The 128,475-nt window shown below is 42.7% G+C and overlaps 3 protein-coding genes across 11 annotated transcripts; 2 read left to right on the top strand and 1 right to left on the bottom strand.

Moving 5' to 3' along the window:
• The first annotated feature begins 7,280 nt into the window (after nucleotides 1–7,280).
• On the top strand, nucleotides 7,281–58,254 carry syt3 (synaptotagmin III). Its single transcript, XM_070551385.1, has 12 exons — nucleotides 7,281–7,482; nucleotides 13,170–13,522; nucleotides 20,656–21,042; nucleotides 23,021–23,123; nucleotides 23,898–24,074; nucleotides 33,310–33,436; nucleotides 38,763–38,981; nucleotides 40,960–41,080; nucleotides 52,239–52,410; nucleotides 53,006–53,135; nucleotides 55,627–55,720; nucleotides 58,028–58,254. The coding sequence occupies exons 2-11, from the start codon at nucleotides 13,372–13,374 to the stop codon at nucleotides 55,714–55,716; spliced, it is 1,677 nt and encodes a 558-aa protein (XP_070407486.1). The 5' UTR covers nucleotides 7,281–7,482; nucleotides 13,170–13,371; the 3' UTR covers nucleotides 55,717–55,720; nucleotides 58,028–58,254.
• Nucleotides 58,255–67,496: 9,242 nt separating this feature from the next.
• On the bottom strand, nucleotides 67,497–72,349 carry LOC139070164 (uncharacterized). The gene is made up of 7 exons (XM_070551887.1): nucleotides 72,310–72,349; nucleotides 71,548–71,669; nucleotides 71,352–71,372; nucleotides 70,697–70,871; nucleotides 69,205–69,379; nucleotides 68,322–68,487; nucleotides 67,497–67,686 (listed from the first exon to the last, which is right to left on the bottom strand). Exons 1-6 carry the CDS (start codon nucleotides 72,347–72,349, stop codon nucleotides 68,322–68,324), a joined length of 699 nt encoding a protein of 232 aa, XP_070407988.1. The 3' UTR covers nucleotides 67,497–67,686.
• Nucleotides 72,350–89,190: 16,841 nt separating this feature from the next.
• med25 (mediator complex subunit 25) lies at nucleotides 89,191–122,634 on the top strand. 9 transcript variants are annotated; one of them, XM_015948725.3, is made up of 21 exons: nucleotides 89,191–89,316; nucleotides 90,688–90,822; nucleotides 90,913–90,958; nucleotides 91,050–91,174; nucleotides 91,267–91,365; nucleotides 93,084–93,204; nucleotides 93,340–93,496; nucleotides 94,581–94,705; nucleotides 94,847–94,922; nucleotides 103,576–103,820; nucleotides 105,709–105,810; nucleotides 108,724–108,809; nucleotides 111,827–111,884; nucleotides 111,993–112,100; nucleotides 113,251–113,427; nucleotides 118,654–118,767; nucleotides 118,932–119,003; nucleotides 121,068–121,232; nucleotides 121,341–121,461; nucleotides 122,192–122,227; nucleotides 122,348–122,634. In XM_015948725.3, exons 2-21 carry the CDS (start codon nucleotides 90,698–90,700, stop codon nucleotides 122,449–122,451), a joined length of 2,262 nt encoding a protein of 753 aa, XP_015804211.3. In that variant the 5' UTR covers nucleotides 89,191–89,316; nucleotides 90,688–90,697; the 3' UTR covers nucleotides 122,452–122,634. The 9 variants fall into 9 exon arrangements, with proteins under 9 accessions (XP_015804211.3, XP_015804210.3, XP_054596185.2 ...); XM_015948724.3 differs by having other exon boundaries at nucleotides 118,651–118,767; XM_054740208.2 differs by lacking the exon at nucleotides 89,191–89,316 and adding an exon at nucleotides 89,351–89,371 and having other exon boundaries at nucleotides 118,651–118,767.
• Nucleotides 122,635–128,475: the final 5,841 nt, after the last annotated feature.

Here is a 128,475-nt window from a genome sequence, read left to right as displayed (position 1 = left end):
CCAAAGATTGCAGGAGCTGGACACCAGCTCTTGTGGCCCTGCACATAAACAATAAAGCTAAACTTTCCCTATTTTTTGTCATCAAGTCTGCATAAAAACAATTATTATCATTTTGTACACAATTAAACAACATGTTAGTTTGTGGTAATTCCGAAATCCTGCATTCAGACAGAAAATGTCTATCTCAGACTTTCTGGCGGGGTGTGCTGTGTGAGTCCACAGACTTTGAGGAAATGATTAATTCATCGTTGGGCTTTAAAAAATGAAGGTGTGCACTTCAGTCTCAGAAACAGAACTCACACAAGGACATGTTCTGGTAGAAAAGATGATTAACACTTCTTTAATGTCACCTATGTAGGAACAATGAATGATTTTTGGTTTTATAGAGACACCACGGTATATCTAGAGTCGAAGCAGGTTTTAAAAACGTCAGCTAACCACACAAAGAACAAGAATAACAAATGCACATTGCTCATGGTGTTGACTTAATGTAGCAGCAGGCCCTTCTGCAGTGAACATCTTGATGGACAGAAGGTTGACTTTTGTTACATAACCGTTTCGGTGAGTAAAGTTTAAACTCCTAATCTGGGGCTTAAGTTATACTCCACTGTGATTTTTCACTGCTGGATGCACAGATTCAGTGTTTTATTGGCATGACTGGCCCTGAGGAGACGTGTCGGAGGGCAGCCTGAAGGACACGGCTCTAAACAAAACACTAATTTGATGCTTCAACCTGTTCCGTATTAACAGAGGAGCACCGTCATTGTGCTGCGGGTGGTGGTACCATCAAACTGGGGAGGGTTTTTATGTGCCCCCCCCCCCCCCCCACCCCCGTGTGTGTACAGGGCCTGCAGGAATATCATAATCAAATCATGACTCCAATAGGACTGAGTCTCATTCTAACGAGATCTTGGCCCCTGTGTGTCTCGGCTGCTTGTGTTGTCGAGGTTTCCATGTTGCGTGCACACACACACACACACACACACACACACACACACACACACACACACACACACACACATGCTGAAACCCACACCCCAGCTCACGTAAAACAAGCAGAGGCATGTCTGTTTTTGGCTCAGAGCCGAACAACACTGACCCACCATCCTGTTTCTGCTCCCCACCACCTGACATCCAAGCAACACTTCCTTCTGCCCCCTCCTTCGTCCATCCATCCTCTCCTTTTCATCCCACTGATGCTGCTATAAAACAGGCCAACATTTTATATGACAACCCCCCCCCCCCCCCCCCCCCACACACACACACACACACACACCACCACCACCAAAATAGAAACAAATAAAAATAGAAATTCACATCAAACATCCCCTCTTCAGGAGCTTCTGCAAGAGTATTACTAATCACAGCTTTAATTTAACTAAACAAGATCCAGCACCCTGCATCTAGAACCCTCCTGTTTCTAAAACACACACACACACACACACACACACACACACACACACACACACACACCACCTCTCCTCTTTCCGATACACGCCCCACATACATCAGTGTGTCTTTAGTACAGGCAGAGAGAGGAGAGGCTGAATATTAGTATTCAGAGCACAGGGAGGAAAGGAAGGAGGCAGCGAGTGAGCAAACGAGGGAGAGTGAAAGGGAGGGGACAGGAGGAAAAAACACGAGGTGGGGAGGAAAATATAAAAAGAAGAAGGGGGGATCCGAGAGGTGACAGAGGAGAGAGGAGATATATCAGATTGTCCATTTCTCCCTCTCAGTCTGTCTTCCCGGTTTGTGGATAGAGAGGACAGGAAGAGGGCGGAATGTCCCTTTAGGCGTCGCATCTGACTAGGACAGCTAGTAAATCGGAAGCTGAGGACAGCGGGGGTTTCTGCGACGTGAAGGTAGGAAGATATTGGCTTTTGTCTCTCCCATAAACATCCGTGATGCTTTTCGCGTCAGCCTCTCCGTCCATCCTGCATCCCGCACTGCCGAAAACCTCCCAAATCTGTTGCTGTTTCCATTAATATTTAATCTTTATTCTGTTATTCGCGCATCACCCTGCCTCATCTATATTGCATCCTGACATTGCTCGGCATACATCCCGGGCATATAGTGGGATAATCTGTGAAGGCAGGCAGCCTATAGACCTCACGACGGATTAAAGGGACGGGGCTGCTTTAACCTCACCGGTTCCGACTAGGATTTCACGGTTCCGTTCTCTTTTTCTTCCTCTCTTTGAACAAATCATATGAGTTATGAGGCGATCAGACAGCGGGGTGCGCGCACGAGCACGCAGAAAACACACAGAAGACAGGTTGACGTGCGTAAGACGTGCGTAATGCTCCCTCCTCCATGATGCACACCCCGACGGTCTCCTCCACCCCATCCTCCTACCTCAGCTTTAAAGCCGGAGTTCCTCCAGCGTCCCAAATTAAAATCAGATCACTAAAAGATCTGAGACACACACCGTTCCAGTGTGTGTGCGTGTGTGTGTGTGTGTGTGTGTGTGTGTGTGTGTGTGTGTGTGTGTGTGTGTGTGTGTGTGTGTGTGTGTGTGTGTGTGTGTGTGTGTGTGTGTGTGTGTGAATACACTCCCTGTCTGTAAATAGGTTGTGCTCTGCAGCTAAACACAGACAGAGCAGCATCCTGGCCACCTCTTCTCTATTTCCTGTCCCAGGTTATAGATAATTTAGACACTTGCGGCTCCAGCCGGCTCAGAATGGCGAGCTGTGAAATGTGGGACAGGAATGGGCAGATATTAAAGATGTTTGGTGTGGGATGGGCTGTTTGATCACATGTTATTATAGAGATGTATGGTCTTAAATAGATATTAATGCCCAGCCACCTCATGTTATTTATTCTCCGAGAGGGCGTCCAAGACCCATTACAGGAGCGACTAAATTGGAACTACCTCCAGGCTGAAGCTCAGCAAAGCTATTACCTCAAGTCAATAGACAGTAATGTCTCCATGCTCAATCTGGGCCTCATACGGCACCGTCTCCAGCCCGCTGAAACACATCACCACTCCACCGGAGCAACCAAAAAGATGTGTGTCACCGTGGCCCGATCTGTTTACCCCGTGCATCAATCTGTCACGGCCGAACGAGCAGAGAGGAGCGATGATAGCATTGTCTCGGGCAGACGTCGCTGTGGCCTCTAAAGGAAGTGATGCAAGACGGGAAGAAGAGGAGCTTCTGGAGACAGGTCACGACCCCCATGAATCAGTGATAGTCCTGGCGAATGGCGGGTGATCCAAAGGTACACGAGTACATCGATTTGAGGTGGTACACTACACGCTCCGGCGCAGCAGGGTGGAGAGGAGCTGGCAGCGCGAGAGTCACGACCAGAGAGGAGGAGGTCACAGGGTCAAACGGTCAGGTCAGGGGAGCACAGCAGAATGGGAATACCACAGAAGATGCTGTTGACGTTAAAACTGCCAAAAACATCAGGAGGAAAAAAATTAATCACTTTTAAGGATCAGAAATATAGAACAAAAAAGAGCTTCGATTAAAAAAATGACTTCCAGGTGGAGGTAAAAATGAACAGTGGAGCGTGGCAGCAGATAGAGAACCTGCGAGCAGCTCCAGTGAGATCTGCCTGAATCATCCTGTTAAGTAGAACAAATGGATTAGTCGTCTTTGTCAACAGAAGCTTTGTGTCCTGATACCAGAACGCTCCTGCCTGCTCTGAAGTTTGTAATTATGAAGCTGTTTAGTGTCTCCCCTGCAAAAATAATTAGATGTTTCAGTTAATAAGCAGGAATTCCCACAAGTCTGGGTTTGATGAAGAAAGCAGAGGTTAATATGAAGGGGCTGAGAAGGTTTTAATAAACTGTAAATAAAGATATTAAAGCTCCCTGGCCGTGAGGTGAGGACTGGATCAGGTAACTTCCGAAACACCAGCTCACCAGTGGAAACCGGAACTCCTGCTTGTGTGATTTATGTGATTCAATACTTGGAGAAAAATATAATTAAACTGGAAAATGAAAAGCCAAAAACGATACGTAGCAGCCCTAGACTTCAGTTTGGTGGTTAGCGTGGACTTCTTCCATTTCCCTTTGAGCAGCGGTTCAGATTTCTCACGACTGTAATTTTATAACCCAGGTGAGGCGATTCTCCGCTCAGAAGTGGGATCACGTCCTTGCTTCTGATTCTCCCTCCTGAAAATCCTGGCTCTTCGCTCTCTCTGTACATCTTATTCACAGGCGAGGAAGAAAACACCTGGAATTATCGTGTCAAAAACAAACATTCGAAGCCTAAAGTAGGAGTGATTGTGGCATTTATCCCCGTGCGCCCCAGTTTGGTTCGTGCTTTTCGTCTGACTCAGTTTTATTGTGCGTGATGTTTTATGTCTAAACTCGTCCCTCCTTTGCAAACACAGGACTGCTTCTCATAATAGACAAACATAAACGTTTCATCTTCTTTATCACCTGTAAGCTGAGCCGTGGACCTAACGGGGGAGCTCCGCTTTAAAAATTAGTCATTGAACTGATGATCTGATCCTGGGAGATTAACGTAAACGGCCAGCAAGGGACTCCGTATCTCGCTCAAGGACGTGTGTGCATGAACTAGCAGCCTGATTCGTGTTTGACATTACATCCGGCTCCAAACAGCTGCCTGGTCCCTTTATCTGGTGCTAGTCTGTCCAGATTTAGCTCATGATGTGATTGGCTTCCACCACTGGAGACTGATCTCATCTCCTTCTTCTTCTCCTCTTTATGTGATTCTTCTTCATGGCGTGATTGGGCGGTGACCTTGCACGCCGTTCTGTCTGGAGCGCTGAGCCGGACGGTGACCTGGCTGCGCGGCTGGTCTGTGTTGTGGCGTATTTATTCCTTGAGAGTATTGATTCCAGGCAGAGCAGCAGTCAGTGGAGCTTCTGTGGCAGCTTTATGTTGCTCTGTTATCTAATGTATAAACGTGTTTAACCAACTGGAATCGCTGTTTTCTTTTATCTAAACAAAGTCCATCTGCAAATATTAAGAGGGGATGTTCTAGCATCGCTTAACTGTTGGTAGTTGCCGTGTCACTTTTCTGCCACTTCATGTTTTTCTTTGCCCGTCTGTGCCCTAGTTTGATTTCCCTCCATCTTTAAGCGTCTCATTTCCACTTTAATGTCAACATCTCTCCTTACACTCCTCCAACTTCCTGTTTCTTTTGCTGCGAATGATTCTGTATGTCTGTCTTTAATGTTTTTTTTTTTAAGTCTCTTCATCTTGATGCTCCAGCTGGCATCCAACACAGCTGGTTCTGTGCCCAGACGCCCATTCCTCAGACTGAGACATCTTAAGCTTAGGGATGCAACGATACCACTTTTTCCCAAACCGATACCATACCAACACTTGGATCTGGGTACTCTCTGATACCGATTACCGATTACTGATACCGATACTTCTACCACACAAAAAAATGCTATGAATTGGAATACAGGTTTTATTTTCTTCTCTGCTTTCAACAGGAAAAGACTGTGAGGAAGATAAAAAAAATAAAATATATAAATAGAAATGATCACAAAACTAAAATATTAGGTGAACAAAAATAACAAGTTACAGTGAATCTACTTTTCGGCAACTGCTCTGGTATCGGTTAACTTTTGTGTCGGTATCGGCTCAATACCCAGATCCCTAGTTTAAGTCACTCGCACAGACTAGCTATCCTTGTGGGATAAGAAGAAGGGGAGGGGCTGGTGCAGGACGTCGGGTTTAGATGATGCTTTATTATTTATTTAACCCTCTCAGGCTCAAAATAAGTTTTGATAAAAGGACAAACAACTAAGTCCTTCAGGGGTACTTCTGAGTTAAACAATGCTCATGAAATACGTATGTGGAGTAACCAGGTAGGTGGGTTTCAACGTTGCAAATCTGCAACGCCTGCTTCCAGAGGGTTAAAGGTGTGGACCACTTGTTTAATCAGTACATTTGCAGTGGTTTCTAGTACAAATGAATGCATTGTAAGTCGTACTTGAGGGGAAGTACCTTGGTGCACCATTTCCAGGAACTAGTAGTGAGCCACATTGCAGCTGAGCTTCAGACAGCAGAATTTAGAGTCTTGTTTCCGGACATCTCATGCAACTCATTCACTAACTAACAACGTGGATATTTTATCTCCACAAATAACACAATCTTGGAGGAGTTCTGCTGTGTGGTGGAGTTGCTAATGCTAACTGTTAGCTTCTAGCAGTTGAAACATTCTCTGCTGTTTCCTGGACGCTAAACCAACAACAACCTTCCCATTGTGAGTCAAGATGGGCGAGTCCATGAACGTTAAATGACAGTGTGATGTCACACTGTTGGGTTTTTCTAATCCTAGATTTTCATGGTCTGTTTTCTATCAGAATTTAATGCAGGAGGTAGGTGTAGGAGACTATTTTCATGTCGCTGCATGACAAATTCAGTGTGGCTGATCAGAATTGATCAGTTAAAAGGGTTTTTCAGTGATCCACACCTTTAATAGAATTCCCGCCATAAGAGATGGACAGATACATGGATGTGAGTGACACCGTTTTTCTGATGTGACAAAAGAGAAGGACAGAAAACCAGAGACTGAGTGGAAGCTCTTCTTATTTGGGACCTGGTCGTGAGTGAAACATGTCTTGCCTAATGCGGTGAGTGATTGATAGCTGGAAGACAGATGGACACACGAGGAGCTCTTTGCAAAGAGAGGTGCCACTCTGAAAGTGACGGTGACATTGCACAGAACAACACACTTCTGATGATCAATGGTGCTGCTTCAGTTTGACATGGCAGAAAGAGGTTTCCAGTTTTACTACGGTGAAACAGCTGAGTGGGAACAAGCTGACCTCTCACTTTCACCATCGCCGAGTTCTGCAGATTTATTTATCGCCCACAACACTGGTAGAAGCTTTTTTGGCAAAATTTCGTTGGTATTTTTTTTGTTGTTGTTGGGAATTTGTATTATCACATACAACTCCACATACCGTCAGAGCGCCCGAGACACAGAGACAAACGAGTTTTTATCATTGACCTGCTTTTATTTTGACAGAATAGGTTCAAAAATAAAGACAGTGAGCTAAAGAAAGTTGGTTTCTCTCAGATGCAACAATGTTCTCAGTCACTGAAGGATTTCAATCTCATTCTGACATTTGTGAGGATGAAATGAACACCAGTGTGTTGGCATCCTCTCAGCTGTTTGCTTCAGCTTTACTATTCTACAGTAAACAAATGGGTTTTTTTCTGTTACGTTTCAGATTTTGTTGGAGGTTTTTCACAAGAACCGCCCATTCAGACAGAAGCTTCCAGTCCACGCTGATGATGCCTCACACCGAATCCCGTTGGAGCTTTAAAAAACTCAGCTCTGAAAGGAAAGAATCCTGCCAGCTTTAGTTTTTGATCTCAAACCCATCAGGAAAATAACAGTCTGAAGGTCACGGATGCACCTGAGAGAAATCTCCGTGTTCCCCAGACAGATCTGTTTACAAAGAAGATTTTAAACGCTGAACGTCCTCGCTCTAGTTTGCAAAAACCAGGATGAAGAAGAACCCCGGGAGTTGAGCTCAGCACAGGTAAACATAACAACCACAGCTTTGTGACCTGGTTACAGTTAATAACGTGCTTTATCTGGTGTTTTTCTGTCAGTGAAACGGAACAGAACAGCAACAAGCAAATCTATCCGAGCTCATAGTACGTCTAAACAAACAAACAAAAAACTCCCAGAGGAACAGGAGATCTGTATTAATCACTGTCAACGCGCCCATGGTGTCACTTTGTCTTGTAGCGACTCAGCTAAAGAAAACCTATAATTGTCTAAATTACTCTGTAATTACAGAAAACCACTGGTCAGTTATAGACTTCAGAACTATAACTATCTCTCCAGGGGATAATTGCTGTTATGGCTCTGTGAAGCCACGCTGTTGATTCAATTATCTGGCCTTCTATAGGATCAAATGATATTTGATGCTTATATTTAGACTTTTAGATTATATGTTATGCATCTCTAAATGCAGAAAATGACGCATTATCTCAGTTTCATCGTTGTAGCAAATTTAGTTGGGGAGCTTATTTTCCTGCTGTGTAATAGCTGAATGGTGGCCATCTTTTATTTCCAGCAAATTAACATTTGCCCTGAAATTCAGAATTCAATTAAATGTATTTTAGCCTCCCCTGAATCTGCAAATGAGGGTTTTGACTTGAATATGCTGTTATGACAAGGCTTTCATTTGAAAAATGTATTTTTAATAATTCAATTTGAGGATAAAAATAACTTTCACTTAAAGAAAAATACATTTGACCTACTGACTGTTCATAAGTAACACTTTTTTTGTGTGTTTATGAGGTACCAATCCCAGCTGAAACAATAAAAACAAAAAAAGCCAAAGCTCTTCAGCGACAGAAGTAATTAGTTTGGGGGCTGAACCTTTAAAATTACACGACTCAAGACATCTGCAGGCTCACACAGCTGCTTTTGAATCCGTATCGCTTCAGAATCCTTTACTTTTACCTGAAACGTTGTTTGTGTCTCATTACGATGTCATTCTGATTTTCCCAGCCCTAAATAAACATAAACTAGACGGCACCTTTGTTTCAGCAGCCCGGCTCCACAGCCGAGCTGATTCACACTGATGTCTTTTTTTGTTTTTATGGGTAATTTTTATGCAAAAATATGAAAAGGAAACACATGTTTCATTTCAAGTGACAGTGTGTAGTATTTCTGACGATAGGGGGCAGTAGATACCTAAATTGTTGAAAGCAAGCAGTATTTTTGTGTTGGAGTAATTCTTTACCAATGGATGACCATTAGGGTTAAAAAGCCCTGGGGAGTGTAAACGCCAGCAAAATACCAAGCACATCAGACTCCCTTTTCATTACCGGCAGCTAGTGAAGGGGTAAATGTGTAAAACAACAACATTTAGGCATGGCAAAAGTTTTGTAACCATTTACTATTATGTCCTTATGGGATCCCGTAGAAGGAAACATGGCATCTAATATGGCATCGCCGAGAGGTTTAGGGTGTTTCTCAATGTCAAGGCGCCTGGCATTGCAAGGCGATGTCCTGCGAGGCCAGGTGCCTTGCTTATGAACACACTGTCCTGCTTTGGTTAAAGAAAAGGTTAAATGGAACAGACTTGCATCATGTGACCGTGGCTTCCACAGTGGGCCACATAACGTCATGTGACACAGGGTTAACGTTATATTTTATATGTATTAGTTTCAGTATAAATACATAACAAGTCTTTTACTTTTTAAACTGTGTATATATTTATTAAATTAAATATATAAGCGAGTTACTACCCGCTAGCCACCGAAGCTGCAACCATTAAACAACTAACCAACCATAGATAACTTCTTTGGATCTAAAAAAAAAAAACATTTCAGATATCAGCCCTGTAGCTACAATTAGTTGACTTAAATTTAAACTAGAAATTTGCCCCCAAAGTAGCTGCCAGCTTCTGATCCGCCATCCTTTAAAAAATACCGCAGTGTATTCTGGGACATTTTTGACCAAGGCTAGGCTAAAAGACACCTCCCGTGAAACCTTGCTCAGCTAGCTAAACGGCTAACAAACAGAGAACTGACACCTTGGTAGAACATGAATACTGGAACATGCCTTGGCGGTTCCTGATGACATATCTCCCAGGCAACCGGGGTGGGCCCAAGACATTAAGGCGAGGTTCCTTGCCATTGAGACTAGGGCTGCTCAATTAATCGAATTTTAATCACGATTACGATCTGAGTTTTGACCGATTATAAAAACAAAACAAGCCGATTATTTGCTCCTCCCAGTTGCGCTGCCCCGAGTTGCAAATGAAACGCTACTCCCACAGTGTTGCCAACTTGGCGACTTTGACGCTATTTCCAACAGCTTTTCAGACCCCCTTCTTGACTTTTTAACTTAAAAGTACCTAGCGAACACCTCAGAAACATCTCTGGTAACCCTTAGCTACTTTCTGGATAACTGTTGTCGACATTTCCTGGAGGTTAGCTAAACACTCCGCCTGCGCTCCGGACCGTTCTTCAGGACATTAGGAAAGGGAATGATGCAGTGATGTGTCAGTCGCTAAAGAAAAGGCTCTCAGAGCCGGCTCCATGTTAGAGTAACCAGAGCGAGTGACACACACACCGCACCTGCGGACTCCTGAGCCACTAAAAACGGCTAAATGTGTGTGTGCGGCGTGCTAAACACATGTGCAGCTTGCCCCGATTGCTGAGACCGGGTTGGGGGGTGGGGGGTGCAGCTGTGGTTGGGACAATTATTACATTAACTGATGGACTTGTAAATACATAGTTTATAAATAAGGTAGAAATAAGTTCCTCACGCTGATAGCTAATAAATAATCTCTCTGAGGACACGGTGCTAGTGCACTCTCCTACAGCACCTTGACACGACTCAATAAATGTTACGCAACATTTTGTGAACATCAATTTATTTGCATTTATTTGTTATAAATGCCACTGTATAATTCTTGCTGTCAGCATTTGCAAGATATTGGTATTTGGGTCTGTACTGGTTAGACTTAAATGAGTTAAACCAAGGTCTATAGCCCTTGGGTCATAAACTATGAGCTATAAGTATATTGGTCTTTTTATACTGGGAATCAGGAGTTATTTTAGTGATAATCTTGTTTCTTATTTCTTTTTGTCCTGATTGTACCCTGAGCAATTTTTTGACTGAATAAAAACAAATAAAATCAACATAAATTGAAAAATTGTCCTGAATAATCGAGATCTCAATTTCAGTCACCATAATCGTGATTATTATTTTTGCCATAATCGAGCAGCCCTAATTGAGACTTAGACCCGCTCCCATGTATTTTATACCTGTTTTTTATGGTTTTATGTTACAAAGCTGCCAATATGTTTCAAGAATGGGGCTTAATTTCATTCATTTTTAACAACATTTCGATGGATATTTCCAGAAATTAATGGTAAAAGCTACACTTTGTCTCTTTAAAGAGCAGATTTAATAGGAAACAATTGTTTAATTGTTATGTTTAAAATGTGATTGGTCGCCCTGAGTTTCACATGCAGGCTAAAGGTGAAAATAGTCTTTCACCCCAAATTCTTGCATTAGCCGCTGATAGAAAAAGTAAAAAGAAAAAAATGGTCGGGTCAGAAAAAGCCACACAGATCTATGTATGTCGCACAGTAAATTAGCATTCATGAACTCACCTATTAGTTCATATTAGTGTCCAGGAGACAGCAGAGAACATCTGGGCTAAGCTAACTTTTAGCATTAGCAGCTCCACAACATGGCTCGTGTTAGTAGAGATAACAGAATAATGCAGAACAAACAGAGTAATTGGGAGAGTCTCGTTGCTAGCCAATCAGAGGTGAGATGTCTGAATATCAGACAGCAGATTTATTAAGAAAAAAAAAACTATAATGAATGAGAGCTTTGATTTTATACGTTTGCTGAGTCAGGAGTAACTGTAGAAGTGGGTATGCAGTGTTTGTGACACATAGTGGTGTCAGGCTGGAGGGGGTGCCAAAAAGTGATTAGGCAAAAAAAAGTGTTTATTCATGAGAACTCTGTAGAGTCTAGTCGCAGTAATAAGAGCGAACGGAGCAAAGCTCTGGTGTCACAATGAGAGTTAACGTGATGAGCGGGAAAAGCAGGCATGACCGGGCCCTGTTCGGTGCAGCTCAGCTCTGTTAGAAATAAGCAAATGTCTGCTTAAACGGGACGATATTAGATATAAAAAAGTATTCACAGATATCTAATATTTGAATGAAAAAGAAATATTACTTGTTTTTATTGTTAATATTGATTTATTTATTTTTTTTCATTTCTAAGGTTTGGATGTCTGTGAACATTTGCACATCATTTTCTGATATTATACATGATCTAAAGTGGGTCGGTCTGAGGTACAGGACTCTGCCCTGGGCCTAAAACCCTGCAGATACATTTGTTTCTATATAAACACCAACAACACATAAATAACAGCAGCTGGATTGAACTTTGTTCCTTAAATCGAGCCACGTCATTCAGTAAGTTCTGCACTCACACTCATCAGCAGCTCAGCTCAACTGATGTTCTTTTGTCTCAACAGGTTATTTTGGTAACTAGTGACATCAGTTCACCTCTGGTACTGAGCAGCATGGGGGCATCAATGTTCAAAATGGAATAGAGAAAGGACAGGATGTGTTAACTCAAATCTATTGTTACGATGCATACATAGACACTTTATCATACATTCTTACCAGCCTGTAACTCTACTGTTTTTCTCAAATTGCACTAGACTGATAGCCTAGTGAACTAGACCAAATTCTTGCTTTGCAAAGTTTGGTCTAGGCATGCTCCATTGGAACCTCCACAGCTCCTACCAGGACTCTGGCTAGCCAATCCCAGCTCTCTAGAGGGGTTTCAAACACACAAAGAGCTGTAATTGGTCCATAATGGTGGGCCAATCATAGTGCTCTATCTGCTTAGTGAACAAATCACAGAGCTTTATCCACTTTGTGAGCCAATCAGGGCACTCTATATGCCTGGTGGGTGGGATGATGCAACAGAGTGAAACAAGAGTATGTCACATTCATTGTCCAGTGGAATGCAGAGATCATTTGAATGACAACGGTAGAGCCCGCCCCACAACCGAGAGCCATCAATGGAGCGTGGCCAGACTAAATAATACATTTATTTAGTCTGGCTTGCCAGGCTACTAGACTGATGCTTTTAAATACAAAATGTCCAAACGTTTCTTCCAGCGGTCATGCCCCTGGACTTCCCTAGAAGTGTGTGTGTGTGTGTGTGTGTGGGTGGGGGTGGGTGGGGGGGTGGTGGGGGGGGGGGTGACCACATACCCCCTCTGATACATATTACAGCCTGGTTCTTACAGAGCTGTATAAAGGCCAGGCTGCATTATGGAGCCACTTGTTCCCTGGTATTTACAGACATATCTACAGGGAACCCCTGTAAGTACCTGGTATCTTTGTAGGAGCCCTGTATGCACATCCATAAGTACCAGGCTGTACTACAAAGTACTACCCAGGATAATGCTCATCAGTGGCTTGCTACATGCTAAAAAGTTCTCATTTTCTATATAAACCCATTTTCTGTGCTCTGTTAAAGCACCAGAACCAGTGAGCTATAAAACACACACAGGTTGTTCTGATATCAGGTTCTGACCTGATGGGATCAGTCTGGAAGAAACCTGATTTGTGCATTTTCAGCCTCTGACCCACAGGGCCACGAGAGTAGAGCAGGAGTTGTTCAGTCATAAATGAGCATGTCATTCTGCTTTCTGTTATCCAGATCCCCTGCTGAGCTCCTTCGTGGTTTTCCTGCATCGCTGAGGCCCCCTCAGCTTCCTCTGCCTTGTAGTTCCCAGCTGGCACCCTGCCAAAGGTGGACGGGCTGACTCCGTACCTCTGCGTGCGCCGTCCGACACGTGAGGGCGGCGGGAGCTGCGCTGTCATTGGCTGACTGCTGGTGAGAGTGCGATGCGGATTGGAGCATGTCGGGAGACTGGGATGACGACCTGTGTAAGAAGGCGCTGGTGTTGGTGGAGGAGCTGTGCTTCAACTCTCCGAGAGGTTACAGCCAGAGCGAGCGGTGCCAGGAGTTCAGCTACCTGATGAGGGGTCGCAACAGACAGGTGGACACAGGTAACTCCAAAATAAGAGTTTCGATTGTTTTAGGCAATTATTGGAGATACTTTAGCTCTTCTGAAGAAGGTTTATGAGAAAAGATGACAACATAGAATATTACCTGTCAAAGATAAAGCTGTTTGATCAGCCTCAGTTTGTAGAAATGAAGTTTAGCTCTGACTGGATTTTACAGACATCAGTTGCAATTAGACCGGCTTTCTGTCTCAAATGTAATCTGAACAACAGCACGGTTGTGCGAATGCTTCACATCTCAACACAGAAATCAGTTTCACATCACATCATTATTCTGGCAGAAATATGAAAGGTGACCTGATGTGTTTCTGATCTTCGGGGCGACGGTGGCACAGGAGTTAAGTGCTCGCCTCGCAATCGGAAGGTTGCAGGTTCGAGCCCCGCTCAGTCTGTCGCTGTCGTTGTGTCCTTGGGCAAGACACTTAACCCACATTGCCTGCTGATGGTGGTCGGGGGGACCGGTGGCGCCAGTCAGTGCACCCCAGGGCAGCTGTGGCTACATCGTAGCTCATCCCCACCAGTGTGTGAATGTGTGTGTGAATGGGTGAATGACTGATTGTGTTGTAAAGCGCCTTGGGGGGTTCCAGGACTAGAAGGTGCTATATCAAATACAGGCCATTTACCATTTACCATTTCGCTTATTTGTACTGCAGATCATCATTTTTCTATGTAAATAATTATATGTATATATACGTAGATAGGCTTAATAAGTTAGTGTTAAACATTATTGCCTGTTTGAGATTACAGTCACAACCAACCCTACTGTGAATATGTTACCTTGTCAGTCCAGTCAGAACTATTCTCTGTCTCTCTAAGCTGATGTTTTTCAGGAAGCAGGAGCCTACAGCAGGTCAAATCTCACACAGACACACACAAGAAAATGAAACATCACCTCATATGTTTAAAAAAATGCTTCCCTAAATCTGGTGGTGCAATATTGTAAATGAGGTTAATTTTTATTTTTATTAAACTATCTTTTTACTTAGTTGTTTCTTTATTTATGGTTTGGACATAGTTTTCAAGCAGCACTCAAGTTCTTTTCTGATATTTTATTTTGAAATTCTTGGTTGGTGTCTAGTCTTCGAGCACCACTCTCCTGCATGTTTTTGTCACTTTCCTGCTGCAACACATGATTCAATAACTGAAACAAATGTTCATCATGTTATTGAACTCTGCAGAAACCGGTTAATCATCTATTGATTCCAGTCAGGTGGGTTTAAGCGGAGAAACAGGAAACATGGTGATCTTTAAGGAACGAGAAGGATGCTGCTCCTGGTTGATGAGGCAAACATAGAGAGTGCATCAACATGAGCACGAACATAAAGGGATCGTTAGATCGATTAAAAACAGACTTTTTTAAAATTGTTCATTAGGGTTGTGAAAACTTCACGTAACATTGCTGAGTTCTCACTTTCAGATTCCTCCTCGTTTCTGTGAAAGACTCCGTCACTCAGACTTCTGTCTCCGATTTAAACAGGAAGGGATGCTGAGTATTTGTTTATCTTTGAAATTCTATTAAATCAAAAGTAAAAAAAAAGGGTCTGTGAGGAGAAAATGTGATTATTATCAGAATAAATATATCAGTAAAAAATTAACTAAACGTTTATTTAAAAGAAATGAAGCCCAGATGGCCTCCAAAATAGATTAGACGACCAAATGTGCCATCTCTAATGTGCATTTGAAATCTTTGCTAAATAACACTTGAATTAGAGGTGAATAAAACTGTTTCTTCCCTCAGACACTACATTTTAAAAAAAGTAAAATCTTTTTATGTTTTAAAGTGGAGTGTCAGAGTATCTGGTTTCCTGTTTCACATGGATCATCTGTAGTTAGTTCCACATGGAAAGGATGAAAACTCAAGGATCTCTCCTTGGGCTTCTTGTGGAGCGTGCTATATAAATATAAATTATAAACAATTTAAAAATGATCTAACCCCCTCCCGAGTAAACAGGCTCTGAATGATGTTCCGATTTTAGCCAAAATGCTAAATTAGCAAAAGATAACAGCTAAAACTTTGCATTTCAGCTTTGATATGTTCGTTTTGTTATTAAACAACTAGATGAAGCTTTGAGTTACAGTTTAATATATTCATAAAGACCAGCTGCCCTCTGAGGGTAGATAAAATGATCCCACCAGGTTCCAGGAATGAAACGTGAGGATTTGATCACCGCTTTAGAAACAGTTTTTTTTGTTTTCATTGAAAACATTTTTATCAGTCTTTATATAACTAATTCTGAAGTTTGTTAAAAATACAAAAGCGCCAAGAGAATACACGGCAACAATAAGGGTCCCTTTAATAATGTTATATTATTAGGCATTAATACAGTAATGAATAAAATAACAACAACAGCTTAGCCATATTATATAATGTGTTACTAAACAGAATCCCCCTAGTTCTTTATCTCAACCTTAAGGAAGCTTAATAGTCAACAATACTGACGTTAATAAATGGACCCTTTGTTTATTAATTCCTAATAATGCATAAAGTAACAGTAATAAAGGGAGCCTTGTTGTAAAGTGTTACTAAATGTTTGCAGCGTGTAAAAACAACACAACCTGAGCAAGGTTAGGTGACGAGGAGAAGGCTGTTGTGTTTAAGGATGTATGGAGCATTGTGCACTCAGAAAAAACAAACCATGAAATATTCATGTGGTGGATTGAAATGGTGATGGTACGAGCTATTCCATTTCTTCCAGCATATGCAAAAGTGTCTCTGTAGGATTGTGCAGTTGTGACCTCACAGCTGAATATTTTACCCATATTATAAATATATTTGTATTACCAGTCTGAATAGATAGGTCCCGTTGAGCAGTCGAGTTGGTTTTGCGTTGGGCTCCTGTGAGACACTTGGGAAGTGCTACACAGATTAGCATGGATCTGTGGCCCAGCGTAGATTAGCCTGGATTGGCTGCGCGCTGCCTTCTGAGATTTGGATGACTCTGTGAAGAAATGTCACGGCACGGTTTTAGGAGAGGGTCTCCTCGCTTGATGAGCTGCGATGTTGTTTGCTGGTGGAAGCGTCTGATCCCTCAGAGGGCTGCAATTGCCGAAAGCTGTCAGCGGAAGGCTTGTGTAAGCAGTAAAGATGTGTTTGATGTAGAGCATTGTACGAGTCCCAGCGGGGTTGCATCACTCGCTGACTGACAGGGAGTCTCGGTGACTCCTTGCAGCGCACTTCAGAGGCCTGCCTCCCACCCACCTACCCGCCTGCTGACTGGCTCTTTATGCTCTGTGGATCAGTGATGGATCTGTGGCAGGATCAGTGCTCAGGAAGGTACGGCGACTGCCCTAAAGAGAGACAAATGAAGGAGAGCTGTTTGGCCCCCCAACGGTCGCTGCACACGTTTGATCGCTACGGTGTCTTATTGGTGCACCCTGATCTCCCAACCGGACACAACCACCTCCTCTGCTTCTGTTTTTCCTTCACAGATCAATGCGTTAGCCTTTCACAGTCGGAAACTCTTCCCCTCCTTCAGCGATTTGCTCTAAATCATTGTCAGCTTCAATTCCTCCATCCCTGTAGTTTCCCGGCTCTTCCTACTTTTATCATTGCCTTTCATGTTTTGGCTCTTTCGCACAAGGCACGATGGCTTCATGAGTCCTACGCCCTTCCTCCTGCTTCTCTAACTCCAAGATCCAGGGAGCCTAATTTGTACCAAATACATTTTAACCCTCTGCCTCTTTTAGTTTAGTTGGCGTGATCACTGTAGCTGCTTTTTGTTTCATCCTCGTCTTCCTGTCATCTCGTGTCTTTCTTTTCCCCGTCGTTGCTCGATTCTTGCCCCCATCTTGTTTAGATCCCTTCACCCATCCCCCAACCCTTTACAGCACCCCAATCATATCTTTTGAACAAGTGCTGATTAATGGCATACACAGACTGATGAATAATTCACCAACAAGAGAACGAGCAAGCAGAGAGTGGGGGGGTGGGTGGGTGGAGAGAAGGTGATGAACAAAGAGACGAATGCTGAGGAGAACGTACGAAGGCAGCCAGCCTGGGAGAAGAAATGACAGCAAGGATGGAGGAGAGTTTGAGGGGATTAGATGGAGGAAACATGGAGGGTGGGAGGAAAGAGGAGGAAAACCAAAGTCAGAGACGTGCTACCCACGGCTGGAGGATCGGCTGATGTTGCTGTCAGCTAGTTACAGATAAAATGGCACCCGTTTCTGTGTAATTAAGCAGTATTTGTCTTTTGGTGCTCATGAAGACATTAAAATGAAATAAATTCCAGGGTTAGAGGAAAGGAGCGATGGTTTGGAAGACATGTTTTCTGATGCTAGAGGTTAGAGCCGGTCTGCCTGCAGTCTGAAACGATTCCTAATCAGTGGCCTCGTGGTCTGGACGGAGCCCAAAGGCGCAAAAGGACTCACCTTTTCACTTAGAAACTCCAGGATGGAGACAGTCGTCACACTCTGCTCATGGTGCGATGTGTTTCCTTGGTCTACTTTCGACGCATGAATATTCATGTTCTGGGGCTTCATTAAACGTGTGCTCTGATTGGTCCTCTTTGTCGAGACAGTCATCAGACCAAAAGATGCTATTTATAAAATACCTCAAATACTTCAGGATAATAATACATATTCATTGTATATTTAGTCTACTTATCTATAAATATGCATGTAATATTTGTGAGCATTAGCAGATGTGCAAAGTTTCAAAGCTCAGAACCACACGACGGTTCTTTTATCATGCCTGTTGCCGTTAGCGGAGGCTGCTGCTGATGTCGTTGCCACCGACACTCAGCTGCTTTTATTCTCATTTGAATGAGTCATTCACAGCCCTGCAGACCAACGCTCAGCCCCCAACACCCCCCCCCCCCCCAACTCTCAGACACTACCTTCAAACTGTCAGAGATCAAAAGGCTCACAACGACAAGGAAATATGTGACGGCACCAATGTGGGTGCTTGTTTTATTTATTATTAACTGCTTGCTTCGTCACCTCCTCCCACCTCGCCCTCTCTCGCTCCTCAGGAGCATCCACTCTGCCGACGTCCGTCCTCGTCTTGAGCTCAGGATTTAAACGATGGATAAAAGCTTCAGAGAAAAGCTGCAAATTACAGCTTTTGCTTGTGGCAGGTTCCCTCTTCGGCTCAATAATGTGGGATTTGCAGATGTTGTGGTAACTACGTGTGTGTGTGTGTGTGTGTGTGTGTGTGTGTGTGTGTGTGTGTGTGTGTGTGTGTGTGTGTGTGTGTGTGTGTGTGTGTGTGTGTGTGTGTGTGTGTGTGTGTGTGTGTGTGTGTGTGTGTGTGTGTGTGTGTGTGTGTGTGGTTGATTGTGCAGTTGTTGATTTGTTTGGCATATGCAGAATGTGTTAACGCCAGGCGCACACAAACGCAGTTGTTATTTTCATTCATGCTGGTGCCAAAAACAAAAACATTTGCGCTGCCATTGTAGATCTGTCAGAAGGACCAGCTGAATGGCCAAAACATTTGAAAATCACTGATTATGAATCTTGTTTGACCATTTGTCATCATTATGCACAACCATTTATGTTAACTGAGGAGATCACACCTGCTGGTTGCAGGAATTTGAGTTCATGAAGTGTTTTAGTTTATGGAGCCTCGCTGTAGCAGCACTTAAAACTGTTGTTTTTGTTGTTGTTTTTGTCTAGTACTGTTGTATGAAGTAGGCATTGCCTGCAGTAGAAGGCAGTTGAACCTAACAGCTACTCAGAGCAGGAAATATTTAACAGAGACATCTGTCATCAAAAATAAATCTGCAGTTCAGTTGTAGAATTGTTCCCGTTGTTTCTGTGTTTGCATTTTTTTAACCTGGGCACACTTAAAGAGCAAGTCACCCCCAAATAAACTTTTTTTTGCTGACAAACTAAATAAACGAGTGTCTAATCGTGCTGCAGACACGTGTCATCAATAATTTGGCACTTCAGTGCATCTTAGTTCAAATTTAAATATTCTGCCTAAAACTGGCAGTGTTGTGCCGTTGTCAGGTAAAAACTCTGCACTGTATTCTAATTTAAATCTGCCACCGCTATTGGCTAAGAGGTATGCTATGATGTAAACTAGTACATTATGATGTCACAATGCTGCTGTGAGCCTGTGTGTATTTGTTAGCAGCTCCTCCATCTCGGTCAGCCAGGCAACAGCATTTGTAGCATTTTTCAAACATGAAGTGGGAGTAGAGTTAGACTCTGGTAGGGGTTGACTTGCTCTTTAAGTGGCCAGGTTAAAAGTGTGCATTGTGACTGCTAAAACACCCTACCGCGGATTTTCTTCTGTTTGCATCCCTTCCCCTCATCACCGAGGGAGAACAAGCAGTGGAGCTGGTGAAAACAGCTAAGTGCGTGGGCTGCGCATGACCTTTGACCTTTGACCTAACACAGCCAGCCTCATTAAAAAGGCTCACCGACTGCTCTGTTTCACGAAGAGGCAGAAAAATGTTCGTCTCAGCTGCTGCTCTCTGTGTGGTGCAGAGCACCTTGATGAGTCCCACGTCCGTCTGGTAGGGGAACGGCTCTGATTCTGACAAGAAGGAGGTGCCAGGAGCGGCTAGATGTGCTCAGAAATGACCAACAGCATGAATCTGAATACAAAAGTCTTCATGTCTCATCAGAGAAAACATGGTTTTTTGCAGTGTCTCCGTTTTACAGTGTAGTTGTTTTGGGAATGGAGCGACAGACGTGTGCAAATGGATGTATGGCGGCCATATTTGTTTTAGAGAATATAAATCATTAACAACTTTCTCATGCAAAAGTGAAAGGGTGGAGGTTTCGGGTGGAGGAAAGCGTTGATGTGGCACTGCTCTGTAACCACGTGATGCGGATCTCCTGATTGGCCCACTGGAAGAGCGGGTGTATTAATGATTTCTGCAGCTGAGCACAGTGATTTGTTCTGTAGCTCAAACTGTCTTTAAATGGAACGCAGCCCTTGTTAAAGCGTGTGTGGTTTTCCTCCTTATTCAAGTCAAAATGTCTGCAGTGAAATCCTCCTAGCCGGACTCGCTCTGATCACCATGTAAATACGGACTGATCATCAATGCTCCACATAATCTAACAGCTTTCATTCAAAGTGCTGACTAGCAGATGTCGTTTTCTCTAAAATGGGTGAAAATTGTGTATTTAATCGTTTTTTTCCCCCCTCCTCTGGTTCCCTCTAGAAATCTCTGTCAGCCTGCTGTCGGTCATCGTGACATTCTGTGGCATCGTCCTCCTGTCCGTCTCTCTCTTTGTCTCCTGGAAGCTCTGCTGGCTGCCATGGCGGGACAAGGAGGGCGGAGGCCTGAGCCTGACGTCGGGGCTGTTGCCCGGAACCGCTGGAGTTGGGAGCCTTGGAGGACCTGGGGGAGCATCTCTTCTGCCCCCGATGCTGCAGAGGAAGGAGGGGCACTCCTCGTCCTCACTCTACCCCTCCCTGGGCCAGCAGGGCCACCCCCATTTCTCTGACCTAGTGGGGCTGGAGAGGGGGGATGTTGGGGGAGTAGTTGGGGGAAACGAGACCCAGGAGCACTCCTACCTGGATATGGATTCCTACCCCAACAATGCTGGTGAGAGACAGAAACTTTTGATCTCACTGGTTTTGTGACATCTTTGCCATTTCTGCACCGAAATGCTGAAAGACGATCATTATTCAAGCAGCTTTTGTAGATGATTATTTTAGACATATTATACATATATACATTTATGTATTGTCTCATATTACAGACCTTACAAATACAGAAACAAGTTAGGAATGTCAACTGTATTCAGATTTGTCATTTTCATGGAGACTCCAAAGACAAATGTGTCCAAAATGAAGAAATTAACAGTTTTTATGACTATTTGATGAAAATAACTTGTCTAATAAATTTGTTTCTGGCCATATTTTTGCATCTACAAACATGAAATTAACTACAAATCATCCAACACTAAATTCTGAACTTTTATGCAAGCTTGGTTGAAAATAACCTGTTAAAACAGTAAAAAACAAAACAGCTCAATTTTGCATTAAATCAAAAATGTGCACATGTCAACTTGTCACAAAAGTATTTCCACTTTTAATGAATTTTTATTTAATTTTATTAAATTTTACAAATTCAATTCAATTCAATTCTATAATACTTTATTAATCCCAGTGGGAATTTAGAGTTTCAGTAGACACAATTCTGAGATCAGACATACATACATGACAAGAATTGGTGACTGTGGTCATTTGCAACCCGAGTCACGCTACCGTGATAGATCAAGTGGGTTTATATGAGGACAGAGTCAGGCGGAGGGGAAAAAAAAGGCACTTCAGAGTTACCCTCCACAGAGAGGGCAGCTTTGCTATTCAAAAAAAAAAAAAACACCTCAGGCAGATATGCAACACACTTCAGGCATTACACAACACAAGTGTCCACTAGGTGGGGAGGTAGGGTTGGGACTCTCCTCACTTCGGTGCGTGCAGCCGCAGCGCTTATCACCTCCGTTTGGACAGGGGAGGGAGATTAATGGGTTGGAGGACACAGTAACTCCTAGATACGGTTCCACGGCCTTCACCGGTCACAGTCCCGCCCAGGCTGGGAGAGGGAGAAAGAGTTGCCCAGCGACGGCAGCATTCCACATTTCTTCTGAGGGGGAAGTTTTTACTTCAGCCTCACAGGCTCAAGGGCACCAGATTCATATAAGGATTGTTTTGGGGACAGACAGAGATAATTTCCTCTCTGCATTAGAGTTCTGTTGGTCATCAACCCCTCTAGATCCAATAATGGCGTAATTAATCCATCCCAATCCGTGCTGATCCGTCCACAACTCTGTCCTTGATGGAATCAACCTTCTGTGCCAGAGCCTGAATCTCAGCCAAAGTTCCAAGCTTACGACTCATCTCAACAATTATATGAGTTTGTGCGTTCACAGCGCGATGCAGTCCATTGGATCTCTTTGCTCTTTCTTTCTCCTAAGGACTAGCTTAAAAAAATACGTAACTTAAGTTTGGTTTCATATTTTTATTTAACAGTTATTTTCCTTAAAAGCTCCGAACATGTTCGTTTTTTCATCTTCTTTTTGGTTTTGTTTATTTTTAAAAGACATCCTGTAAAACTCTGAGCAGCAGAAATGAACTAATTATAATGTTTATTAAAACTGTTTCTCAGAAGGATCGTCACAACATGGGGAACAAAATAACCACATTTTTTAATACTAACACGTTTAATAATGTGATCTTCTAACATAGTGTTCAGAACCGCCCAGCATCACTCTAACAAACAGCTGCAGCCAGTATGGTGTTTTCTAAGCTGAAACTGGATGTTTTTATTCTGACATTGTGTTTCTACTGACTTTCTGCATGTGCATCATTTAAACTGAATGTAAGTTAATCCTCCTTTCACTTCACTTGATGTTTTTGTCTCCTGCTCATGAGCGGTTAGTGTAAACGTGTCTGCTCAGTCATCAGCTCAGAAATGGCTTCCTGTTAAATTAAAGTCATGAAATCAATGAGACCAATGATTCTGGTAATATAACGGGAGCATTAATAAATAATAGCTGTGGGGTTGTTTGTGTTTGTAGGAACGCTGAAGCTGAGTCAGACATCTCCAGACGTCCCCAACTCAGAGGGGGGGACCAACAAAGACCTGCCTAACGCTCACTCTCAGCAGCAGGTCACCTCACGGTCAGTGCAGGACCAAACGTGTGTGTGTGTGTGTGTGTGTGTGTGTGTGTGTGTGTGTGTGTTGGGGATGTCTTGTTTTGTATCTTTTTCACTGAAGGCTTCATGTAGAGCTGAACCAGCAGCCCTTCAGTAATGTAAAGGCCACAACAGCCCCAGGATTAAACATTAGTTTATTTATTTCAGGTTGTAGAGAAAACTCAACAGTATCACTACATGGGTCCTGATTTTAAATCTCATTTTCTTTGTTTTTAAGTACAACAAAGTAGTCATTTAAATAAAACAAGAACATTCCCCTCCTGTATGTGTTTCACTTTCCCTCATTACAGAGAAGCTTAATACTCCCATTCCCTCCATATCAGTCATAAATCTGATCTTACATTCTTGCTTTTTTGAATGAAGTCCTTATTTTAGCATTAAAGTGCATAGACGCTGGTCTCACACACACACACACACACACACACACACACACACACACACACACGCACGCACGCACGCACATGCACACACACACACATATATCAATAGATGACATGAGATCTGAATCAAAAACATCTTTTATCATCAAAATCAGCTTTTAAAAACAAATGTATGAACTATAGAAGCAGCCCTAATATTCATGATGCAGGTGTGTTCTATAATCTAAATTTAAAATCCAGAATCCTGATGTAAATGCATCTCCTAGGTGACTGAATCTAGCGGCCGTGCAGCATCTTGTGCGAGCACGAGCTCCCTGCGCGATATTCACCCCCTGTGTGTTGCTTTGTGCACATTCAGGCCCAAACCCATGACTCACCAGCTCTCCAGCCCAGATTTTCATGGTGAGGAGAAGGAGCAGGTAACCTGCATCGGGCAGATCAAGCCGGAGCTTTACAGACCTAAAGGTGATCAGAGCGATGGCAAACAGGGCGACACCTGTGGCAAGATCTGCTTCTTGCTGCGCTACGCCTTCAAGTAAGTCACCAGGCCTCAAGTAAAACATGTGATTTCACTGTGCTGTGATGTAAAACGTGGGAGTTTTTATGTGAGTCAATGGTTTTAGATGGAAAGTTTAACTACTGTGTCAGTATTTTAGGTTCCTTATTGGAAGAGCACTCGTCCGTGGTATTCGTCGGAATATGACAACACACAGTTCGTATGCTAACACTCGTTATTTAGCCAAGCTAGAACCAAATCACATTCAGTTAAATTTACATTTGTGAACACCATGAGGGTTCCTTTGGCATCTTGTTGGGAAGTCAGACAGTAAACAAGAAATTTCAGTTTTAATAATCAAGATCAGCATCATCAATCAGCTGTTGCTTCTTTAAGCAGAGGGTTGCAACTTTTACAACTAAAAGACGTGTTTTTTTTCCATCCTCCCACTAAATATAATTTGCATTGAACCACCAAGTGGAAATGAAAGTAAGGTATAATGTGATTTTAGGTGGAATAAACTAGAGGTCAATACAAGAACCTTACTTCAACTACATGTATCAGTTCCTCCCTTATAGAAAATGAGTAAAATTACACGATCAGTTAGAAATACATAATACATCAATGTCTCTATTAAAAGTAACTTAAGAGTATATCATGTAGTTGATATACCTAACCTACACTACAAATTCAAAAACTATGGGGATTAGACTTTTAATATGAGACACATTTCTCATGTCTGCCTTTTTCTGTGACAAGAATAAGTTGTTGAATCTAATATTTAACTTATTGGATGTTCCTGAGACCACGAGGCTCAGGAACCCTGTGCAGGTGTTTTGAGTTAATTAGCTAATATGGGTGTGACATCATATTTTTCAAGTATTTATATTTTTTACAATAAAACTAACACATTGTTAGTTTTACACCAAAGAAAACAGATACGATAAAAAAATACAAGATAAAAATAAGATAAAACCGTTAGACATAAATACAAATTACTGTTCTCATGTATAATATGAGCAAGCAATCAAAACAGACTTGAAACAGTCTTTAAGAACTCAGGAGCAGGAACATTCATCAGAAACTTTGATTGCAATGACTTGTTGAAGGTAGATAATGAAATGTAGGCAGTGAGCTTCAATGATGTTTGCAGCTCATTCCAGTCGTTGGCAGCAGAAAACTGGAATGAGGAGAGGCTAAAGGAGGTGCATGCTTTGGGAATAACCATGGAGATTAAGCTACTGGAACGTAAATTACACTGGTTGTTGGATGTGATGAGTAACGACTGATGATATGATGTGGTTCTACCGATGATTGTTTTGTATATAAACTGATACCAATGTAACATCCTGCAGGGATGGAGTGATGTCTAGTTAACGAGTGAGTGCAGATAACAATGATGAGTAGTGAAAGAGTCACCAGTGACGAGACGGACTACTAAGTGATAAATGACATCGAGTTTATGAAGACGTTTTTTGGAAGCAGCCCTATAAATGATGTCACCGTAATCTAAGATGGAAAGGATCGTCATTCAGACCAAGGATTGCTTTGCAGAGGGAGTAAAGGATGTTGTAGTATAGAACCCCAATTCTTGACTTGACTTCAGAAAGTAATGAATTCATATAAATGTCAAATGAAAGTGTCTGTCAAGCCAGGTACCCAGATACTTATAAGAACTGACAAGCTGTAGTTCTGTTGTACCATCCAGGGAAACATTAGGGTGGCAAGTTGATTCCGGTAAGTTACAGTTGAAGATCCTGGACTTTGTTTTACTTGTGTTTAAATGGAGATGAAGGTTGGAGAAGGCATGTTGAAGACAATTAAAGTTGTGTTGCAAGGAGGACAGAGCTGCATTCAAGGTAGAACTGCATGCATATAAAATGGTGTCGTCTGCATATAAATGTATATGAGCACTGTCAACAGCATGAACAATGTTATTAATATAGATTTTGAACAAGGTTAGGCCCAGTATCGACCCTTGAGGAACGCCGATAGATTGAGGTAGAGGAGCATACTGGTACCCCTTTGCTCTCACTGTTTGTGTACAGCATAAGATACAACTTCTAAATCATGCCACAGATGCCTGAGAAAGTCCTTTGTGTGAGTTGCATTGACTAAGGTTATATTTTACAATTATAATAATTCTAACTCTAACTTAGCAAAGAGCTCGCAGACCTTTTGCTTCTCACGTGAACACACAGCTGTTGGAGAATGTGGGCTTTAGGTGATGAGAAATGGACGATGCAACTTCGAGAATCCAGGCGTTGATTCTCGGTGGGATCCTTGGAGGTCTCCGTGCAGCTCCTGCGTTTCTGTCTGCTCTGACATGTGGAATCATTGTAACGGGTGAAAGTGCTGATGGTCCGAAATAAAAGGGAGCGACTGTTTGAGTCATGCATTATATATGATGAGCCACTTTTAATAGCAACCCCGTCAACGCATAATAACTCCAGATGGTGTTACAGTCAAATTACAGCTCCGGAGAATTAACAAGGGAGCTTGTTGCAGAAGCTATTCATGCGTCCCATTTTCTCATTTAAAAAGTCACAAGACGATTCATGATTTGCTTTAGTTACATCTAAAACAAAAAAGAGGAACAGGAAGGAAAGACCTCAAAGGTAAAACGAGAAGGTGTGCGATGTAGCAGAACCAATGTGGGCATTTGTGTGAAAACACTTGTCTTGGGATGTGTTAGCGCTGGAGCTGTGATAAGATTGGTATGTTAATGTGTGAAGCCCCGCTGTTTGGAGTGTTAACAGTCAAAACAACAATGTCAATCTGGCTAAGGTCTTCTGGGAAAGACATTTCTATTGACAAAGCCATTAAAAGCTGACACCTTTCCACTGCGGGAATAACAGCCACCTTTCAACATTGTCTGCCAGGAATAAGGTTGTGAAATTCTCCTCCAGCATAGTTAGGCGTGCTAGTGTGCCTCCGGGATTCAGTAAGAGTCTTGGAGTTGGTTCAGAACAATGTATTCATCTGTAAAAGGACGCTGGAGAGGAGGAAACCCTGCAACTGTTTTAATGTTTTCAGGAAGAGGAATATCTCTGTTTTGCTGTGAACGAGCTTCCTGTATGTTCCGGTTGTCGGACATCTGTGAATCACACCGTGTGACTGCAGACTTAAGATGTGCAATTTAGCAAACTTGTGTTTCAAATTCTATTCTGGTTCTGGAGAAACAGATAAAAATCTAAAAATGTTAAAATAACCATTTGTCACGTTCCATTTTGCATGCTTTCCCCTGCCTTTTAAATGACAGCCATGTTGGACAGCAGTAGCTCAGGAGGTAGAGAGGGTTGTCCAGTAATCAGAAGGTTGCAGGTTCAATCCCAGAGAATGCTGCTGTTGTGTTCTTGGGCAAGATGCTTAACCCACCTTGCCTGCTGGTGGTGGTCGGAGGAACTGATGGCGTCTGTGGTCAGAAGGCTCGCCTCTGTTAGTGTGCCCCAGAGCAGCTGTCGCTACATCGTCGCTCATCATCACCAGTCAGTGTGTTTACATGCACATCAGAAAACCAAAGTATTGCCCTAAAAAGACTCACGTCGGGCTTTTTTAAATGGCATGTAAACATGTTAGTCTGGCTAACGGTGGACTGGTTCTAATTGAACTGAAGCACCCAGATAATGTGGTAACAATCTGATTACATCCTGCATGTAAACGGGTCAGCCAAACTAAACCGGTAAGAAGCTCGCATTCTGGAAGTGACGAGACCGCGGAAGCAGTCTTCTGACAAGACCATTGTGACAAAGCAACACGCGTAACACCATAAAACAGGACAGTACGTACCAAATAGGCTGTGCCCCCCCCCCCCCCCCCCGTGATAAAAACTTTTTAACAACATTTTTCATTCCAGGTCAAATTAAGATATTAGCTTCTATTTTGGGATGACGTATTAAAGTCGGCTCCACTCCAGCCAGTGACTCCGAACCTGACAACAACGCCTGTTACTGCAGCATTATATATATATATATATAGCCATGCCCTGATGTGGGGGCTGGGGGGGTGCATCGACATGGTCGGGACACAGGAGGGGGTGCGCGGCTAAATAAGTTTGGGAACCACTGCTATAAGCTAACCGGAAGAATGCCGACATGAAAAGGGGCATGTCGCCATTTGCCACCTACTGTACCGCAGTGGAATGAACTTTATTTGAGAGGCCGGCTTTCTAATGCGCATGTAAATTAGGATAAAGACTCCCAGCTTATTACAATAAGACCAACCTGCAGCGACTCAGAATGCCGGTCAGTGCCCATGTAACCGCACTGAGTGTGTGAATGGATGAATGCTACACTGTAGTGTAAAGCTCTTTAGAGTCGTCTGACTGTGAAAGGCTTTCAAAAGCCAGACTCATACAGTACACGAAAAGGTGGCAGAATAAAGGCAAAACACTGGGTGTAAGATGCACATCAAAGACAATGTGTCAGTTATCTATAGCCGTTACCGCCGCATGCTCTGTGGCAACCTCTGTAAAAAATAAAACAGTGCTCTGACGTTCTGTTCGGATCCAGCCTACCGCAAAGCTTATCATTTCTTTTTTTGTGTGTTTTATTTTTCAGTTTGGCCGATTGATCAAACTGTTCAATGGAATGAAGTTTTTAAATAAGTTTCTTTGATGTCGTTCTTATTCTAACAGGCCTGATGTTAAGCTCTTTCTAGTATGATGAATGCTTTAAAAGTTTTAATCAGCACCAAACAGCACAACTCTGCCCCCTGCTGATGAAAACCAGAGCCTGCAGTCTCCCTAAGTCAGTACTTCTGTATTTTTTAGGCTTTGAAAGCATTAGCAATAAAACATTTTTCTTTCACAACAATATGGTCAAAGATGTAGTTTTGAATGGATTCACAAAGAAGGATATCATCCGTTTCTACCAAATTGAAATAAATATTGATGTAAAATAATATTTAAAAAATGATGTAATTTGTTTCATTACATTGAGCCTCGACTGTAACATCCCTCTGAACCCTGCACATGGTCTCCCTGATGTGATGTGATTGCAGATCAGCCATGTTTATCCAGTTGTTTTAATTGGGTCTGAGTCAGAGGTAAACACTTGTCCAGATTTAATGTGGTTGTAATGTAACACGCATGTCCTGTTTGTGTGTGTGTGGCACAAACACAGCGGACGTTAACGCCGCTGGGGTCACTGCTGGCTTCTGCCCTCGGCCACAACGCTCACGTTGTTCTCCCAAAGCAGCAAATGAAGTGCTGACAGCCTCGTTAACACATGGAGACACAGTCTAACGAGGTCTGATTAAAGGCCTCCGAGCTGTCCTCATCTTCATCTAGTAATTAAATGCATAATAAACGTGAGAGATGCAGCCCTGACTCTGGCGGGAGCATTGGTATGTCAGGAAAACACGCGGAGCCCCTGCTCATGTGTGCTGCATGCTTACAGGTTTGTCTGCGTGACAGAGAAACCGTCTCTGCCTCGCTGCGTTGTATAAATGTGTGGGTTACAATCTGCTAGGATTGTTGAGCAGAAATGGTCTGTGAGGCTATTTGTGAAGCAAAGGTGCTGAGAGTCCAATTTTTTCACTCGTGTTTACAACCCTGAAACTGGTTTGTGCAAACAGAATTAATGCAGTTGCGGCATACACAAATCACCCATAACATTATGCCCACACCTACATGATGTTTAGGAGGGGAAGAAGCACCAAATACTTGATTTCTTCTGGATTTTAGTTCTTTTAAATCTTTTGATGAAGTGTTTCAGTAATTTAACCAAAATATCCACTAATATAAAAACATCTTCAGACATTTTAGCTATAAAACTGCACGATGCCTAAATGTGTCGTTTGAATGACACAAGCCCGGGGTATTGGGGGACAGGAGGGAAGAGTTTGTGACGTTGTTACTTTTAAAAGCTAACTTGTTTTACAGATTATTAGCTTTAGCAATGCTGCTGTGAATGAAGTTTTAAGTTTGATTGTTGCAAAATGTAACTTTTTACTTTCAACTGTGACAAAACGTGATAATTCCCCGTCTTTCACGACCTGTTCCTCCTCGCCTGCACAGATGTTGTTGTATCCCCTCAGTTTCTTCAGTTCTGCTGCTAAAAATGAAAATATCACAAAAACAAAAAGTTCTCAGATTTCTCTTCATTTGCTTTGATTATGATACTGAGAGGCAGCTGTCAGGGAACAGTTGGAGACACAAAATTGAGAGAAAATGTTGAACTAATTTGAAATCAATCAACTTCCCTCTGGGATTAATAAAGTATTTTTGAATTGAATTGAATTGAATTGAATTGAAATTTCAGTAAATTGGCACAAAAGAACTTTTGGGATTTTGAGGGATTTTGGGTCATGTGGGGCATAAATGCAGAGACTGTATTTGTTGAATGATATTTCTAGTGGCCGTTTTTTCATTATACTACAGTTAAAATGTCAAATTTCTCACATTTTCCACACTTTCTGATTACTGGAAACTAAATTGGGAATAATGTAAGATGGGTTTTAATGGGATGCTTTGCAACATTTTCATATTTTAACCCTTCCAGTGTCCTATCAGGTGACCCCTCCAGGACAGGGGGTCGTTAAACACAGGTGATAGTTTATCCATTGGCAAGGGTGAAGTGGTGCTCTACTAAAAAAATAATAAATAAATAAATAAGGCCCATCTGACCCTATTAACAATGAGGGAGGGTTAAATCCTTTTCTTGAGCCGGTATGTGCTCAAATGACTCTTTACAGGGTTAATGAAAGGCCACCCAGATCCTATCTCCCCGAGACCAGAATAGAGCTCCGGACTTCACGTGACTCTCAGAGAGTAGACGCCATGTTGGCAGGCAACAAATGTAAACAAAATTAACAGGATTGGCTTGGATTTTACTTCGTCGGAGTTTACTTCACACTAACCGAAGAAATCGTTTCATATAGTCAGAAATTAAATAGACTAAACATCTCCGACCCTTACCGTGCCCCTGGGATACTTTTTAAAAACGCCAGAAGCTGTCGGAGCGGACTTCTTACCGGACCTGGCCGGGGAACGCCTTGGGATTCCCCCGGAGGAGCTGGCCCAAGTGGCTGGGGAGAGGGAAGTCTGGGCCTCTCGACTTAGGTTACTGCCCCCGCAACCCGACTCCAGATAAGCGGATGAAAATGGATGGATGGACAAATAACATAGATTTAAATGTAAGTAGTTTAAATAGAGTGCTGTGCTGTTTGAACGTATAAACTGAACACCAAGAGAAATCACTAGTTTGATTTTTTTTTTCCGTGAATAAAACAAATATGTCAGGATCTGTCTGAGATCTGTCTCGGTGAGACAGATAATAGCAATCCAAAGTGCTTTTTATGTGTGATCTCACAATTGATCAACCATTGCTTAAAAATTAAATACAGCTTAGCCGGTTAATTGCTGTGATCATAAAACACGTAAACTGCAGCACGCAGAACTCACGAGGCAACGTTTTACGTGATGTTTACTTGTTGTTATGAGTAATAAGACAGAAAAAGCCCCGCCAAAATAAGTTTAGGAAGCCCACTAAGAATCGTAATAAAAGTATTTAAAATAAATACCATACACAGTTGAGGAAACGTTGGTTTAAGTACCTGATATGAAGTGGTCGCTGCATAAGTGAAATCCTTTACTCTCGGGATCCCACAGCTTCATTTTAGCCCAGTCACTAGCGCGTTTTATTACAATGATCCAACGTTTGCGGCGCTCCGGATCTTGGGGAATCCTGTAGATGGCTCATTCCTTATGTCGTCCGCGTCTGTTCTGCATCCTGGGGCACAACAGGAATCTACCATATTTCCTGTCTGATTGAGTTTTCTGACAATAATAAATAGTCCAGCTGCGGGCTTCTGCCTGCCAATATGGCGCCGTTTCGATTTGAACTGTTGCATGCCGGGAGAAGTGACGTCAACTCCCGGAGCTATAAATTCCACTTGCAACTTCAGACTGGCGGCCACTCTGTTGGGACTTAGAAAAAGATGAGCTGACATATATGTCGCTGCAGTCCGGTTCCAGCATGTTTCCTGCATGTTTTAGATCATGAACACAGACGATTTGTTTAATTTAAGTTTTTCTCCATGGTTCTGCTGCCTTTTAGATCCATACACAACTCCCTTTATTTCAGCTAGAATCTCCTCTCTATGTGGGGCATCTTTACCCCCCAGCATCACTCATTTTTACCCATCTATCTTTTCTCTACAGCTATTGCATCAACAACCAGTCCAAAAAAATGACTTTGTGTTAACATTTAGACCAGCAGACAGAAAGTCCCATGAAGTGCAGTGACAAAAATGCCAGGTTGTGACTGAACACAGTCGTGACAAGAGACAATCACAAAGAAATGAAGAAAAAAGGCAGCTGGTTAAACTAATTGATGTTTTGTTTTGGTTTTTTTAGCGGTGCAGGTGTTTTCTCAGTAGCTGGTAGCTGACAGCTAAGGCTCATGGAGAGGTGCAAATGAGTAAAAACACAAAGAAACAACCGTGTTGCGTAAAAGACTAAACAATGCAGCTGCAGTAATTACAAGCAGACAAAAGTCCTTATTTGTTAACAGCTGGCGGTGGTTGTCTGTTGCATCCTAATACAATGACTGACAAGCAGAAATCCATCACACTTGACCTTGGGTAAAAGGTCATCAAGTGATAACAACAGTACATGTATTCATGTTTAAGTGTAAGTTTGCAACAATAAGTTTAAAAAGTGATTAAAAAGCTTTAAAAAAACACAATCTGGACATTAAATATCATAGAGGCATGTGGTTCTGTTCTAATAGCTCAGAACACACACACACACACACACACACACACACACACACACACACACACACACACACACACACACACACACACCTGTATGTTCCTCTAAGCGAGTCATGTGACTAGAAATATAAGGGAAGTGCATTACAGAAAAGAAATGAGCTCAGCCGTGGACGGGCTCTGTCTCTCTGCTGGACATCTGCACTCACAGAGCTTACATTTAGCTCTGCTGACAGTGCAACTGTGATACAGCTCTAGAGATGACACACACACACACACACACACACACACACACACACACACACACACACACACACACACACACACACACGCACACACGCACTCATGCTATTCTTGCTCCTCTTTGGCTCCAGAGACACCGAACCTCCCACACCAATTTGAGTGCACAACTTCTGCACAGGTGTTTGTGTGTTTGAGTGGGTTGATCCTGTCTGAGTCTCATGGAGTGTTTGTGTAAATGCGTGCAAACCCTCTCGTTTTATCTCGCTTTATGTAACCTTGTGAATCTCTAATGCATATGTTTGCCTTCCTTTAGCACAGAGCAGTTGGTGGTGAAGATCCTGAAAGCTTTGGACCTGCCAGCGAAGGATGCCAATGGCTTCTCTGACCCATATGTGAAGATTTACTTACTGCCAGACAGGAAGAAGAAATTCCAGACAAAGGTGCTTCACACTCGCCTTGATCCTCAGGAAAAACCATGACCCAGTTAAAGAGCAGACTGGTATTTTTATTTAGACGTGAAGCTGTCAGGATTATTTCTGAATATTCTGATTTAAATGTAGCTTGTTTAAAGTATGGTAGTAGTAGTATGGTAGTGTTACTCAGATATTTGTAAAAAAATAAAACCTAAAGGATTCAACATTGAGCAAAGAGCAGAGGGTAAAAAGGGTCGGAGGTCATGAGCCTCACAACCTCAGTGAGAAAACCATTCTCCAGCTTTATTGGTGGCTTTAAGATCACCCAGTCTTCTGCCCACAGGAAGCAGGGCAGATGCTTCATAAGTGGGATGGGTCATTATTCACGTGGTTCTGCTTATGTAGGGAGAAATCTTCCACATTCAAACCAGTTTTTGTTCGTGTTTTTTAGAGTTTTAGTAACTAAAAAGTACTTGTGTTGCTTTACTGACTAAACCATCTCTGCTGCAAATGACAGTTTAGATTAAAAGTCACAAAGTGGTAAAATATTTCAAAACATTAGTTCTCGATGTGTCCCGCTCTGAGTAGCATGTTGAAGTGGCAGTGTGTAGTTTCCTGGCTCTAGGGGGCGGTACATCAGGGTAAATGTTACCCGTGGAGCAGAAAGCATGACACGTCGACGTGACTCCTCAGACTTTGATGGTCCTTCGGTTAATTCCACCGAGAGAATGCAATGCTGATTGTGGTTTTATGGCGCTGTAGTTTTCGGATTGGCTCGGGGTCCCTGCGCCTGCCGATGACATCATCACACTATGGCAGAACCACTCGGCCGACTATTTAGCATCTGTTTTTTTTTATTCTGTTCTTTCACATACATTTTGGGAAAAGTTTAGCAGTTTTGTTATTAAGTGGGCGACGGTGGCACAGGAGTTAAGTGCTCACCCTGTAATCGGAAGGTTGCAGGTTCAAGCCCCGCTCAGTCTGTCGCTGTCGTTGTGTCCTTGGGCAAGACACTTAACCCACATTGCCTGCTGGTGGTGGTCGGAGGGACCGGTGGCGCCAGTGCTCGGCAGTTTTGCCTCTGTCAGTGTGCCCCAGGGCAGCTGTGGCTACATCGTAGCTCATCACCACCAGTGTGTGAATGTGTGTGTGAATGGGTGATTGACTGGTTGTGTTGTAAAGCGCCTTGGGGGGTTCCAGGACTCTAGAAGGCGCTACATCAAATACAGGCCATTTACCATTAAAGTCGTGTTTCTTAACGTGAACGTGGTAACGTAACTTCCGTAAGTCGTACGTCCAGTCAATCATCTCGTGTGATGTCATCGACTTGCAGGACCTTGAGCTGGCATCTAATATGGCGTCCCTAAAGACACTAGACCCACACCCTATGTACTTTAGACCCTATTTTTATGGTTATGTGGTACGAAGCCGCTAATATTTTATTAATTTTCAACAACATTTCGATGGATATTTCCGGAGATTAACAGACTCTTTAACTGCGCTGTGAGACTTCTCCCTGATTCTCTAACCTGGGTTCACTCTGTTGCTGCCTTGCTGACTCATAACAACAGATGACCTGAAATAAACCATTTTGGTCATACAGAAACAAACATTTTGGGAGATTTTTTTCTAAATGTGAACATAGGCAGTAGGGATGTCCGATATTATCGGTGGATATCGGCATAAAAATATAATATAGGAAATTATCGGTATTGCTTTTAACTAAATGACACAACTCTTACATACACATATTATACATCAAACTCTTCAGCTACTCCTCCTCTCACTCAAAATATCAAAATAATATATGGATAGTTTATGAGATACTTTGTTTGTTTGTTTGGGACAGCTGGCCTAACTTTGTATTTTTCACAGGAAATACACAAGTAATATGTGATGTTAGTTACCTAAACCATTTAGTTTATCATTTTTTATCAGGGAGCGGGACCCCACATATACAGGTGGGCACATGCTTAGGCGAATATCATAAAAATGCTGTTTTGGTAATCTAATCTAATCTAATTTGGAGCACATTTTATTTAGTCCTATGTACTTTAGTCTAATAGAGGACACTGAAACTCTGCTGTGTGCTATTTTGGGGTTTGAGGACAGCTGAGTAAAAATTTCAGGACATTTCAGTATGTTCTGTACCAGGAAATGTCCTCACAGCTCTCAAAACTCTCCTCTTTTCGTCTAATTTATCCTCTGTGGAGAAGTTTAGCACGCATGCATCCACAGAAACCACAAGTGCTTTTTGAACAGTGTTGGGATAAATCTGAGAAAAACTCTGAAAAGGGTCAGATTTAGGCTCAGAACTGGGACAGAGTGAAAAGTACAAGCTCCCAGTGACAATGGAGCGGCACCAGCTAGAAAATTCTCCCTGCCGGTTTCCTCTTTGTGCATCTGCCTCCTGCATGTAACAAAAGCCCCCGTCAGCCTTTGAAAAGCACAAATGTTTCACTCATTTGCATAATGTGGCTTTGCTTTTGTTTGAAGTGTAACAGATTGTTTAATTTCAATCGCATCCTCATTAACAGTGAGTTTTTACACCTTTTGTATTTGGGGCCACTTTCATCCCTCCGGCTCATTGTCAAGTAGAAACAGACACTGACTCATCAGAAAGATGTTCTGGGCCCTTTTACAGATTTCTCAATTTGCAGCTTCTCCGTCAGATTCATGTTTGATCCAAAGCTAACAAGTAATCATCAAGTGCAGTGTCGGGAGTGGTTGGACAGTCTTATGTGTTGATTATACCCGCATATATTTACATCACACACTTTCATGGCAGATTAGTCCAGAAGTAAAACAGGAAAAATGTTAATTGGATGAAGTTTTAGACTAAATGAAACCCCAAAATACGCTTTAATGTTACAGCAGCAGCCCCGTCTCTGTCACATACTACGTTGGTCCCACCTACGAAAGAATTTCTACACAAAAATAGGAGTAAGTTAGTAAAAGACAGAACTTCTGCAAAATGGAACAGACTTTAAACTCAGTTTTGATTTATTTCATTTTTCTGGACAGATTTGATTTTCCTCCTCAAAAACTGAGAATTCACTTTTGTCCATGTGAGATGAACAAGGTCAGCCTTTGTGTTGAAGGTTAATCGCATTGCTCAAGGACAGTTTAACATCGGTCACAGCGTTGATCAAAATCCATCTCGTTCTGTGCCTTGAGGTAAAAGGTTTGTGTGATATAAACGTATTTTTTGCAGTTTGCTGGAGATTGACTTTATAAGCCGTTTTGAAGGCTTAAAAAGAGGCTGGCAGCTTTTTAGCGAAGGCCACCGTGCTTTATGTTTGAGATGGTTTTCTAACACAGTTAATTAACAGATTTCTGCAGAATTTGACAGCCTGCTGAAGAGGTCATTAACCACTGAATTGAGTGTGCTGTAGCTAAGAAACAACTAGCCTGTGTATGTGCAGTATGATAGCATTTTTATAAGTGCAAAATTCTTTTAAAAATGAACTTTTGCATTCGCAGTGCAAACAAATATATAAAGTGTATAGACAAGGTGAAGCTGTAAGCATCTTCTTCTGTAGTTGCGAAGTGAAGCCATGAGAATATTTTTTTAGTGAGGAAAATGTCCCATTCATCAAACTTGTACTGGAACCAACCACTAGGGGGGATTGTTTTTATTTTAATTTTTTTCAGCACCAACTCCTAGGTTTTATTTAAAGGCTTAGTTCACTGAGAAACCATTTCTTAAATGCTCTTTTTAAAATACGCTGAAATGTCTGAAATACATTTAACATGCAAGCTAAATGTGAAAATAGTCTTCTACCCCTATTTTCTGCATTGGCCACCAAAAGAAAATTGACAAGGAAATTCTCAGATTAGCAAAGCCAGGTAATTTCACGTCATATGGCTAAATTAGCGTTCATGGACTCACCCATCTTGACTTGTGACGGGAAAGGTTGTTGTTTATTTAGCGTCTAGGAGCGAACATAGCATATCCTAGCTAACAGAAGGTAATCGTTTGCATTATCAAGTTCACGACACAGCAGAACTCCTTCAGGCTTGTGTTATTTGTGGAGATAAAGCATCAACATTGCAGAGCAAATGGAGTCAGTGGGAGAGCCGTGTTGCTGTTATCCAATCAGAGACGAGATGTGCGAATAGGAAATGAGACTCAAAATCCTGCTGCCTGCTACACACCTCTGCTCTGGCTCACTTCTAGTCCCTGAAAAAGGAGCACAAGAGCATTTTTCCCTCAAGGTTTCCATTTATACTAGAGACCAACACAAATGAATGGAAAACGCCAATAAATTTGGTCTTTGAGCACTACAGCCTTTTCAAAATAAACCTTTCTGTATTGTTTGAACTTTATTTTGAAAATGCAGTTACAGTAAACCATTCTGCATGTTTTAGTTAGTGTCCTTTCTGCAGTGCATTTTTTCTATAGATGAATTAGCTCTTTAAGCGTTGCAGCTTTATGGTATTCAACCTCTGATTTAAACCAGGTGTGTTAAGGTAAGGACACTTCTAAAACATGAAGGCTGGTCTCCAAACACCAGGATCAGACACAAGTGGTTTATTTTATCATTTCAGCTTGTTTTTAACAAAGCTTAAAGTTTTAGTGTTTGCCTCAAACTGAAACAAAAGGCAAAGAGAGAAAACAAGCACTGAATATGGAAACAAATATCAAGGAAAAAGAATATCACAGTAATAATTCAGTGCCAAGAACTGAGTCTGTTTTCAAGGGAAAGTGTTTTTTTTTACCAGTTACAGCAAAACTCCTACCATCCAAAGTGGGCATGTTTATAAATGTATTTATTTATATGCATTTATGTCACAAACCCATGAAATACTCACACCCAGGATAAACGTTTTGTCTTTAAGTGTTTTCTTCCTGGTTGAAGAAGCACGTTTAAAGCAGCAGATTTATTATTTCAGCCCTTTAGAAAACCTTGGATCATAGGTGGAATAAAAAATCATTTAAATCAGTGACACAACTGATTATTAAAGCGTGAAACTGTGGCTTACAATGTTCATATTACTCTGTAATTATTCAGTACAGGCTGTATAAATTAGGTATTTATAAATGCGTAGGAAAAGTAAAGTTTAATCAAATCTTTTTCCATTTTAATTTCTCAGGCAAACTTTTAATATAATCAAACATGGATGCTGTATGACAAATGTTTAAATCGGTCATTGTAAAAGTCAGTGAAATTAAAATATAAGATCAACCACTTTTTACATTTTCTAGGGGATGAAATATTCATGAAATGTTTTAAAACTTATTTATTTAGTAAGTTGCCTTAATGATCTCTGCTCTTATTCCTGTTAAACATGTTCATTTTGTACACGTTCTCATCTGAAGTAATGACATCAGCTCTTGTGTTCTTCTCAGGTCCACAGAAAGACCTTAAACCCGGTGTTCAACGAGACGTTCCAGTTCGGCGTGCCGCTGAACGAGCTACATTCCAGGAAGCTGCATTTCTCTGTGTACGACTTCGACCGTTTCTCCAGACACGACCTGATTGGCCAAGTGGTGGTGGAAAACCTGCTGGACTTCAGCGAGGACAGCGGGGACAAACCTGTCTGGAGGGACATCGTTGAGGGCCATGCAGTAAGCCTTGAGGGATGCTCAGTGAAGATGTGGTTATCAGAGAGTTGTGGCGATGTTAGACCTCAGGTGTACAGATCTGACCCAGTAACTTTAACAGTGGTCAAATGAACCACAGCTTTGTAGATTGTAGAAATAAACTGGCATCAGAATGTAAAATGAAAAAATGAGCTTGTTTTAGAGACAGTTCAACAAGCATTTAAAAGATACATTCGAGACTAATGATAATAGTTTAAAATTACGAATGAGCAAAAAATATATGTGTAAACATTTTGTTGAGATTTCCAATAATTATTGTTACGACTTTTACTTTTATTATTTAACATCCCAAAAGAAAATATAAGAGAACAACACTGTACATTCACTACAATTTCTGTACAGATTTTATTCAATTTGTGTAATTTTGCCTCTGACCATAAATTATATCGTTCCTAAATTAAAAACTAACTGCAGGAGATGAACACAAAAATAATTCATCACCAAAATTCACCCGACAGAAATACCTAACTGATTTATTAAGACTGCAACATAAAATGAAAACGTTGCAGCAATAATCCCAACAGCTGCTTAATAATGCAGTAAAACGAGGCAACAACAGCGCTAGCTGACTTATGCTAGCTTACAGCCAAAGCCAACAGCTAACATAAACATAATGTAACGCATCAGCTCTGGAAAGTCATGTTGGGTAAAGAAAGCCAGAGATAATCATGGAATAAACACATTTCTCTTTCTTAGAGTGTGTCACATCTAAAATAGTCCTGGTGGAAACAGCCTATCAACAAACTCAGTTCCTTGTCTTGCCATAGTTTTGCACTGAAGCTTTTGCAGGTTTTTAGACGACTGTCATCTCAAACTGACTCAATCATTTGGACATCAGGGGTATTTATGGGATGCCCTTAACTTGTGCCTCATAACAATTCTTCATTACCGTAATTGTTTGCTTAAATGCATCACTGCGCTGTTTGTAGAAGACTCAGGATGGCCGATAATCTATTCAGTAGTCTTGAGGCATCTTTCATTTCTCATGACTTTGCTCCTAAAAGGCCAGACAGTCTTGGTTTGTCTGGCTACAACAGTCCCTGCTAATTTACCTTTTATTGCTCTTTTGGAGTATTTGCATGGACCTTGGCTGCTTTTTTGTTCCATTTTCCCATTTAATTCATTTTCTTCTGAGAGTCAGATGAATAAAAGCATGCTGTCTCTCCTCTGAGGAGCAATCTGTAAAGAAAAGAGACTGCCTGCTGTATAAATTAATTCAAAGTCTGCTCATGTGAAGAGATTACTTTGGGAGAGTCCAGATAGATTACTGGAAAGGCTCAGATGGCCACTTCCAAACTTTTTATTGGGCTGCGTCCAAGTAGATTTATATAAAATATTCATAGAAGACTATTAAGCAAATTACATCGACCAAGGCTTTAAAAAACTTTTGGCATGGGGGTTTAATTTATTAAGTTTAAAGCATTAGCATTGCAGCGTATTTCAGTGTTTCACCTCAGGATGTATTGATTAGTGAGGCTCAAAGCCACTGAGGAGTCGTCACACCACGGGGAGACCTGAGCACCAGGAGTCTATAACTCCGGCTCCACTGAGACCACCAGCAGCAGGACGATCACTGGATGGGAGAAGAGGGAGCGATAAGACATAAAAAGTCTGGGGAATTGTTTCCTCTACTTAACACTTTCCTCCATGGGCCTTTGACAGATTAGCATATGATTCATTTAGAGAGACGGCACTTTCACTCTGCTTAAACACTTCCTGTCCGTGTTCAGACTTCTGCTGTCACCCACCATCAGTCAGTGAAGCAGCTCTGTTTCAGCCCTCAGATAATCAAAGTGTTAAGCTGTCTCCTGTGTGTGTGTGTGTGTGTGTGTGTGTGCGCGCGTGCGTGCGTGCGTGCGTGCGTGTGTGTATGTGTGTGTGTGTGTGTGTGCTAGAACATCATTCTGGCTTTGTTCTGATCCCTGTTTGTAACGATCCGCAGGAGAAGGCCGATCTCGGGGAGCTTAATTTCTCGCTGTGTTACCTGCCCACTGCAGGCAGGCTCACGGCTACAATCATCAAGGCCACCAACCTCAAAGCCATGGACCTGACTGGTTTCTCAGGTAAATGAGTCACACATGCACATATTGCTTTTCTATGTATTTTTTGCCTCTATGTGCTTTTGACTGGTAGTCAGCGGTGATTGGCCCAGTGGTAGACCACATGTGTCAGACACAAGGCCCACAGGCTAGATGTGGCCCACGGAGCATTTTTATGTGGCTAGCGAGATAAATATCAAAAATATATTAAAACTGACCCGCTGGCCAATTTTACCGCAAAGACGACAACTCCCGTGATGTTCTATTTCGTCTAGTCTTAGCCCTTAAGCTAGCTGCTATTGGAAGGATGATCTCCGCATCAGCCAATCATGAAGAGCTTAAATGTACGCCCACCAATAGTGGGCCCCCTCGTGGTATATAACCGCAGTGACCCCACTGCTCACCTCCTTTTTCTCTTCATGCCAAGCTTGAGAGCTTTATTAAAGAGCAAATATTATCTCAAAAGAGCAAATTATCCGAAGACGACTTACCAGCCATGTCCAGCGACACCAGACCCTGCCCGACCTGCCAGACGGGCTCCATTTCCAGCGGCGACCTGCACGCTAAGTGTGAGGTCTGTCTCGGGGCTCACCACGCTGGCCTGGCCTTGACCCCGCAGGCCTCGTGCCTGTTCTGTGCCGCTCTGCCCGTGGCGGAGAAGATTCGCCGGGTCGAGTACTTCACTCCCGCCGCCGACGAAGAATTTCCGGTGGCTGACTCCTACCCGCTGGACAAGGCTTTGGTTTTCTTCGACGCCGGTCAGGAGCCGGCTGGCTTCAACCGGATGGATGACGTCACTGACAGCGAAAACTACGATGAGGCGGCGTCCCTCCTAGACATAACGGAGGTCGACGAGCTTCGCTCAGCGGGTCCTTCTGCCCCAGTGGCTTCTCGCTCCTCCCTGCCAGCAGTAAGAGCACTGCTCCAGGAGCTGCCCGCCATCATTTCTGCGTCAGCAGCCCGCAAGGGGCTAGCTGTGCCAGAACCGGCCCTGCCTGAAGCGGATGATTTGGCGGGAATTTTCGGGGCAACTCAGACACGCTGTCCAGACCCTGTCTGGCCGCGCCTCCCCGCTGCTATGAGCTGCTGGTCTGCCGCCTTCTCCGAGCCTGCCAAGCTCAAGGCGCCAGTCTCCACATATGCGCCCATCACCAAGGTCGAGGGGTTTTCCGACCAAGGCTGGCCGTCCGTTCCTCCACTAGAGCCGGATTTGGCCTCGCTGTTGGGCGCCAAGAACCACCTCGCTGGCCCGCGAGCTGTTCCCGCTTCAAAACATGACCAGCTGCTGACGCGGCTCACCGACCGCGCACATCAGTGTGCCTTTCAGACCGGCGCTGCAGGGAATAACATCGCCCTTCTTGCCTTCGGCGTCTCCAAGATGATGGAGGAGCTGGAAGCTCCCGAGGAGTCGAAAGCCGTCATAACTAAGACTGCTGATGCCATCCTCAATCTGTGTGCTGCTGTGCTCACCGGTTCTGCTCGCATCGCTGCCTGGCAGACCCTCATCCAGCGAGCGATCTGGCTGAAGGCCCTGCCCTCCATTCCGGAACATCTGCAAAGGGAGATGCTGGATGGCCCCATCACCACCGATGTTCTGTTTGGTCCCCATCTTAGGGGCGTCATTGAGAGGGCTCAGAAGACGGCCGAACTATCGGCTACGGTGCGAGACCTGGTCCACCCTCGGTCAGCCTCGCACTCCGGCCGTTCAGCCAGAGGATGGGACGAACGGCGCGGAAGCTTCAGACGTCCAGCTGCACCGCCCGCTCCACGGAGCCGGCCTCCCGCTTCGGCTCCACATCAGCGGGACCAGCGAGATGGCGGACAACGGTTCCGGCGGGGCCAGCAGACGCCGTCTTGGCAGTCCCAGGTGCAGGAGCCTCGCCGAAAGCAGCCACGGAAGTGACTCTTTGGGGGGAATGTGTGTGTTACTGATTGTTCTGATGTTGTTGGTTTTGAAATAAAACCCAAAAAACGTCACTCAAAGAGCTCAATCCTACAGTCCTCCGCAGAATCCTCTGCCGAGTTTTCACACATGTTCCCCACACCAAGCACTGCTGCACGCACACATGTTCCTGCAGGTAGTCATAATACACGGCCAGCCGTAAGGGTGCGCTCCATTTGCGCTCTGGCCCCAGCATCCGGCCAGGCCCAACTCGTCCCGCTCTCCCCACGCCGTTGGGTGGGGCGGTATGTCATGTCGCTGTCTTGACCACGCGCGGCGGCACAGTGCGCGGCTCCATCCGCTAGCACTCTGTCGCCCCCGTGCACAGGCCCGGCTCCCACTCGTCCTTCACTCTCGGACTCCACGCTCCGCGGTGTGGACCAGCCTGTTCCAGCTGTTTCGCACTTGCCCTTTCGAGCGCAGCCCTCCATGGGTCGCCCCCAGTTCTCTGGTACGGGCGACGGCGGTAAGGGCGCATGCACAACCCTCAGACGTTGTTCACGTGACCGCGCACACGCGTCCATTGTCGGAACGCGCGCACGAGTGGCGCCGCCTTTGCATCATGAGCAAATGGATTTCGGACACCATTCATTGCGGTCACACACTTCATTTTCAGGCCACTCCACCTCCCTTCAACGGGATCGTGGAGACGACGTTCACATCGCAAGTACAGTCTCAGGCGCTAGAGCTGGAGCTGCGGGAACTTCTGTCCAAAGACGCTATTTCCCGAGTCCCTCGCGGACAAGAACTCTCAGGTTTCTACTCCCGCTACTTCGTAGTACCGAAGAAGTCGGGAGGAATGAGGCCGATTCTCGACCTGTCCCTGTTCAACTGCTCCATAGCAGTAATGCATGTCCGCATGTTAACGATGAGACAAGTCCTGGAATATGTGCGCCCCGGGAATTGGTTCACGTCAATCGACCTGAAAGACGCATACTTCCACATACCAGTAGTTCCAAACCACCGGAAGTTTCTGCGTTTTTCGTTCAAGGGAGTTCAATATCAGTTCAATCGCCTCCCTTTCGGCTACTCGCTAGCCCCACGCACTTTCTCCAAATGTCTGGAGACCGCGCTGCAGCCACTGCGCACGGAGGGAATGAGGGTCTTATTTTACCTGGACGATCTTCTCCTGTGCGCTCGGTCCGAGGACGAGGCGTCACAGCAAACCAGGAGGTTGACAGAGCATCTGTCAACCCTAGGGTTTTCTATAAACTGGGAAAAGAGCTCCATCCTTCCATCCCAGTCGATTGTGTATCTCGGGGTGGAGTTGGACGCCCCCCTAATGAGAGCACGTTTGTCGCCTGCAAGAGCGGCAGATCTCTCCACGGTGATCTCCCGTGTTCAACCCCGCAAGATCGTGAGAGCCCGGTTAGTCATGAAACTCCTGGGCATGATGTCCGCAGCCCATTCAGTAGTGCCGCTAGGTTTGCTGCGCACGAGGCGCTTGCAACGCTGGTTCGTCCGCCTCCGGGTACACCCAATACGTCAGAAGAGACGTATGTTGAGGATTCCCCCTTCAGTGGGCGGGGACCTCGCTCACTGGGGGAACCCCTGCATCCTCTCACGCGGGGTTCCCATCGGACGTCCTGCGTCACACGCATCTGTGTTTACGGATGCGTCACTGTCGGGGTGGGGGGGCACGTGCTTGTCCCACACGGTGGCAGATCGCTGGCCCTCCCACACGCACGAGCACATAAATGTGTTGGAGCTTATGACAGTGAGGAATGTGATCAGACACTTCGCTGCCCTTCTCGAGGGCCGTCATGTCGAAGTTCACACAGACAACCGGGTAGCGGCAGCCTACATAAATCGCCAAGGGGGAGTTCGATCCCTCCCACTGTTGCGTGTCGCCACAGATTTACTGTGTTGGACACATGTCCACCTGCTGTCCATCAGAGCCATCTACATTCCGGGGGTACTGAATGTAGCGGCAGACATCCTGTCGAGAGGGGGACCCCGCGACTCCGACTGGCGTCTACATCCTGCACTGATATCACAGATCTGGATCAGGTTCGGGGAACCGTCTGTGGATCTGTTCGCGGCTCGCGAAAACGCTCAGTGTCGCCTGTGGTTTTCCCTGAGTCCCTGGGACGGACCCCCGCTCAGGGCGGACGCCTTCTCACACCAGCCCTGGCCTCGAACGCTCCTTTACGCGTTTCCACCAGTCCCTCTGATTCCCCGTCTCCTGGACCGAATTCGGTCGGAACAGCTCTCGGTGATTCTGGTGGCTCCCAGGCGCGTGTCCGCGTCATGGTTTCCGGACCTGCAAGCGCTAGTGTCCGGCTCCCCGTGGAGGCTCCCGTGGAGGGCGGACGCCCTTCTCCAGGCGGATGGGATAATCAAACATCCTCCGGAAATAGGCCAAAGGCTGTGGGTCTGGCCGCTGAGCGGTCACGCTTAGAGGCTTCTGGGCTGCCGCATGATGTGGTGGCCACGATTCAGAGTGCGCGGGCGCCCTCTACCATTGCCTCTTACGCTGCTAAATGGGCAGCTTTCCAGAACTGGTGCGCAGAACGGAATGTTCAAGCGCTCTCCTGCCAGCTGGCGGATGTTCTATCGTTTTTGCAGATACTGATGGACAGGGGCCTCGCATTCAGCACTGTTAAGACATATGCTGCAGCTATCTCATCATGTCATCAGGGTTTTGGAGATAGATCTGTTTTCAATCATCCCCTCACAAAACGTTTTCTAAAAGGTGTCAGAAGGAACAGACCTGTGTCCCGCCCGCTTTTTCCCCAATGGGATCTAACGGTGGTTCTGCACGGCTTATCTGAAGCTCCATTTGAACCCTTGGACCAGGTCTCACTCAAGTTCCTGTCACTTAAAACTGCATTGCTGCTGGCGCTAGCATCAGTTAAGAGAGTGAGTGACCTAACCGCCCTCTCAGTGGCTCCCGCATGCCTCAGGATCCGGGAGGATGGCGGGTCTGCTGTTTTATGCCCCAACCCAGCCTTTGTGCCCAAAAGCATTAATGCTTCCTTCAAATCCAGGTCAATTTCATTGGCTGGACTTTTTCCTCCTCCCCATAATTCTGAGGAGGAGGCGGCTTCTCACCTTCTCTGCCCGGTGCGCGCGCTTGCACGATATGTGTCACGCACTTCAGGGATTCGTCGCTCACAAAACCTGTTTGTGCACTACAGGGAGTCTTCCCTTGGTCAGGCGCTGTCGGCCCAGCGCCTTTCATGCTGGCTGTGTGACGCCATTTCCCTCGCTTACACATCATCAGGGCGGGATCCCCCTGAGGCACTCAGGGCTCACTCGGCCAGAGGGATTTCCTCTTCGATGGCGCTCCTCAGTGGTGTGTCAATGGAAGACATTTGTCAGGCTGCTTCATGGGCTTCACCCTGTTCCTTTACTCGTTATTATTTACGAGATGTGTCTTCAGGTTCCATCACTCGTTCAGTGCTTGGACCCCAGCAGGCTAAATGAATGCTTATGGCACCTCATTGGCCTTGCTGAGATGGATTTTATCCTCTTGTGGATGATGTTTTTTAGTGGGGGCCCCTCTCTTATCGTGCCTGCCTCAGTCTTTAGGCCTGGTCTGAGGCTGAACGTCCCCCACTAGAGGAGATTTGATTGGGTGTGTCCATTGGTTGTGTTAACCAGTGGGGCGTAAACCCATCCAGCTGCGCCTTATTCCAATAGCAGCTAGCTTAAGGGCTAAGACTAGACGAAATAGAACGTTGGTTACGTATTGTAACCCCAGATTCTATGAGTCTAGTCGCAGCCCTTAAGCCACTGGCCCCACTGGTTATGATGGGAATAAGAGCCATTGGAGGTGAGCAGTGGGGTCACTGCGGTTATATACCACGAGGGGGCCCACTATTGGTGGGCGTACATTTAAGCTCTTCATGATTGGCTGATGCGGAGATCATCCTTCCAATAGCAGCTAGCTTAAGGGCTGCGACTAGACTCATAGAATCTGGGGTTACAATACGTAACCAACGCTTTGCGGCGTTAGCGCGGAGCTTAAGCGCGCCCTCCTTTGTGTTTTTTCCAGCATCTGCTGCCGGTGTCTGCAGCTCCGCTGTCTCGGACAAACTAAACACTCCTCTCACTCAGCGCTGGGTTTACTCGGCTATTATCCGACATTGAAGCCCAGAAACTGAGATTTGAACCGCTCAGTAATGTGTTCATGACTGAAAGAAAAAGTTTTCCAACTAACTTCCAGACAGAGCTGATATAACTCCAGTGAGCAGCAGCACGCAGAAAATCATCATGACTCTGTGGCAGTGGCGGATTTAGCAATTTGGGGGCCCAAGGCAAACACAGACATGGGGCCCCTTACACTAAATTTTCGACAATCTTACCTTTAACTGGATTTGTGAAACTCCCCTCTTCTGACATGAGTTATTTTCCCTTTTTATTAGTCCTCCTCTTTTTTCCTATATTTCCCTCCCTTTGAGTGCTTTCAATATTTGCTCTGCTTTCTTTTTCCTGTCAGTGCTCCTGTGCTTTATTTTTTCCTTTTTTCCATTTTGGTCTATGTTTTCCTCCCTTTAAATATTTTCCATTGTCTTTCTGCTTCCTTTTGATGTTTACATCGAAAAACGACGTCACTTTCAGAAGTGAAAATAAAAGCTTTTATGAAGCACGCTGCTTCTTTCTCTTATTGGAGCCACAAGGATAACTCCATTTCATGCTTCATGTTTTGACTATCACTTTGAATTTGTTACAAACGCTCCAGCCTCTCTTCTTCTTCTAATTTGTGGTCTTATGGCACTTGGCAACAAACCATTTGGTGCATTACCACCACCAACTGGATTGGAGTGGAATTACTACCAATCACTTCATGTTTGTGCATCGCCATCTTAATAACCCTCTTATGACCATAATTATAACAGGGCCGCCTGGTATTTTTTAATCTTATGGCTGTAAAATTGTAATGAAAAGCGCAAAGTGTGATCCATAGCTTCTCCTTTTTTCAGAACAATCTCAGAGTTTAGTGTATGGTTTGTATTTAGAATTTATTTCTATTAAAGCCTTTAAAAAATCAGCTTCAAAGTGAAAAAAGCAAAAAAAGGATTTGATTTTTTTACATTTATTACTGAACAGGAACTTCAAAATTACTGGGCAAACTATTTGGAATGAACAATTTAAACTTTGAACTGTAATGCATCTATTCTTAAAAAAAGTGTGAACCTTGGTATCTTTTTTAGCAGTTTTTAAGACAATTTATTTTTGTAAACTTGCAGACGTTTTTATTTGATGTGGTAGACCTTGAAGCAGTTTCTCTCCAGCTGCAGGCAGAGTCCTGCACACCTCACACCGCCATGGGGTGCTTCTCTTGCACACTGTGCACTGCTATACCAAAAACTTTTGTTTTTAGCAAAAATAATTATTTATTGTAAAGAGATAAACAATGCTGGAATGAAGCTGAATCTTACAATTAGCAAATAGTTGAGGGTTGTTCAAATAAAAAATAAAAAATAAAGACAGAACAAACATTCATACCCTGGTTCACTGGAGATCTGTCCTTCTTCGTGGTCACTGTCTTCAGATATAAGCCTTCTGGCACACCTGATAGATCGTGTTGATTTTCTTTGAGGCATTTCCATAATTTCATGCCGGCTTTTTAGGCTAATTAGCTTCCCCGTTCCATTATCCGCTTTCACTGCGACGCTGAGCTCTGCTGTGCTCCGTTTCAATCAGGCTGTACAGCAGGATTTCCCCTCGTAGCTATATTCTTCATAACTCTGATTGCTTCATGCTATAGATCGTTGGAAAGCTGCTTTTATGTACTTTTAGCAACCGTTGAAATTTTTCGAATCTAATCAGCCATTCAAAAGTTATAAAATGAAGTATTTGGGATGGCAAACTCAGCCCGTCTCTGAATCTGTGTTGTATATGCACGAAGATTTGTTGCGCTCAAGACAGGGAATGCCGGTGACTACCGTAATGTATTGTATATGCACAAAATGCCCCATTTTTAATCTTTTCAGCACTTTTCAAAATTTAATGATATCTTGAACGGTTCCGGAATTATGGCAATGAGAATTGCACATGTCCATGTCCGTCTGCGGCAACAGGTTGGTAATAAGAATATTGTGGCATTAACAGAGGGGTGCTGGCGGTCAGGGCTAGGGGGGCCCCCCAACACAAGGGGGCCCCAGGCGGCCGCCGACCTATGCCTAATGGTAAAACCGCCACTGCTCTGTGGCTGCTGTAGTTTTTCTTTTTCCTCCCCGACACACAACGTGGTCAAGCTGCTCAGACATGTTCATCAGCACAAACCTATGTGAGCACATGCTGTCATCTAATGTTTTCATTATTATGATGAAGATGAACAAAACAACAGGAGTCTCCTCCTCAGCTCAGAGCTCCTCAACCCCATGATGCAGGTATCTGGCTGGAACAGGTGAGCATCACAGTAAATCAGTGGAGCAAACTGAGCTTTAAATATTTAGGTTTTATGCTCTTTTTCTTCTCCAAAACATGAAAGATAAAAGGTGAGATTTTGCATTTTCATTTAAGATAAAATAATATTTTTATTTTGTTGTTGGCCCGTGAAAAAAGATTTAACCTACAGTAAACAGGAACTGAAGAGGCTGCAGATACATGAATAGAATAGAAAATCCCTTTATTGTTCCTCTGTGGGGAAAGCTAGCTGTCACAGCAGCGATGGCACATATTACAGGAGAGAAAAAAAAGAAAAATTAATAAACAAGAAAACATAAATCCTGAATAGATTTTAAAAATGCTGAATATACCACAAGTAACGAATACCACTGATGTGTTTTATTTAAAATGTACTTGCTTGTGTGTAATTTGGTTATTCCACATTCAGTGTAAAAGCAAAAATAAGTTTGTTTCCAAATTAAAAGGTTCAAAATTGCATATATAATGAAAAAGAAAAAAGTGCTAATTTGCCGTCACTTTTTCAAAATATTTGAAGTTTGGCCGCAACTTCGTCCCAGATTTTCATTTCGTCCCAGTGTGAATTTGAGTTTGACACCACTGTGGTAGAGCATCCGCCTTGGGACTGGGAGGTTGGGGTTCAAATATGGTTGGGTCAAACCACAGACTTTAACCCTCACAGGCTCAAAATAAGTTTTGATAAAATGACAAACAACCAAGTCCTTCAGGGGTACTTCTGAGTTAAAAATGCTCATGAAATACGTATGTGGAGTAACCAGGTAGGTAGGTTTTAACGTTGCTAATCTGCAGTGCCTGCCTCCAGAGGGTTATAAATGAAACCCAATGCCTCCTTGCTTGACACTCAGCTTCAAAGAGCTAAACCACCAAATAGTTCCCGAGCGCAGCCACTGCTGCAGCTCACCACTCCCCACGGGGATGGGTCCAATGCAGAGATGTAAGTTCACCAGTGTGATGATGATTAATGGGACTTAATCGCTGCCATGAATATGATGTCGTAATTTCTTAAATAAATTGTAAGCTTCAGTGTTTCATAAGTGATCTGCAATATTTTTCTGCACGAGTTTTGCAAAACACATTTTTCATGTTACAAAGAAACTGAATCATGCATTTTACAGAGTACAACAAGTTGCGTTTATGAGGACATGAGACAAACTAAAGTCCTGAAGTGTGGGCTAATTTAGCCAGGCACTTCCCATGTTAAAGAGTTTGGGCAGGAAAATTTTTATCGTGAACACAGGACTCTCCGTGCGGACGGTGCGCACCGCAGCACAACCCATAATTATTAATACATGTTACGTTTTGTCACCAAATTTTTAACAAAGCTGAAGATGCCTGCTTGAATGTTTGATTATTGCCTCATGATATGTTTTTATTGCATCATTTAAAAGGACAGGCAGTTTTGCCTTGCTTTAACACCCCAACAGTCCGTTTTTAATTCTTGATGTGAAAACGAGCAGTTCTCCCCTCCCCACCGCTACAAACCAGCTGACCCCATTCTAAAGTTATATTTACAAGTGTAATAGCATGATCCTGAGGTCTGCATTCAATTTAAGTTATTTGTCCCTCGCCATTCAGAAAACGCTTTCTCACTGTCGACTCTTGCAAAATGTTTTCAATGTACATGATATGGGACAATTCCAGGAAAATACAAAAACAGCATTTACGGGAATTTTCTGCCCTAAATGAGAAACCTATGGCTCTGACGTGTAAACCAATGTAAAGCGTTACTGCTTCTATCCAGATATGTGACTTACGGCTCCAGGTCACCAGTCCAGAGAGGCTCATGATGCAAATGCAGTATTCTGCCCACAAGGAGCACAGAGAGCTGAGCGACCACCCTGTTCGGAATCATTTTAGCACCAACTGGCTCAAGAAAATGATTTAAAAATGTGACAAAGTTACTCAATGTACCTTTAAAATGATTATTGACAAAAGTGTTTCATCTGCAAATATGGAAGAAAAATCTGCCCAGGTTATGGAATAATTGTGGTTATGTTGTCAAAAACATGTTTCATGACATGAGTGCCTTACAAATGTTCAAGCAGAATTTTGGTTGATTTGGGGATTACTGAGGATAGTTAGAGAAGAAATCTTGAACTGTGAGAACCATTAAAAAAGTGTGAAAAATGCTGAGGAAGAAACATTCCAGGATGTGCTGGGAATATTCAGACTTTGACTAAATGTCAGGTAGATCCATAGCTTGTCCATTTAATGAACATGGCTGCACACTAGTTTCAAGCTTCTGGCAGTCAAAAATCCATCGGCGTAAACCAGCCAATCAGCATGCAGATTATTAAATTATTGACGTCCTGGCTGAGTGGGTTGGGTACACCAGTCTTTCCGTTACAAGGCTTATTTATGGGTTGTTTTGGCCTTTTATCAGGGCTCCTGGGCGCTTGTGAGCCCCAACAGTGTTTATATGTTTTATAGGGGCTTAAAGAACGGTTTGCAACTGTAGAAGGACTTGTTCTAGACCCTCTTTAAAAGACAATCTGCTGTTGTTGATGTATTTTAGGCCAAGTCTAGAGTAAGAGTTTACACAGGAGTATTGTACGATGCCGGACTGTGTGTGTGATTCCTCCTGGCTGCTGCCCCTCAGCTGCACATGTTGCATGCAGAACTAAAGTGATTTATCCAGTGCTGCTTTTCTCTCTTTGTGTTTCTAATCCATCATAGCCAGGATGGCTCGATTCTTATGGCTTTTATGTGTCACAGATGCAGATACCTGGGAACTCTTATCTCACACTCTCTGTTTCTCTCTCAGTCTCCAAGTTCTTTTTCCACTTTTTTTTTTCCTAATTCTGATCTATGTCTTCCCTTTGTTGCCCCTCCCCCATCTTTGTTTTGCTGTCTTGGCTTCAGACCCATATGTGAAGGCCTCTCTGGTATGTGATGGCCGAAGGCTAAAAAAGAGGAAGACTTCCATTAAGAAGAACACCCTGAATCCTACGTACAACGAGGCGTTGGTGTTTGACATTCCCAATGAAAACATAGAGAGCGTATCCATCGTCATTGCTGTGATGGATTATGATTGGTGAGCAAGCCGAGGTGTTATTTTATCTTTGCATGCTTCAGGCACTCTTAAGAACAAACTGATCATTACCGCCAAGGAGCTGTTTGTCAAACGTTCTGTGCATGCAGCATGATGTTGATTTTGGGCCGCCGCTTTTCGATGGTGTTGAGGATGTGTTGAACATGTTGGCGGTCCCTCTCAAGAGTCAGCCTCCTGGTGAATGATCCCTGTTTTACATAGATGGCACCTCATGAATAAGCATGATTTATGCTAATGGAGAAGGAAGATGTGCAGCCCTGCCAATATTTATCTCACCGTCGCTTGCAGCAACACTTGGCTGGTTTATGTGTTTGTGTATAAACGCGCCGCCTCCCTATTATGTTGTGCAGACACGCCATTTGGCATCTCCATAGCTGTGTGCTGTTTGTCTGCTTCCCCTTCAGTATCAAGCTTTTATCCATAGCTGTACTTCCGAGCTGCTATTCAGTATCCTTCCAAAATCCCTTTTCCCAAAGCTCAAAGTTGATAAATGAGCGTGTTTTTAGCAGCCCTGACTTTGCTCTAACCCATTTTTATAAATCCCTGTCCCTCTCTTCCTTCCATCACTGTGTGTCAGCATCGGTCATAACGAGGTTATAGGAATGTGCCGTGTAGGCAGCGAGGCTGACGGTCCCGGGAGGGAGCACTGGACGGCCATGCTAGCCAATCCACGTAAACCAATAGAGCACTGGCATCAGCTTGTTGAGGTGAGGTGCATCGGTGTGATCTTCTCCAGTGTACACATTTTTCTGTCTCATTATTCCCACGGTGCTCAGGATGATACCCAAGCTGACGCTTGTCTTACAATATGTTTCAGTCCTAGAAGCAGCATCGTAAAGATATGAACAGTATCAGGTTTTACGCTCAAGTCAAAGAAAAAAAAGAGTAAACGATGTATTACATTTAGGGTCAATATTTGGAGTTATGACATCCAAAACCCTTTAAAGGTGTGGAACACAGAAAAACCTTTTTCAGTTGTCATTTCTGATTATAATTGGTCACTTTGAGGTTTTCATGCTGGCTGAACATGACAACAGTCTCCTGAACCTGTCTCCTGCATTAGCTTCTAATAGAAAATAGACGGTAAAACTCTAGGATTAAAAAATCCTGACAGATCCACGTCACACTGTCTCTTAATATTTATGGACTTCCCCAATACGGTTGTTGTTTGTTTAGCATCCAGGAAACAGCAGGTAACGTATCGGCTAGTTGAAGCTAATCGCTAGCATTAGCAACTTTACCACACAGCAGTAGCTCCTCCATGCTTGTGTTATTTGTGGAGATAAAACATCAGCATTGTAAGTCACTGGTAGACTCACGTTGCGGTAATCAAATCTCAGGTGACATATCCAAATGCCAGGAAATAAGACTCTAAATTATGTTGTCTGAAGCTCAGCTGTGATGTAGCTCAATTCTAGTTCGGTGCACCGGTATATATTTTCCTTCCGACTTACAAGGTATTCATTCCTACTAGAGACCACTGCAAATGTATGGACTAAACAAGTGAACCACACCTTTAAATCCAGCTCAGATGAGTCACACAAAAGCACATTAGGGTCACTTCGAAGGCGAAAGAAAGAAAGAAAGAAAGAAAGAAAGAAAGAAAGAAAGAAAGAAAGAAAGAAAGAAACAAACAAACAAAGAAACAAAGAAAGAAAGAAACAAACAAACAAACAAACAAACAAAGAAACAAAGAAAGAAAGAAAGAAAGAAACAAACAAACAAAAGGAAAAGTTTTGGCAGTAAAGTTTACAGAAGGTTACTTACAGACTGGTCCAAAGTATGCTCCAACCAGCTTTATTGGTTCTGTCTTTTCTTATTACTGTAAGAGATGATTATGAGTGGCTTTACTGAGTAAACTGCAACAAAAAGACACATTTTCTTAAAGGCAAATATGATGTTCCCTCCAGCCTTGACAAATAGAGATGTATATATTTTATTATTGTTTTCTAGGAAAACTCACCCTGCAGCCTAAACAGTTTGAAAGCCAGACACGAGCCACAGTCATTTTTATTTGAAGCCCATAGAAGTCTCTATAAATTATTTACACAATGCATCATGGGTATCGCAGGTCTTTGCACCAGTTTCTGATGCCCTCTTTAAAATCTCAAATAAAACTATATTCTTTGGAAATTTTCAACATTTCTACTCTGTTCTGGACCGACTATATTTTGTTGTTTTATCTGCACAGAAAATCTGTCTCAACTCATTGTTTTTACTCGTGATGTGTAACGGACTAATTACTCAAACTACCCAGTTTATTAATGGTTCTTGTCAAAACAACCTAGGTCACAGGCGTTATTGGTTTGAGACCGTTCTGACTGAAAAACAGCTTCATCCAAAGTTAGTTTATGTAACAAAATCCTCCGGTAGCACCACTTCAGTCGTATTTAGTTTCTTATAGTTTGACACGGTTCAGGGAAATGGACACTCACATAAATGAGGCTACTTCGTTAAAGTCTAGTGTGGTGTTAACATAAACAATAGGAGCATTTTAAATGTATCTAACGGTCAACCATCACTACATATGCCTTCTCTGGGTTTTTATTTGCGAATAAAACATCAGTGTGTTGACATTTATCCATTTTTGCCTGGAATCTATGCCTGATTTGTTGGTCTTTTTGCAGTTTTACCATTTATGACTGCAGGGTTAGAGACAACGCTGAGGAAAAGACAAATGTTAAAAATTCTTCTTTTACACGTTTTGATGGCCAAAGGCCGTGGCTTAGAGTGGTCCCCTCCAACAGGAAGCTTTAATTACAGACAACATGTTCGTTATAAGCTGGGAGATTATGATTTCCCCTTTGCCGTAACTTTGGAGACAACAAAGTTAAACTAATGTCGACAAAAAAAAAAATGAATCACATTCTATCTGTTGTATCACCTTCAGAAGCCTTAGAGCGCTCTTTAATGTAAATAAAACTACAAACGGGTGGTTTTGTTATATTTAGAATGGCTAAAGTTAGAGTTGTTGCTTTTGGGATTCATTTGAAATAACAAAACTATTTTCTCTCTGACTGGTAACAAATGTAAAAATGTATAAATGATTGTCAAATTATAGGTGTTCAAAAGGTATTTTCACAGAATAAACTAAATATCAAACATGTTAATTTTGCCACAAGCTTGAAGAGAAAATCTGTTATTGTTTTGTTTTGTTTATTTATTTTCTTTCTTTGTTTTTTTTTCTCTTTCTTGCAGGAAAAAGCAATTGCAACATTTGTGTCAAAGAGTCCTGCAGCATCCTCCCCGAAGCCACATATTGTGGTGGACAGCCCCCACTCTGATTAAAACAGTGAGTCTCTTCTGACTTTATATGTCAGCTGAGGAATATTCTTTCTTCTTGGTTAGGATCTTTTTATATGAGGTCTGCACAATATCTAGAAATATTATTGTCACTGAAATATTAATATGTGAAATGTAAGGATAGCGGTAAATGACAGACCCAAACGGCATACGTATGCTCTAAATGGTCATTGCCACATCAGATGTTAGTGGCTGAAATGCAAACACACACTCACAGTGCTGTTGTCCAGGCAACAGATGAAAAAAGAGGGTGTAGATTTATTGCATTGGATATTTTCCTTGTTATGTTCATGACTGTTGTAATTGGATGATTATTCTGAAGACTTACGGTGCAAAAATGCCATGACTTCATGGGAAAGTGGACCATCCTGGACTAACGCAGATATGTCACAAAACTAACTATTTGTGCTGCATCAGCACTTGTCAGACAAATGCCAAAAGTGGTTTGTTTATGGTTTTGAGATTTAGGAGACATTTTGTTCTCAGTAATGCCTCATGTGTATGCACATGCCTGCTATGGCTTCATGCATCTGCTAAAACAGTTATTGCTTCAATTTTATCAAGCTATCTGCAGCTAGCAGGATTTCTCCAGACTCCTTTAATGGATAAATGGAAAATAGTTATTTAATAACAAAAGCAATAACCGCTTAGCCCTCTGGAGGCAGGCGTTGCAGATTAGCAACGTTAAAACCTACCTACCTGGTTACTCCACATACATATTTCATGAGCATTTTTTAACTCAGAAGTACCCCTGAAGGACTTAGTTGTTCATCCTTTTATCAAAACTTATTTTGAGCCTTAGAGGGTTAAGGGGAACCAGGCATCATGCTGAAATCAGAACCTAAAGGGATACTTTGCAACTTCTTCATTTTTTTGAATCATTTTTGAGCCAGTATGTGCTAAAAACACCTTTACATGGTAAATGAAAGGCCATCCAGCCCTTATCGCCCCCATGTGGCCAGAATATTCCAAATGCAACCTCTGAGGTGCCGGTCCGGGTTGGAAAAAAAATGTAGCTGGGTTACCTGCACATGTTGCAGTCTGCTTCCAGCATGTTTTCTGCATGTTTTAGATCATGAACACAGCTGATTTGTTTAATGTGGTGATGAATCACCCCTGTAGACACTAAGGAAGGCTGGGAGACTTTTCAGCTGTTAGATTACGGTTTTCCTTAGTGGATCCAAAATATCTTTTATTAAATGGATTGATGCAGAACTTTGCATTTTATAGAGAAATGCAGATAATTGATTTCCCTATTAATTGTTAAAGTATTAATTTCGTGTAGCAATGATGTAATCTCACCTACGGGTGGGCTTAGCGTGGGACATTCCTGATTCATTAGACTTGACATTCAGAAAGACTTCTCTTCTGGTTATTTAAGGTCACTGCTCTTAAGTAGCCCAGCTAGCGACACACCTTGACCTGTTAGCCACGCCCAGTTTCAAACTTAAAAATTACACTGATGTGTTCCAAATTCAGCCTGAACAAAGGCGTTAACCTGGAGACTTGTGTTTTGTGTCCATGTCTGTTCAGCTTTCACTTATGAACCATATTGCCACATGCCGTAGTTTAGAGGGCAGGAATGGCTTTCTTTACTGTTCCTTAAAGGGAGCTCTCCTGGGATGCTGGCCTTCCTCTATTCAGGGAAACGGTTTCAGTTAAGAGAATTAAAAAAGCTTAGAGTCAGAAACGAAATGTTATCTTGTCATTCTCGTATCGCCTGGATCCCGTATCTACCCACTAGAAATGTAGGAAATAAAACCACTGACATTATAGTTTAACATTTCTGCACTCGGGAACACTACAACGTGTTTAAATTGTGCTTCAACTAAAACATCCCCCAGTTAGAAGTTTAGTTATGCATCATTGTCAGTTTTCTCTGTGTGTCCCTGTAGCATCAACACTGACCCTGCGTGGGTATTTTTGTGTTTCTTATTAAACCCTATGTGTTAATGTGTGAACAGAGATATTCCTTCCAGACTTTAAACACAAACTCTGAGGGGAGGATGTTGGGCCTTGGACTCTAAATCCTGCACACGTCCACTTTCTGTGTGGCAGAGCCAATCCTGTCAGATTAACACAGGAAACCAGTCAAGTCCTAAAAAGCATGACCAAACTGTGAGCGCGCGATAAAGTGGAGGCAGTCAAGTTTTTAGATGCTGGAGCTCTGAGGCACCAGCATCTGTATAATCTAGATCACTTCCACTGCTGCCTGCTGTTTATATATTATCTCGTCCCCCACTGTCTCACACGTGCTTAATCTGCCTCTCCTTCCTCCTTTTCCCTCTTTCCTCAGGTCATTATCATCTCAACGGCTTCAAACTTTCCTTTTTTTCCTCTCATCTGTGAATAATTCTCTCCATCAAAGACGGAGACACGCGGAGACACTGCTAGTATCCAGCCGCTAGTGCCGTTTTGCTCCTGCTAATGAAAAACTCCAACTCTTGTGCTGTCTTTACTGAGCTGGAGAAGAAGGGGGAAAAAATCATCCATCACGAGTTATGGGTTGATCGTCAAACTGCACACGACACACACACGACTGAACCAATAGAACTGGTGTTACTGGAAATTTAGCAAGGAGACGCACACACACTTCTAACATACATAAATACACAGAGTTTGTGGAACGTGTGTAGTTTGTGTGTTCTTCAGATTAGTGTATTTCATCTAGAACTTTTATTTCTAGAAAACACGAAGAAGAGGAAGAAGAAGGAGAAAAAAGGATAAAGAAAGCCATCACAGAATGGTTATTTCAGTCAGGACCAAAGTTTCACACTCGTACAGACTACGAAGACGAAGTTGTGTGTCAGGAGTTTTCTTTGCAGCATTAGTTTACAGGAGATGCTGCGCTGTACAGGAAAAGCATCTGACCTGGTACCTAACTGGACAAAACATCTTTGGTGGATTCTCCAAGCCAACTGGACCCCTTCTTCTGGGTGTGCACCCTCTGGTTTCAGAGGAAAGACGACAGTTGGCCGTTATTGATGTCAAACGAGTGAAAAATGAGGACAGACTCACTGGTCTCAGCATGTCATGCTACCTTGAAATGTGTCCCTCTTCATCACGTTCCGTCCCAGTCCTGATGGGTCTCATTAGTATTTTTTTAATTATAATTTTACGCTCTTGTGTGTGTGGTAGAATGCACAAACATCTAATAGGAAGGAAGCGCATTCATGCCGTCCACTGAGGATGAGATGGTGTGAGCGTCTGAGGGACCTGGACAGTTAGATCCTTCTCGAAGGGCCAGACTTTTCCTGATGCAGGACTAATCAGGTTTAGTCAGACCTGTGTTTGGAATTGGACCTGCACCTGCTGGAGAGAGGATGTCTCCCGCAAGGCACCGATGTCACCACCCTGTTAGTTTTCTATCATTCCAGGACTTAAAGTTTTGGTTTACTCAAGAAAAAAAAAAGAATATCAAAACGGAGTCATTGCCATGCTTTAAATGATATTTTATTTTTTGTCTAGAAGCCTATATCATGTACCTGACAGGACTCCAGAAGGACACACACGTCCGCGTTGCTCTTATTAGTGAGTGTTTCTGTGTTTGTGGGCGTTTGTTTTGTACTTGTGTGAGTGTGTGTGTGCCTGTGAGTCACTGTGACCGTGTGTGTGCATCACACATATCTGTGCTCGCCTCCTTCTGCATCATTTTTCTGTCTTCACACCGAAATGCGGGCATCCACGAACTAAAAAAGCTTGTCTTAGAGCCAAACCTGTCTTCTGTCTCGTGTCTTTAAAGGGAGCCATTCAGTGTGTGTGCGTGGGTGTGTGTGCGTGTGTGTGTGTACTACTTGTGCCTCATTGCACTAGGTGGGAGAACACTGTCTCTCATAGACATTGGTTTTTATTGTCTATGTTGTCTCTGAATCAGCAACCCTCCTCTCCTCCTGAACCCTTTGCCTGATGTAAGTAACCGTGTTGATCGTGTACTCCTTCCACTAAATTTGTGTACTGTATGTTGGAGGGAACATCCAGATGGGACTGAAAATGACAACTGCTGGTGTGTTTTGCTTATATTTGTTAGAAGAAACTCAACGGTTAAGAAAATCAACGGTTAAGAAAAAAAACAACAACTAATAAAATAAAAACGTGTCTTTTACAGCCAATGACAAAATTAGATCCCCGGAAAGAAAGTCAGCAGGGAGGAGGCGTGGTGACAAAGCAGGCGCCTGGGATTCCTGCCCTTGCCGTGTAAAGCGATACAGACGTACAAAGCCATGCCTGTCGCTGCTAATATGACTGGAACCTCAGCTAAACAGTACTACACCTCACTACAGCTGCCGCTAGTGTTGCCACTTTCCTGTAATCCTCTCACACGCTAACACACTTTTGCACGGGAGTGTGTTTGGAGAGGGGAAGCTGGCTTCTTTCTTTGTCTCTGGATCAAACAAGCAGACACACCAGGTTACGCGCTGTATTGAGACAGATGCGGGATGATCGATCAGTTTGTGTAAATCAATTTCCCATTGATTTATTGGTCCAGAGGTCCCTTTATTCTCCTTTCCCCAGCTTTTTCCTCCCTGCTCGTGTCGACCCCGTTTAGCTCTCATGTTGTGATATATTACAAAGCTCATTCCCTTCTTCTCTTCCTCCCCCCGTCAGCAATCCCACCCTCACCTTTTTCTGTTGCGTCTGTCCGATTACCGTCTGATTACTCATTTTCTCCTTCTCTCCTCCAGCCATCCTCCCCCTTTCCCCCTCGCTCGTCCATTTCCCGCTCTACTTTCCTTTCTCCCCCAGTCCTCCTTCCAGCTCCCACATCCCTCCATCTTGTCGGCTTTCTTTTTCTTTGCAAACCCACTCCTCCCATCACCTCCCCACCCCCCTCTTGCTGTCCCCTCTTGTTCGTGCAGTCCTGAATGGTCACGGGGAAACATGTTTGCATGCTTATATTAACATGAATGATGTCAACTTGATGCAAGAAAAATTATATAAGTGATGCTTTGAGCAAAATCTGACGATGAACTTGATACTAATACTACTAATGACGACGCAAACGAGACCTAGGAGTTGTTTGTCTTTGTTGTCGCAAACAACAATGATGAATTGTTTATGCTGTGTTGCTCTCTCTCAAATTGGTATTCTCTTTTGATTTCTTTTGGATTTTTTTTTATATGTAACTTATTCAAGAAGTTTACTTTTTTATTAGTTAATGGTGAGAATTTGATGGAGGGATCCAGTCGGGGTGATTGTTTCAGTCAGGTTCGATACTTCAGGTAACAGGATGTTGGTGAATGTGTAAGTGACGGTGTGGCTGAAGCAATCATGATGGAAATAAAGGATATGTAACATCCAGTCTTGTCGTTCTGACTTGTTTTCTGACTGTGAAGGGAAGGAGGACAGGAAATGGGAGTCGTAAAACACCACAGGCAGAAGTTTCTTTTTTAATAAATGCAACATTCCAGACTTTCTCTTCTTATTTGACTCCACATGACGATGCTCTTCCTGCAGAGGTGGCCTGAATCTAACGTTTTAAGGCACCGAGCTCTCAGCCTTTCTGCTGTGCATTAAGTTGTGTGTGATTATTCAGCCACTTTGTCATAAATTCTTTATTGTGGCCGCATTTTGCCTAAATAGAGCACCGTTTCTTGTCATCTTTGCCTCCCTGTATCTGCCTCCTCCTTCCTCATCTCCATCTTTCTATATTTTCATCATTTATATTATTTGTTGAGTGGCTATCACCCCCCCCCCCCCCCCCCCCCCCCCCCTTAAGACCAAAATTCCCTCCAAGTAGCCATTCGCAGCTCCAGCGTTTCAGCAGAAAGTCGACTGAGGAGGAAGACTGCATGTGCATGGGATTGACAGAGGAGGAGGAGGAGTGGGAGAGGATTAAACAAATGAAGGAGGATGCCAGCGTGGAGGCGGAGGAGGAGAGCACAAATGGGAAAACCTAAAACAGGGAGGCGAGAGCTTCATGCAGGACGAGTGTAAGTGTGGTGTACAAGCTGAGACAGGAGGAGGAGGAGGATGGTTTGTTTCAGGTGGTCTTATAAAGGGGTGCCTGCAACATACCAACAGTGTTAACAATAAAATATGAGCTAAACACACACACACACACACACACACACATCCATGAGATGACGCGACAACTCGGCTCTAGACTGAGAGAGAAAAATGAGAGGAGGAGGGGCTCGGGGGGGGGGGGGGGGGGGGGGACTGCTGTCACCATGGCAACTTTCCCACAGTGAAAAAAAATCATTTAGTCGGAAAGACATTTCACTCAGTTCAGTGAGCTGAAAGAGGCAGAGAGGAAAGGAGGGGAGCAAAAATAGAGCTGTTAGTATCACGCCAAAGGAAATTTATCTCCCGGTCTCCAGAAGCTGACAACGAGACGTTAACTTTTACTGCTAATATGTCCGATTTCCCTAAAGATAACGACTTCTCTGCATCATTAAACGTGAATGCAGAAGCTTTTACTGACGCTTTGGTGTTACACTTGTCATAACAAAAGTGTCTGCTCGTGGACAATTCTTCATTTTTGTTGTAGCATTTATAAACAAAAGCAACGTTTCTGAGCAGACTGAAGAGAGCAAAGGCAGCCACAACATCCGCTTTGAGACATAAAGCCTAAACATGCTGGTTTTAGGAATGTAAAGCACAATCTGGTCATGATGTCAAGATAAATAACGCTGCTGAGGATGTTTCACTGTAGCTTTCTAGTTGACAGCTGTGCTTGATTAATAATTGAACCTTTCTTGATAATTAGCTAATTCCATTCACACAAATAAGAACAAACATTTCAATGTTTAAAATGGACAAAATTATATTTTAAAATTGCATTAATCCTAAAATTAAAAAAGCAACAAGAAGTTGAAAAGATAAAACTGTGGATTGACTTGATTTTAAATGTAGACGTGTCTATAAACAGCTGGTCTTTAAGAAGTCTAAATCAGGCAGTAATGCTCCCTATAACCTGTAATGGTTGTTCTACTGTTGTAAATGTTTTCTTTGCTTGTTATCCTGTTACTGTTTAAATGCTGTATAAGCATTCAAACTATACTGATCCTGTTTATTATTATTATTATTATTATTATTTATTCCATGCACTTTAACAGCTTCCACAATTTTCCAGCTATTTCAGCAAATTTGGAATCAAAACTTTCAGCTCTTCTGAAGAATGACTTTTGGTATTTCTTTTACTTTTTGAGATATTCAGCTTTTTCTGTGATTTTTCAGACCATTGGAAAATCCTTCTAACTTTCACCAAAGTCTTTCAGCTGATCGCATTTTAATGGCACACTTCAACCTGGAGACTTCAGTTTTAAAGCGGCCACAAGACGTTCAGCTATTGCTGTAGCTCCTTGTTATCTTTACCATTTCTCTAAAATCACTGTTTTAGTTTTAGGTACGATCAGGTTTATTTCAGAAATTGTCATGACACTTATAATGGAGAAGCTGTCGTCGTCGTCGTCTTCCTCCGCTTATCCGGGTCCGGGTCGCGGGGGCAGCATCCCAACTAGGGATCCTGGGTAGACCCCGGGGCCTCCTGCCGGCAGGACATGCCCGAAACACCTCCCCAGGGAGGCGTCCAAGAGGCATCCTGACCAGATGCCCAAACCACCTCAACTGGCTCCTTTTGATCCGGAGGAGCAGCGGTTCTACTCTGAGTCCCTCCCGAATGTCCGAGCTCCTCACCCTATCTCTAAGGCTGAGCCCGGCCACCCTACGGGGGAAACTCATTTCGGCCGCTTGTATCCGCGATCTCGTTCTTTCGGTCATTACCCAAAGCTCATGACCATAGGTGAGGATTGGGACGTAGATCGACCGGTAAATCGAGAGCCTGCATGGCTTTCTGGCTCAGCTCCCTCTTCACCACGACAGATCGGCTCAGCGTCCGCATCACTGCAGGCACCGAACCAATCCGCCTGTCGATCTCCCGATCCCTCCTACCCTCACTCGTGAACAAGACCCCGAGATACTTAAACTCCTCCACTTGAGGTAGGACCTCTCCCCCGACCCGGAGTTGGCAAGCCACCCTTTCCCGGTCGAGAACCATGGTCTCAGATTTGGAGGTGCTGATCCTCATCTTTTCTCCATTTCAGACAGAGTCCTGAGAGAACCGTAGATCCTAGATGAGACTTGCCCTGGTTGAAAGCTGACATATCAGCGTTTTGAGCCATAATCCACGAATCTACTCAAAAACGGTTCCTGTCGGAATAATTAGTTTGCTTAACTTTACTGAAGTGAAACAGCTCTCTTCACTCTGTGAGTGAGGAGTTCAGTTTTTCAAAATCTAACTAATGTCTTCACATTTAGAGGTACACAGAACGAAGGGACAGTATTTCCTTTAAAAGCTTTATTTTAATAAAAAAAATAATCCAATATTTATTTTGAGGGACACAACGAGGGTAGCAATGCGGGTTGCCAAACAGTCCGCTCGGCACAGCGAGGCTGGCATTGTGGAAAATAGCAGACTCTGTAAGTCAAGCAGCTGCTTCTGAGCCCAGAAGATGTCGTTATCTTTCTCAGAAGAGGAGCGATCATAAAAGATCTAAAACCAGAGTGAGTTTAGGTGAAGCCAACAAGAGAAGTACCCAAATAAAACATGTCACGTATCGGCAGCAAACCTGGTATCCTGACGGCTGGAAACCTTGTTCTAGTGTTGCAACGACAACCTCCACTCACTGCGGTAGATCAGGGGTATTCATTTCTGGTCCTCGAGGTCTGGTATCCAGCACCTGATTTCAATCAGCAGGTGAATAACGGTGTGTGGATGTGTGTGCGTGAATGGGTGAATGACTGATTGTGTTGTAAAGCGCCTTGGGGGGTTCCAGGACTCTAGAAGGCGCTATATCAAATACAAGCCATTTAACAGGTGTCTGCAGAGCCTGATGAGCAGCTGCACAGGTGATTAAAGTGTATTGAATCAGAGAAATCACTAAACATGCTAGATACCGGACCTCCAGGACCAAAATTGAATACTCCTGCAATAGAAGTTGCTTCGGTGTTAGTGTTCTACATTCCACCTTTAACTGTGGCCACACTTACTGTGTGAGAAGGCCTGTGTTCCAGATCTCCGCTTTCTTGAAAGGCTCTCCCCAAAATAGTTAAATTTTAGCTAACACGGTGGTGCAGTGGCTAGCACTGTTGCAAGAAGGTCCTGTTCAATTCCCAACCTGGAGTCGCTCTGCAAGGAGTTTGCATGTTCTCCCTGTGGAGGCATGGGTTTTCTCTGGGCTCTCCAGCTTCCCCCCACAGTCCAAAAACATGACTGTCAGGTTGATTAGTTTCTCTAAATTGCCCTTAAGCCTAATTTCTACTTCTCCGTCTGCGTCAGCGCAGAGAACGCCATCATGGGTCAGCGCGAGGCCTCTCCGACATGCTCACAGAGGGTGACAGAGCCATTCCTAAAATTTTTAACATCCGTCGAAAGTGACGGAGACCGCAAGCTTGTGAGGGGTCAGGACGACGCTTCCTGTATGGTCGTCACCAGCACAGCTGTAGCTCCGTTAAAATGCAAACAGATATTTAGCGGCAGTCCCAGAACAGATTGAAGAACACATCTCAGAAAAAGTCAGAAAATATTGACATGTTTTCATCCGTAACTAAAGGGGTACAAAACACGGAGCAAACGTAGTCGGAAACAACGGGAAATGCGGGTTTCGAGGTGGCGACCGCATGAAGAGGTGTAGGAGACTGAAGGACAAATGTGTCCATGTTATAAAGTCTCTGAAATACATAAACAAATGAGTAAATACACTATCGGGTACCGGATACATGAGTGCTATGGTGGCAGGACACCACAGAAAAGTGCTATGCCCTCTGTTGTCCTGGCGTGGAATTGCTTTGCAACGCTCCGCTACCTGAACAGAAGTTCGCATGTGAAAACCTTTCCGACACTCCGTGTGCGTCTCTCTCTGTTGCGGAGCTCACGGAGAAGTATAAATCAGGCTTTAGATGTGTGACGGTGTGAGCGTCCTGTCACAGTGTCCCGATTGATCATGTGCCCTGGCTACTTGGCCAAGGGGATGTCCCTTTGGCTGACTGGTTAGAGCGTACGACTCTCACCCGGGAGTCTGGGGATCGAATCCCGCCCGGATCCTCGTTTATCCACCTTGCCACAGATGCGTGTGTGTGTGTGTTGCCCTGCGATGGGCTGTTAACCTGTCCAGAGTGTACACTGTTAGACATTTCATTGGGTTTTTTACAGTACCTTACTGGCAACACTGTTGCCAGTAAGGTACTGTAATTTCCATTTACAGTAACTTACTGGAAACAGTGTTGCCAGTAAGTTACTGTAAATTGAAATTACAGTAGTGGTACTGCATTTGTGTTTTACAGTTCTATCACTGTTATTTTACAGTTCTATTACTACAGTATGGTCTCAGTTACTGTAAAACTGAAATACAGTACCAGTACTGGCACTGTATTTCAGTTTTACAGTAACTGAGACCATACTGTAAAATAACAGTAATAGAACTGTAAAATAACAGTTATGGTACTGTATATATTAAAATGAGGTATAGGACCACTACTGTAAAAAAAGTGTTTCTTACAGTAGTGTTGTACCATTTTTTTGTTCATACTTGTAGACTGTTTAATAATAATTAAAATTGTAATAAAATAATTTAAAAGTTTAATGAATGATCTTAAAGTTTTCCTAAATTGACTTAAACAGTTATATTAAATCAAAACAAACTTCTCTTACAAAACATAGGATTCTTTATTTCGAACACCTGAAACATAAAAAACATTAGAGGTTATCTTATGTAGAAAAAAAATCTCATTCAAAATATTAGAAATTCACCTCAAATCATTACTGGAAAAAATAAAACATTTTACAGCTTATAGAACATCAGAAACAGGCAAACTAACCTTTACTCATTAACTTTGAAGTATTACTATTATAAGACATATAGTGTATTGATTAGTTTATAGTTTGTAAACAGTAACTAACACGAGTAATTGTTCAGTACACGAACAAAGTTTCTTTGAAGGGATATTCCACCCATAAATGAACTGTAGTCTTTTGTTGTATTCCCCAGAGTTAGATCAGTAGGGAAAAATATTTTGTAACCAGCTCAGTCATCCATTTCTGGCAGTGTTAGCTTTAGCTTAGCATACACAATGTAAGTGAATGTTAACAGCTAGCATTTACTGTGACAAAAGTCATGAATATTACTCAATAATAATCCTAATTTTTCTTGGAGACCTCAATAATCATAATGACTTCAACTGACAATAATAAAGAACACAAAGGGATTACAGGAGTCTATTTATAGTTGTGCTGTCAGCTAGCGCAGAAAGGCATAAGATAATGATACTGCAGCCCAAAACTCATTGTTCTCATAATTCACGGGGTGAAATGTTGTAAATGTTATAAGAGTAAACTTTAAGACAGCAAACTAGGAGCTTTATGGTCACTGCAATATGTTACTGTGCCTTTTAACATCGACTTACAGCGATGCTGTGTTGTGATGTAGCACGAGGTCTAAACAGGCTCCTATTATTCCTTTGTGTTATTATTTTAATTTGCTGTTAATATTTATTACACTAAATGCTAGCCATTAACATTCACTTACATTGTTTATGGTAAGCTAAAGAAAACAAAATACTACCAGAACAGGGGAGCAATTGGGCTGGTTACAAAATGTTTTTCCTCACTGATTTAACAGAAAAAAATTTCAATGGATCAGCAATTGAAAGAGTAGAATACATTGCTTTTCACAATACAAAAACATTTGTTAACAATGTAACAGTGCAACATTTGCTGTTAGAAATCTGCATTGAAAAATATTACAATAACAAATTAATAAATGAATTAATAAACTAAGTAATAACAGTGCAATGGATAGTGCAATCTATGAGCATATGCTGCATCAGGAAACATACAAAACCTGCAGAACTGTAGTTCTCAAGAACAGAATGAAATAGTGCTTGTTTTTTTTACTGATTCTGATGGGTGAAGAACCTGGCCAGAATGTTGTCCCCTCGTCTGTTGCCCCAGTGGTCCTAAAAAGGATAAGGAACATTTAAATGTACAGGTGAAACTTGAAAACTTAGAATTTGGTGTAAACTGTTCAACTTAAAGGGGAAACTAATATATGAGACAGACTTATTCCAAATATTTCAGCCCTTATTTGTTATATTAGTGATGATAATGATTTACAGCTGATTATAGTTAGTATACATGCACAAATATAGACTGTATATGTCTCGTATTTACATTGTTTTAATGTATATCCAAAAAATGTATTCTGATGGTACATTGTTTTAATTTTTTTTTATCCTTCTGACGGCATGGCGGCGCGCCACGACAAAATACACATAGCGGAAACCCTGATGCATCACTCAATTTAGCGTCCGTGCAGAAACTCAGAGGAACTTTTTTCCGCTGCAAATAACGCAAATAAAAACACGATATTTTAGCAGAAAAAATTGACCAAAACGATACGCTAGTGGACCGAACTGAAACGGTTCAAAGTAATGCAAAAGTAGTGTAATGCCTTACATTTTAAAATCAGTGATATTGTAATGTAATGAATTACTTTAAAATGAGGGTAACAAGTAATAAATAATGCATTACAGTTTTGAAGTCACTTGCCAAACACTGTTTATGTATATCAGCATACCCTAAAAATACGCACCTATTCCATGTTCTTCCACTCAAACTCTGTTAGGTGGCAAAGGAAGGACAGCACTCTGGGGTTCATGGTGGCTGATTTTCTTTTGACCAACTGTCCGGTCTTGCGACTAACTCCAGTCCGTGTCGTGCATTTGCTCCCATCTTCAGGATTGATTCTCAAGAAGAATCTGCATAAAAATGAGAAAGAAAAACAACAACAAAAATATTAAGTGCAATTTTAGTTAAGATAAATGCAGTCTGGAAGAGTGATTTAACAAAATCGGGGTATGATTCCACTATTTCTGTTAATTTGCTAAAGGATTACAATATATTACATCCCTGCGAACTCAGAAGATGTAAAAAATCTGAGAACTAAAATCAGACCAGCATAGATGTTCCCAGCATATGATGTTTTGGTGCTGGTTTAGCTGGTGAACCAGTATTATATGCTAGTCTAGCATGCTGGTCCAGGATGGGATGCTGGTCTATCATTCCATGACAAGCATACCTTGCAACATATACTGGTAACCAGCAATGCTGGTTTATGCTGTTTGTTTCAGCATGGTCAGTGGTGATTTTGCTTGATTTGACAAACATTAAGTTGCAACCTTGAAATAACAGCTATACGTGCTGTGAGCAGCGTTCTGCAGCATCCTGACAGTTTTTGCTGTCTCCATGACTGTGATCCAAATAATGATGTAACAAGCTACAACAAAGATAGTTTATGAACAAGATTAATTCACCTCCTTTCTCTGAAAATTGATTCTTAGAAAGAGCGACATAGACCTGACTGAAGACCCCCCCCCCCCCCCCCCCACACACACACACACACACACTCAATATGCATGTATGATATATTACTGGTTTTTGTGATTTCTCAGTGCCTTTAAAAAAAAGATTCCTACCGTTGAATGAACTCCAGTGTTGCACATGCAGGCTCCTGGTATTCCACATTGAAAGCATAGAAGCTTGCCATCAACACAGAAAGTGCATCCGCAAAACCCAGGTCCTCATCTAAAATGTAGGCCACCTTTCCCTCGATGCTCACCATCCACTTGGTTGCCTCAAGGTATGTGGTTCCTATGAGACAAAACATATACACTTCAAAATCGAACATACCAATCTTTGCAACAACAGTGTTTCGCTAAATGCAAAATAAGACGCCTGGCCTGCATAATTAATTTATTGTAGTTTTTATATGTTATAATTATGTAAAGTATGTGAGATTTAGATATATATAGCCTATATTTGTGCACTTCCACTAACCATAATCATAGTTTGAAAATGTCAATAGATCCTCTTGTTCAAGTTCTTTAACAATATTCAGTATTTCAGTTTCATTTAAGTTATTCTGTTCCAGCTTCTCCTCCACTTTTTTAATTACTTGGCTCATTCCGGTGGAGTGGATTTGTTGAAATTCCTGAACTATGCACTGTACTGTTGTTGCTGGTAAAAGAAGTTTGGCTTGTAGTTTTAAGTAAAATAGTGCTAAGTTCTTTAGAAATGTGTCAGGGTTAGACTCTGAGTTGTTTTCATGACTTTCAAGAGGAGACAAAATATCATCATGATGGACCTGGGTGTGTTCACCGGTAACATCGTAGGTTTGTACATCTGCATTCTTTGGTTCTTCTGGCTTTGGAACAAATTGTTGCCTGTGTTTTCTTGAGATGTGTGTGGCAAAAGATGACCTCACTCTGAAATATTTTGAGCAACCCTCAAATGGACAAGTGATTTTTTTGCCATTACGTATGTGTACTCTTAAATGAATGCACAGCAAGGAAATATTATCTGCTGCAAAATCACATCCTTGAACACTACATTCACGAATGCCACCTGGCTGATAAGTCTGGATTTTTTGTGACACTGTAGATGTATGATTCCTGTGTGTGTGTGACTTAAATGCAGAAAATGTTCTAAAAATGGCAGAACATGTTTCTATGCCACATGAAAACCGGTGGTTAGCCAGATTTCTGTGACTTTTTGCATGAACAAAAAAGCTTTTGTAACTTTCACTGCCATGGCTACAAACTTTACACCTAAACATAGTTGAAGTCCTCAAACAATTACTAAAAATATAGATAAGACTTCAGTTATGTGAAGGAAAAAAACTCCGGTTAGTGTGGCGTTGTGCCCAAGCTCATCCGAGTTATTTCTTTATTTTTTCGAATTGTTTTCTACGCTACACAGAGTCAAACGTTAAGACCCCAAATTGTTTTACACAATGTCAGCTTTTACTATCGTGTGAAGAAAAAACTAAGAAAAAAAGCGATGAGAAAAATCCTCAAAGTCCCGTTCTCTTTGAAATAAAGCTCTGAAATCATAAAAGCTAACACAGAGACCCGCAGCAAAACTCCACTAAAAAGATAGCACATTGAAATGCTTAAATGAAAAGTTTACCTTGGATAGTCGGTACTTGGTGGAACTTGGTCTTTTCGCTGGAGAAATTATAAGCGCTGCAGGTGTAGTCTTTTCCGTGTATGTCCCACACTTGCTCGTGTGCCGGTGAACTGTGGTTACAATGACTGCTCTTTACGACAAAATGGCGGTTCTCCGTCTTGAAGGATTTAACAAACTAAATTATTAAATGCAAAAATGACCGTTAATAACAGCTACTTACTGTAATTTTATAATAACTGTAATTTTACAGTACTAAATTGTAAATCTGGTAACTCGGCTGATGCAATCGTTCCTTGTCAGGTGACGTAAATAACTTTACAGCTTCGTATTGATAAATTACAGTAAAAATATTGAAATAACTTTCAGTTTATAGTACCTTACTGTATTTTCATAAACTACAGTAGCAAACTGTAAACTAATTACCACGTGACTTCAAACTCCCATGGTGCAATGCAAATTACAGTTACTAACTGTAGAAATTGTTTTACAGTTTAGTACTGTAAGATATGTGGTAAATTACTGTAGAAATTACAGCCGCGTCTAACAGTGTACCCTGCCTATTTGCCCAGAGATTGCTGGAGAGAGGCACCTGCACTCATCTCAGCTGCTACGCCTGTAGGGGGCGCATCACTCCACTGAATGTCTCACACCTTACCCCATGAGTTTCTCGGGAGAGCTAAAAAAAAAAAAGGGGGAGAGAATGAACCACCACACACACCCACACACACCCACACACACACACACACACACACACGCTTTACAATCGCCTCCTCAGTCCAGAACATGCTCCCTTATGCCAGTCCACTTGGCCGCTGATTGCTGATGTGTTACAGCTGCATCTCTCCACACACCTGTCGCTGGTTGTGCGGCTCCGCTCGCCTCTCCCCCACCTGCAGCCGCGCCTTGACCAGTGCGGTGCATTCACGGTTATTTTTCAGCGTGCGGCTTTGCAGGTTGTGTGCACGCACACAGACTAGCACGGCCAAAGACAAGCACAGCGGCAAAAGAAGCCTGCCAAGCGTTTGAGTTGTGGATGGTCACAGGACTGCTGTCCGTGGTATCACATGCGCCTTTGGATGATTCGATTAATTAGATAAATTAATTAGTAAACTAAACATATAAGCCCTCACAAATTAATGAGTTTTGACCACCAGTTAGTAATGGTCACAAACGAAAACTGCAATAATCCACCTCAAAATAATTAGAAAAAGGAAAACACAAGTGTAACCCGGACCAAAATATAACATTAAGGTTTTTTCAACAATTAAATTCCTAAGCAACGAAGGTGTCTTAAAAAAGAAACTTGAAGGCGGCTGTGTTTTGTAGTAATTGTAAAACCAAGTAGTATTCTAATTGTTTACTTTTTCCTCAGAGATCATTAATTAGCCCACTATTTTATTTGTATTTATGAAAACTGCCTAATTTTTATTTTTTTTTTCCTTCGGAAACTCTGAACGCCGTCTTCAACTGTTTCCATGACGACCTCTCCATTCATAATACAGCGGACACGTTGACGTGTTGATTTTGCTGTGGAGCCAAGCACCTGGTGCTTTGTATTATTTAATTAATCTCACGACGTCTGTTGCGTAACCACGTGACTTCCGGATTCTAACGCTTTGTGACGTCAGCTTGCGGGGCGTCAGCTTTTTCCATCATCTAAGCTAGTGTAGGCTGCAAACACTCAGTTGTTCCTCAGGCTTTCATCTGAACACATCTTGGATTTCAGCTCCAGCAGAAATGAGTTTAATTTCAGATTTTGAGTCCACCTCTGTGGAAAACCAGGAAACTGAAAGGAAAAAGTCTATAAGCTCGCTTATAAAAGGGTTAATTAATGCAGCAGCTGAAAGATCTGATACGACGAACTCTTTGGACATCCAGCAAACAACGTATGACTTTTATTTTCTACTGATCTGGGAAAATGTTAAAGAAATTGATTTTTACATCGACCCAGATCATTTGCCCACATTTCAGAAGAGGATTTTCAGTACTATCTGTCAGAAACTGTCCTGTACGAGTGAAGAATGTTTCGCTTTGATGTTGTCAAAGGACCAACGCTTTCTCAAGGCAATGGTTTCCTTGATGAGAAAGCAAATTGTCAAGCTTCCCAAAACCTTTGTAGGAAATGTTTGTCAAAGGGAAAACGCTGCAGAGGACCCAAACATTTTGACAAGTGAAGATAGTTGTTCGACCGACACAAATCAGTATTCGAATAACTGCCTGACTGAGAAGCGTTGTTATAATGTTCCAACAAAAGCTTTGGTTACTTCTCAGCCAGCTAGTAAAGGATTTATGATACCTCCGCAGTTGGAAAAAAATCTCTATCAGCTAGCGGAGGAGAAATCTGTCTCTCGTCAGCTGGTTAAAGCCAAATCAACCAGGAACGATGAGTTTCAGAAGCAGTCATCATATGTGCAAAAAAAAGTGAGTGATTCTGTTATTGAGCCTGTTAAACCAGTAACACGTGACAATCCCCGTTCTTACACGTCTAAACCGATTCAAGAGATGTACAGGCCACGGCAGGAGAACTGTAAATCCGACCATGAAGGTTCATCGTCTAAATCCATCGTGGAAGACGAGCCTCAACAGCTGATCTCTTCTCCAAACAGTTCGACCGTTGATTACTCAGCGGTCAGACATGCGGAGAACTTTCAGATGAAAGCCTTACTGAATCGGCTAGTAAATCTAATGATTGAGCGGGCTTTTAGAGAATCCGTTACGATTTATTCAAACAAATTTCGGCAGACCTTACAGAAGTCAGTGTTTGAACTAGTCTGGAATGAACTTAAAGGAGAACTATTTGATATTGAACCAGAAATGGAGTCCAAATTTGTCAAGAAAGTTATCAGGGATGTCTGTAAGTTAAGTTGCTGTGGCACTGATTACTTGCTTAAGTTAATGAATCACGCAAAATCACAAACAGTTAATCACATCGTTTTCTCCATCAGAGAACGACACAAGAAGCTTCACAAAACTAATTTAGTCTCAAAGGTCTTCTCGTATGTCAAAAGTATCAAAATGTCATCAGTGAGAGGAAAAGAGACATCGCCTGCTCCATCAGTGGATGCAGGCGACAGAAGTGTTTCAGAGAATGACTGCAGCCAGCAGATATCATACGAAGAAAACGAAGAAAAAGCAGCTATTGATAAACTCATCAATAAGTTAATGTTGCTGATAGCTCACAACGCAGAGAACATTCTTTCAGCTAACGATTTTAATGAAATAGCTGAGCGTTTATCATCAATGGTCTGGGCTGAAGTGATAGGTCGTGATATTGAACCAGAAAAGGTTCCTGGTCTTTATAAATCAATTTACAACGATCTGTATGTCAAGTGGAGCAATGCAAAAAGAATCCTTCTTTTCCTTGCTTTAAACAATCGAAATATTAACGAGACAGTGGTGTTAATCATTAAACGACGCCTGCTGAAGCCAAATACCTCAAAATACATCAAAAGTTTAGCCAGTGTGTTTAGCAGTCATCGTTGAGATCATCAACAAGCTCATCTGTCAACACAAGGCACCTAAAATACCTAGAATGGGGACCTGCCCATCGTTCTCCATCGGAGAATTCGTTATCTTTAGAAATGTTATTCCACAGACGTAAAATGCGATTCAAACGGCACCCCCACAAACTTTTCATCAAAATGATAGGCTTGGCCGTGGGAGGTGTGGTATATCATAATTTTGTTTTGCTCACACCTACGTCACCCTGAGATTAGTAAAGTTATATGTTTATTTATTTATATGGCTAGATCGGAAGCGTGCACCCCACAAACGATACATGAAAACGAACTGTAGCTGCGCGTCCCAACATCACCTAAATATCAAGACTTTGGGTTAGGGTTAGATAATATATGGCCACCATTTAGTGCCAACGATAGGTCCCTTTTCAAAACTTCTTTAGGGAGTTTCTAGTTAGTTATTACTTAGATTTTATTGGAACATTTAACTTTATTCTGGCTGCTAAATGGCACAGTGGTTAGCACTGTCCCTTGCAGCAACGAGGTTCTGGATTCAGATCCCAGCCTGGGGTCTCTCTGCAAAAACGTAGCATCATGTGCACACGTGGGTTCTCTCTGGCTTCCTCCCACTGTCCACAAACATGATTGTCAGGTTAATTGGTCTTTCTAAATCATCCTTAGATAGGGTCGTGTTGTTCTTAGTTATTACTTCATTCACTGTAAATGTGGCGTTACTTGATGTGACATGTTGGCACCATAAGTGAGGTCAGCCAGAGGAATGACACAACTGTGCCGCTCTGCTGTTTCATTTATAGGGGGTTTCTCACTCAGACCTTAGGAAACACATAGCGTTAGCTTCTGGGACGTAATTTTGGGGGGGGGACGGGTGGGACATGTCCCCCCCACTTTTTCAAAAGGCAGTTTTGGTCCCCTGCACTTTTTTCCGTCCAAAAACAATGTTACGCTCCATTAAATGGATTTGGTTGAGCACTAGGACCGAAACGGAAACCGCTTTACTATTAGACCCGCCCAAAAGCTAATCTATTGGCTCTGCTGATACTTGCTAACGTATTATTGGCTGTTGCTGCTGTCACTCAAGTTGTAAACAGTCAGAACGTGCTCACATTGTTTTGCTAGTTTGGAGCCGCTAGGGAACACCGGTACTGAGTCACATCGTCAACTAGACGCTGTGTAATATCAGAGCTCAGCTCAGCTTCCATTACATAACATTTGAATAAGTGTTCATTTGTGAGTCTTTGGTAGTTAGGCACAGCCAGGAGGCAGCATGTCAAGAAAACGAAAAGTGGATAGAAGAGACTTCTTTCAAAGTCAAAATGTAAGTTGGACATGTGACACCCCTGCATTAAGCTCAGACTCACCTCCTCCTTCACAAACATACTCAAAACTAACTTTTACAAACTCATCTCCTCCACAAAACTGACTCCTCAGACACAATTTATTCGTATTATTATAATTATTATTTTTTTTATTATTACTATTATCATCATAATTATTATTACTAGTAGTAGTAGTAGAAGTGTAACTTCAAAACTTTTATCATTTAACTTTATTGTAAACTTATCTATTGCAATGCATATTTTCACATTAAAAAGCTCTGAAAAATGAACAGTATCATCATCTTCAACAGATTTTTTTAAGCTTAATGTAAAAGATGTACACTTTTCATTAGATTTATCTTATTTTTTCCATTTATTTTTTGTGTGTTGAAATGCAACAACTGTTTAAACACTTTTAAGGGAAAAAACATATTTAATATGTTTTTATACACTCAAATGTTAGGGTGATGATCATGTGTAAAACATTATTTCAGCATGTCCTCTAACACAGCAAATGAACAAACGGCCAGATCTCAGGAGGGACCGTTTATGTATAAATAATTTTTATACTTTTGACTAGGCCTGGGAATGTAACAAATTTTGCTGGACGATATTTTGTCCAACAAATTGTTGATGATAAACGATATTGTCAACATTATCTAGACCAAAATAACCACTAATATAATGTTAATATATCATAATAATGCAAGTACACCCTTTAAAATGTTATTTTTATTCATTTAGAAGTTCAGAACCAGAACTTCTAAATGAATAAAAATAACAAACAAAAATTAAATAAAAAAGGAATCTCACTCCCTGTTAGAAAATGTTGCACCAAAAACAATAAAAAAAGACCCAAAACAATAAATACAATGGCCTATCCATTGTCAACAGCCAAAACTGCACTTCAATAATGATAATAAATAAAAATAATAATAGAGTTGTACATTTTGTAACTTTGATATATATATATATATATATATATATATATATATATATACCGTATATATATATATATATATATATATATATACCGTATATATATATATATATATATATATATATATATATATATATATATATATATATATTGAGGATGGAAAAATTATTGAGATGGGCACGTGACGTGTCAAGGGGTCTTTACATAACACCCCCCACCCCAAATCCGCACAAGCCTGCTGTGTCCCCCCCACTTCTGAAATCAAAATTTCGTCCCTGGTTAGCTTGTACTGTTCAATGTTGCTGCTTTAATATTATAGTTAGGTTATACGTAAGTTAATTAGTTAATGTCAACACAACCATATTAACCCTCTGGAGGCAGGCGCTGCAGATTAGCAACGTTAAAACCTACCTACCTGGTTACTCCACATACGTATTTCATGAGCATTTTTTAACTCAGAAGTACCCCTGAAGGACTTAGTTGTTCGTCCTTTCATCAAAACGTATTTTGAGCCTGAGAGGGTTAAGTAGTGATGAGATTTATGGCTCTTTCACCAGAGCCGCTCATTAGTCAGTCGCTTACCTCAAATGGCCATTCAAATCAAAAGACTGGCTCCTTTGAACAAAGGGAAGCCAAGAGAAGCGGGGGTGGGGGCTGGGGGGGGGGGGGGGGGGGGGGGTAGGAGTAACGTGTTGCTCCGGTGTCCGTGAGGGCGCGGGTAAGCTTTGCCAACTTCCGGGGAGGTTTGTTACCGGAAGACGATTCGTTCGTGGATGTCACATCACTACTGGGTGTGCCCTTCCCCCATAACCGTTCTGTCTCGTGGAGGAGCTCATTTGTGTGCATCTGTGTGAAACACGCATAGGAAAAAAAAGAACGACAGAAAGATCGGCTCCCCTCAGCCGTGACTCGGCCCCATCGTTCATGTTTAGGAGCCGTTCAAAAGAATCGTTTCATTCGCGAACGTCACAATTCTAACGTTAATTCGTGTTAATTTGGTTGAATGTAAATACAGTAGGTTGGTTTTGGGAAGCTAAAGCCCTTTTCAGATTGACATTCTGGAATATGTGCGGACAATTCAGTCCGGTTTTTAACCAGAACTGTGTTTTCAGACACACCACTTTTGTACCTGAACTTGTCCTTTCGGCTGCCTTCACACAGCAGGGAAAAGTTCCAGATGTCTGAGGGGGAGGGAAGGCCGTACTCAGATAGTGCGGCGGGCGTACATGCGTCATTTACCCAAACAAAGCCATTCAGTCAAACATTGCCGACGAAGAGATATAATTCCTCTCACTGATCGGACTTATGTTAAGCATAATTCTGCGCACACGAAGACGCATAAGAGACCTGGATGATGAAGCTCAATGGTTAAAGGAATCACGGAAGCGGTGTGAAGCGCTCCGTCGCGCGTCTAGGAGACGGTACCGTAGGAGGCGAGCTGCCATGGTTCGCCGCATGCTACAGGACAAACAAACAAATACAGAATGAATCTTAACCAGATCTTTTATTTGAATGCATTTCTCAACTTTGTGAAGAATTGTAAAAGTATTGGACTTTTAAATGAAGTACAACGTGTTCTAGAAACATCAGCACTTCATGTATTATATTACTCACTTATTGTTCCATATTTGACTTATTGCCTAGAGGCTTGGGACATTACTTATAAAGCAAATGTTAATCCTTTGTTTCTATTCCAGAAGAAAGCTATGAGAATCATATATTAAAAAAAATAAGATGCTAGAGAACGATTGTTTATTTAATCAAAAACTTTGAAATTCATGGATTTGATTAATTTCAAAACACATAATTATGTGCAAGGCAAAAAAGATGTTACTGTCAATTAAGTTACAGAAGTTTTTTGTTCTGGTCCAAAATGGTGAAAAAATAGCAAGAAGTCTGTGTTCAAAAGAATATTTGCACGAGCAACTTTTTTTTTTAAATATATTTTTATTGAAAGAAGAAAACAACAGTACTTGCAATTACCAAAATACAATTAACCTTTCTACATTTTTCTACGTAAATAACAACAAACAAACAGAACAACAAAAAAATGGGGGGGGGGGGGCAAGACAAATAATTGCACGATTGTTTAATTGCACGAGCAACATTAAAGCAAATCAGTATATGGAGTAAAACTGTGGAAAAACTTGGATGATAACTTAGAAAAATGTTCAACTACAGATCAATTTAATAAACTTTATAAAGAAAAGATGTAAAAATCCTATGATTTGACAAGTTATTGATGGAGGATATTCTTTGATTGTGATGTCGTTTGAAAACAAAAGATGTATGCTTGGTTTGTATAAGGCCAATTCAGTGGCACAAAAAGTGGGTATACAGTGTATGAGACACAGGGGCACCAGACTATAGGGGGCACCAAAGCGATGTCTATTATGTGTCTGCATACTCCTCACAGGTCGTTGCACCCCTGGGCCATTTAGAAGGGGAAAGGTCATGTAAGATTTTTCTTCTTCCTCCCTGTTTTCACTGGGAAGATTTGTACCTGTTCATGTTTATGCATTTAGCAGACGCTTTTGTCCACAGCTACTTACAAGTGATAATCGACATGTTGCCCTTGAGGCTAACAACAACAACAACAAACAATTTCCGGCCAGTCGTAGGTGGCAGTGAGGCAGCATGATGAATCATGGAGAAGAGGGAACAAGGAGTGGACAGTAGAGATGGGGGACGGGTGCAGGGAGGGTGCTAGTTTAGAAGATCACAAGACCACAAGATGTAGATCCAACGGACATCTGGAGATAGCCAGAGAGTTGATGTACTGTAGGAGCCAAGCGAGGAAACCAGGATCGGCAGCAGGTACTCGACAATTTGGTCGGAGCAGGTGCACATCAGGATACGCTGGGTCCACAGGCAGAGGCTCAGGTGAAGGGAAGCAGAAGAGTAGCGGGGAGACGAGCCCTACCACCCGGAGAACGTTGGCGTGCGTAGGGGGTCTACTCCACCGATTACTCCAGGATTTCTGCAGCTTCCATGGCTAAGCAGGACAGGGAGGACAGCAAGGAGAAGAGAATGGGTTCGACCACCCCGGAAACAGCGAGGATTCGCCGAAACCCCCAGAAACAGAACACCTTCTGCTGGACTGGAGACAAAGCAAAATAAATGATCTTCCAGGCAGGTGTTAAAGCTCACCACAGGTCCAGGTTGGTCGGATCATTCTGTCACGATGCGGTGTGGGTGGAGGCGGACCCATGTGTGGAGGAGCTGGACCAGGAGGCAGAAATGCAGCTCAGATCAAAAATAAAACGGGTTTAATGAGTACTGGCAGGAAGGATACAGCAGGAGCAACGTAACAGGGTGGAGACACAACAATGATTCGATGAAGGACAAGTGCAAAACGGGGTATAAATACACAAGGATAATCAGCAACAAGGGGCAGGTGAGTCCAATAAACAACTAATTGGGGTAGATGAGACCAAGGCCTAGTCCACACGTAGCCGTTTTTTTTTTTAAACGAAAATCCACCCCTCCAAAAACTTGCATCCACACCACCTCGTTTTTAAAAAAAAACTCTGTCCACACATACCCGGATAAATACGTTGTTAAGGACATGCCAGACCTGTAGGCGGCAGTACTTCCCCCGTTCTTAACCTCGTCCTTCGTCTGTGGTCTTCCGCAAGGAGCAGTAATTCCACTTGCAAAAACAAACAAGCAGAAAGCGCTTGGACAACTGATAAAGCGAGCGCAGCTCTGAGGGCATCCATGCTGTCGGCTAGTGTAAACACAGGTCGCACACGTGATGTCAGCATTTTTCTGTCGCGGAAAGTGACGCTGCGGACCTTAAAACTCCGGTTTTGTCTGTCCACACGCAGACACCCAAAACGGAGAAAACGCAGATCTTCACTTTGGCCGGAGTTTTTAAAAAGATCCGTTTTTGTGAGAAAAAACTCAGTTTTCGTGTGGATGACAGGCCAAAACGTAGAAAAATATCTACGTTTTGGCAGATCCCCGGCTACGTGTGGACAGGGCCCAAGAGTCAGAGGGGTCGGAGCAGATCCTGACAATAATCTGGTCTTGGATCAGACACTAAAATGTGTTTTTAAACTAAAACAATTAATCAAATAACATGACTTTCAATTAATAACATCAAATGAAATATTTTTGCCTAATTTGTTGTTATTTTGTTAGAACTCTCATCTGAATTTTCAGAAACTTGTTGGATCATGAATCTGTTTAAAAATCTTGCTCTATAAGTGCCCTTTTTTTTTTTTAGCTTTGGGCACCCACCCCTTCATAGGTCTGTGCACGGCCCTGCTGAGACATACATGAAGTCCAGTGAAGTTTGGGTGCCCATTCTGTGCACTCTGAGGGGATTTGCAAATGTTGAAATTAGAGACACAGTGGCAGAAGAAGAAAAAATGTGTGTTTTGATTTAAATATTTTGTGTAGGTTGCGATTTAGATTGTGGGAGTAGAAAAATTCTGTGTTCAAAAGATTTGTACATATCTGACAGTTCAACGTGGGAGATGACATGTCAGGAGAAAAAAAATCTCCAAAAGTCAAAAATCTTGACCAAGTTGTATAAAATGCCACTTCAGTCATGTACAGTTCTACTTGTAAGTCTACCCGAGTTATGGAGCTCTGACGTTCCCAAGCTTTTTTTGCAGGGACCCCCATTCCTGTGTCCAAATCAAGCCTTTATACAGACATACAGAGACCTGCCTCTTACACAGAGCTACGATTGTACTATTAGGTGTGTTATCTGGATTCAAAAAATGTCATTTTTACACACACCTCACAACCTTAGCATGCAACCGTTTGGGGACCCCAGACTGGAAACCACTGGTCTACAGGAACATTTCCTAAGAGTTTTATTTCCTTGTCATTCAATAAACCCTTGATTAATTCCATGTTACAACACACAACCTACAACATTCATTAAAACCTCACATTTCATTCAGACACTTTTTAATTGTGTTAACGTCTCAACACTAAAACACCCTGGATCTTTCAAAAACAATGAATTTATCTTCCACTGGCTGAAGAAAAGAAGTGACTCACTCATCTGTGCTGAGAATAAAGCTCTGATCTAAAAGAGTCCAATTCTCAAACATCACAATAGCACCACTCTTGAAAGCAAGCTTATTTCCACAATGAATAACAACGTGTCCAAGGTTTTCCATGTCATAACTTTTATCTACTGCACAGCGCCAGGCTCAGCAGGTCTCCAGGGCCCAGTAGGGAAAGGTACCACCAGTATCCCAAATGTTCTGGGAGATTCCGGTACCCCGCTAGTGGGGGTCTAGATGTAACAGTGATTACCTGTTGTGAAGAGACCATCTGTTCCTCCCAGCTGGGTAAAATGATCAGGAGATGGATTGTTTCTACCAAAGAGCACCTGGACCTTCAGACATGATGCTCAGAGGCACGTTGTTTCTCATTCACGCCTCATTATGTCATCCTCCCGTTATATAAAAATACAGAAATGGAAGAATAAAAACAATGTCTGGCTTTTCACTGACACATCCCGAGAGCAGGCCTGCTGTAATTGCTTGGCAACTGCTTGCATGGTGTGTAGAAGTTGAAAGCGGTGAAACACAGAACGACTTCAAGCAGCAGAAACCATCCGAACTGCAAAGTAAAGGGGGGCCCACGCGTACACACGAGCAGAAAAAGCATTAATGATCCATCCGTTTGGCTCATGGACGTCACTAGGATTGAGAGATGGGGGGGCTTAGCCCCAGGAGCTTGACCTTGAACATTTTTTGACACACCAAGCAAAAACGTTGTCAATTAATTCATTATCTGAAGAACATTTAACAAAACCTATTATTTTATCACTTTCTTTTCCTTTCTTACCTTTGTGCATTTTCTCTCTTTTTATAAAAAAATAACACTTAATCAGTTCATTAGTGGGGTCTTTGTTGAAGAAAGATTTTATATAAGTCCATTAAAAATTAGATATGTTATATTTCCAAATAAAGCTATTCATTTCAGTCTACTGCACTTAACAGAGGGAAATGTTGCAGTCATTTGTTTAATTTGTTTAATTACAACTTGCTTAATTATAAATGTTACTGAAATATGACAAAGAACAAATGAATAATTGTCAAACTCTTATTCTGCCAAATGAGTGTGCAGTTGACAGTTTTAATATATGAATAACACTGCTATGATATGGAATAAAGGAGTATGTAATTAACAATTACAAGACAAAATAAATGTATATATAAAAATTAGGGCTGGGACTTGATTAAAATTTTTAATCTAATTAATTACAGGCTTTGTAATTAATTAATCTAAATTAATCGCATTTTAATCAATCAGGAAAATGTGCTCTCAAAGCAAAACTTAATTAAAATTATGAGACAGAGAATTAAACATTAGACCTAGTTATTACTGTAAAACTAAAGCTTTTAATAAAAAAAATGCATTTTAATTAATCAAATGTCACTGTGTGATATGAAACAAGACCCAAATCAACAAAAATTTATAATTACAAATAGAAAACACATGCAAAGGGTTCCTGAGCCTTTAAAAAGTCTCTCTGTCTAGATGAATGACTGAAATGAATTTGACTTTGCACCAGATTCTAATGTTTCCAGTTTCACTTGTTTGTATAATTGGGAGTTTTTTATTAGCATTTCCACTCATAATGTAGTAAAAACACATAAATAATAATCCTTCAAAATGACAGTAGAACAGGCACAAATATGATCTAGGACTTAAATGCACTAACTTTTAACACCAGAGCAGGCGTGGCATATTCTGAGAATGATCAGGAACACTAACTGGTTCCAGTTGGATGACTGGAGGATGATGGGATGATAAAAGATCATGGCGAGGAAATAATGATCTGACGAACAGGTGAGCGGACCTTCCTTACGTGGGAAGTCCTGATGTCACGTTAAGAAGGGGATGCTGCAGACCCGCAGATTCACACCTGCATCAGCGAATCTGGTGTGATCTCCAGCCTGATCACAACTTCCTCGTTCCTCACTGCCCCTGATGCACATACGCCCCTTAGCTGATGACAGCTTCAACACACCTCGCAGCTTAATGATAGTAATGCATGTGATGTTTAGACAGTGAATCGTCTCAGAAACATATAATTCCCCGACAGAATTGTTTAGAAAATCATCAGAAAAGTTTCAGAGTGTTTCTGTTTTAACTTAAACTTCTGTTTTCAACTTTAAGACACGTTGTTTGTGATTGTTTACAGAGTAGTGAGAACACCGAGCGTTCTCCCAGCGACAGCCAGGTGCCTCTCGTTTGTCTGACTACTTTCATAAACTACTGTTAGGGCACAGAATTATTCTGTCTGGTGCTTTCAGCGCTGCACAGATGTTACGTAAATGTTAAAAATATAGCTTACTGCAACTTTTGTAAAGTTTCCGGTGCCACCGGGCAGCCGAAGCAGAGACGATCTCTGAAAAATGTCCGAGACACGGACTCCGTTGTTGTCTGGAAGTTCGTTTTTTTCAAGTTCAGAAAAGAGGTGGAGGGGTTTCCTAAAACCTGCATCAGTACAAGCAAGGCAACTTCTTTCTGTTTTTATTCCGTTAGTAGCCATTAGCACTGTGCATTGTTGTGTGCGTCAGTGATATTCGGTCTACGAGGAAGTCGTGCAATGACAAAGGTTCCGCCGTGCTTGAAATGCAAGCGTGAAATTTTTTTAACGTGTCGTTTTTTCTAATTAACCATAATTAACGCGTTAAAGTCCCAGCCCTAAAAAAAGTCAAAATGATAGGGGGACTTGTGATTTTAGGGGGGCTGAAGCCCCCCTAAAACGGACCTAACGACGTCAGCGGTTTGGCTTAATTTGGTCGTGTTGATCATTTGGAATAAAAGGCTCGGTGGGGTGGGGGGTGTTACATACAGGAGGTAGCCCTGGGTATAAACTCTCCCTCACATAAATGTTACTCATGAGCTGCTGGAAGCAGCTTTGCTTTCCAGCCCCCAAACGGTGAAGCTGCTTGAGCCCACCGCTTGATTTCCTCTGCAGAATCTGGGTTAAACTGATACCAAGCATTGTATCTGTGGGAGGTTTTGAGCTTGATGAGCTCTGAAGCTGCTTTGCTGAATGCTACACTGAGCTGCTTGGCTGGCTGGCGCTGCCACAGGGGAACAGTCGCTGCTTAACCAAAGAGAAGAAGTGTGCCGATGCATTCAAAACACAAATTTAGCCGCTGGTGTGTTGCTCTGATCTGGTAACTTGCTGATTAAGGGGCTATTTATAGACGTAAGTGTGCATAACAGCTGTTTGCATCATGCAATGGTATGAAGAACACAACCTGTGAGTTTATATGAGTTTAAATGAGGCAAACTGTAAACATTCATATGGAAAATTACAAAAGGGAAGATCATAGCAGATTTTTAATAGCAGTGATGTTTAAAAAAAATGATACATCTGGCTTATAGATCGTCACGACCACTAAACTGGATGGATTCTGTTTAGTCACATTTAAATATCTAATTTATTGTTTTGGTTTTATTTAATTCTAACCATGACAAATGTCATGTAATGCATTTTTTAAAACAAGTTTCTATATATGTTGTGTCTATAGACCTTCTTCAACATGAAGACGCATGAAAGATAGTCTGTGATGATTTGACTTACAGTAGAGATCTGCTGACATCTCCTGGAGATCCAGATCAACAGCATCTGGAAACTAAAAGTTTAGTCTCAGAACTCATTTCACATGGAAGAAAGGTTATTTTTGATGGTTTCATAAAAAAAATAAAGTACAACTGATGCGCTTTATAATTCATTTGTTTCAAATAACATTAAATATTACACAATCGGTTTGGGATTTGTTTTCCTTCAGTTTTCATTAGTTCTGGTTTTGCTTCCAGTCCACAGATAATGAACAACAACAATAATGTTAATAACAATAAAGAGAAACAGAATCACTACAATTCAAATTCTGAAACAGCATTCAAACAATAACAGGATAACATGCAAAGAAAACTATTATCCATTCATCTGTTTCCAACCGCTGATCTGCAGCCGGGTCACGGGGGCAGTAGTCTGAGAGGCCCACACTTCCCACTTGGGTCAGGGAGTCCCAAGGGGTTCCCTGACCAGCCGAGAGACATAGTCCCTCCAGCGCATCCTGGGTCACCCTGGAGAGAAAACTAATTTTGGCCGCTTGTATCTGCAATCTCATTCTTTCGGTCACTACCCAAAGCTCATGACCATAGATGAGGGTAGAATGATTGACCACGGCAGACCGTTACAACGCTTGCATCACTGCAGATGCAGCACCAATCCACCTATGAATCTCCTGCTCCATCTTTCCCTCACTTGTGAACAAGACCTGAGATACTTAAACCCCTCCACTTGGGGCAGGACCTCATCCCTGATCTGGAGAAGGCGTTCTACCCTTTTCCAATTCAAGACCATGGTCTCAGATTTAGAAGAGCTGATTCTCATCCTGCCTGCTTCATACTTGACTGTGAACCACTCCAGCAAAAGCTGGTTTCTACTGTGATCACTGTCTGATGAAGCCAACAGGAGCACATCTTCTGCAAAAAGCAGAGACCTGATCCTTAGGCCACCCAAACGGATCCCCTCAACACCTCGGCCACGGCTAAAAATCCTGTCCGTAAAGTTATGAAATTAATCTGTGATAAAGGGCAGCCTTGGCAGAGCCCAACTCTCACCAGAAACAAGTTGTCATGGTCTGGGGAATACGTCTAACCCAAAACATGCAGAATCACAACAACTCACAGATGGATGGTAAAAAATAATATTCAATAACGAGAACTGAAGGAGCACTGGTAAGTCGAGAAACGGGAGCGCAGCGTCTGAGGAGGGGAGATCAGATACAGGTGAGTCCAGGGAGGTAAGTCTTAACTTGGTGGGTGCAGAGAAAAGACTTACTGGGAGATGGGGAAGTACCAGGATGAGGGAGGGCAGGTTGAGAGCCGGGATGTATCCAAGAGAGGGGTCCAGGAGAGGGAGCGTGAGGCGGGCAGGTGAGCGGGTTGGTAAGGAGGAATGGAGAACGGTGGAGAGCTGCGTCCAGAAATCCAATGAAGCACAGGTGAGTAATCCTGAGGAGTCGCAGAATCAGAGACGTTCCAAAAACCTGGATACGGGTAATCACAAAATCCAAAGTTTACAATAATCCAAGCGACTCGAGAGCACAAAAACCAAGTATCACCAGGAGGCTAGAGGCTACCAAGCTGTAGCCGGACCCGCTGATTGCCAACGAGATGCAGCTGGAAACCTCCCTCTCCTGCAACACACAGCTCAGAGTTGGAAAATGAGAGGAGTACTCACCCCGGCTCATGACTCAAGTCTCACATACAGAATGTGGACCAAGCTCTGACACTGGTCATACAGGTACCTAACAGCCCGTATCAGAGATCCTGGTACCCCATACTCCCAAAGTACCCCCCACAGGGTAGTCAAACATCTTTTCCAACCACAGAAAAAAATGGAAGTACTCTGTTTGTTCAAGTTACTTACTCCTCCCATGTAGTTCCTACATAATTGAATCACGTTTGTAAGATGAACATGATTGACTTATGTATTACTGACTTAAAAGGGTACAATGTGGTTTATACATGATTCCTTCTTGTTGGAGTAACGTTACAAAATATACGTGTTCATGATTCTGTTCGCCGATTACTGGTTGGATGGAACAGATTTCCCAGCATGCCACGCTCTGTCTAAATGTTGAAAAGTAAGATAAATCAACTGATTACAGCTCAAGTTCAATTCACATTTAAAGTAATATAAATTAAATTAAATATACATGTGCTAAAAACAGTTTTTTATGGTTTTTAAGCTGGCAGTGAGCAAAAACAATAACGATAGTGGTACACAGGTTCTATTATGCAGTTCCGAAATTATCAAAATCATGTTGCCACTTTGTTCTTGAAACTTGTCGTTTTTCTCTCATTGCAACCCGTCAACACGTGGTGTAGTGTTTATCTGTTGTAAGGCCATTGTCACATGACGTTGTCCAGCTGTGTTGTTACTTGAAGTTGTTATTTAATGTTTATTTATTTAAAGAGACATACAACTGTTGACCTATTGGGCATGTTGTGATCTGTGTGGGAACCTGGAGTACCCGGAGGAAACCCACACATGCGTGCCAATACAGTGGAACTGCCCCTGACATGACATTGCAGAGCTGCATCAACCAACAAGGCCCCAGAACATCCAGGGGTCTCATTTATCAAACATTGTGTAGAATCCTTACTAAAACCGTACTTAAGCTCAGCAAAAAAACTGTACTTACGCCAAGAAGGTTTGTGATCTATCAAACATGGAGTACGCACAGCTGCACGCAATCTCCGCTTCATAAATTGGAGACTAACGAGAAAGTTTCTCAGCTGCATTTTAGTCACATCCCGCCCTCACCACACCCACTTACTGCCATAAATAGTCAGTGCAAAGTGCCTTGTGGATCTTATGCATGTACATAAGCCGGCTGTTGCAGCGCTCCGCCAATGACGATGGCGACCGTAGATCAAGGCAGATCAAAGAAGTGCTATTTCACAGAAGCAGAAACTGAGGTACCTGTGGGTGAGGTGGAGAAATGAAAGAAAGCGCTTTTGCAAAACAAATAAGAGGAAATCCATGGAGTGGCACAGCGTTGCTGAAGCCGTCAATGTTGTGAGTTCTTCAGAGAGAAATGGGGCAGATATAAAAAAAAATGGTCCAATTGGGATTCGATCCCCAGACTCCCGGGTGAAAGTCACGCACGCTAACCAGTCAGCAAAACAGAGATCTCCCTTGCCTAAGTAGCCAGGGCACATCATCAATTGGGTCACAGTGACAGGACACACACTGTCACAGACGCATGACATTCTGTCTCAATCTGTCCCCCTGCTGATGTTCTGCATTCCGTATTCTGCGCTTCAAGCTGTGTGTGTGTGTGTTTTTGTGTGTGTGTGCGCACGCGCGTGTGTGTGTGGGTGTGCGCGCGTGTATGTGTGCGCTCGCGTGTATGTGTGTGGGGGGGTTCTTGTTCTGTGTGAAAACGAAGCAGTACAAGTGATAATGCTGCAGGATTTCATAATTGTATCCTGCTCAGCAGCAGCACTGCAGGTGCTCTCCATGTCCAACATTTGTGTAAGCCAGGTCCTTATCCAACTTAAAGTTGCTCACATTTTTCTGCTAAATTTTCTTTTATAAATCCCAAAGTTTGCATGGAAAGTTGCTTACGCAGTTTTCTGACCCCGTGTTATAAGCAAGCTTGATAAATGAGGCTCCAGAGGCTTAAAAAACTCCAGGTGGATCTCCTCTCCATTCAGATCCTTGCCACCAAGGAGCTTTTCATGTTATACACACCCATACACACACACATACACACACACACACACACACACACACACACACACACACACACACACACACACACACACACACACACATACATACACACACACATTGAGTTTACTACATTTGAAAATAATCATAAACTGGGTGTGAGAATGGTAATACGTTCATAAAATAACTTTGAGTTGTTCTGGGACTTTGATCTCACCACCATCAGTGGTCTTTCTGCAGAACTGGGCTCTTTTCTCATGAAAGAGCAGTTTCAGTCTAAAATGAAGCCACAAACAAAACTATAGTTGTGTAAACATTTTACAAAGTAATAGGTAAAATCAAAATGAAAAGGTATTACATTTAGGACACATGTTTTCTCTCCTGAAAAGAATCTGTGTGAATGAGGTTTGGTGATAATTACTTAGAACAGAAGGGGGCAGCACCGCGCTGTTCAGCCTCCTGTCTGCAGAACGAAAATGGCGAAGAAGATGTTTTTAGTGGCGGTCGAGGGTCGTGGCGTCACTTCCGTAGAAAATTACCTAAACACGGTGATGTTAGCTGCTCTGTTGTGTTTATATTTGGTTTAGGTTCGTTTTGTTTCTCATTTAAAGCCTCCGCTGGTCGCAGAACACCATCAGGTCAGTTCTTATCTGCTGCTGACCAGATTCTATGTGAAGCTTGTTGGAACTTTTGGTAAAAATCGCACTTTTCTTGCTAATGCTAATAATGATGTTCATGTTGTGTCTTCGTGATGATGAGCAGGTCTTATTCACACCTGACTCTAGCGTTCAGCTAAGATGAACAAAGTTCTAATCTGCTGTAGGATTTACGTTAAATCATAACTTTTCTTATTTCCAGAGTGGGGCTTTTCTTAACCCTGCAGTGTTTACTTTAGACACTACAGGATGTTTTATACACTTAGCCGCCTATATGTAAAAACAGCAGGCTGTCTCTTATGTGGAAATAACTATGGGATTCAAAGTCCATTTTGCAGGATGACTGTACTAAATAGAAAGCGGTTTCTCTGTTTTTTCCACCTAGACTTGATGTTAGAAGCTTCACAGATAATCCCTCATACGATTGTGCGAAATATAAGGTTATTTATAATAACTTAATACCCAACCCTTTTTCTTATCTTCTGAAATCGTCTTTCCCTTCTTCAGGTTGTTTGGTTTTCTTTTAGAAGTTTTTCCTGTACTTTTGTTGCTTTTTAGTCGTTTGTATCCAGTTTATGCTCTTGATCATAACAGTGTTTTGTCTAACATGCATGAAAAAGTAAGGAATACCATCAAGTGGAAGATGAAGAGAAGTGTCAGATCTCCAGTGGAGGAACAGTTTCTGAAAGTCATCCCTCTATAAAAATATCGAAATCCGTACATGTGGAAGGTCCCTCGGATGATCATTTACTGTATGAGAGCTGCACAGTAGCAGAAATTAAAACATGTATATAGCAGGTTATTATTGAGATTCAAGCAGATCTTTGCTTTACTGACCATATATTTGCTATGTACAGAACAGTTCTATGCCGTATCACATCTTTATAGCTCCTACCTCTTTGGGAACCACCTTGTTGGTGTTGAAATAACACTTTTTGTCTGACTGTTATTTTTGGTGTTTTTCTTAGGTAAAAACACAAAAGAAGCCGCATGTAACAGCAAGCCAAAACAGATTTAGTTTGTTTTCTATGTTCTGTTAATGTCTTGTACCGGTTCAGGGCAAACCAAATAAAAATCATTCTTCTGTTATGGTCCTATGCCGGACAGAAACGTAGCAGAAAAGAAGCCAAAGTCTTAAGAAAACAAGAAAGTTTGGCTGCTTGAAAGCAAAATATGAGGAAATGAAGTTGGACTTGGAACGTTAGCATCCCACTACTTTCCCCATTTAATTATTAAAGTGTACACATGTATGGTTCAGCTCTGTATTCTATCAAGTTGCTGGAATTTGTTTAGATTTCTTCAAAAGCCTTAATAATTTGGTTCATTCCATGATGAGATCATCTTAATGTCCAGATCAGCGTTCATGGAGCCTTCCAGTAAACCTGGTTTCAACCAGGTGGCTGATGTGGTGTTCGTCATCGAAGGAACAGCCAACCTCGGACCGTACTTTGAATCCTTAAGGAAAAACTATATACTTCCAGCAATTGAGTAAGAATTCCTTAAAGGTAAAGGCTGTTAGTCTGTGTCTGCTTTTGGTTAGTTATGGAATAATATTTTTGTTTATTTTATCCGTCATAGATATTTCAACGGAGGGCCTCCAGCAGAAACAGATTTTGGTGGAGATGTGAGTGGTATTTTTATATTGTTTTTGCTGTGAGTTTGGGAGGTATTGTTGTTCAAAAACCAAAAAGACCCTCTGTTCTCTGTTTTTATAGTATGGAGGAACCCAGTACGGCCTTGTGGTGTTTAACACGGTTGAGTGCGCTCCTGAATCCTACGTCCAGTGTCACGCACCAACTAGTTCTGCCTTTGAGTTTGTCTCATGGATCGACAAAATCCAGTAATGCTTTGGGAATAGCTGCAAAGTTCTTAATGCTTAATATCCATTTTTTAATTGAAAACATGATTGTAATTTACTTTTCTTTCTGCCAGGTTTATGGGGGGTGGAGCAGAGAGCTGCAGCCTGATTGCTGAAGGGCTCTCTGTGGCTTTGCAGCTTTTTGACGACTTTAAAAAGATGAGAGAACAAATGTAAACGAGCATTTCGATTTTGATTTGCTGAAAAGAATTTGTCATAATAGTTTGTCGTAATACTTTTCTTAGTTTAGTCAAATTAGAACTAGGATTATGAAATTTCATGTGGAACACAAAAAAAATTTCTTTAATCATTATTTCTGATTATAATTGGTCATTCTGAGTTTTTCATGCTGGCTGAACATGACAACAGTCTCCTACACCTATCTCCTGCATTAGCTTCTGATATAAAATAGACGGTGAAACTCTAGGATTGGAAAATCCACACAGATCTACATCACACTGTCACTTAATGGGCTCGACACACGGGAGGCGACAAACGACCGCGATCAGCGAAATTTGTTGCTGTCGCTTTTATTACCTGACACACGGGAGGCGGCCAGCGCCAAAGTCGTCTACGCGTTCTGTTTCATGGCGAAATCTAAACTTGCGTTGTTTTGCTTGGCTGTGTCAGGTTGGAGGGAATTAAGGTTATTTAATCTGTTCAGAGTTAATAAAGCGATAGATATGATGTTTCACAAGTTACTGTTAGAGTTATGTGAAATCTTACTTGTGATTTTACTATATAAAACATAATCAACTTCTCCTCCATGTTTGCTCGGAGGAGTTTACGGAGTATCCTGTCCGCTCTTTGGTCAGTGAATGAAACCTCCGTTGATTGGTTCTCGTCCGCGACAGCGATGAAAAGTTGAAAATGTTTCAATTTTCTTGGATCGCTTCGCTGGGTCGCCTGTGCACGACACGTGTACGAGCGCAAAATTTCACACGCACGTTTTTCGCGTTTGGCTTGGTAGGAGGGAGACCCGCGATTATCGCTTTATCGGCATGTCTCATTGAAAAAGAATGGAGGAGAGGTGATGTCTCCTCTCGTGTGCCGAGCCCATAACACTCGTGGACTCACCCATCTTGACTCACGATGGGGAATGCTGTTATTGGTTTAACGTCCAGGAAACAGCAGAGAACGTCTCAGCTAGTAGACGCTGTCACTGGGCGACATAGCGAAAATGTATCGTTATCTAAATTTCTGACTCTAATCAATATAGTTTTTCCCATGTCAATAAATTTGATAATAAAAGAAGAAAATTAAAAGATGCGTGTGGGTTGGCCATGTTCATGTCTCTTTAAGAAGCTGTACCACCTCGAGTCACATGACGACATGACTCAATGTAAGACGCGTGACAGCCCCATCTAGTGGTCCGTTTATAGTTATCGAGGTGAACTCCTCAATATACCGCGATATTGATTTTAGGCCGTATCGCCCAGCTCTAGTTGAAGCTAACCATTAGCATTAGCAACTTCACCACACAGCAGAAGCTCCTTCAGGCTTGTGTTATTTGCGGAGATGAAACATCTTTGTTGCAAGTCACTTGTAAAGTGGCGTTGCTGTTTTCTAATCTAGAGCGAGATGTCCAATATCATGAAATAAGACTCCAGCACCTGTCATTCGAAACTCAGCAACTTTTACTTCCTAGAAATGGTGCGCCGATACCCCCGATCGACTTACAAGGCTTTTCTTCCTACTAGAGACCACTGCACCTGTATTTGTTCAAGGAATAAACGACTCCTTTAAAGGTTACTCCAGAAAAATGATTAAACCAATAGGTGATGAGTTGGACTCTGCATTTTTCTTAAAACCATTTTTAACAATAAATCTGAGTGTAGTCTCAGCCTGCTATAGATGGGAATCTCAGCTCTGATCTGTGTGTTTGTTTCAGAGGTCAGACTCACAAAGTGTGTGTGCTGCTGTGTAACTCCCCCCCGTACCTGCTCCCTGCTGTGGAGAGCGTCAGCTACACTGGCTGCACCGCAGACAGCTTGGTCAAAATCATCAGAGATGTGAGTCGTCATCGGTTACTCTTCGACCTTAGCTTTGCTTAAATCTGCTTGTTGGTTTTAAGTTGTTTACGTTTGCTGTTGAGTCAGTAAAAAGAAAAACAATCACTTTAACGGGCCGTGTTTGATTGATTGTAGAGAGGAATTCACTTCTCTGTGGTTGCTCCTCGGAAACTGCCCGCTCTCAGAGCTTTGTTTGAGCGGGCATCTCCAGTGAGCGGGGCGGTTGAACCCCACCCCGACTACAGCCAGGATCCGTTCCACATGGTGCTGGTCAGAGGCATCTCGCTTCCACGTGAGAAACACTCATTTAAATCCAGAGTTCGTTACAGCAGGTAGAGCTCTGCTGTTGAACATTGTCCTATTTAGTTTTTGAACTGCTGTTTCAGGTCTTTTATTTGTGTTTACTATTGTGGAGAAAATGTTAATAAATGATGTATTAATTAGTATTTTAGAGCATATTCTCACTGAGAATGTTATGCTGATATGTTAGCTTCCATTGCCACCATTGTTATCAGCTAATGGTGCGTTCGCTTTCTCCTCGGAAATTCTAACTTCCCAGTAGGAAAAATCAAATGAAAAAGGACGGCAAAAGGAATGAAGATACACAGTAAATTTAGTTCACAGTAAAGATGTTTGCTTCAGTTTAACTATCAGCTTATAAAACTACAAGGACGATGTTAAAATACAAACTTGTATGTTATTTATCGTGATATTTATCAAATATGGTTATATATTGAGAAAAATATATATTTAATTATAAAAGAGAATTAAAATAATAAACACTCAAAAGTATCGAAAATTGGTACCGTTAAGTACCGGTATCGACTCGTAGGTACCGGGAATTAGTACCGGATCGATTCAAATGTCAAAGGTACCCATCCCTAATTCTCAGTGTGAGGACAGTATGAAGCAGGTAGAGATGTTAGGTTACACGTAGCTCCAAGCTGAGGTGATTTATTTTTGGGAGATGACACAGTGAGAGCTGAAGGCTCATCTCCAGAAACATTGAAAGTTACTCACTTAGATATTTAGCTTGGTTTATTGCTTATTTATGTCTATTTCTTTTAATCTTATATTGTTTGTAATTTTCATCTCGCTGCAGCTGATTTCTCAGAGGAGTCTTTATTTTAGGCTCCATTTGGGACAGCTTCCTTTAGACCACTAATGTGTCTGTGAGACACTGGCTGTTGAGTTTCACACTTTAATTTCTGCTTCACAGTTCTGCTGTAAATTAATTATTTTGGCAGGTTCAGCTTTCCTAAACAAGGAAATAGCGGTTATGAGGTTAATCTTAGCCATTTGGAGTGTTGAATGCTGAACAGAATTTGGCACACTAATGTTTCTCACCTGTAAATGGAGCTTTTCTGTGGTCACAGCTAACACAGGTGGAGGACCTGGACCGCTGAAGCCTGTGCTCCCCCCTCAACAGCTGAGTGTCAGCCAGCCTGTTGTTGGGCCTCCTCAGGCCCCTCCACCCATTAACACGCCCCACTCTTATCAGGTAAGGGCCACCCTGCTACCAAGCCCCCGGGGACTAAAGCTTGCCTCCTGCTTTTGGCTCGCTGTCAGAAAAGGGTTTCACATTTCTTCTGTAAAACACTCTCCAGCGCTGACTCTGGTTTTCCAATCTGTTTCCTGGCAGAATTTGACCTCCATGACTCCTGCTCATGTGGCTGCACAGAGGGCCGTCGAAGCAGCCAACAACCAGAAGAGTCGCTGTAAGTTAACAGTTGGCCTCCAGTTCCATTTTTGGTTCTTTATTAAAACACAGAGAAGGTTTCTCTTTACCTTGCTGACGGTTTCGTTTGCAGCTGCAAACATCTTCAGAGCTGACGCTGATGGTGGCGTCACTTCCTACTCCGTTTATCCGTGGGCAGCAGAGGACGTTGTCGCCCTCTGCTGCCCGCTCTCCCCCCTCCGATGATGCAGTCCCATGCGCGATCCAATGAGTAAACTCCATCGTCTCTGTTCAGGCCTCCAGGATTGTCGGGAGCAGATTACTGCTGCTATGAAGTTGAAGATTATTGCATCAGAATAAAAATACGTTTACTTTAGTCGACTAAAATAAGACTAAAGCTAAAACTAACTGGATGACTAAATTGTGACTAAAATTAAAAATTATTTTTGTCAAAAGATTTAAACTAAATTAAAATTTCTTGTCAAAATTAACACTGGTGGAGTTTAAAAAATATATATATATAAATTAGGGCTGGGACTTGATTAAAATTTTTAATCTAATTAATTACAGGCTTTGTAATTAATTAATCTCAATTAATCACATTTTAATCGTTCAGGAAAATGTGCTCTCAAAGTAAAACTTAATTAAAATTATGAGACAGAGAATCAAACATTAGACATGGTTATTACTGTAAACTAAAGCTTTTAAATAAAAAATGCATTTAAATTAATCAAATGTCACTGTGTGATATGAAACAAGACCCAAATCAACAAAAATTTATAATTACAAATAGAAAACACCTGAAAAGGGTTCCTGAGCCTTTAAAAAGTCTCTCTGTCTAGATGAATGACTGAAATGAATTTGACTTTGCACCAGATTCTAATTTTTCCAGTTTCTCTTGTTTGTATAATTGGGAGTTTTTATTAGCATTTCTACTCATAATGTAGTAAAAACACATAAATATTAATCCTTCAAAATGACAGTAGAACAGGCACAAATATGATCTAGGACTTAAATGTACTAACTTTTAACACCAGAGCAGGCATGGCATATTCTGAGAATGATCAGGAACTCTAACTGGTTCCAGTTGGATGACTGGAGGTTGATGGGATGATAAAAGATCATGGCGAGGAAATAATGATCTGACGAACAGGTGAGCGGACCTTCCTTACATGGGAAGTCCTGACGTCACGTTAAGAAGGGGATGCTGCAGACCCGCAGATTCACGCCTGCAGCAGCGAATCTGGTGTGATCTCCAGCCTGATCACAACTTCCTCGTTCCTCGCTGCCCCTGATGCACTTAAGCATCCGCCCCTTAGCTGATGACAGCTTCAACACACCTCGCTGCTTAATGATAGTAATGCATGTGATGTTTAGACAGAGACTCGTCTCAGAAACACATAATTCCCCGAAAGAATTGTTTAGAAAATCATCAGAAAAGTTTCAGAGTGTTTCTGTTTTAACTTAAACTTCTGTTTTCAACTTTAAGACACGTTGTTTGTGATTGTTTACAGAGTAGTGAGAACACGGAGCGTTCTCCCAGCGACAGCCAGGTGCCTCTCGTTTGACTACTTTCATAAACTACTGTTAGGACACAGAATTATTCTGTCTGGTGCTTTCAGCGCTGCACAGATGTTACGTAAATGTTAAAAATATAGCTTACCGCAACTTTTGTAAAGTTCCCGTTGCCACCGGGCAGCAGAGACAATCTCTGAAAAATGTCTGCGACACGGACTCCGTTGTTGTCCGGAAGTTTTTTTCACAAGTTAGGAAAAGAGGCGGGCGTGTTTCCTAAATCCTGCATCAGTCCAAGCAAGGCAACTTCTTTCTGTTTTTATTCCGTTTTAGTAGCCATTAGCACTGTGCATTGTTGTGTGCGTCAGTGATATTCAGTCTACGAGGAAGTCTTGCAATGACAAAGGTTCCGCCTTGCTTGAAATGCAAGCTGCGATTAAATGCGTTAATTTTTTTTACGCGTTATTTTTTTCTAATTAATTAATCGTAATTAACATGTTAAAGTCCCGGCCCTAATATCAATAAATAAAGTAATTCTCACATTTGTCCAAAAACTTCCACCAAATTACACAGAAAGCAACCATTGAAACATCTGGTTAATCGGTATCGCCGAAACACCACACATCCACACTTTCCTGGGTCCCCCATACATTATGCACTCATGTATTAAGCAACAGAACACCGCTGGTATGAGAGGTTCTTCACTCAAGAAGGAGAAACAGCCGGCTGCTACCACTTCAACTTTAAGATAAACTACCAGAGTCCCAAATAAAAAAAACACAATTTAAAGTCACGGACAACAAAAGATGTTTGGAGCTAGAAAACAGCAACTGGTAGAAAAAAGCTGATGATCTGAGGCACTTCGAAAGTATTTTATTAAGGTATGAGCAGACGCGCGCGACCTGCTTCAGGGCATAATCCAGGCCGAAATTGGTCAGCTCATACTTAAATAAATTGCTTTCGGAGTGCCTCAGATCATCAGCTTTTTCTTTCCATATTTACCTTTGACATTTTTATGACCCCGAAGAGCACCCGTGACACCCACGTCATTCCCACTGATGCACTCACTCCCACCTGCCGGAAAACATCAACTGGAGTTTATAAGTTTGACTCACAGTTGTAAAGCACCTTTTATAGTGAGAGGACTCCAAAGCACTTTACACTACAGTGCATCATTCACCCATTCACACACATTCACACGCTGATGATGATGAGCTACAATGTGTTGGATAATGTTGAACATGTTGTAACCCGGACACGGGAAGTGCTACCGTGCCGGAAACGAATGTGACGAGGGAGTTCGGAGAATAAAGAAAGACATGAAAATATGAGCTGGGATCAGTGTTGCCAACTTAACGACTTTATCGCTGTTCCTAACAACTTTTTGACCCTCAACGACTTTTTTTTTTTCCAAAAAAAGCACCTAGTGACAAACCTAGCGACATTTCTCAGGACCCGTTGCTACTTTGTGTAGAACTTTCTTGTAGATATTCCCTGCCGATTAGCAACATGGAAACCATTTGCACTCTGAACCGTTCTTCTGGGAGTAAGGAAAGAGAACGATAATCTGCACATGTGCACGAGGACTGACGAATCATAAACCGTTTTTGGCCGGGCCGAAGACAAAGGTACAGCTGCAGAGCTGGAGACCGCCAATTTATGTCTGCTGCTGCTGCTGCAGGCTCATGCTTCTACTAGAGACGGCGCAGGCGTCAACCTGCGATCTCTGGTTCTGCAGCCGTCAGACACTTTGGTTTTTCCTGCATTTGGCAAATAAAATCAACGGGAGTTTCAACTACCGTCCCATTTACACACGCAGCTCTGTGGCTCATCTGAATTTCCTTCAGTGACTAGGGGATGGTTATACCATGAGACACCTGCTCCCTTTTGCTCGGTGCGCCGTTATTATCACGATGGAGAGAATACACAATAGAGAAGTAGAGAAACTATGAGGTGTAAAAAAATCCCAGCTTTTTAGGAAAATGTCTTTGAGAATGAGGAGAGCAGGAGGTCTGAGGTATATCCTACAACACAACTGTTTGGATCACCACACCATATCTGTCTTGATGTCACTTTATTTATACTTTTGGAATTTATTGTACATATCAAAGCAATTTTGGCCATTTTAATCATAATAATTAATAACATTAATACATAAAATAGTTTTTTTATTTTCCTCCCTTTTAGTCCTAAAAAGACCAACTTTTTTCTAAATATTCTATATACACACATATATACATACAGATATATATACATACAGATATATATATATCTTTTAGATGCTATGGGGAAAATGAATGCCAATGTGGCGTGATGACATCATCAATATGCTAATTAGCATTTGGCATCATCTGGCAACATCTGGGTGACTTTCTGGGTCGACTTCAGCTAGTAGCTACTTTCTATCAGGGGGAGTTGGCAACACTGGTTGGGGTTGTCTTTGCCTCCCGCACCACTAAAGCCTGATTCATGCTTAATCAAAGGCACATTTGTGCCCCCGCTGCTGCAGCATCGTATCTCCTCTGTATTCATACTGGCCCGACCCTGTTGCAAAGAAATTCTCCGCCAAAACAACAGAGGGCACGCTCCTACGCAGGTGTGCATACTCTTGTAGTGATGTGTCTGCTGCCCTACTACTATTTACCATTTGCGACGCACATACACTCGCGAAAAGATGGTCGACACAGACACAGAGCAAATTCTTTTATTGAGCAGGAGCTGCTTGAGCTAGAGGAACAACAACTGTTATTAGAAAGAGCACAGCGAGAACGATGAAGGAAGAGGCGTCGGTGGAGTGTCCGTCCATTATCAACACTCGCGCTGTTTACATTTTTTAAGGGAAGCTACGTCATGCCGGAAATGACGTTGGTTTGTTTGGCTGAACAATAACGGACGTCCAGCATACAATGCGGCCATCGGATGTTTAGAATATAGAGCTCGACTCCCAACCGACGATTGCCCATACGACGTCGCATCAGGTCAGGCTGTGTGGCTTCCAAGAGAGAACAAAGAAGGGACTGTTGTACAGCAGGCAGTAACACCTAGATCATATGTCATTCAAACAGATGAGGGACACATACGGCGAAACCGCATACAGGTGAGGCCGTTATGTACAACTAAGTACAACAGTTACTAATGTAGAGCGTAGTACTGAGGAGATGCATACAAGCTGTATGCCTGTTACGCCCAGTCGGAAGATAGGGGTAGAAACAGAAGGTACACCTTATGTAACATCCTCAGGACGAGTGTCTAGGGCACCCTAGGGACACTGTTAAAGAATTAAAGTCCAGAGTAAATATAGATGATCTTGTTAAGGTGCTAGATAAATAAAGAAGTCCAGAGTAAATATAGATCCATCCATCCATCCATCCACACCCCACCCCACCCCGCTCCTCCGGGGAAATCCCAAGGCATTCCCTGGCCAGGTGAGAGACATAGTCCCTCCACCGTGTCCTGAGTCTACCTTTAGGTCTCCTCCTGGTTGGACGTGCCCGGAAAACCTCACCAGGGACGCATCCAGGAGGCATCCCGACCAGATGCCCGAGCCACCTCAACTGGCTCCTCTCGATGTGGAGGAGCAGTGGGTCTACTCCGAGCCCCTCCCAAATGACCAAGCTTCTCAGCCTATCTCTCAGGGAGAGCCCAGCCACTCTTCGGAGAAAACTCATTTCGGCCGCTTGTATCCGCGATCTCGTTCTTTCAGTCACTACCCAAGGCTCATGACCATAGGTGAGGGTAGGAACGTAGATCGACCGGTAAATCAAGAGCTTCACCTTCTGACTCAGCTCTCTCTTCACCACGACAAACTGGTACAACGCCCGCATCACTGCAGATACAGCACCAATCTGCCAATCGATCTCACGCTCCAGTTTTCCCTCACTCGTGAACAAGACCTTGAGATACATAAACTCCTCCACTTGGGGCAGGACCTCATCCCTGACCTGGAGAAGGCATTCTACCCTTTTCTGAATCAAGACCAGTGTCTCAGATTTAGAGGAGCTGATTCTCATCCCAGCTGTTTCACACTCGGCTGCGAACCGCTCCAGCGAAAGCTGAAGATCACGTTCTGATGAAGCCAACAGGACCACATCATCTGCAAAAAGCAGAGACCTGATCCTCAGGCCACCAAAACGGATGCCCTCCACACCTTGACTGCGCCTAGAAATCCTGTCCATAAAGGTTATGAACAGAATCAGTGACAAAGGGCAGCCTTGGCGGAGTCCAACTCTCACTGGGAACGAGCCCGACTTACTGCCGGCAATGCGGACCAAGCTCTGACACTGGTCATACAGGGACCTAACAGCCCGTATCAGAGGGCCTGGTACCTCATACTCCCGGAGTACCCCCCACATGGGCCCTCGAGGGACGTGGTCAAACGCCTTCTCCAAATCCATGAAGCACATGTAGACTGGTTGGGCAAATCCCCACGCACCCTCCAGGATTCCCCTAAGTGTTCTACGGCCAGGACGAAAACCACATTGCTCCTCCTGAATCTGAGGTTCAACAATCCGATGGATCCTCCTCTCCAGAACCCCTGAATAGACCTTACCAGGAAGGCTCAGGAGTGTGATCCCCCTGTAGTTGGAACACACCCTGCGGTCCCCCTTTTTAAATAAGGGAACCACCACCCCGGTCTGCAAGTCCAGCGGGACTGCCCCCGATGTCCATGCAATATTGCAGAGCCGCATCAGCCAACACAGCCCCACAACATCCAGAGCCTTAAGGAACTCCGGGCAGATCTCATCCACCCCCGGAGCCTTGCCACAGAGGAGCTTTTTAACCACCTCCGTGACCTCAGCACCAGATATTTGAGACGCCAACCCAAAGTCCCCAGACTCTGCTTCCTCACTGGAAGACATGTCGGTGGGATTGAGGAGGTCTTCGTAGTATTCTACCCACCGAGGACTCTTTCGTCAGCTTGACAGCATCCTTAACCGCCGGTGTCCACCAGCGGGTTTGGGGGTTGCCACCATGACAGGCACCGACGATCCTGCGACCACAGCTCCGGTCGGCCGCCTCAACAACGGAGGCACGGAACAGGGTCCATTCAGACACAATGTCCCCCGCCTGCCCCGGAACATTTTGGAAGTTCTGTCGGAGGTGGGAATTGAAGCGCCTTCTGACAGGAGACTCTCCCAGACATTCCCAGCAGACCCTTGCGATACGTTTGGGCCTGCCTGGTCTGACTGGCATCCTCCCCACCATCTGAGCCAACTCACCACCAGGTAGTGATCCGTTGACAGCTCTGCCCCTTTCTTCACCCGAGTGTCCAAGACATGCGGCCGCAGATCAGATGAAACAACAACAAAGTCGATCATCGAGCTATGGTCTAAGGTATTCTGGTGCCACGAGCACATATGGACACCTTTATGTCTGAACATGGTGTTCATTATGGACAATCCATGACTGGCACAGAAGTCCAATAACAAAACACCACTCGAATTCAGGGGGGCCGTTCCTCCCAACCACATCTCTCCAGGTCTCACTGCCGTTGCCCACGTGAGCGTTAAAGTCCCCCAGCAGAACGAGGGAGTCACCGGATGGAGCACTTTCCAGCACCCCCTCCAAGGTCTCCAAAAAGGGTGGGTAGTCTGAACTGTAGTTTGGTGCATAAGCACAGACCACAGTCAGAACCAGTCCCGCCACACGTAGGCAGAGGGAGGCTACCCTCTCATTCACTGGGGTAAACCCCAACGTACAGGCACCAAGATGGGGGGGCAACTAGTATGCCCACCCCTGCTTGGCGCCTCTCAGTGGGAGCAACTCCAGAATGGTAGAAAGTCCAACCCCTCTCAAGGAAACTGGTTCCAGAGCCAGAGCCATGTGTTGAGGTGAGTCCGACTATATCTAGTCGGAACCTCTCAACCTCACACACCAACTCAGGCTCCTTCCCCACCAGAGAGGTGACATTCCATGTGCCAAGAGCCAGCTTCTGTAGCCGAGGATCAGACCGCCATGGTCCTCTCCCTCGACTACCACCTGTCACACACTGCACCCGACCCCTTTGGCCCCTCCCACAAGTGGTGAGCCCATGGGAAGGGGGACCCACGTTTCCTCTTCGGGCTGTGCCCGGCCGGGCTCCATGGGTGAAAGCCCGGCCACCAGGCGCTCGCCAACGTGCCCCACCTCCAGGCCTGGCTCCAGAGGGGGCCTCCGGTGACCCACGTTCGGGCGAGGGAACATGGTTTCCATTTATATAATTCATCATAAGAGGTCTTCGGGCTGCTCTTTGTCTAATCCCTCACCTAGGGTCTGTTTGCCATGGATGACCCTACCAGAGACAGAAAACCTCAGACAACTTAGCTCCTAGGATCATTGAGACACTCAAACCCCTCCACCACGGTAAGGTGGCAGCCCAGGGAGAGAAGTAAATATAGATGTTCTTGTTAAGGTGTATGAAAGGAGGTACATATGGTGAGATTACAGGTAGGGGTGCTAACTACAGAGGGGAGGTGTTGGATAATGTGGAACATGTTGTAACCCGGACACGGGAAGTGTTACCATGCCGGAAACGGATGTGACAATGGAGTTCGGAGAATAAAGACATGAAAATATGAGCTGGGGTTGTCTTTGCCTCCCGCACCACTAAACGAAGCACGGTTAACATAACACAATGTAGCCGCGGCTGCTCTGCGGCTCACTGACACAAGTGTGCACTATCTCGTTTCCTTCGGCACAGTGGGCTCCAGGTTCAGGCAGAACCGTCTGAGGGAAGATACCCGAGGGGAGGGGTGTGCGTGTTCTGTGACCCTGTTTGTATTCAAAACCTAGCTTGTTCTGTTGTTTCACCATAACAGCTTTAATTGGTAATTGGCCAATCAGAAGTCCCAATTCTTCCCCGTTAGCCACCACACCACCACCCAGCATTCTCTCACTCAAGCAATAATGGATCTCCCTCCCATGAGAAAGTTTTTGCTTCCAGAATCAAATGTTCTAATATAAATGTAAATAAGGTTTTTCTGTCAATCATAGGGTTTTGGAGGATAATATGCATGAGTGAAAATTGGGATTGGCCCTCAGAACCAGAACTGTTTCATCTGTATATTTTATCATTCATATGCTCCCACTGGACCACCAACAATTAACTGGTGTAAAACCCAAATTTAAATTTTGTTTTAGTCATAAGGATTTTATTTATCTCTGCACCTCTTTCATATAAAGTTATTTCCAACTTTCAGTCCCTGGAATGGTTCCTCAAGGTCCTCCATTCTCGAGTCAGCCTCCTGGCTCCGTGATGAAGACCGGTCAGCCCAGCATATCAACGGTTACCACAGCAACCCAGCCAATGGTGCCACAGCCAGTTCCACCCAATCCTCAGCCACCTGTTCCATCCCCAGGACAGCCGGTGCCTAATCAGCCAACACAAACGCAGCCTCAGCCCACAGTCAACCAGCCCACAGCACCGTCAGCACCACCCATCATGGTATGTTCTGTTATAATCACCAAGACGGCTTCGTATAAATATCAATTATCTTGTTTTACTGACTTTTGGAGTTCCCCAAGGCTGGTTGATGGTGTGCTGATGCAGCTGATGACACTAATGTGCTTTCAGAACTACAGAAGGCTTGATGAATGAATAATGAAGGTGTTTTAACACAGATGGAACATTTTACTTAGAATGTTTATGAACAAAGTAGAAATCAATGATTATCCAAACATTTAGCAACTCTTAAAATATATTTTCTATAATTTTTTTTATCCATCCATTTTCTGTACCCACCGTTCCACGCAGGGTCACGGAGGGGCTGGTGCCTATCTCCAGCTGTCTCTGGGTAAATAGGCGGGGTACACCCTGGACAGGTTGCCATTCCATTGTAGGGCAATACAAAGACACACAGGACAAACAACCAAGCACACACACACCCAAGGACAATTTAGAGAAACTAATCAACCTTACAGTCATTTTCTTTAACTGAGAGGAAGCCGGAGTACCCGGAGAGAACCCACGCACAGGGGCGTGTCTAAGGAGTGGCCTAGGGTAGCGCATGCCACCCTTGGAATCTGACTGGCCACCCCAAGTACCTCTCCTCTGAATTCCCTTTAAATACTTTACATTGTCCACAAGACTTGGTATAAAAAAGCATAACCATAGGTGCCACCCATGCACAAAGAAGTGCCCCACCTGGGCCACCCCATTTTAAAGGTCTGGACACGCCACTGCCTACGCGTGCACAGGGAGAACATGCAAACTTCATTCAGAGAGACCCCAGGCTGCGATGTGAACCCAGGACCTTCTTGCTGCAAGGCAACAGCGCTAGCCACTGTGCCACTGTGCAGCCCCTAATCTTTTAAATATTTTTCAATAATTATTGATATAGCTGTTATAGCTTTTTTTTTTCTAAATCGTCCAGCCCTACTTTTCTACCCTGTTCATGTTTAGCTGTCTTGTCAGCAGGTCTCCTCAGAAAGGGAAGAACTTGAAGGCATTCCTTCACTGTTTGAGTAAAAGGACACAAAATAAATTTAAGAACATTTAAAAAAATATTTCCTAACGGAAGTGGTGCCATGGAAATTAAAAGACCACCAGAAGCAGCAGCTGTTTGCAGATGAACATATTGTCTGAAGTTTAATATTAGGATGAATTGGTAATGTGCTAGTTCTGAGTACAGGAAAAAGAAATAATTTGTCTTCTTTGTTGCTTCAATCCTACGTGAGAATGTATTTTTACCAGGAACTAGGGCTGGGTGATACATCGAAAATGTATTACTATCAAAATTTCCGATTTGAACCGAAATACATTTTCCATGTCAATACATTCGATAATAAAAAAGACAAGAATCCGCACACTTCAATCTGCGATGTGAGAGCTTTATTTGTCGAGCTTTCGGTCAGAGACCTTCATCAGGAGTTGAGAAGGTCTCTGACTGAAAGCTCGACAAATAAAGCTCTCACATCGCAGATTGAAGTGTGCGGATTCTTGTCTTTTTTTCTACTTTTGGTTCAGCACCTCACCCAGATGAGCGGTGACTCCTACTGTAATACATTGGATAATTTAAAAAAAAGATGCCTGAAGGTTGGCGATGTTCAAGCCGCTGAAGCTGCACCACTTCAAGTGACATGAGGCGTGACTCAACGTAAGACACGTGACAGCCCCATCTAGTGGAAATCTTTAGTTTTTGCACATAAATGCTGTTATTGTCCATCTATCGTTATCAAGGTGAACTCTTCAATATTTTGTGATATTGGTTTTTAGCCCATATCGCCTAGCCCTACCTGGAACTGAAAAGTACACATTTAGTACAGTTTCTGGTTGTTGTTAAGTTTTGGTTGCAAACCTGTAGAGTCCGTCTAAGCTCCTTTTCTCTTTACAGGCTGCTGTGGCTGCAGGTCAAGTCAATCCAAATTCCATTGGACAGCCTCAAGGTGTAGCCAATAAGATCGTGGCATGGACAGGCGTGTTGGAGTGGCAGGAGGTAAAGAAACAATTCACAGTTTTTTAAATTCACAGGTATTTGGTCAAAAAAGAAACGTTGCCTGGAGCACAGTTCATTTCTTTGAGCTGAGTGTAAATCTCATGATGAGCGAAAATAAAACTTTCCAGAAGGTGTGTGTGTGTGTGTGCCGTTCTATCTAGTCGAAAACCCATCATACCAACAGTCAGACGTGGCTGCTTTGCTGCTTCAGGACCACTTGCTGTAATTGATGGAACCACGGTACCTGCACTCTAGGAGAACATCCTAAAGGAGAACGTCTGACCTTTAGCAAGCGTTGATGTAGAAAAACTAGCTTCTGTGTTTGAAACTAGACCATTCTGTAAAGATGAGTGGGAGAACACTCAGTTCTCACAAACCCATGATTTCAGTCGTCTCCGGTGGTGTTATAACCTCTTAATAAGTTCAAGGGTCAGTAACGTTTTCTCACGGGGCCTTAGGTTGTTTTTGATGGCTCTGCTCCCCGAACGAATGAATTGTTGTGCAGTTACTCAGGTCTTTAGAATTTGTTTTACGATCTGAAACGTTTGAGACTTTTACATCAGTGTCAAAGTTTCAATTTTAGAAGATTCACAGTGTGGCTTTCTTACCTTCTTAAAGAAACAAACAAGTTTGTCGATTTCCATAATTAATGCTATGCTAAAAAGCTAATCGCATCCAGCTTTATATTCTCTAAACGAGTATCATCGTCTCATCTCACCCGCAGCAATTACAGAACAAACATATTTCCTGGGGGGATTTCTAGTTACTGTCTTGTTTCAGTTCTTCATGAGATTAAAATTAAATAGCTGCACAAAGTTATCCGATCATCAACACGTCCAGAATCCATCATATGATTAGTGCTAATAACCACTTGCTATTGATTACGTTATAGTATAATTAATGACACATCATTTCCTGTCCTGCTTTCATCGGTTTGACACTAGGTCAGATCAATCCCATTTACTCACCCTGGAGAGTTGATGTGAACAGCTTTTATGTGAAGCTCATGAAGACTTTGTGTGTTTGTGTTTGGAGGCCAGGCCCGGATCGATCCCCTCCATCGACCCCAGCCTCGTCCTCCCTCATCTGTTATGTCAGAGTTATTGAGTCAGTTAAATTGATTTCAATAAGAATGAGAAGCTATGGAAATCTATTGTTTTTAAAGTCAAACACAATGGCAGACTGAAATAGAGGCACACAAAAAAATGCTCCTAATCGGCAATTCCTGCTCAGGTTAACCCATTAGGCTTTCTTTTTGGTATTTGAGCAGTTAAGGGGGGAATTGTATTTACCTTTTTTATTAATATTTATGTTTTGTGAAAAATTAAAAAGACACAAAGTAAAAGCCAGCAGAGAGAAGCCAATGGGACTTGGCAGGAGTTTGCACAAAATATGGTTTTATTAATATGATGTTGGCTGGGTTTCAGTGTGGAATCTGTGTGCGTGCGTGCGTGTGTGGTGTAACTTAGTGGGGTTTACTAACACACACTCACACTCCTTTTAATTTAAGGCAGATGAATTGTTTTGTTACTCTCTACATCTCCGCTCAGTGTCCTTTCTGCTTTAGCAAGCACTTAAAATAAATTACCCATTTGTCTTCAGCACAATAAATCTGTAATTGAGTACAGTAGACCTGACTAATGTGTGATTGATTAATCATTTATCCAGTATTGATCCCCTGAAGATGAGAGCTGGCAGGCTTCCTGATGGGAGTTTTGGTAATTGCTTGTCCTGATTGGGGTCACTGACAAAAGATCGAGCAGGACAGACTACATGTCTTTTACCTCTGCGGTGCTCTCTAATTGCACTTTGGCGCTACTCTGGCTTCTAAATCCTTTTCTGAGTTCGCTGTAGAGCTTTTGATGCAGAAAGCCACTGCTCAGCCGCACACGTCTCACTGCAAAGATAAATGTATCACATCTATGACTTGCATTATGTTCTATAATTGGTTGACAATTCAATTTAAATAGTTTAGGGTTGTCTTAAAAGGGCAGTAGAATGCCAAGCCACATGTATCTTGTTGTTTTTTGTTGAATAAAGACAGCTTGGGTGATCAAATGTAGCACACCAAATACTCAGATGTGTCTTTCTATGTAAATTAGCCTTCTTGAAGGGTGAGGGTGAAGCGATTGGTTATAGAGAACGTTCCGATGACGCATAATAAGCAAGCTACTCCCACTTACATCTGCATGTACCAACCCACTTCAGTGACTGGACTATATACATGTTGGTCTTGGGAACACTAATCGCAGAACAGTGCTAGCCCTGACTACTGCAAATGCTATCCTGAGCCACTGCTAAGGCTAGGCCGGGCTGCTGCTAACTTCCTTCTGGATGGAAGGAAAACCAAAAGAAAAATTGTTGAAGCACTCACAACTCCGGATGTACTGGGACACTTACTGTCTTACGATCAATTATAAATGACCCGCACTTGTGTAGCACCTTTCAGAGTCAGCGGACTCCAAAGCGCTTTACACCACATTTTATCATTCATCCATTCACACACACATTCACACGCTAGAGGGGATGAGCTACGGTGTAGCCACAGCTGCGCTCGGGCTCACTGACAGAGTCGAAGCTGCCGAGCACATGCGCCATCAGTCCCTCCCACCACCACCAGCAGGCAAGGCGGTTTGAGTGGTTTTAAGTGTGTCTTCCCCAACGACACAACAGCAGAGTTCTCTGTCCAGAGCCAGGGTCGAACCTTCCGATTACTGCACAACCCGCTCAACGCGTTGAGCTTCTGCTGCTGTCTTGTTCATCAGCTCCACAACCTGCAGGACAGTCATTCGACCAAATTCGATCACGGCACTTTCTCACTACTAAGTCGGTGAAACTCTGCGAACTTTGCTGGCACGAAGTTGCTTCTTTCTCCCTTTGTCTACTCTTCATGTTCCATTTTTATCCCCACAGAAACCTAAAGCTTCGTCTATGGACTCAGCCACCAAACTCACACGTTCTCTACCGTGTCAAGTTCACGTCAACCAAGGAGAGAATCTGTAAGTAGCTAAAACCAACGTCTGACCTCACAGTTTCAAATTATTTATTTATTTATTTATTATTATTTATTTAACTTATGTTTTTCAGGAGGATAAACTGCTTGAGATGTAACATCTCGTTTTCGAGCAGGTCCTCCTACAACACAACCAATAACAAATAAGGTGGCAGAGTTAGAAAGTTATAACAGACTTAAAAAAAAAGAAGGAAAGTAAATAATAGTAAAATTAATGATATGTATAAATATATATATACACACGTAAATATAAACACATAAGCATGGATACATAGATACCAACACGTGTACATACGTACATACATACCTATATACAAAATTAAATTAAATAAAACTGCTGTGAGGCACTCAAAGAGAAATAAGGGCAAGAAATTACATTGTAAATAAACCTAAAGTGAAGTAATATCCCATTTGAATACAAAGTTTGGCAACGAAATACAGCATGTTAGCCAGTGAATGCACAAAATCATTATAGTAAAGATTAAACAAAGCAACTACAGCTCGGCTTTACATAAGCATAAACAGTGCGGGAAAATTGACGAATTGTTGAGATGGATCTTAATTCAGTGGGTAATTTATTCCAGTCCTGAGGAGCTTTAACACAAAAGGCGAGTCTTCCCACCTCCTTTTTAAAACGAGGAACAACAAATGATGGAAGAGTAGTTAAGCGGGTGGAATACAAGGAATCAATGGGAACCAAAAGTGTTTTTAGATAAAGTGGGAAATCAAAATAAATGCACTTAAACATAAATATCAACCAATGAAATTGTCGTCTAGCTTTTAAAGGAAGCCAACCAAGAAGATCATACATATAACAATGATGAGTGTTAAATGAACACCGCGAAATGAAACGACACAAACTGTTATAGACGACATCAAGGGACCGCAGGCTAGAAACTGTTGAGTTTTGGTATAAAATATCAGAATAATCAATGATCGGCAACAGAAGCTGAGTGACGATGCGCTTTCGTACAATAGGTTCAAAGCAATTTATTGAGTTATAAAGGATACGTAAACACCGTGTGACCTTAAGACATGTTGTGTGAATGTGAAATTTAAAAGACAGCTCTGGCTCCAGCCAAGCTCCTAAATATTTCATTTTAACAGACGGTTGAACCGGGGAGGAATCCAAAAAATAAAGATTAATGTTTTTGACAGACACTAATCAGCAACATGAGTCACACACCAGATAATTTTTCACTAAAGGCTCCGTCTATACCACTCCAGATATTAGTTTAAATAGATTTTATTTCTCTGATAATGCAAACTCTGCAATTGTCGGGTGTATCAGAGATGGACAGGAAGCTGAGTACAGAGAGCTGGTGGAGCGCTTTGTGGCATGGTGTGGAAACAATCGTCTGACCTTGAATGTGAACAAAACAAAGGAGATGATTTTAGACTTCAGAAGAAACAGGGTGGAGTCAAACACTGTTTTCATCATGGGAGAAGAAGTGGAGAAGGTTAAGGAATACAAATACCTTGGAGTTCACCTGGACAACAGACTGGACTGGAGAAAGAACAGCCAAGCTGTTTACAAGAAGGGACACAGCAGACTGCACTTCTTGAGGACGCTTAGGTCCTTCAATATCTGCAGCAAGATGCTGCAGATCTTCTACAAGTCTGTTGTTGAGAGTGTAATCTCTTCAGCCATCGTCTGTTGGGGTAGCAGCATCAGAAGCAGGGACCTGAAAAGGCTCAACAGCCTAATAAAAAGGCTGGTTCTGTTCTGGGGACGACTGTGGAACCGCTGGAGGAGATAATGCAGAGAAGGATTCTCCAGAGAATCAAGAAAATTATGGACAACCCTGAGCATCATCTTCACAAGACTGTCCGACAACGGAAGAGTGTCTTCAGTCAGAGGCTTCTTCAGTTTCGCTGCAACACTGACCGCTACTGGAGATCCTTCCTGCCAACAGCCATTGTAATATACAACAACTCTTTAATGACTTGATTATTATTATTATTATTCTGAGCTACTACAGCAATCAGTTTCCCTCTGGGATTAATAAAGTATTTTTGAATTGAATTGAAATTTTGACAGAAAATGCTGAAATACCCCTATTACACCACTAGGTGGAGAGGGTAACTGGAAAACCAACCTTAGCTTGGATAAATATTCTCCCAGCCAGGTATCTTGTGTCTTCTTAAAGGCGCCAGTAACACATTTTTAAAACATGTGCTTTTATGTCAACTTTATTCATCAAAATAAATAAAGTGGATTTAAAACCAGCCAATGATGTGTTGCCTGTGTGTAAATGTGTGTGTTTAGGAAAATATCTCATGAGCTACTGGACAGATTTGAATAAAACTCTCAGTAATTCTGCATTAAATGTATTTCTATAACTAATTGACTTTTGGAGTCAACCCAGTTCACGATGGCAGCCACAGCAGCACTCCTTCATAGACGTCTAGGCCTTTTATCCATCTTTACGAAGCACTTGAAGCTGTTATGACTTCATGTAGACGTGTTAAAATGTGGAATAAATCATTCCTAGTGAATCAGATTGTTGGTGATGAAGTAAACTGAGATTTCTGCTCAAGTGTTTGTCATTTTTGGGTGTTTTATTAGCTTCTAAATTATGCTGACAATCTCTTAATTGGTGCTTGAACTGTAGTTTTTATGACAATAATCTGTTATTTGTCTTATTTAGTGGAATTCTTCTGGGTTCCTCCCTGTTCTCCATCTTGTTTGGCTTTGTTCTTTATTCTTGCCTCAGAAAGTTCTTGGTGCCTTTAAAGTTGCATTCCTTCTTTCAGCATTTGATTAGATTGCAGGACGTATCTGCAGTCTTTTTAAATTCACATCTCTAAGGTATTTTGGTGATGACCGATCAAACTAACGTTCCTCTCATTTGAACCGTTTGTCTTCATCGTCCAAAAAGCATCTTCAATGTAAAATTCTGCCATCAGATCACGGACCCGTCTTAAACAGTTTAAATATTGTGTTTATCTGATTTATGTGAGCTGTGGCGTCACACGTGACGTTTTTCTGTCTCCTAACAGAAACACAGAGCAGTGGCCCCAGAAGCTCATCATGCAGCTGATCCCACAGCAGTTACTGGTGGGACAGCTTTGTTGTTATTTTTGTTGACGCACATTAAAGTGTTATGCTGACTCCTCTTTAGTATTAGTGTGTAATTAAACTCTTCTTTGGCTGTTTTTCCTGTAGACAACCTTAGGGCACCTTTTCAGAAACTCGCGAATGGTTCAGTTTCTCTTTAACAACAAGGACCTGGACTCGCTGCGGGGCCTGTACCGCATTATGGCCAATGGTTTTGTGAGTTTTGACTTAATGTGTGTTTCTAACATTTTTCCATGAGTGGACGCTGGCTTTAGTTTCAGCCCCTGGAACCTTGTCCTTTATTAACCCTGTAGGAGGCCTGTTGGCTTTTGAGTTTGTTACTTTTAACCCCCAAATTCCACTACCTCCGCTCCGACACGAACGCCCGAGCAAAATCGGTCCCGTTGTAGTCAATCAGAGCAATTCCACTACTGCGGCCGTGCTCCGGCAGTGCGGCGCAGTGCGCCGCCCTCTGTTCCAGCATCCGGCAAAAATAGAATCGATCCTATTTTCGCCGGTCGCCGGAGCACCTCCGCAGTCAATGGACAGAAATCACAACCGCCCAACAGGAAAAGGAGCAAGCACAACTTCCGTTTTTCACAATAAATCGATAAACAAAAGGCGTTTTTTGTTTCATATGCACAGGTTTAACAACTTTTAACAACTATCAATGGCGGCTGAAGTTTAAATGCACAAAAGTAAGCCATAAATACAGTTTCCACTATCAAAGCAGTCACCCTTTGTTGATCCAAACTCTGCTGATCTCTCAACACAAATGATGGGCAGATTAAACAGTTCATGCCGATGCTTCTCCCACACAACGGGTGTTTGGATCTAACTTCCGCGTTTATTGCTCGGACTGTATCGCAAGATCTCGAAAATCCCGCGCATGCTTGTTTGCCCACCTCAGGTCTCCGCACCGGAGCGGAGCCGTTGCAGAGCGGGTACCAAGAAAAATTGAGTTCGGAAGCGAGCGGCTGCGGAAGGCGGGGCGGACCGGAGCGGAGGTAGTGGAATTTGGGGGTTATTTTAAACATGTCATCTTTTAGGACCAAAATGGTCATTTCCGAAATGTGCGCATTACTGCTTAGGTTGGTTTGATGTGATGCTAGAAATACTAAGAATGGAGTAAGGCGTTAATAGAGTTTAGAACAGCTGAGCTCTTGCTCTGGAGATTTTGATTCACCACCCAGCGAAGGCACAATACCAATGAAGCTAATACCATTTGCATTCAGTTCATAAAGCGGGTATGTTTGATTGGGTAGAACAGCTCAGAAGTAGGTTGTGTCCCCAAGCGTGAGCCCATCACATTATTACAGCCAGGTCTCATGTTGGGAGTCTTAATCTACGCTGTGACCCTCCACAGGCGGGCTGTGTCCACTTTCCTCACACCACTTCGCCATGTGAGGTGCGAGTGCTGATGCTGCTGTACTCTTCCAAGAAGAAAATATTCATGGGCCTCATCCCCAACGACCAGAGCGGCTTCGTCAACGGCATACGGCAAGTGATCACCAACCACAAGCAGGTCCAGCAACACCGAGCGGTGAGTGGAGACGGGAGGAGGGACCGGTGGGATGACAGTGTTGTCTGATAAAACTTTACTTTGTGGTTAGTTTTTAAAGAGTATTCTGGCAGAGTTATCAAAAGACTTGTGCTGAGCTTCACCCCTGCGTGCACTCGTGCATTGTGCCACTGCTGTGATATTGATGCTTTTAATAGCATAAGAATTCCATGTAAATCCTTGTGAAGAGCGAAAGTGAACAAGAGTTTATAAAATGGCATTTCATGACACGTTGGAATAAGAAGCTGTTTAATGGTAGCCTGGCAAGCCATCCTATGTATGTGAGTATATAGTCTGGCCACGACCCAGAGCTCAGTTATGAGGTGGAACCTACGGTTGTCTACGATACTCACCGTTACCGATCAGTCAGTGGATGTCAGTCAATGGGGCAGTACACACCGGGAGAGTCTCAGCCACAGAGCTGCTTCCCTGCCGTGCTCCTCGCTGGGTTCGCAAGATCACAAAATCCCTCAAGTTCACGCCATCCGCCATTAAACCAAAGAGAAGGAAATCACGTCTGATTTAGCGCTTTGATGATGTTCTTCTCCACTGCCAGGATTAAAGCCATGACCAACACACCACTGCACTTCTGGAACGCTGCTGGGAGTAAATAAGCCGCTAGGTCACTTGTATTGACCAATCCAAGCAACTAAAACAGAAGATAAGAATACCGATCAAAAGCAGATAAAACATGAGGAATACTAAACACATTAAAACAATAAAACGAGTCACTGCCTAAAAGCCACATCACAGAAGTGGGTCTTTAAACGAGATTTAAAAACCGCCAATGATGGAGCCTGCCACAGCTTTGGGGCAGCATGCACAAATGCTCGTTCACCCGTGATTTGTATCGCTTCCGGGGAGTGCAAAGCAGCAGGAGGTCTTATCAATATAGATATGAAATTATCGCTGCGATAGTCTTTCATTTGGAAAATTATTCTGGGTTTTACTCTGAAACAGTGTGTGATTTCCTGTCTAGCCCTATATTACCGCAGAAGGTGTCATGTCCCAGAGGTGTCTCGCGGCAACAATGGAACCTGAGTACCTTTAGCGACGCGGCTTGTCGCTTCTGGGATGCAGCTGAAAATTTCTGCTTCGTAACTACTTTGAATCACCCCCATTGACTATAATGGCTTTTAATTTCAAACTGTCATGTATCGCGGCTGTTACACGCCACTGATGCTTCCAGTATGAAGTGGGGGTTAGTTCTTTCGCTCCGTTGCATCACCTCGCCCATCAACCCGACAGAGCACTGTGATTGACATAACACAATACTGCTAAGGCCAGTGGTAGGCCTGCTGTGTCTCCAAAGGAACTGGCCAGACCGACCTGCTGAGAAGCATCAGTTTGCTTTTGCTACGTTCTGTCTAGATTTCTAGGCTAGTTTTAAGTTCCCATAAGTAATACAGCGAAACAATCACAAAACCATCTAATGACTCAATCTTTAAAAAAACTAAAATTCTTAGGTCTTTTAAGGAAATAAAATATCAAGCATTTTTAGAACATAATTTCAAACATGTTTGTTTGTGTCGTTCAGCTTTTAAGAGACAGTGTGTAGTTTTTACCATTAATCTCAGGAAAAATCCATCGAAATGTCGTTGAAAGTGAATTAAATGACGCCCAGTTGTTGAAAATGTTGGCGGCTTCATAACATATAACCATAAAAATGAGGTCTAAAATACTTTGGCGCTGGTCTAAGTCTCTGGGCGACTAAACTTTCTCCATTCATAAACGTTGTTTTACACACTTAAATCTTCACACGTTGCCAGTGATGAAAGAGAGTCTGATGGGCTTGTCATTTTGCTGGAGGTTAAAAGATTTGACAAAGTATTTGTTTGAAAATTACTCTTTTTGGCCCTAATGGCCCTCTGTTGGTAAGGCCTTACTTGAACACAAAATACTGCTTGTTTACAACGATTTTAGGTATGTACTACCCCCTACCGCCAGGGAAAATACACACCATCACTTTAAACAACAGAGCGGGGTATTTATGTTTCAGACTGTTTAGGTGTGCCCCTTATGGAAGTGCAGATCTTCAGGGATGTGATCAGAACATCAGGAGACAATGCTCAGGTTGTTGTTTGTTTTTTGTCTCAGTGGCCAGGGTCGACCTGTCCTCGTCACTGAATTCTTTACAGGCTAAAAACTGCCACCTTGTTCACATGACATAAAAATTTCACTTCCTCTCCCTGCTCATCTTCTTCGCCCTAGACGAGGAGATTTAGAACGTGTTCTCTGGATTAGCCGTCTCCTCCGTCAAGCGGCTCCTGGAGAAGTGCTGCGTGACTGTTAAACAATGCAACAACCTGCCAGATGATGAGCGCCTTACTCTTTAAAAATAAAGCTTCTTGTCGACTTTACATGAGTTGGTTTACATTTCTGTTTGTGCGCTGCTCTCATCAGTGTTGATAGCGCTTGTCTACTCATCCTGTTAATGTAACGTCTTCACATAAAGTACGTCGGCCCAGTGTGTGACTCGTAAGTATGAGCACCGGGGCATTTAGAGGAGACATGAAATTTTAACCAAGACGTATTTTTTTTCTGCCTCTTGTGTATCATCGCATATTCAACACTGCATTGCTAATAAGGAAGTGCTCCTGCAGTCTTAACGTAATTAAAATTTCAATTTGGACCAGTAGGTTTCTCTGTGCAGAGCCCCAGAGTGGCATTCTTTTTGCAGTGTGTTCCTTTTTTCAGCGAGTCGGAATATTATTCTTTTGTAAGTGATGCAGGCTCTTCATCCAGGATCGTACAGGTCACTGGGTCGAAGGCAGGAGATGAATCACAGACGGCAGAGAAGGAACAAGCAGCTGTTTCATTACTTCCCTTAAAAGACACAAAGCTGCGGGTTTCACTGCTGTTGTCGGTCGCAGAGCGTGCCGCGTATTAGCACAATCCCACCATGAATTGTTCAGATTCAGTAAGATGGATGGGTGAAGGTGTTTTTCCATCACATTTCCCTCAGCCCAAAGTTAATAATTTTTACTCGGTGTGGAGATGAAACGTCCTTCATCCCCCCTTTGCGTCTCCCTCAGTGTGGAAACACACAATTCACCACAGCACCTGCAGAGCACAGGAGCTCAGGAGCAGCTCTCCTCCTCATATTCATTTAAAACTAAAGAACTGTGCCGGTAGAGTGTCAGAATCAGGACAATATTAGAATTTTAGGTTTATTTTTTTTTTATTCTCGAGTTTCCTCAGCTCATCTTTCTGCTGCCTGGTTAAAGCCGGGATACCTCCTTTCTTGTTACTGTTTCCTATTTTTAAGTGATATTTGTTTGTCGTTTCCCCCGCCTCTCCAGATTATGCTAACAAGTTTAGTCTTCAAGCTTGAGTTTGTTTAAAAAGCGTGAAATCTGAAATGGCAAACACCTCAGCAGGTGGTGCTTGAAGTTAAATCTACATTATCCTCCGTGTTTGTTTTCACTTTCCATCTGCTCGCCACAGAAGAAGGTGAAAATGCAGCCTCGCACACTTTCAGCATTGTTAGCACAGTAAACGCCAATTACATGCAGCAAATATGTGTTCTGTAAATATACTTTATGCATGCAGGAGTGTGTCAGAATGCCTCACTGTCAGGATGTGGACAGTCATGGTGGGATGGTAGGAATCCTGTTTACTAACCTAAAACAATACCTGCATATGGTTATTGTTCGAGAATGATTTCTGCTGTTCATTTTGTCTCAATATATAAACCTCTCTGTTGATTACATCTTTTTGTTTTACTTTATTTATTCTTTTTTAAATTAGTTGCAATTAAATTAGCTGGATTTAAAATTTAAATGAATATCTTCCCGTGGGCTCACCACTCGTGGGAGGGGCCAAAGGGGTTGGGTGGTAGCTGGAGGCGGGGACTTTGGCACCTCTCTGGTGGGGAAACAACCTAAGTTGGTGCGCAAGGTTGAGAGGTTCAGACTAGATATAGCCAGGCTCACGTCGACACATAGCTCTGGCTCCAGAACCAGTTTCCTAGAGAGAGCTTACACTCTACCACTCTGAGACGCACCTAGGAGGTTGTTGCCCTCCTATCTTGGTGCCTGTATGTTGGGGTTTACCCCCGTGAACGAGAGGGTAGCCTCCCTCTGCCTACGTGCCACGGAAGGTGCCTCCATTGCTAAGGCAGCCGACTGGATCTGTGGCTGCAGGGCTGTCAGTGCCTGTTGTGGCGGCTGGTGGACACCAGTGGTTAGGGATGCTGCCAAGTCCTTTTGGCCTGTGGTACTCCCGAGGCAGCTGATAGGTACTGGTGGACTGCGGCTCAGCTGGTCCTTGGGGTGGGGGGAGGGGTTAGTGATGCCATGGAGCAAGACCTCCATACAAATTCTAGTCCACCGTCCAGCACCTCAGGTGGGGCTGTGCAATCTGACGATATGAGATCTTTAAGGATTATAATGTTATGATGATCTACCAAAGCTCGGAGATCGTAGAGTCGTCCATTTGGGCCATTTTTTCTGGACGGGCACACACCATTCGTTTGTTTAGCTGAGGTGCTCGGTAGAGCTGAGGAGAATAATCTAAGAATCGATGCATTAAGATGCAGACTTAAACAATTGTGAATCTTTGAAGAAACACACCGTACTCTCTTATAGCGGCTAGCCACTAGCTTGCTCAGTCTCAGCAGTCATTACATGTGTTCTCACACATTTGCTCAATCAGGAAACCTCTGGGTCAGTGTTCTGCTTTAAACGTTGCATTTGGCTAGGGGACATTTGTCTGTGTTTTAGCGAGCCTTTTCCCTGTGGCTGCCGACCGGAGCTTTGCTTATTCTGTCTGTGTGGAGAGACAGGCCAAACCCTTCCTCCGCGTAGTCAGGAAACCGCTACGGAGATCAGCGAGACACAATAGTGAGAGTGTTGGGCTAGACCAACCTGCAGAGCAAAATCTTTAGCTACTGCTGCGGTTGGTCTGGATTTCTAGTGTAGACTCATTTCTACCACAAATATTAGAAAAGTAAATATTTAAACATGCGTCAGTAAATAATCAATACCTGAATCAACACGAGCCAACACCTGGAAACACATTTAGAAAAATGTCTCCTTTGTTTACTGGAACTGGCCTACAGGGGGCGCTTGTTTAGTTCCAGCTTTAACTCCCAGACGTTTGGTTTATATTTATGCCGTTGGGACAAACTGAGTAGATAACGGTGATTCTCTGATTAAACATAACTAATGACTGCTTCCTTTTTGTTGGTGTTTTTCATGCTAGCAGCAAATGGGTGGAGCGGGGGGTCCAATGCAGCCCAATCAGGTTCCCCCCAACCAGAATTTTCTGAACAGAGCCCCTGGTCCCATTCCTGTTTCCCATGGTAACGTCCAGCAGCAGGTAAATACGTCCTTTCTGCAGGGTTTTCCATACTAACTTTCTCCTCACACATCCTGTTGAGGACACTTTGACTGTATGCACCTGGTGACTCTTTCCTTTGCATTTCTGTTATTCTTCTCACTGTTCCATCTTGCTGCTGCCCTTCTCCTTCTATCTCCATCCAGTCTGTGGTGGTGGGCATGACACCAGTTAGTCAGGTCTCTATAATGGAGGAGCAGCAGAGGCAGAGCAACATGGTGAGAACCAAAACCTTCAAACTAGCATGTGCAGATACTGCCTTTTTTCTTGTTTCTTCACTTTTCCACTGCTATAGTTATGACAAACTCATTTCAAGGCTTCATAAGCATTTGAGACGAGTTTTTACTTTCCACTGGGTAAAATAATGCTTTGTTTTGTGTGTAATATTGTGCAAAATTCTCCTGTTATCCTTTGTGTCTTTATACTTCAAACATATGTCTGTAATCCTTTAAGGTGGTCTTGATCAGTACTTCTTCTAACTTTCTGAAGGTCTTGAAGTTTTCCTTCGGGCTTTGACTCAACTCGTTCACGATCTTCTTCTTGGGTTTGGCTGTTGGAACATTTTGTGAATTATGTGCCAAAAAATGAGAAAAGTGTAAAAAAAAAAAAAGTAAATAAATAGGTGTCTGATCCCAAAAATGAACAGTATATGAAAGTCCTCTCTGGAAAAATAAAAATATAAATCCAGTAAAGAAAAAGCAACGGGTCAACAGAAAAGCTAGAACCAAAGAACGGACTAGCGCTGGTCTGCAAATGATAAACAGCGGCACTTAAGTAAGACTCTTCTGGAGGACTCATGATGAAAACCGTTTAAATGGTTACAAAAAATGAGTCCACTTTCTTTAAAAGACAAAAAGAGGATGTGGACTGAATTGAGACTTTTGCACATCACTGTATGCAAACACAAACCTTTTGCTTTTGAACTGACAATTATGTACATTTGAACTTTATCAGCTCGTTTTGAATGTAGCTAAACCGTGCGTTTTGCTGTTAAGCTGTGTTTAAACTACAAGTGAAAGTCAAAACATTTGAATTTTGTATAAAAGTCCATTTATTTTAGTAATTCAACTAAAGCAGGGCTATTCACTTCCGGGCCTCGAGGATCGGTATCCAGCACGTTTTGGTTTTAATTCCGCTTCAACACACCTGATTTCAATTAGTAGGTGATTAACAGGCTTCTGCAGAACCTGATGAGCTGCTGCACAGGTGATTCAACCACTGAATCAAGCGTGTTGGACCAGAGAAACCACTAAAACGTGCTGGATAGTGGTCCTCGAGACTCAGAGTTGAGTAGCCCTGATCTAAAGGCTCAGGAACTTTTTGCAGATGTTTTGGATTCTTTAGCTGGTTAGAGTGACTCTTTGAACCCACAGCATTGAACCTGTTCACAATATTCTAATTATCTGAGATTCTGAATGTGGGGGTTTCATAAGCTGTAAACCATAATCATCACAATTATAGCATAAAGACGTGAAATATCTGGCTTTGGATGGAACGAGTCTGCCTCGTATATTAGTTCCAGCTTTTAGGTTGAGTTCCTAAAATGAATCAACTTTGTCACCTTATTTTATTTTTTTAGTTTTACTTATATATATACATATATATATATATATATATATATATATATATATATATGTATATATATATATATATATATATACATATATATATATATATATATATGTATATATATATATATATATATATATATATATATATATATATATGTATATATATATATATATATATATATATATATATATATATATATATATATGTATATATATATATGTATATATATATATATATATATATATATATATATATATATATATATATATACATATATATAAAAGCTTATTAAACATTTTTGGATCCAGTTATATGACATTTAACAGCTTCTCATACACGCAGTACGTTGCTCGTGGCGCTGCAGTAGGTCTTCAGGAGACGTTTCCATTCAGCTGATTAGAAACAAGCTCCTCCTACTGAAGCAGCTTGTGTTTCCTCTGCTAAGTTTGGATCAAGGCTGTTAGGTAAACACAGGTAAAGCAAACAGTGAAAGAAGAAAGTGTTGGAAAATGAAGTCGAATACACATAAAATTAACAAAAATCTTTGTTTCATAATATTTGCGAGTTAAAGTTAATGTTTTTAACGGTTTAGATGGTGGTCTGCTATAAAGACTTTATTGCAGCGTTGCTCCTTGGTAGTTGTGTGATTCGTGTCGGTATGGGATGCTAACGAGCTGCAAGATCTGATGAACTGATTGAAATGTTTTTAGATGACGATGAGAGCAGCCGGACCAGCCAATCAGCAGCCAGCGGTTAGCGGAGCTCCGCCCAATCAGGTCACTCAGAGCGGACAGCCTCCGGGTTCCATACTTCGACTTCCGAACCCCGGAGCCAATCCACAGCTTCGCAGCCTCCTCCTGAGTCAACAGCAGCCAGTAAGAACAGCTGCTGGAGTTTACTTCTTTGTTTTGAGTCATGATTTTTTTACTCTGCGCTTCTACGGGCGAAGTTAACGCTCCGCTTATGTCTCTGTGTCCTTGCAGCAGAATGCGGTGTCTCACATGCCAAACATGATGTCCCATCAAGGCTTAGGACAGCAGCTGGTCCACTCGGCACCAGGAGGGGGGGCTCAAATGCAAGGCCAGTGGAGGCAGCCGATGACAGGTCAGCAGTTCAATTAAGATTTTTCTGCTTCAGTTGCAGAAAGATTTCTTCTTCTTTTTTATAATCTTTGGTTATTTTTATCGCTCCGTTTGCTCCACATATACTTTACTGGTCGCATAATCCTAATATACTCATGAACTGTAAAAGCTGTATTAGTACTGGTTTGTTTATATACAGATTTAAACATCAAAGCAGCCAATCTAGCTGCCAGGTTGGTTTATGTCACGTAGGGTTGGGCGATACGGCCTGAAATCAATATCACGACATATTGAGCATTTCACCTCGATAACGATAAATGGACGATAACTACAGGTATGCACAGAAACTTAAGTAGTCCACTAGATGGGACTGTCACGTGTGTTACGTTGAGTCACATTTTTAAGGTGATACAGCTTCTTAAAGGGACCTGAACGTTGCCAACCCACACACATCTTTTCATTTTTTATTATCAAATGTATTGACATGGGAAGAATTTTGATAATGATACATTTTCCATTTACTGCCCATCCCTATAATGTGGTTTGGCTGATGATTAGCTACATAGTTTTATTAATAAAAATTGTTAGAACAAAGAAAATCAAAACACTATGAAAGATCTTTTCTGCTACAGTTCGGTTATATTCTGTTAAAATTATCATTTAATTATTTATTATTTTAGCATCTTTTGTAAATGGGGCAGTAGACGCATCTTCAATAAAAGAAGCCTTTAATAAATTCTTGTGTTTGTTAGGGATGGACGTTCAGGCAGCAGAGGAAATCCTCGCAGGTCAAAAGCTGGTTTAAAAATCCTTGAACATATTTAACGCACCATGTCATGAGTAAAACTCTGGGTGTTACGCGATACAAGCGGGGCTTTTGAAAGAATTGTTTGTGTTTTTCTGTGCAGGTCAGATGCTGATGTCCGGAGGTCAGAGGGGACCCGTGCCCCAGCCCGGGATGTCCCAAGTCTCCAGTGTGATAGAGGAGGAAATGCTCATGGACCTGCTCTGACCAAGCGTGGTGGACTCTGTAATATAATTTCTCGTCAGTTCCGAGCAGCAGTTCTGGGCTCATAGATCTGTTATTTCTTTTATTTTTGTTTTTGCTACAAATATTTGATATAAGTAAGAAATAAATCATGTATTTTCAGGCTTTTGAACATCAGCTCTCAGCTTGAGTTAACTAGGAACTTGAAAGTGTGTGTGTGTGTGCGTGCGTGCGTGCGTGCGTGAGTGTGTGTGTGTGTGTGTTATTTTTCTTTCATGTAAGTGGTCTAAAAGTGGGCCGCGGATCCTTTGTTCTACCAGCTGGACCGGACCATGGAGAACGGTCCATTAAGTCTCTATAAACTCAACTCATCTACAAGTTTTACATCCCAACATTAAAGTGAAAACTGCTGTTTAGTTCTCTTTTATTTAAAATGTTTGTTTTTGTCCTTTTGATCAAGGTGAAATAAAAATTTCTGTAATTTCTTTGTTTAATTATTCATCAAATTAGTTTGAGAATCAAATGATTGAATGAATCTGGATAACGGAGCAGAGACTCGGTCTGCTCTCTGCAGCGCCGTGCCGGTCTTCACGCTAAGCCTCCACGCTCCTGCTGCTTGTGCTCTAAAGGTAAGGATGGATACTGAAATAGGCACAGTAACAAAGAGTTCAGTGTCTGTTTCTGCCAAACAGTGTTAATTTTAACTACTCCCAATATGTCGAGGAACCATAGAGGGCCGTGCTGTGCCAAGTAGTTCTACCAGATGGCATCAGTTGGCTGCGTTTCCATTGGCATAATGTACGATAAGGGTGGCTGCATGTGCACGTGCTACACACTTCATATATGTGCATGCAGTCTGCTTTACGCATCCTGGTGCGCTTGATCAGACTTAAACGTGATCCTGACTCAGAGGGATGCTGAAGCTGCGGAACAATAGGAGCCAAATGCTCATGAACTTTGCTGAACCTCACAGAAAAGCGTGCATGACACACATCAGTTTGGGCTGTTACTTGAGTGTACACACAACAGGAAGTGATGTCAGACCCTGTCACCTGGGAGACAGAGACGGTTGCTAAGAGACTGTGACAGTGAGTTCTTGTTTGGGAGCTTTTTTTCGCCCTTCAGCCCTGCTTTTTCACATGGACTCACACAGACAGACACTAGTCCCTCAGAGGCCGACGCTCATCCCTCCCATCCTTTAATCACCGACCGGCCCGCAGAGCCTCGGTTTAGTCTCGCTTTTTACTTTCTCTTTTTCACCCACCACCTCCATCCATCTGGCCCTGTGGTGCCTGTCTGGACTCAGAAGCTTTAAACAGCAAAGATGTTCGTAACACGACCCAAACTGGTAAACCTCACCTCTACTTGTTATTTTATTTAGTGAGTATGTGAACAGCTTTCAAGAATTTGATTCAAAAAAATTTAAAATGCGGTCTTATTCATTTTCAGACTAAATGGATCTGCCTCGAACTGTATTGGCCTGTCTGGAATAAATAATGAATACTCTTTTCCTGGTTTGGGATTTTTAACATAAAGCAGGGATTCGGTTTTGAAAAGCTTGACCAGGATTTTAAAAAAAAACGATGAAATAACGTTTAATGGATCTGATGAATGAGTTCATGTCTGGCTGTGTTTACATCCTTCAGTGACATATCACTCTGTAAATCTGGATCTCAGGATTTTGAAACTTTTCTCTGCAGTCCTTTTCCAATTTTAGAGAAATGTGGGCCAGCCAGGCCGCCGCAGCTGTGTTCAAGTTTCTCCCCGGATGGTCGAGACAGAGAGCTGCCAGAGTTGTTCACAAATATCACATTTTTAAGATTTTCATGAAATAACCAAATAAATCTAGAGAAAAATGAGTTTATAACGCTGGGGTTTAACAATCCCAGGTCCCCCACCTTCCATTGCACCTGGTAGAGAGATCCTTCCTTATAATCCCAGAGTCCCTGTTAATCTACCATCTGCTCTAAGGCCAGTTTGTCTGTGGAGAACCTGCCAGGGGTCCACACCCCAGACTAGCAGTCCCCAGAGACACTTGGGTACTCATACTCCTTCAACGGAGAGGGAGGGTCTTCCTCTGGGTTAGGTGTGAGTCCAACTTCAGTAATTCAGATATACCAGGGTCTACATGGTGAACAGCCTTTATGTAGTGCTTTCTGCAATCCCCCAAGGCGTTTTATTGTCATTCACATTCTACGCCAAAAATGTTGGTATGCGTTGACAAATAGACCATGGTTTAACCTAGCTGAACCAAAAGGCAAAGCCTCAGTTAACCATTCTGTCTACATCCCAGCCCTCACCTGGGCTCACGACGTGGATTGTGATCAGTGGAGGTGGGGTGAGGAACTCTGAGCAGAGCCACTGCTCCTGCTGATCGGAAGGAGTCAGCTGAGGAGGTTTCAATTTGTTTATATAGCACCAAATCACGACAGTAGTCGTCTCAAGGCACTTCACACAGTAAACATTCCAATGCCCATATAAGGAACCCAACAGGTTGCATCAAGTCACTGACTAGTGTCAGAGTCTTTACAGCAATCCTCATACTAAGCAAGTGTGTAGCGACAGTGGAGAGGAAAACTCCCTTTTAACAGGAAGAAACCAGAGGATCCTGGCTCAGTATAAGCAGCCATCCTCCACGACTCACTGGGGATCGAGAAGACAGAGCACACACACACACACACACACACACACACACACACACACACACACACACTAGGTTTGAGCATCTGACTCGGACGCCTGCTGGTTGTGCCCTCTGGAGACCCTGAGGCAGACGGGAGCAGTTATGTAATCCTCTCTGGTAACACACCAGAGAGCTGCATGGGTAGAGGGACCTCTGGCTTCCCTTCTTGAACGGTTACCTCCACAACATGACCTTGGAAAAGGAATACAGGTGCTGGCCAGTAAATTAGAATATCATCAAAAGGTTGAAAATATTTCAGTAATTCCATTCAAAACGTGAAACTTGTACATTATATTCATGCAATGCACACATACCAATGTATTTCCGATGTTTATTACGTTTAATTTTGATATTTATAGGTGACAACCAATGAAAACATCAAATCTGGTATCTCAGAAAATTAGAATATTCTAAAGGCCAATGAAAAAATGTTTGTTTCTCTAATGTTGGCCAACTGAAAAGAATGAACATGAAAAGAATGTGCATGTATAGCACTCAATACTTAGTCGGGGCTCCTTTTGCCTCAATAACTGCAGTAATGCGGCGTGGCATGGACTCGATCAGTCTGTGGCACTGCTCAGGTGTTATGAGAGCCCAGGTTGCTCTGATAGTTGTCTTCAGCTCCTCTGCATTGTTGGGTCTAGCGTATTGCATCCTCCGCTTCACAATACCCCATAGATTTTCTATGGGGTTAAGGTCAGGCGAGTTTGCTGGCCAATCAAGGACAGGGATACCATGGTCCTTGAACCAGGTGCTGGTGGTTTTGGCACTGTGTGCAGGTGCCAAGTCCTGTTGAAAGGTGAAGTCTGCATCCCCATAAAGTTGGTCAGCAGCAGGAAGCATGAAGTGCTCTAAAACTTCCTGGTAGACGGCTGCATTGACCCTGGACCTCAGGAATCAGAGTGGGCCAACACCGGCAGATGACATGGCACCCCACACCATCACTGACGGTGGAAACTTTACACTGGACCTCATGCAACGTGGATTCTGTGCTTCTCCGCTCTTCCTCCAGACTCTGGGTCCTTGATTTCCAAAGGAAATGCAGAACTTGCTTTCATCAGAAAACATAACTTTGGACCACTCAGCATCAGTCCAGTCCTTTTTGTCCTTGGCCCAGGTGAGACACTTCTTGCGCTGTTTCATGTTCAAGAGTGGCTTGACACACGGAATGCGACACCTGAATCCCATGTCTTTCATGAGTCTCCTCGTGGTGGTTCTTGAAGCGCTGACTCCAGCTGCAGTCCACTCTTTGTGGATCTCCCCCACATTTTTGAATGGGTTTGTCGTCACAATTCTCTGCAGGGTGCGGTTATCCCTAGAGCTTGTACACTTTTTTCTACCACATTTTTTCCGTCCCTTCGCCTGTCTGTTAATGTGCTTGGACACAGAGCTCTGCGAACAGCCAGCTTCTTTAGCAATCACCTTTTGTGTCTTGCCCTCCTTGTGCAAGGTGTCAATGATTGTCTTTTGGACAGCTGTTAAGTCAGAAGTCTTCCCCATGATTGTGGTGCCTTCAAAACAAGACTGAGGGACCTTTTAAAGGCCTTTGCAGGTGTTTTGAGTAAATCAGCTGATTAGAGTGGCAGCAGGTGTCTTCTATATTCAGCCTTTTCAGAATATTCTAATTTTTTGAGATACCAAATTTGGAGTTTTCATTAGTTGTCACTTATGAATATCAAATTTAAATGTAATGAACATTGGAAATACATTGGTCTGTGTGCATTGCATGAATATAATGTACAAGTTTCACGTTTTGAATGGAATTACTGAAATATTTTCAACCTTTTGATGATATTCTAATTTACTGGCCAGCACCTGTAGTTGATATATTCTTACACTTTATTAAGTGTACCTTAGAATCAGAAGAGGTTGTTTTTACCACAGGGAATTTTATTCAAACACCTTGTATTGACTTAGAGACAAGAAAAGAGAAATATGGGACGTTTAAGAATATTTATTTTATAGTTATTCGAAACAATCACCAGGACTAACTCTCTAATGATGGATGAAAATGGATGTGAACTGAAGTGTTGGTGTGTGTGTGTCAGTTCAGGAGCTCCGTTCTGATGCGGGACGAGTCTGAGTGTAAGATGTTGTTTTGACTAACTAACCACGAGGGACTTCAGGAGGAAGAGACATGAAACGCCATCTATGCCGAGTCTACGTACCGTTTCGGAGACTCCCGTGTGTGATCCGGAATGCCAGGTCATGGACCCTCCTTTGGCACTGGAACTGATACCGCAGCGTCTGCAGCACGACAAACCAGTCTACGGATAGACCCCTGGTAGCAACGGCAGGTGTCGGCGTCACGTAGAGAGTTCAGCTTTTATTCTGAAGGAACCGTCGTCTTGTTGATAAAACGACAGAATTTTCCCAGCTTGACAGTTCTCAGCTTAAAGTAGAAAATGCAGCTGGCCAGTCTGCACTTCACTTAGCGATGATGGATTTGAGAGCTGGTCGAGCTCACGTTGGAACGCCGTTGAAACTTGCGGTGGAACTGAATTAAAATGGCGTTGTTCTGTTTTATTAAACCCAGTTGTTTATAATTCTTAACAAATCAGAGTGAACAGATTAAGTAAACACCCCAGAACTCTGCCAGCAACAGAAAGGAAGTTCTGATTGGAGGAAGCAATGTGTCATGTGTTTACCTTATGTGGATCAGGATGTCTAGCTCAGTTAGTCCTGTGATTCATTAAAACACATAAATCATAACATTGTGATTTCACAGATCGGTCACCTGATTATTATTGACCAACATTTGTTTTGATTAGCTTTATTAAAAATAAAGTTCTTTGATTAACTAATGAAAAGCGTTCTTCGTCCTTCTTCTGTCTTCTTTGCTAGAATGTAAACATCAGAAGCAAGCGCACGACCATGGCAACTTACGCACACTGTCACTGTGTCAAAGGGCAGCTGTTAAGGGCAGAAAATAGCATTTTCATAACGCTACATCACGAATCCTTGTTATCCACACAAAAAGCAAAAACATCAGATTAACAAAGAACTGGGTGCACTTACCCTTGAACTAACATACAGCTTTTTGCTGTAGTGCTTTGGCCTGATTTTAAAATGCTAATGATCGCGTGGCATTTTGTTATTGCCTGTTTCATCTGTTGCCACGGGGAAAGCGGCGGACCAGTTTAAAGGGGAGGGACACTAAGAGTAAAAGATGAAGATTGCACAGCCTGGTGGGGCAGAAGTGCTGCTCGGCATAATGGGGGTTTATACGCCCGGGGCCAGGGTTTGTTTTATGCCCTGCCGGAGGAAGTGTTGACAGGAGCGGGTGATGAGAGAGTGGCACAGACGCTACAATTATTATTGTTAACCTCACCGCACACAGGCTGGTGCAAATGTGAGAGTCGTGT

The sequence above is a fragment of the Nothobranchius furzeri genome, chromosome 5, assembly GCF_043380555.1.
Source record: "Nothobranchius furzeri strain GRZ-AD chromosome 5, NfurGRZ-RIMD1, whole genome shotgun sequence".
NCBI lineage: Eukaryota > Metazoa > Chordata > Actinopteri > Cyprinodontiformes > Nothobranchiidae > Nothobranchius > Nothobranchius furzeri.
Note: the sequence above shows the minus strand (reverse complement) of the source record. Positions and strands in the feature narration are given on the sequence as shown.

Coding starts and splice junctions, on each gene's coding strand:
- syt3 (XM_070551385.1), top strand. CDS start 13,372: ATGTCGGGAGACTGGGATGACGACCTGTGTAAGAAGGCGCTGGTGTTG. Junction 21,043..23,020: donor TTCCTACCCCAACAATGCTG/GTGAGAGACAGA, acceptor TTGTGTTTGTAG/GAACGCTGAAGCTGAGTCAG. Junction 33,437..38,762: donor AGAAGAAATTCCAGACAAAG/GTGCTTCACACT, acceptor TGTTCTTCTCAG/GTCCACAGAAAGACCTTAAA.
- LOC139070164 (XM_070551887.1), bottom strand. CDS start 72,349: ATGGAAAAAGCTGACGCCCCGCAAGCTGACGTCACAAAGC. Junction 71,670..72,309: donor GCAAGCTGACGTCACAAAGC/GTTAGAATCCGG, acceptor TGGCCGTGCTAG/TCTGTGTGCGTGCACACAAC. Junction 69,380..70,696: donor CCAAGTACCGACTATCCAAG/GTAAACTTTTCA, acceptor TTTGTCTCATAG/GAACCACATACCTTGAGGCA.
- med25 (XM_015948724.3), top strand. CDS start 90,698: ATGGAGCCTTCCAGTAAACCTGGTTTCAACCAGGTGGCTGATGTGGTG. Junction 112,101..113,250: donor GCATTATGGCCAATGGTTTT/GTGAGTTTTGAC, acceptor GACCCTCCACAG/GCGGGCTGTGTCCACTTTCC. Junction 121,233..121,340: donor TCCTGAGTCAACAGCAGCCA/GTAAGAACAGCT, acceptor GTGTCCTTGCAG/CAGAATGCGGTGTCTCACAT.